Below are 144,179 nucleotides of genomic sequence, written 5' to 3'. Positions count from 1 at the left end.
CGGGGCCACCAGGTGGGTACAACCCACCTGGGCGCGCCAGGAGAGGGGCGCGCCCAGGTGGGTTGTGCCCAGCCAGGGGCCCCTCTCTGGTGGGTCTTGGCTCCAAAAATTCTTATTATTGATATAAAAAATCCTCGGAACGTTTCGTTCCATGCCGAGAACTTTTATTTCTGCACAAAAACAACACAATGGTAGTTCTGCTGAAAACAGCGTCAGTCCGGGGATAGTTTCATCCAAATCATGCAAATTAGAGTCCAAAACAAGAGGAAAAGCGTGAGAAAAAGTAGATACGTTGGAGACGTATCGACTCCCCCAAGCTTAAATCTTTGCTTGTCCTCAAGCAATTCAGTTGATAAACTGAAAGTGAGAAAGAAAAACTTTTACGAACTCTTTTGCTCTTGTTTGCATAAATAAGCTTAAACAGCACCCAGGTTTTCAGCCAACATTATAACTAACCATGTCGACAATAACTCTTAAATATTATAATGACTCATATAAATGACATAATCAGCTAGCGAGCAATAATAAGATATCTCAAAGAGCAACATGTTGTCAGAACAACCATGATATAATATGAAAATAGTGGTATCTCGCTAGCCCTTTCTAAGACCGCAAAACATAAATGCAGAGCACCTCCATAGTTCAAGCAGCGACTAAACATTGTAATTCATGGTAGAAAAGATCCAGTCATGATGCACCCAACATTAGCTATACACAATGCATTAATCATGACCAATGTGCTCTACTCAGTTTATGGCGCTTGTTTTTAGAAGGTGATGACACAACATATAAGTAAATAGAAAGTCCCTTCGTAGAGGGAAGCAGTGATTTGCAGAGGTGCCAGAGCTCAGTTTTTAAAACAGAGATAAATGATTATTGTGAGACATGCACCCTTCTCATTCTCTTCACGACTATCAGTTATCAACATCTTCCATGTTAAGCACGCTAGTGGCGGTTCCCAAGCGGAAAGTAAAGGTTTTGACTCCATTAGGAGTTTTTGTTTGATTATTCAAGAGATGAACTCTTTTTCATGTTTGCAATTTGCGACTGGGCATCCCTATTACCGCCCATTTCCTCGTGCGATGGTGAGTGAATAAACACTCGACCTGAGGATAACATGCTTAGCACGGAAGATATCGACCACCTCCTGTCGTTCCATGAACGATCCAGGCACACAAAAAGGATAATTTTTAGAAGTTTTTAGAGGTGGCACATGCAAATTTACTTAGGATGGTAGGGTAATACCGTATATAGGTAGGTATGGTGGACTCATCTGTAATAACTTTGGGTTCAAGGATTTTGATGTACCAGCAGAATTCCCACTTAGTACAGGCGAAGGCTAGCAATTAAGATTGGGAAGCGGCCAGTTAGAGAGCAACAACGATCATAACCAGGCATTATGCATAAGTAACATTGGACACTAGCATGAGTAGGATATGAACACCATGAACATGAACATCATAGAGGCTATGTTGGTTTTGATTCAACTACATGCGTAAACATGTGCCAAGTCACTCGAACATTCACAGGAGGATACCATATCATCATACTACAACACAATCATTTTAATGCTTTGTTGATATCCAAGATAAATCATTATCCACTCCCAGCTACTTATGCATGGCATGAGAAACTATAATCTCTAATTGTCATTGCAAACATGTTTAATCATAATGGGATGAGACTTGGATACTAGGTAAACATATTTACACAGACAGAGCAAGTTAAGTTCATACCAGTTTCTCTTTGCCACGACCAGCTCATCGAATATCGTCATTATTGCCTTTCACTTGCACGACCGAATGGTATGGAAATAATAATAGTGCAAGAGTGCCATGGACTATGCTGGAATCTGCAAACATTTTATTCAACAGCAAAAGACAAGGTAAATTGGGCACTTTATTAGTTCAAGAGTTATTCATATGAGAGCCACTCAACATTTTCATCATGGTCTTCTCCTTGGTAAGACTCGAATAAAAAGAAAATAAATTAAGAGAAACACACTGATTTTTTTTGGAGTTTTTGGTTTTCTTCAACATGCATATAAAAAGCAAAAACGAGAAAAACTATTTACACGAGAAAGCTCCCAACAAGCAAAAGAAGAACAAGGAAATCTTTTTGGATTTTCTTTTTAGTGCTACTACTAAGCATGCATAGAAAGTAGATTACTACAACTAATTTGTTTTTGTTTTTCTAAAGTTTTTCAAACACACAAGAAGGAAGCAAGAAAATAAATCTAAGCATGGATGATACAATGAAAAAGTGTGAACACCGACAAATGGAATGGTACGTGAGCATGAATATAATGTCGGTGAGAAACACATGCTCCCCAGCTTAGGCTTTTGGCCTAAGTTGGTAATCGATCAGTAGCTTGGAGGGTAGTAGGGATCCTGAGGAGCGGGCATTCACACATCCCACTGCTGAGGTGCCTGTGCAGCCTCTGCAACAGCATGAGCGACCCAATAGGCGAGGATGTCTACAGTCATAATCCGGTATCCGCCCCTAGCAACAGAATCAAACAAAGCGGTGCAGGCAAGGGGATAACATCACGAGTGTCAATGCTATAGACCAAGTTATAAGGAATGGCAATGTTCGGACGATCAGGTGCAAGAAAGTGATGATGTAACATGGCTGCACGGTCAACCTTAGTCAGAGGGTAGTCATGAGGGCGCATCTCAACCTCGAAGTGAGCCGCCAAACGAGTAGCAAAAATCCCACCATGTATTTTACCCTGATATTTATTAAGATGGAGGCGAGAGCCACAATAGCTCCCAATCTATAAGTGTTGTCGCCCTCTAATGCACGACGTAAAACAGCAAGGTCTGGTGTACTATGTGCACCCACCTTCTCCCTAGCAAGCAAGCATTTGGTAATGAAATATGCAAAGTAACGAACAACAGGAAAATGTAAGCCACCGGCAGTGATGGCTGACACACTCATCTCATCACCCACTGTCAAAGTGAGACAAAAATCCTCAAACTCAGCCGGCCTAGGCTCAGCCAAGATCCCATCAGACGGGATCATGCATATGTTGCAAAATTCAGTAAGTGGTATCTGATGGTTTTCAACATATAAATCAAAGCTCACTCCAGGAGGATTTTTCTAAGCAGGAAAGTAAAACTTTGAACAAACACATTTTTGAGGATTTGGTGTTGGTCACACTCATCTGCGATGAAGTCGATGAGTCCAGCATTAGCAATGAATTGCATGAAGTCCTCATGAATTCCAGCCTGCTGAAGGAACGGGATGTGCGGCCATTCGCATGGCCATACCTGCGCCAACCTCCGAGGGCAGAGATCACTGTTAGAAGACTCCCCAATAACACCCTTGGAGTTCTTCTTAGAGCCAAATTTCCTGAAGATATTCATGTCAGCGTACATTTTTTCCTATGAACAAAAATCTGAATTTTTAGTTCACAAAATTTTATCAACAAATCTTCACAAAATTGATAGCAACTACTCAAAGGGATACATAGAGGCCATAGCAAGCATTCAAACTACTTAGAACACTAAGAATTCAACATGGAAACACATCTACAGCAGCACCAAGAGTAGCTATTTATTCAAAGTATAAACCACTAAAACAAAAACTAATTGGACAAATGGTGGAGTCACATACGAAGCAACAATCCCCAAAAACAGTTTCAGAAACAGAGCTTCGAGCAGAGAGAAAGAAATCCGCGGGTTTGAGCTCAAGAACACGGGAGAGAGAGCAATGGGGATTTTGTTCTGGAGGTGAGTGAGGATGTGGGCTAAAGAGATAAGTGAGGGGGCCGACAACCCCCTAGGGCGTGTCTGGGGGTTCTGGCGCGCCCAGCTGGGTTGTTCCCACCTGTTGCACCTCCGTCTGGTATTATTGCCCTAAAAATTCTTAAATATTCAGGAAAAAATCATATAGAATTTTCAAGGCATTCTGAGAACTTTTATTTTTGGGTCATTTTTTTATTGCACGGAAAATTCAGAAAACAGAGAAATCATGGCATTTCATTTTATTTAACTAATAAAAACAGAGAATAAAAAGTAGGGACAGAAAGTAGTGCTTACTAAATTCATCAACTTCATACCGCTCAAAAATGATTCATTAATAAGGTTGATCACGTCTTATTAACCACCACTTTCGAATAGCATGAAACCGAAGAACTTTCGTAAAGCACTAAGTTACCTCCATGGGGATATGAATGTCCCCAACAATAAGCATTTCATATTTCTTTTTGACAGTAGGTAGAGGTATTTGAAAACTTCCAATAGTGATTGTCGGAGATTTTCAATTACATTGATACCATTCACTTGGAATTGTTTCTTCGGAAAGTGCACCCTGTGCTCATTACCATTGATATGAAAAGTGACCTTGCTTTTATTGCAATCAATAATAGCCCCAGCAATATTCAAGAAGGGTTTAACAAGGATAATCGACATGTTGTCGTCCTCGGGCATCTCAAGTATAACAAAGTCTGTCAAAATAGTAACATTATCAATAACAATGGGCACATCCTCACAGATACCGATAGGTATGGCAGTTGATTTGTCAGCCATTTGCAAAGATATTTCAGTAGGTGTGCATTTATTCCAATTAAGTCTTTCATATAAAGAGAAAGGCATAACACTAACACTACCTCCTAAATCACACAAAGTAGTTTTCACATAATTCTTTTTGATAGAGCGGTATAGTTGGTATTCCCGGATCTCCATGTTTTTTAGGTACTCCATCCTTGAAAGTGTAATTAGCAAGCATAGTGGAGATTTCAGCTTCTGGTATTTTTCTCTTATTTGTGATGATGTCTTTCATATACTTGGCATAAGGAGGCATTTTCAAGATATGAGTCAAGCGAGTACGCAAAAGGACTGGCCTCGGCATTTCAGCAAAGCGTTCAAATTCTTCATCATCATTCTTTTAATTGACTTGGGTGGAAAAGACATAGGTTTTTGAATCCACGATTCTCTTTCTTTACCGTGTTTTCTAGCCACAAAGTCTCTTTTATCATACCTTTTATTCTTAGGTTGTGGGTTATCAACATCAATAGGTGGTTCTATCTCAACGTCATTGTCTGGGTTTTTTCATTGGTTGGTTGAGAGTCTTCATGAACCTCAACATTATCTTTTTCATTATCACTAGGTGAATGTTCATTACCAGGTTGAGTTTCAGCATCAGAGATAGAAGTTTCATTTTCATTATCAGGAGGTTTTTCTATTTAAGGTTCACTAGAAGTGTGCAAAGTCCTATCATTTTTCTTTTTCTTTATAGAAGGACTAGGTGCACTAGTGTTGTTTCTTTGTGAATCTTGTTCTATTATTTTTGGGTGTCCCTCAGGATAAAGTGGTTCCTGAGTCATTTTACCTCGTCTAGTTGCAACTCTAATAGCAAAGTCATGCATATTATGATTCATTTCATCAAGCAATTCTCTTTGTGATTTAGCAACTTGTTCTAGTTGAGTTTGAACCTTAGAAGCATGTTTTCCAACACCTCTAACGTTATTTGATATTCTAAATAACAAGTCACTCAAGCGAGCAATCATATCAGAATTATATTTGAATTGTTTCATAACATTTGCATTGAAGTGATCTTGTTTTCTAATATAGTTTTCAAACTCATAAAGGCATTGGCTAGGATTATCATTTTAATTGAACTTCATAAGAGAATTTACCTCTACCACCTTTGCCAGCGGTGGTGTATTAAGCCTGTGTATTTCTTCAATAGGAGGTAAATTTTTAACATCCTCATCTTTAATACCTTTTTTCCTTCATAGATTTCTTTGCTTGTTCATATCTTCAGGACTGAGATATAATATACCCCTCTTCTTCGGAGTGGGTTTAGCCGGTGGTTCAGGAAGAGTCCAATCATCATAATTTTTCAATATGTTATTCAATAATTCTTCAGCTTGAGCAATAGTTCGTTCCTTGAAAACACAACCAGCACAACTATCTAGGAAGTCCATAGAAGCATCGGTTAGTCCATTATAGAAGATATCAAGTATTTCATTTTTCTTAAGAGGATGATCAGGCAAAGCATTAAGTAATTCGCAGAGCCTCCCCCAAGCTTGTGGGAGACTCTCTTCTTTAGTTTGCACAAAGTTAAATATTTCCTGCAAGGCACCTTGTTTCTTATGAGCAAGAAAATATTTATCAGAGAAGTAATAAATCATATCCTGGGGACTATGCACACAACCAGGAGAAAGAGTATTGTACCAAGCTTTAGCATCACCCTTTAATGAGAAAGGAAATAATTTGAGAATAAAGTAGTAGCGAGTTTTCTCATCATGAGTAAAAAGGGTGCCTATATCATTCAACTTAGTAAGATGTGCCACAACAGTTTCAGTTTCATAACCATGGAAAGGATAAGATTTAACCAAAGTAATTAACTCTGGGTCGACAGAGAATTCATAATACTTATCATCAATAAAGATAGGTGAAGTAGCAAACTTAGGATCGCATTCATTCTAGCATTCACAGATTTTTCTTTATACTTTTGTAGTAATTTCTCGAGATCATCTCTATCATTACAAGCAAGAATATCTCTAGTTGTTTCTTCTCTCATATCATAACATTCTGGTACCTTAGGCAATTCATATCTAGGAAGGCTAGCTCTAGTAGGTATTTCAGGAGTTTCAGTCTCAAGTTCATCATCGGATTCAACAACATCATGTTGTATAACTCTAGCAATTTGTTTATCAAGAAATTCACCAAGTGGAACATCATCATTATCAAGCAAGGTACTAGCATCATCATAAGCATCATTCATAGTAGAAGTAGCATCATCAATAACTTGCGACATATTAGAATTGATAGCATGTGGTGGTGTTACAAGTTTACTCATAACAGAAGGTGAATCTAAAGCAGAACTGGATGGCAGTTCCTTACCTCCCCTCGCCTTTGTGGGAAATATCTTAGTCTTTGGATCCTTCCGATTATTCATAGTGATAATGTGATAATAATCCCAAGTGTCTCAACAAATATAGCTATGCTCCCCGGCAACGGCGCCAAAAAAAGGTCTTGATTCGACACAGTTTTCAAGGGTAGAGTATTCAACCCAAATTTATAGATTCGACACAAGGGGAGCCAAAGAATATTTGAAGGTATTAGCAGCTGGGTTGTCAATTCAACCAAACCTGGAGATTAATTATCTGTAGCAAATAATCAATAGCAAAGTAATATGATAGTTTTGATAGTAGCAACAGCAACAATGGTAACGGTAACAGTGATAACAGTAATTTTGTAGCAAGTGTAACAGTGATGATAGCAATAGTAACTTAGCAGAAACAATATAGGATAAATTCGTATGCATTGGATCGGTGACTTCTTGGATGATATTAATCATTAGAAAGTTATAAACTAGGGCGATATGGCACTAGCTCCAGTTCATCGATATAATGTAGGCATGTATTCCGTAAATAGTCATACGTGGTTTATTAAAAGAACTTGCAGTGCCATGTTTTGTCCTACCCTCTCGTGGCAACGGGGTCCATATTGGAAACTAAGGAATATTAAGGCCTCCTTTTAATAGAGAGCAGGAACAAAGCACTAACACATAGTGAATACATGAACTCCTCAAATTACGGTAATCACCGGAAGAAGTCCCGGTTATTGTCACTCCGGGGTTACTAGATCTTAACACGTAGTAGGTGACTATAACTTGCTAGATCGGATCTAGAACATGGATATAATGGTGATAACATAAACGGTTCAGAACTGAGTTCATGGCACCCGAGCCCAAAGTGACAAGCATTAAGCATGGAAAAGTCATAGCAACATCAATCAAAGAACAGAGTGGATACTAGGGATCGGGCCCTAACAAAACAAACTCGATTACATGATGAATCTCATCCAACTCCTCACCGACCAGCGAGCCTACGAAGGATTACTCACTCCCGGTGGGGATCATCATGGAATTGGCGATGGAGATTGGTTGGTGATGACGAAGAACGAAGATCCCCCTCTTCGGAGCCCCAAACGGACTCTAGATCTGCCCTCCTGAGGAAGAACAGGGCTTGGCAGCGGCTCCGTCTCATGGATCGCTATAATTCTTTCTCCCTGATATTTTCTGGAATAATGTGATTTTATAGTATCAGGGGGGTCGTTAGCAGGGCCACCGGGTGGGTACAACCCACCTGGGCACGCCAGGAAAGGGGGGCGCGCCCTGGTGGGTTGTGCCCAACCAGGGACCCCTCTCTAGTGGGTCTTGCCTCCAGAAATTCTTATTATTGATATAAAAAATTCATTGCAAAGTTTCGTTCCATTTCGAGAACTTTTATTTCTACACAAAAATAACAACATGGTAGTTCTGCTGAAAACAGCGTCAGTCCGGGGTTAGTTTCATCCAAATTATGCAAATTAGAGTGCAAAACAAGAGAAAAAGCGTGAGAAAAAGTAGATACCTTGGAGACGTATCAGCCAGCCCCTACTAACTTTTAGTTTAATTAAACTTAATCCCTGCTAGTTAACACTGAGACGCTGACATGCGGACCCACGCGTCAGGTTTGACCAGGACCGCCCCTGTTGACTTGCTGACATCACACCAACATCATGCTGATGCAGTTAACAATTTTCTGGATTAAAAATAATTCAGGAAATTTCACAAAAAAATTTAAACTTATAAAATTCATAGAAAATAATCTGTAACTCCAATTGAAATAAATTATATACGAAAAATTATCTGAAAAATATGAGGAATCTGTTTGTGGCGTTTTCATGCATGTTTGAACAACTTATAGCTACTGTATATGCCAATTTGAACAAATGGCATTTAAAATGTCATATGTGGAGTTTTAATTTGAACCTTGGGTTCAAACCAACTTCATTTAAACTTTTGCTAGCTACATTAGCTCAAATCACATCATATTGCCATGTCATGACCATGCATAATACTGTTGCATCACATTGATTGTGTTCCCTCTTGTTTGCTGGTGTTTGTTCCTCCTCAGTAGATGTTGTTCCGACGATGAGTTTGATGACACCGATGAAGAGCTATTACTATGTTCAGAAGTGCCAGACAAGCAAACCCCCTTTGTGCATTCTGATACAATCCCACTCTCTTTCTCTTGCTCTCTTTTACCGCATTAGGACAACAACGTTTCAACTGTTACATGACCTGTCATTGCCACAATAAATAGTTGAAATCCACTAGCATGACCTGTCATTGCCACAATAAATAGTTGAAATCCACTAGCATGAGTAGGAGTTGTTTGAGCCATGATGTGCCTACTCATTCATGTTTTGCTTGGTATGCCTGCTATGCTTAGAGTTGTGTCGGGTCTAATTCATCTGGGATGGATTGGCATGGTGATGAACATGTCCCTACTGTTGAGAGCTAAGTGTGTGAACACAATTTGGTAAAGGTAGCGATGAGAGGCCATGTAGGAGTAAATGGTGGGTCGTCTCATTGAAACCATCCTCAGGAACTATGTTCTGTGTTTGTGATCCAAGACAATTACTACCACGCATTGGAATGCTTATGTGCCCCTCTCGACTTATTAACCACCTTGATCTCTGTCCAGGAGTTGCAAGTAGTTTTTGGTGTTTGTAGTAAGCTGGAGGTTGTGCGCAGCGCTGACTCTAGGGGTGGGATGTGATGCGGTAGGCAAGTGGCCCAGTGTACCAAGTCAACCGTTTGGTGACTCGGGAACCCTGCACACATCATTTGGGACCATAGTGGAAACCCCGGCCGGATCTCCTTGAGGATGGAACCCGAATAGGCGATAAACCTAGACTAGAGGCTTGTGTGGCTAGTCAGGTCATGGCTGACACCCTTGTTGGGCTTCCGCTTGAAGGTTGTCGAGTACATGTCGTGTAAACGGCGGTAAGTGGTGAGAGCGTGTGTGAAGAATTACACCCCTGAAGGGTTAAATATGATCTATTCGAATAGTCGCGTCTGCGGTAATGGACTACTGGGTTGCTTATGTAGTTCATAGACAAGTGAAAGTGGATACACTAAAATGCGCAAGATAAGCATGAGTGCTATGGATGGCCTTCTCATAGGAAGACGGGAGCGGATCCATAGTGGTGTATTGATACGGTGAATATGTGGACTCGTGTGCGCCACCTCAAAAGAGTTGCTTCTAGTCGTAGTACAGGATAGCCACTGAGTCAAAGCTGGCTTGGTGCAGTCAAACTCCACCACCCCTTTGTTGAAACTGATGCATATGAAGCTAGTTCTTATGTAAGTCTTGTTGGGTACATTTGTACTCACGTTTGCTTAATTTATGTTTTGCAGAGGAGACTTCATTCTCACTACGGGGGCGACGGAGGGAACGAGTCGAGGAGGAGGAGGGGAGGGGAATGGTGCGGTGGGGGATGAACCGGTGCGACCGGACCGGGTTGGAGAGCGGCTCGTCCTAGTCAGCGCGCGGGCACGTGCCGATTGGCTAGCGTGGCACCTGACGGGTGGGCCCGAGCAGTCGGCTACAACGTCAATACGTATAAAACACACTTTTAATTTAGCCTTTGTTGCAAAAACCTGGACCAATATTGGTACTGACACGCAAAAATTAGCAATCGTGGTACCAATCTGCATGTGATGCCCCAGTTGTGGTACTTCTGTGCAATTAACTCAGTGCACAAAGTGGGAGGACCCTACAGATTTCCGCGCCAATGGTGAGACGCCACACTTGTTCTCATCCTAACATGGGATTTTGAAACACGCACAATATGTTCCTAGAATCCTCATTTCTTTCCGAAAGGGTGGGGTTTTTTGAACATTTGTTTGCGGGAACATGCTGTCGACTAATTTGGAAATTTGGATAAAAGGTGCTAGTACCATGGTCAACACTCATGTGAAAGAGGAAATCATTTCTAGATTTGGATAGCAAATATATTGTGTTCTCATATTATTTTTCCTGCAGTGCATTCCTTGCTCTGCCAGAACACATGTACTCAAGATGGCTGGCCTGGTCATAACTGAATACACCAGTTTTAATGGTCACATTGAAGACAAGCCATGGATATAAGTTCCGAGTTTGGTTCATGAACCAAGAAGATCGCTGCTTTTTTATGGCCGAACTTGGATAAAGTTTCTCAAGTGTTACGTACCGAAAGTTGGTGCACAAATGTTCATGGAAATAGCAGAACCTGGTCTCATCTTTACTGTGATCTTCCACCCTGACGTCGTTCCAGTAGTTCATCCATGTTAGTTTTGTATCTGGTTCTTGCATGTTGCCTCGACTACTTCTTAATCCACCTATTATGTCTAACTAATCACAATTTAAATTTAGAAGTAGCAATGATTTGTGATTCCCTTCTTTCATGAAGATGCTACTTCTAACTAATATTTCTTATAGTTGGTGCCACATGTAGGTTATTTCAAAGTTAAGCACACTAATCATTTGTTATTATTGATGGCACTGAAGTTGACTGGGATGACATCCACCAGTTCCTACTATTTATTGATCGTCTTGAGGTCCTTGTGGGGTGTTTCAATGGTGGAAGGCCACGTGGGTGTTGTGGGAGGCCACGACCACCTATGGGGCCATGAGCCCCTTTTGGTTCGGTGGGGGGATGGGCATGTTGCACAAAGAGCGGAGAAGCGTAACACAGCACGACAGAGGTCACACGGGCAGTTTTACCCAGGTTTGGGCTGCCGGGAGGCGTAAAAACCTACTCCTTCGGTGTATTGATGGTGGAAAATGGTGCAGAAAACGCAAAGCTCTTGCCCGGCAAGGTTGCCTCGGGGCGAAAGTGGCTACGCGCATATGAATGTGCGGGGGTCCGAATACTTTCTACGGTTGCCATGGGCCTCCTTTTATAGCTCAAAGGGGTCACCACAGTAGCAAATCAGTCTTGACATACTGATTAGATAGCAAACAGTGCTATGATACCTAACTCTGCAGGCTGACAGAGCGCAATAAATGCGCCGCTCAGTGTCACATCACAGCTTGCCCGGCAGGCCCTGTCGGGCTGTTTTGCCAACTTCGCACCTGCTTGCTTGAAATGTCTTAGGACGGGTGTTGCTTGGAGGTATTTTCTATAGGAAGTGGCTGCCATGTGGCAGGGAGTATCCACTTAGTCACTTATGAGCTTGACACCGAACTGATCGATGACGTGAGTTGGTGTGAGGTGGTGTGGTGGAGTGGTTTGCCTCCGGGAGCCCTGGCAGGCCTGCTGGGGCGATCTTGGAGGCTCGCTTCCAGGGTAACCCCAACCTCGCCAGGCTTGCTTGCCCGGCAAGGGAGGTTCCCCTCGTAGTGGTATCTTGTCTTTCTGGCTAGTCTTGGTCTTCTTGATCCTCATGTTGGTCCTTCGAAGAATTGATCCCTCGTGCTTTGATCTGATCTTGGTGTTGTAACCTTGCTCTTGGGCCTGTGCACAGTCTGGGCAACGGACCCAGGTTTCGTTGCACCGATAGGAGCCCCCGGGCATGGCTCGAATGGGTTGCCGGGTGTCGCCGGGGTGGGGCCTAACTAGTGCATAGGCAGGGGCATAGAAGTGGCTGGCCCCTTGATAGAGGCAAAGGTGTCCCGTCTTTCGATGAGATGATGAATATCGCTTTGATGGAAGTCGACTTTGACGATCCGACTACGAACGTGCGAGGACGTCGCGCCTTAGCAATCGCTAAACCAACTCCGAGAGGTTATCGACCACGCCGGAGCACGATCAACCTGACCACGAGGGTCTGTTTCCTGCGAGCAAACGAAGAACAGGCAAGAAACTGAGATTGCAATCTGGATATTGCGAATATAAGATGAAAGCTTTATTGATCAAGGTGGGGTTCTGTGACGCCTTTGTCTGGTCGCTGAACACAAACGAAGTACGCGAAGTTGCAGCTATGGCGAACTTTTAATCTAAACAAAACCCAAAGTCTAAACGACGCCCTAAGGGCTGTATATATGGAGGAAGAGGGGGGGAATTTCGTGGCCCTTGAGGAAGGGGTCCGAAACCAACCCTATCTCTTGTTTCCCCACACATACGGACTCTAAAAACAGCCTATACTTATGTATTTCAAAATTACATGGGCCTGGCCCAATAATAAGGTGACGCAGCACCTAGAATAGCCTCTGGACGAAAGTTATGAAGTAGCATCTTGTATATTTCGTCCAAGGCTTCATGCACGCATTATGGTGGCTTCAACGTCCTGAAATCATCACTTGTAACTCCGTTCTTGTTCCCCATGCGCATGCCATCATCTCCATGCTTGTTCTTGCTCCAATGTTCATCCTTCTCAAAGCTAGGCCCTTCATTTGTAAGCAAAACAAATGTATCCAATTTAGGCAGCATCATATTCTCATGAACATTAGAATCATTAGCAAGAAACGAAAGTACCTGGTAATTTAATTGGCGTGCGCGAGCTCTAGTAATTGGTCCAGTATGTATAGCAGCAGGGACTGTGGGTGTAATAATTGTATTGATGTCCTCATCATCCTCCCCTTCTTGAAATGAAGTCGTCCTCGACGGAAGCTCATCTTCCTCACCCAAATAAGGCTTCAAATCTGCAATATTAAAAGTGGGACTAACCCCAAAATCTGCAGGCAGCTCAAGTTTATATGCATTATCATTTATTTTCTCTAACACCTTAAAAGGACCATCAGCACGTGGCATTAGCTTTGATTTGCGCAAATCAGGAAATCTATCCTTACGCAAATGTAACCAAACAAGATCTCCAGGTGCAAACACAACATGTTTTCTACCCTTATCTCCAGCAAGTTTATATTTAGCATTCATACGCTCAATGTTTTCCTTAGTTAACTCATGCATTTTTAAGATCAATTCAGCACGTTGTTTAGCATCAAAATTAACCTTCTCCGAAGATGGAAGAGGCAACAAATCAATAGGTGCACGAGGTAGGAAACCATACACAATTTCAAAAGGGCACATCTTAGTAGTAGAATGCAATGAACGATTATAAGCAAACTCAATATGAGGCAAGCAGTCTTCCCACATTTTCTTATTATTCTTCAAAACAGCCCTAAGCATAGTAGACAATGTTCTATTGACTACTTCAGTTTGTCCATCAGTTTGGGGGTGACAAGTAGTACTAAAAAGCAGTTTAGTCCCCAACTTAGCCCATAAACATCTCCAAAAGTGGCTAAGAAATTTAGTATCACGATCTGAAACAATAGTATTTGGCACACCATGCAAGCGAATAATTTCACGAAAGAACAAATCAGCAACATTAACAGCATCATCGCTTTTATGACATGGTATAAAGTGCGCCATTTTCGAGAATCTATCCACGACAACAAATATGCTATCCCTCCCCTTCTTTGTTCGAGGTAAACCTAAAACAAAGTCCATAGATATATCCTCCCAAGGAACACTAGGTACAGGCAAAGGCATATATAAACCATGAGGATTGAGTCGTGACTTAGCTTTTTGACATGTAGTGCAGCGAGCAACAAAACGCTCAACATCCCGTCTCATCTTTGGCCAAAAGAAATGTGTAGCAAGTACGTCCTCCGTCTTCTTCACGCCAAAGTGTCCCATTAATCCTCCTCCATGCGCCTCCTGCAACAACAAAAGACGAAGAGAGCTAGCTGGAATGCATAACTTGTTAGCACGGAACACAAATCCATCATTAACGACAAACTTGTTCCAGGTTCTTCCTTCTTTACAATTCTGCAATACATCTTTAAAATCAGCATCATGCACATATTGATCTTTGATGGTCTCCAAACCAAATATTTTGAAGTCAAGTTGTGAAAGCATAGTATAGCGACGAGACAATGCATCAGCAATAACATTTTCTTTACCCTTCTTGTGTTTAATGACATAAGGGAAAGTTTCAATGAATTCAACCCATTTAGCATGTCTACGATTCAGTTTAGCTTGACTTTTAATATGTTTCAAAGATTCATGATCAGAATGTATAACAAATTCTTTGGGCCATAAATAATGTTGCCATGTTTCTAAAGTCCGAACAAGAGCATATAGTTCTTTATCATAAGTAGAATAATTCAGACTAGGCCCACTCAATTTTTCAGAAAAGTATGCAACAGGTTTGCCATCTTGTAATAACACACCTCCTAATCCAATGCCACTAGCATCACATTCAAGCTCAAAAGTCTTATTAAAATCAGGAAGTTGGAGTAAAGGAGCATGTGTCAACTTATCTTTCAATACCGTGAAGGCTTCTTCCTGTGCGGTACCCCAAACAAAAGGCACATCCTTCTTTGTAAGCTCGTTGAGAGGTGCAGCAATGGTGCTAAAATCTCTCACAAAACGCCTATAGAAACCAGCGAGTCCAAGAAAACTCCGCACTTGTGTGACCGTTTTGGGCTGCGGCCAACTCTCAATAGCTTCAATCTTGGCTTTATCAACTTCAATTCCCTGTGGAGTAACAACATAGCCAAGAAAAGATACTCGGTCGGTGCAAAAGGTGCACTTCCCAAGGTTACCAAACAAACGTGCATCACGTAGAGCAATAAAAACAGCACGTAAATGTTCCAAATGTTCTTCCAAAGATTTGCTATAAATCAGTATATCATCAAAATAGACCACCACAAATCGTCCAATGAAAGCACGTAAAACTTCGTTCATTAGTCTCATGAAAGTACTAGGTGCATTAGTTAACCCAAAAGGCATGACTAACCACTCATATAAACCAAACTTAGTTTTAAATGCAGTTTTCCATTCATCTCCCAATTTCATACGAATTTGATGGTATCCACTACGCAAATCAACTTTGGAGAATATTGTAGAGCCACTCAATTCATCAAGCATATCATCGAGCCTAGGAATAGGATGACGATAACGAATAGTAATATTATTAATGCCTCTACAATCAACACACATACGCGACGTACCATCCTTTTTAGGCACGAGTATAATAGGAACAACACAAGGACTAAGAGATTCGCGTATATAACCTTTGTCGAGCAGCTCCTGTACTTGACGCATAATCTCCTTCGTCTCCTCTGGATTGGTACGGTATGGTGCACGGTTGGGTAGCGATGCACCGGGAATTAAGTCAATTTGATGCTCAATCCCTCGAATAGGTGGTAATCCCGGTGGCACGTCTTGTGGGAAGACGTCAGCGAACTCCTGCAAAATGTGAGTGACAGCAGGGGGCAAAGAGGAAGGCACGTCCTCGAATGAAAATAATGCCTCTTTGCACACAAAAGCATAGCAAACAGATTTGCTGAAATCTAGTTCATCAATATCAGATTTTGTGGCAAGTAAACATGCACTTTTCAATTTAATTTCAGAAACAACACTAGATGGTTTATTATTAGGTTTCATTTGTTGCTCAAATTCCTTTGCCACAATCTGATTTTCACTCTTATTTTTCTCCTGTTTTGCTTTATTAGCTCTATTAATGTCATCTTTCAAAATGGAATCAGGAGTCATAGGAAGCAAAGTAATATTTTTATCCTTATGAACAAGAGTATACTGATTGTTTCTACCATGGTGTACAGAATTTTTATCAAATTGCCATGGTCTACCTAGTAATAAGGAACATGCTTGCATGGGTACCACATCACAATCAACATAATCAGCATATGTAGAGATACTAAAATGCACACGAACAGTACGTGTTACCTTAACCTTGCCGCTGTTGTTGAACCATTGGATGTAGTAAGGATGTGGATGTGGTCTTGTGGTGAGAGATAGCTTCTCCACCATCTCCATGCTAGCCAAGTTGTTACAGCTCCCTCCATCTATGATGACGCGAACAGAACGTTCCTTCACAACTCCCTTTGTATGGAACAAATTATGCCTCTGATTTTGCTCTGCTTGTGTGACCTGCACACTCAAAACACGTTGAGCAACTAAACATTCATACCTGTCAGCGTCTTCAGGAGCCATGTATTGCGTCTCATTTTCAGAATCATCTCCACCATGTTCTTCACGTGTAATAAGAGCCAAAGTCTCCTCATCATAGTCACTAGCGGACTCATACCCACCATCCTCAGTAGCAATCATGACACGCTGAGATTTGCATTCTCTCGCAAAATGTCCTCTTCCCTTACAACGACGACAAATAATATCACTTGTGTGCCCTGTCGATGCCATGGAAGAAGAAGAGCTCTGCACAGGCCCGGCAGGTGTGCTCTTGGCAGAGAGTGGTGGTTGTGCCTGCTTTCTTGTATCACGGCTGGAGGTGGCACCTGATGGAGGTGATGGTGAAGTGGAAGTAGAAGATGCACGCGGTGTCCATGATGAAGGTCGACCTGCAGAAAAGTTAGTTCGCGCCAATGGCTGTCGATCCTGCACTTCACGTTCAGCTTTACAAGCAAGATGGAATAAACGAGTGATATTATTATAATCCTTATACTCTAGAATGGTCTGAATCTCTTTATTTAATCCACCCATAAAACGTGCAAGCATAGCTTCATTCTCCTCAACAATACCACATCTAATCATGCCAGTTTGTAATTCCTGATAATATTCTTCTACAGAATTTTTTCCTTGTCTTAAACGCTGCAATTTTTGAAGTAATTCACGTTGATAATATGGTGGAACCCAACGAGTACGCATAGCGGTTTTCAAAGCAGCCCAAGTAGCTGGAACAGGATATAATCTACAATGTTCAGACCACCAAACACATGCAAAGCTAGTGAAAGCACAAACAGCAGCAGGAACACGTCTCTCCTCAGGATATTGTAAACATGTAAATCGTTGTTCAGTTTCTAACTCCCAAGTAAGATATATATCAGGAACATATCTACCCTCAAATGGTGGAATATTTAATTTCAGTTTAGGGAGATGGTCATGATCTCGTACCTGAGGTGGTGGTGCCGGCCTACCGTTGCGAATGTATACCTGAGGTCGACCTGCTGGTGGTGGTGCTGGTGGCTGCACGTAGTTCTGATTTTGATCAACCTCATCCTCATAATCGCCCGCATAATCGTCATCCTCCTCAGCCGCCGCAGGAGCAGGAGCCAAAGAAGCATCAACAGTAGGGACAGCAGCACCCGAATTTTGACCAATCTCAATTGGAACGCGCTGTGCCCGTCCCACTTGATTTGGAAGGCGGCGTTGGAGATGTGGTTGTTGTTGTTGTAGAGGTGCGACATGTGCAGCCGGTGGTGGTTGGGGAAGACGCTTTAGTAATTCAGTAAACTTGTTATCCAGCTTTGTCTCAAACGACTTCTCCACGGCATCTATCTTCTCCATAGCCTCTTCAAATCTGTTTAGCACATCTCCCACCTGGCCACTCATCATTTGCTGAAATTTATCATGCAACTCCTTGTTCGTCATGTTCGCCCAATCAGTCTCATCGGCTTGTGAACCTGCCATGGTTAGCAGCAATAGAAACACAAAAGAATATGATCCTGCAGACTACTAGAAGTGGTGGGATGGTGGTGTGTCACAAAACCTTCAAGCGAATCTCAAATTCTTACCAGTTCTTACCCAGCAGCAGGTGGTGATCGGCAACCGTTGTAGTCAAAAACTCTCAAAGCTTGGATATAGCGATTACCAGGGAGAGTCAAACGCACGATGTAGACTTATGTGGAGCTGGGAAGGCTTATAATATGGTAGCAAAATGGTAAGCAATAATCAATTCAGAGATGCAAAGTTGAATAAACGCTCAACGACGGTACTGTGCTGGTCCTAGGCTAGACCGTGCTAGAGACGCGAGCCTAGAACACTAACAAAATCACGGCGCTGCACGTAAACAAGGGAAAAGCACACTCAGGAATTTATTTTTTCGCTCTTTTTTTTTTTTTGCGCTCTTTTTTTTTTCGGAAATCAGGGCAGCGACGACGAAAAAGTGCGACAAAAAATCACTATGATGGCGAGTGTCTCAAAACACTACCCGGGGCCTAAAAATAGGATAGGGAAAAAATATTTTGGGTTGCCGAAATTTTGGCCTAAAAACTGCCCGGGGGTCTCCAGACTCTTTTTTTTTCGAGACCTACTCAGGCAAGGAAACACGAAACGGAAAATATATGGATCTCTAAAACAAACCGACTATGAAAAGAACTCGGATTGGTGGTGGATATATGGCGGTAGTATATGGCAGCGGTGGTGGTATATGGATACGGATTCAAAGCGGTGGCGGATAAGCAATGGTGGTAGATGGCAAGGCGATGATGATGGTGCGGCGGCGGCGTGACAACTTATGACCAGAACTCGAAACTCTAAAAGACTAGACTCTAAGACCAGCAACTTGACATGACGATGCAACCGCAAATTCAACAAAGCAAAAACCCTAAAAAGATTATGCAAAGGCTCAGATTGGTTCGGATATGATGAACTAACCCTAATTTTTTTTGTGGCTTTTTCGTGGACTGTAGGTATGAAGAACAGACTCGATCTAAACTACGAAAAACTGTAAAATCTCACCGAGCAACCTGGAAATCTGATACCACTTGATAGAGGCAAAGGTGTCCCGTCTTTCGATGAGATGATGAATATCGCTTTGATGGAAGTCGACTTTGACGATCCGACTACGAACGTGCGAGGACGTCGCGCCTTAGCAATCGCTAAACCAACTCCGAGAGGTTATCGACCACGCCGGAGCACGATCAACCTGACCACGAGGGTCTGTTTCCTGCGAGCAAACGAAGAACAGGCAAGAAACTGAGATTGCAATCTGGATATTGCGAATATAAGATGAAAGCTTTATTGATCAAGGTGGGGTTCTGTGACGCCTTTGTCTGGTCGCTGAACACAAACGAAGTACGCGAAGTTGCAGCTATGGCGAACTTTTAATCTAAACAAAACCCAAAGTCTAAACGACGCCCTAAGGGCTGTATATATGGAGGAAGAGGGGGGGAATTTCGTGGCCCTTGAGGAAGGGGTCCGAAACCAACCCTATCTCTTGTTTCCCCACACATACGGACTCTAAAAACAGCCTATACTTATGTATTTCGAAATTACATGGGCCTGGCCCAATAATAAGGTGACGCAGCACCTAGAATAGCCTCTGGACGAAAGTTATGAAGTAGCATCTTGTATATTTCGTCCAAGGCTTCATGCACGCATTATGGTGGCTTCAACGTCCTGAAATCATCACTTGTAACTCCGTTCTTGTTCCCCATGCGCATGCCATCATCTCCATGCTTGTTCTTGCTCCAATGTTCATCCTTCTCAAAGCTAGGCCCTTCATTTGTAAGCAAAACAAATGTATCCAATTTAGGCAGCATCATATTCTCATGAACATTAGAATCATTAGCAAGAAACGAAAGTACCTGGTAATTTAATTGGCGTGCGCGAGCTCTAGTAATTGGTCCAGTATGTATAGCAGCAGGGACTGTGGGTGTAATAATTGTATTGATGTCCTCATCACCCCTTGAGATCTTCCTTGCTTCTTCATTACTTGAGCCCGAGCCAGTTTCCGGTTTTCCCGCTCGTCGTGCTGAACGTTATGGGAAAACCCAGATAGTGACCCGTGGATCGGCCACGCCCCACGATCACAGGGCAGAAAGTGCCATTCCACTTGCCCCCCGCCCCGGGTGCATCCGCCAAGTGTACTGCATGCATTGCATAGGGTAGGTGGCGGATGCGGAGGGCGTGGGGACAGGTGCCATGGCAGAAAACCAGGCATCGTTGGTTGGCGTAGAAGGTCGGCTCTGATTCCCCGAGCTATTGAAGGCGCAGGGAAGCCGTATTGGGGGAGCGGGGCGGTTGCTCCCTGAATGAGGAGCCAGCTCCATGCCCCGTCCCTCTATAAAAGGGGGGCGGCAGCGGTGTGTTTGTTCACACGCTCTCCTTCTCCCTTTCCTCAAACTTTCTTTGCTCGCCATGGCGAGAGGACGATGACAGGGTGGTGCTCCAATGGCGCTGACGAGAGCTTCTGCTCAACAGCGTATCCCTCCTCATCCAGACAATGCGGGGGCGGAACCCGCAATGACGCCCGAAGACCGATGCTCTAGATGGCTTCCTTTTATTTTAGTTGTTGTCATGTGTTTATTGTGTTTGTTGTGTTATCATAATTGTTTCACATATTTCATTCCTATGTGTTTATAACAGGATCATGATGAATGCCATTGCCATATTTTGTTTATTGCATCATGTTCATATTTTATTATACTGCATTGTGCGATCTCATTTTGTTGCATTGTGCCTCTTGTCATTTTGCATTATGCCATCCTTTGCCGGATGCATCATATTATAGCATTGTGTCATCCGTGTTGTTTCCAAGTCCATCATGTGCATTTCCCCTACATTATGTTTGTTGATTGCTCCATGTATGATCATGCATCATCACCTCTCCCTTCCTTCTCCGTTCCTTTTTGCAAGTGCCATTTTCCCTTCTCATTTAATGTTCATTCTTTCCCTATAAATCTCTCACCTTTCCTACACCCTTTCCGCCAAATTTCATCCATTTTGAAGTTGTTTTGGTTGGGTTCAAAATGGGGCAAGTTTGAATATTATTCAAACTTGTTTTATTTTTCTACCTCTAAAAAATGTCCAGCTCAATTTTATCAAATACTACAAAATTCCTGGAGTCTAGGGTATATCCATTTCTTCCACACCCCTCTCATTTACCTCTTGGCATTTTGCTCTTTGCTTCCGTTTGAAGAAATGGAAAGGGCAGCAGCAGCAGCACTGTAGCTGGGCCTCCTCCTACCAGGCCGGCCCAGCAGCAGATCCAACCGCAGCCTCAGCGCATCCCCTCGCTCTCTCCCACTTGCCAGCGACCCCTCCTCCTCTCCTTCATCCTCCTCGGTCCCCCTCTCGCTCTCACAGTAAACTAGCAGGGGCACGAGCATATGGCCACCGTGGCCGAGCTGCTCGTCCGCGCCCTCTATATAAGACGTGCCGCGCCCTAGGGTTTCCCTCTTCACTCTCTCGTCGTCGCCAGAAGGCCTCTGCTTCCTCTGGTTCTTCTTCTTCTTCAAGAACAGAGCACCCAAGAGAAGACCCCGCCGGCGTCCGGCATCGTGCTCGCAGCCGGAGGGTGTAAAGCTCGTCTCTGACATGTCCATCTTCTTTGTCGACGTCCACTATGCCCGTTCAGGCGTCTTCCCCGCACTAGGTCACCTCCACTACGTCGCCAGGTTCATCGTCATCTTCTCCCCTGCTTCCTGCTACTTCATGGACAGCGCCAGTCGGCGCCTGCCCTTGTCACCTCCATTCGTCACCGAGCATGATCGACTACACCATCCTACCCACCGTGAGCTCTTCACCCTCCTAGCCTTTACCTAGCGCTCGTTTTCGTCCTCTAGGTCCTGATCCATGCAAGCAGGAGTTCGATCTCCATGAGCGCCATGGTAGCAATCTTCATTAGCTCCTCTGCTCGGCCTCTTGCACACCACACCCCGCATTTCTATGCATGCACGCTTGCACCACATCCCTACCTATTTTCGCAAACCCGCCGTCAGCCTGTGGTCGCGATGGTCGCCGTCTTGAGCTAGTTCACCGCCGGCAAGGTTCCTCTGCATTCATGAAAGGTCAGGGCTTGGCCTTGTGTTTCATTCAAAGAGGGTCGTGCTCATTCTATAGCCAGACCACAGCAGCAGCCCAGCTGGTTATCAACACGCTCTCGCTCCTAGGTGGTCCTGGGTTTGAGTCCCAGGCGCCCCAATTTTTGCACTGTTTTTCTTTGCTGTTGCACACACACACACATCCACTTCAGGACCCACCAGTTATCCCCTATGGATAGTGGAAGCCTAGGTACGCCAAGCCATTCCCTCTTTCTTCAGTTTATATTCAAAATTTGGAATATGCCAGATTTAGCATATGCTGAGGTTTCTATTTCTGGCAGTATTTCACTTAATGCACCTGTGAGCCTTTTTGTACAGCAACCCCTACATATTATATATGTTTTCGGGGTAGAAAAATCCAATAAGTCCATTGGTAGCATTAGTTTCATCATTTGGAAAATTTTGTGACCATGTTATTTTTACAGCATATGCCATTTTAGCATTTTTACATGATTTTGTGTGATTTCCAAATGAGCTACATCATGACATGAATTGGAGCACAAACATGCCATCTTACTGCTAGATTTTGTTTCATACCATGAGATATTTTTAGTGAGTGAAACAAGCTTGCAAACATGTCTACTTGAATCTGTTAATGCCATGCCTTGTTATTTTAGTCTAAAACTGTTTATATAACTTGTCATTTTGCATTGATGCTATCATCATATCTAAGGGTTTCTGGAACATGTTTAGTGAGGATGTTTTGTTAAGTGCGTTTGGCACATGAATGCCATGTTCTTGTTTACCAGGAATAGTTCCTGTAGCATATACTTTTGTTGCCTCTAAGTATGCATCATGAATCTGTTTACTGCCATGCTGTTTTTCTCCATGTCTGAGAATCTGTCATTACTTGCAAATTCTCTTGATGTATGCCATTGATCTGGAGGTTGTTTGAACATGTTTAGTTAGCATGATTTGCCATGTATAACTTGTACTTTCATTCCATGCTTTTTTCCCCATGATCTTGCACTCTAGCATCTTTGTTTCATGCCTCCAACAGGTCATCATGTTAACTCTGCTCACATGTATGCCCAGTTTTTCACTGTCCTAATCTATGTTATAAATTTGCTTTTTGCATTGGTAATACTTTTTTAATATTGATGCCTATGGACCTGAACCTTATAGATATCTGAAGCATGTAACATGTACAACAAGTGAATGTTATGTTTGTGCCAATATTGTTCATGTAGCTTGCTGTTTTGATGATAGCAATGTGCCTAGTTGCTGTTTTAGGCAGATTGTTGTTATATCTTGTTTTGAGTGTATGTGTTGAACCGTTGCTCCGTTTTCATCATGTTCTATATGAAACTTGCTTAGAATTGCATGTAGTTTCATATTATATTGTTGCATCCATGATTTGAGTGTTTGTAGTTGATGTTTGAATGCATTTTGCAGCAATGCCATGTTTAACTTTTTTGCTCATACCTTCTAGGCCGTAGCTCCGAATTAAATGAACTTTATATGTAACTTGATTTGAAAAATGTGTAGACTATCATGGTCATATTAACTTGCTGTTTAACAACTTCAACATAATGTGTTATTCAGATCTGGACCAAATTCGAAATTTGCATATGGGGACTTTCCAGAAGTGTTATATGTTGTTTCCGACCTCCTTTAAACTTGCTTTGATGTGGGGTTCTTGTATGCATCATCTCTTGCCATGAGTAGCATCATGTAGACTTGTCATGCATCATACTTGGTTGAGCATCATGTCATGTTTATGCTTGTGTGTTTATCATGTTGTTTGCTTCTTTCCGGTTGTGTTTCTTCTCGATAGTTCCTGTTTTGTTGCGATCGTGAGGATTCGTTCAACTACGCTTGGTTCGTCTATGTTGGTTCGTCTTCTTCATGGACTCGGTCTTGTTCCTAGCGGGATCTCAGGCAATATGACCGCCACCTTGGATCTCACTACTATCTTTGCTATGCTAGTTGTCTCAATGCTATCGCTATGTCGCACTACCCACCACTTATTTATCAAGCCTCCCAAATTTCCATGACAGCCTCTAATCTTTTCCACCATCCAAGCAAACCATTGTTTGGCTATCTTACCGCTTTGATCAGCCGCTCTTATAGCGTTGCTAGTTGTAGGTGCAGTTGCAGGTTGTTCCATGATGGGACATGGATATCTTGGGATATCACAATATCTCTTATTTAATTAATGCACATATATACTTTGTAAAGGGTGGAAGCCTTAGCCTTTTGATTGGTGTTTTGTTCCACTCTTGCCGCCCTAGTTTCCATCATACCGGTGTTATGTTTTGAATTTTGCATTCCTTATACAGTCGGGGTTTATGGGCCCCCTTGACCGTTCGCTTTGAATAAAACTCTTCCAGCCAGGCCCAACATTGGTTTTAACATTTGCCCAACATAATAAACATGACATTAAATTTGACGCATAGGGAGTTAGCGCTACCTGAGGAGTAATTTAACATAATACATGTGGGGCCAGTGTTGATGGTGCTGGTCCAAATTGGGTGATGTCCGGCGCCCCCTGGGCAACCGAGGTCTCAGCCAACTCGATGTCTCGCCCATCCGGTGTGCCCTGAGAACGAGATACGTGCGACTCCTATTAGGATTGTCGGTACAACGGGCGGTCTTGCTGGTCTTATTTTACCATTGTCGAAATGTCTTGTGTACCGGGATTCCGAGCTTAATAGGGTTGTTCCGAGAGGAGGATTTTCCTTCGTTGATCGTGAGAGTTTGTGATGGACTAAGTTGGGACACCCCTGCAGGGTTTAAACTTTCGAAAGCCGTGCCCGCGGTTATGTGGCAGATGGGAATTTTTAATATTCGGTTGTAGAGAACTTGACACCAGATGCGAAATAAAATACACCAACCGTGTGTGTAACCGTGACCGTCTCTTTTCAAGTGAGTTCGAGAAGAGAACATGGCGGGGTTATGTTTGACTTGTAAGTAGTTCCGGATCACTTCTTGATCATTACTAGTTTGCGACCGTTATGCGTAGTTTCTCTTCTTACTCTTGTACTCGTAAGTTAGCCACCATACAATGCTTAGTTGCTTGCTGCAACCTCACCACTTATCCATTCCATACCAATTAAGCTTTGCTAGTCTTGATACCCATGGTAATGGGATTGCTGAGCCCTCGTGGCTCACAGATGACTACAACAACAGTTGCAGGTATAGGTAATGCGATGATCTGACGTGAGAGCGATGCTTGCTTATTTCGAGTTCTTCTGCTTCTTCTTCGATCAGGGGATAGGTTCCTGGTCGGTAGCCTAGGCTAGCAGGGTGGATGTCGTTTGTCTTTTTCGTTTGATTTCATCTGTAGTCGGATGTCGCTCTTCAGTTTGATGGTTGCTATGTATTGATGTATTCATGTAGCAATTGTATGCCTTTTGTATGTATCCCCATCTATTATGTAATGGTATGATGTAATGATATCCACCTTGCAAAAGCGTTTCAATATGCGGCTCTATCCTTTGTGGGACCTTAGAGTTCCTCTCGGATAGGATCACATATTGGGCGTGACACCCGTCGTGAGAGGGGGAGGGAGAGGACAAGGTTCCAGTCGTCGTGGCACCCGAGGGGTAGGAGGACGGGGAGGTGCGCTGATCGCGCCCCCATCAGACGCTCCTCCTCCGTTCGAGGGACAAGTTGGAGACCAGCCTCTGGAGTTCGTCATCAGGGTATATAAGCCCCCGCACGAATGCCTCTGCCTCCCTACTCCATTGGCAAAGGTGATGGAGCTTGAACAACCGTGACCGTTGAGGCTGCACATGAGGGGCTGCGGGAATGTTAGCATACCGGTGGATGTAGATTTCCCCTCCCCTCACATCATATACTTCCGTTGAGGCTGGAAGACTTTTGCTCATGCCCATAGCTTGTTGGAAGGGCACGTCGTCAATGTTATGTTAATGGAGGACGGTTTCCTTTCCGTCAAAGTTTTTGGGAGCTCGGGTGCTTGCTTAGGGTGCTGTGCGGAGAGCTCGACCGATAGCGACGAGGAGGACAGTGACGACGATGACGACGACACCGACCGGGAGGGCGACGCCTCTGACTCCGGCTGAGTATCAGCCGGACCGTCACCATCAGGTGGCGGCAGCACCATCTTCATCTACACCTCCTCTCTGGCAAGGTGATTTGCCGGGGAGATGGGAGCAGGGCTGGAGGTGGTGCCTCCGGCTCCTCCAGCAGTCTTCCAGTTGGACCCCGGCAGACTTTCTCACGGGTTGCAACTCTATTAGCCCTGCTGTGTCCTTATGGCCCTGGTGTTGGTGGTTGACGGGTCGCCTCCACCGATCTCTTCACCATCGCCTTCGTCAATGCCCTCCTGCCCCCGCCAGGCTACCTCTCCTAGAGCCCGACAGGGTCAGGCTGGGCTTCTGCCCAGGCACTCCTTTTGCCCTCTTCACCTCCTGCGGCAGTGCCTAGGAGGAGAGGGACAAGAAAGGGCATCACGGGGCACTTATCTTTTTTTAATCTTAAATCTATAGGCACCTGCCAAATTTTAGTTCAAATTATGTAATCTCTTGAATCCACATTTGTGTCCTATAAGGTCAGTACTTGTTTGATCAGCATATTAATGAAAACAATAAACCTTGCGGGGGACTTGTGCATGTAATATGTCCATGCAGGGCTAGAACGCCTCTATACTTTTAAGTAAACAAGTTTCCCTGGCAGGCTACCGTGTAATGAATTTCGCCTGGTTTATAGGAAAAGTTTTGGAAATGTAATGAATTTCATCCGGTTTATATGAAATTTGCTTTGTTTGCATGAATTTCATCTGGTTTGTTCATATAGTTGTCGAAAGGTATGTGGGCAACATTGGATTGCATCCTCTGGCATTAGTGTCCTCGGACAGATGCCGGTGTAAATTTGTGGGTCTCCGTTGGAGATGCCCTATCTATCATGCTATAATCGCTAATAGTGCTCCATTATTTCATAGGGAACATTTATCCCAAGATCAAAATCAGATCCACCGTGTCTAGCACTCCTCCCTTGTAAGAGCTTGCTTACATAAAATAACAAGTGGACGGCACTGTATCATGTCATATCACTCAAACCCACTAGGGCGCCAAACTAGCCCGCCTAACGCGCGGGAAAGCCCCGCCCTCGTCATTTAGTTCTGGATTTCTATCGACCGATCGCACGAAAATGTTACACTTTGCAAGTTCAAAAGGACACTTAAAGAACGCCTATCGCGTTCGCGTTGCACCCCTGACATTCGGTCTCGTACGCCGCTCACCAAAGGGGACATGCGTTTTCTTGCATTTTCACTAACGTGTGGGACTGTAATTGAATAAACTATCGATAGCCAAAATGTAATCGCTCGGCGGGCATCAGCTGAGAAGAGAGAGATGGGGGAGGGAGAAGAGATCACCGTCCGTCATGCACGAACTACAGATAATATGGTGATAATGTATTCGCTCGGCGGGCATCCCAGGCCTACTTCTGACCACCCTGGCCCACCAGAAAACCCCTCCTCCCCTCCCGCGCGTTCTCCCCCCAGGTGGTAGCTGCATTCAGAGCAAGTACAATACAAGGCTATAAGCCCGCTTATGTGGAGGAGAGAGGCATTAGAAAAGTGAAGGAGTGGGCTCTAATGCCAGAGCCCGTCTCCACACGTGCTCCTAGGTATAAAAAACATTTGTGCCTAAAAAAATAAGGTAAAAAACATTTGAGAGGAAATAGATAGAGAGAAACTGAGAAAAAGTTAGAACCTTATAGCCAACCTTATGGTCAACACTATGGTACATGATGAAGGAGGGAGTTGTGCACATGCCAATTTCACTGGGATGCCTTTTTCACACTCATCTGTCGTAACAGTGGAGACAATAGCTTTCATAAAACATAATCAATGAATAATCCTTGCTCGTCCTCAATATCAGAAAGAATACTGTCATTCACCAACATGTGGGATGTCGTCACGTCGGCCATCCTGGTCCACTTGCCATGCACAAAATTATAGTGCACCACACACTACTGCAGGGGAGAGTCACCCCGGTCGTAGCACCGCAGTAATAAATGACTAATGTGCCGTCAAATCACAGGCCCAACCCTGGTAGTAGTTGCTCGGACGAAGGAGCCATCAAGACTTCGTTGAATCCGCTTCTTCAAGAAAACTTACTGAACCCGCAATACTGCTACCACACGTGAAGACTGGACGCCATTGTAGCACGTCATATCACTGAAACCCACTAGGCCAAACTAGCCCGCCTAGGATTTGTACGTCTCTGTAGTGCTATGATTTTGTAGCACACGTATCCTTTGTCAATCTAATGACTAGAAAGAAATGGAGGGTGTTTCTCTCTCTCTAGATCTCTCTCCATCCCACAACCCCTCTAGCACACGTACACACTCTCTGTAGCCACTCTGAAAGTACGACATCACTACACATTCACTACAAGAAATATGTCAACTTGCGACCATCACTATTGGTCGCTGAATGGTCATTGTTTTTCATTTGCGACCTTTTTGCAACCAAAAACAGATGGTCAAAAGCTGGCGGTCGTAAACTGAAATTAGCGACCTTCTTTGTGATATGTAAAAGGTCGTTGGTTCCAGGACCAAATTTTTGGTCACTAGCAACCTCCCCATGCCACGTAGGGATCCAGCGTGGCAAGCTGACGTGGATAAGAATCAGCCTGGTCCAATTCGGTGTTTTACATGGGTTGAGCCCAACAATTCAGCCTATTTGTGTTTTTTGTCAATTTTTGGTTGGGTTCATGGGCCAAGCCCAATATTGCAGCCTTTTTTTGTTGTGTCGTGGCCCTCTTTCCATCAATTGATTTTCTATTTTTCAATCATTTTATTTTAGAGCTGGTCCCACTAGTCAGATGGGTCCCACATGTCAAAAATTTCAAAATTTCTCAGATTATATTCATAAGTGGGACATAAATTGGTCCCGCTGGTCAAGTTTCCATTTCACATCCTTTTAACATACATAATCACTATTTCAAATAGGACGGGACAAATATAATTCATCAAATAACACTACATTAGTCTTTTACAATATGTTACAATATTACAATTTACAGTTTACTACACAACCAAAATACTCTCTGCTAAGTAATGCTTCACTGATTCGCACTTGGATTCATGGCTTCACACTCCAACAAAAATTAGGCCTCGAGCTCCTGTAAAAGAGTGAATAACTTCAATATTAGTGCACTACTGCCGAAGCCAGAACCAAACAACTTCGATATTACAATAGAAAGAAGTCTCAGGTTCATCAAGCACAGCAAAACAGCAGTGTGACTGAAAACAAAAGAGGTCTCAGGTTTAGACTGAAAAGGAAGAGCTAGTTATGCATGATGTCCCAGGTTTAAAGAAAAGATCAAGACCACAATTTTAACAAGAGATATATAGTCAGTCCAATTGAACAAAGGCTGGACAGTAGCATTATGAGTATTTAAGTGGAGATGTAGCAGACAATCAAATGAATATACTGTGGAGACTGAGATGACATTCAATCATCCGGTAGCAAACACAAGCTTACTAGCTAGCTAGTACACTAGACTGTGACCATCCAACATGCACACACACATCATGCAGGAACATATATGAACATTTTCTGTAAGGGGGACATCAAGACCTTATTTTGGAAGGACTGAAGAGCACTTGAAGGAGTTCTTGTCATCAGGTGCTTCTTCACCATCAGGCTCATTTGTTGCTGCTGCTCATCTTCCTACTCCATCTACATGGACAAGAGCAAGTTAGTTGTTTGCATGGCATTCAGTTAATAAAACTGCATGTATATTCATCTACATTACTTCTTCAGTATAGTACAGTACAAAGGATGGATGGGTTTGAGTTCAAATGTTTGCTTGCATGTGTACTACTCATATACTTAGGCACATGGAAAATCAACTACAAGCAGGAACACGATGAGCCAGAACAAGCTAGTAAGACACTAGCAGTAGAGCAACCATAATATGAAGCAAACAGAGGAATCACAAGGTAATTCTACTAATTTCATTGAAAGAATAGTGGCAATTTTAGGCAGTGTGCTAGATGAGGCACAAACGGAATACTAGTACAGATTAAAGCAGGTTGAATGTTGAGCGGCACATATAATATGATGGTAAGAAAATGATAGCATCAAACAGATTGACAGCGAGAATTTCTCATCTTGGGCATGGACAGCTCTGTATAATTGAACCATTCAAAACAATACACTGCATAACAAGCACTATACAGAATACTAGAAAGCATTTAATCTGCTTGTGTTTGATTGTTTGACAGCCATCGTTAGCAGCATATGCAGTGAGGACAAACCATCCTAGAGACCACAAACTGCAGTGCTTCCAGAGGAGTTACAAGCGGTCTTTGTGAAACTAATAATTGTAGAATAGCAACCAAATAGTGCCCCTGATAATAATATAGATAAGTGTCCTAGGTTATGTATGTACAGAGCAGAGCAGCGGCGAGGGTAATGCAAATCACTGACCAAAACAGTGGATCAAGCTGAAAATCTGTAACAGAAATTGCAGGATTGAGTATATAAAAACCTGTCAGCCATTGGTAGCTCCAGTAAGAAGAAACCTAAAGCCTGATGCTACTAAAGCTAGTACTGCCATTTTCACTGCAATAAAATATAAAAAGCTATAAATGGATGGATCGTCCCAGCTTAACACAGACCACCTGGACTGCGTCCGCAACACATACCCAAAATTTCCCACATCTGCCTGTTCAAAGTCATCACCACCCAATCATATTCCTATACAGGGGTGAGGCAAGGTCCATGGACTGTCACAGGCAGCAACATTGCACTAGTGCTCTTGTGCTTGAGCAAGAAGAATATATATAATACACAGGCAGCAGAGTTGGTGCTAATAGAATACAGCAGCAGTGAGTAGTAGTAATTAAGAGGCAGCAGACTTGGTGCTAATAGAATACAGGAGAAGTGAGTAGCCCAGTAATTAACAAAGAGAGCAGAGACGGATTGAGGGAAGGGATCTGCCCTATCAAGAAACAAATCATCCAATCATGCCAACATAATTAAGCGAAGAGACAAACAGCAGCCTAGCAAGTGCGGAACAGTAATTGCTACATGATGGAACACACAAGGAACTGGCCAGTAGGAACTTGCGTTAGTAGCCACCCACATTCTCAATCGTCTATCTGAATCCAACCCCTTGGTAAATCGATGGATCAACAGACAACACAGCCAAGGCACCCCAAGATAGTGATATTAGTGCAGGCCTAGAACAAAGAATGATGGCATACTAGACGAGCAGTGAGTGGCAGAACAGAGCAAAAATATATCAAGGGAAAGGTGAATCTGTCTATGCACCATGATTATTTTGTCCAGGAAAAGATATCATCTGAACTATAGTCGACCTAGAGTGTATGAGGGCATAGTATTTGTCTATCCAGAATATACTATCGAGTGTTGTATTCTTTTTTCCAGACGAAAACATTAAGCTATCTATATAGTCCAGTAGCCGCTAGCCATGAGAGCGGTGAAGATTGAGGTGACCTGAGCAAGCACCAAGGGCTGATGGTCAGTTGGTGATGCTTAACCCGGTGGCCCCATTTGTTCGCTGGTCATGGTCGCCATGGTTCCAAGGTCCTGCAGAAATTGGCAGCCACTCTGTTTCAAAGCTCCCCCGTGGCGCCTAATCAAAACAGAGCAAGAATGGGGATCTAGCACACAGTGGATGCGAGCTAGGACATGTTGAAGATCGTTGCAGAAATTAAAAAATTTCTACGCATCACCAAGAACAATATATGGAGTCTTCTAGCAACGAGAGGGAAAAGAGTGCATCTACATACCCTTGTAGATCGCGAGCGGAAGCGTTCAAGTGAACGGGGTTGATGGAGTCGTACTCGTCGTGATCCAAATCACCGATGACCGAGCGCCGAACGGACGGCACCTCCGCGTTCAACACACGTACGGTTGGGGAAGACGTCTCCTCCTTCTTGATCCAGCAAGGGGAGGGAGAGGTTGATGGAGATCCAGTAGCACGACAGTGTGGTGGTGGAAACAGCGGGGATCTCGGAAGGGCTTTGCCAAGCTCAGCGAGAGGGAGAGGTGTCACGGGAGGGAGAGGGAGGCGCCAGGGGCTTGGAGTGCTGCTCCCATGCACCTCCCCACTATATATAGGGGTGGAGGGGGCTGGTTTCTTGCCCTCCAAGTCCATTGGGGCGTTGGCAAAGGTGGGGGAAAGAAATCCCATCATTTCCCTTCCCCACCGATTGTTATCCCCTTTTTTAGGGATCTTGATCTTATCCCTTCGGGATATGATCTTATTCCTTCTAAGGTGGGATCTTGGTGCACCTTGACCAGGAGTGTGGGGCCTTGCCCCCACTACCCACGTTCATGTGGGTCCCCCCATGCAGGTGGGCCCCACTTCGGAACCTTCTAGAACCTTCCCGGTACAATACCAAAAAATCCCGAACATTTTCCGGTGGCCAAAATAGGACTTCCCATATATAAATCTTTACCTCCGGACCATTCCGGAACTCCTCGTGACGTCCGGGATCTCATCCGGGGCTCCGAACAACTTTCGGTTAACCACATACTAATATCTCTACAACTCTAGCATCACCGAACCTTAAGTGTGTAGACCCTACGGGTTCGGGAGACATGCAGACATGACCGAGACGACTCTCCGGTCAATAACCAACAGCGGGATGTAGATACCCATGTTGGCTCCCACATGTTCCATGATGATCTCATCGGATGAACCACGATGTCGAGGATTCAATCAATCCCGTATACAATTCCCTTTGTCAATCGGTATGTTACTTGCCCGAGATTCGATCGTCGGTATCCCAATACCTTGTTCAATCTTGTTACCGGCAAGTCACTTTACTCGTACCATAATGCATGATCCCGTGACCAAACACTTGGTCACACTGAGCTCATTATGATGATGCATTACTGAGTGGGCCCAGAGATACCTCTCCATCATACGGAGTGACAAATCCCAGTCTCGATTCGTGCCAACCCAATAGACACTTTCGGAGATACCCGTAGTGCACCTTTATAGCCACCCAGTTACGTTGTGACGTTTGGCACACCCAAAGCACTCGTATGGTATCCGGGAGTTGCACAATCTCATGATCTAAGGAAATGATACTTGACATTTGGAAAAGCTCTAGCAAACGAACTACACGATCTTGTGCTATGCTTAGGATTGGGTCTTGTCCATCACATCATTCTCCTAATGATGTGATCCCGTTATCAATGACATCCAATGTCCATAGTCAGGAAACCATGACTATCTGTTGATCAACGAGCTAGTCAACTAGAGGCTCACTAGGGACATGTTGTGGTCTATGTATTCACACATGTATTACTATTTCCGGATAACACAATTATAGCATGAACAATAGACAATTATCATGAACAAGGAAATATAATAATAACCATTTTATTATTGCCTCTAGGGCATATTTCCAACAGTCTCCCACTTGCACTAGAGTCAATAATCTAGTTACATTGTGATGAATCGAACACCCATAGAGTTCTGGTGTTGATCATGTTTTGCTCTAGGGAGAGGTTTAGTCAACGGATCTGCTACATTCAGGTCCGTATGTACTTTACAAATATCTATGTCTCCATTTTGAACATTTTCATGAATGGAGTTGAAGTGACGCTTGATATGCCTGGTCTTCCTGTGAAACCTTGGCTCCTTGGCAAGGGGAATAGCTCCAGTGTGGTCACAGAAGAGAGTCATCGGGCCCGACGCATTGGGAATAACTCCTAGGTCGGTAATGAACTCCTTCACCCAGATTGCTTCTTGTGCTGCCTCTGAGGCCGCCATGTATTCCGCTTCACATGTGGATCCTGCCACAACGCTTTGCTTGCAACTGCACCAGCTTACTGCCACACCATTCAAAATATACACGTATCCGGTATGTGACTTAGAGTCATCCAGATCTGTGTCGAAACTAGCATCGACGTAACCCTTTACGACGAGCTCTTCGTCACCTCCATGAACGAGAAACATATCCTTAGTCCTCTTTAGGTACTTCAGGATATTCTTGACCGCTGTCCAGTGTTCCATGCCGGGATTACTTTGGTACCTTCCTACCAAACTTACGGCAAGGTTTACATCAGGTCTGGTACACAGCATGGCATACATAATAGACCCTATGGCCGAGGCATAGGGGACGACACTCATCTTTTCTCTATCTTCTGCCGTGGTCGGGCATTGAGCCGTGCTCAATTGCACACCTTGCAATACAGGCAAGAACCCCTTCTTGGACTGATCCATATTGAACTTCTTCAATATCTTGTCAAGGTACGTACTTTGTGAATGACCAATGAGGCGTCTTGATCTATCTCTATAGATCTTGATGCCTAATATATAAGCAGCTTCTCCAAGGTCCTTCATTGAAAAACACTTGTTCAAGTAGGCCTTTATGCTTCCCAAGAATTCTATATCATTTCCCATCAACAGTATGTCATCCACATATAATATGAGAAATGCTACAGAGCTCCCACTCACTTTCTTGTAAACACAGGCTTCTCCATAAGTTTGTGTAAACCCAAACGCTTTGATCATCTCATCAAATCGAATGTTCCAACTCCGAGATGCTTGCACCAGCCCATAGATGGAGCGCTGGAGCTTGCATACCTTGTTAGCATTCTTAGGATCGACAAAACCTTCCGGCTGCATCATATACAATTCTTCCTTAAGAAAGCCGCGAAGGAATGCCGTTTTGACGTCCATTTGCCATATCTCATAATCATAGTATGCGGCAATTGCTAACATGATTCAGACGGACTTCAGCTTCGCTACGGGTGAGAAAGTCTCATCGTAGTCAACCCCTTGAACTTGTCGATAACCCTTAGCGACAAGTCGAGCTTTATAGATGGTAACATTACCATCCGCGTCTGTCTTCTTCTTAAAGATCCATTTGTTTTCTATCGCTCGCCGATCATCGGGCAAGTCTGTCAAAGTCCACACTTTGTTTTCACACATGGATCCTATCTCGGATTGCATGGCTTCAAGCCATTTGTCGGAATCTGGGCCCGCCACTGCTTCTTCATAGTTCGAAGGTTCACCGTTGTCTAACAACATGATTTCCAGGACAGGGTTGCCGTACCACTCTGGCGCGGAACGTGTCCTTGTGGACCTACGAAGATCAGTAGGAGCTTGATCCGAAGTACCTTGATCATCATCATCATTAACTTCCTCTCTAGTCGGTGCAGGCACCACAGGAACATCTTCCTGAGCTGCGCTACTTTCCGGTTCAAGAGGTAGTACTTCATCAAGTTCCACTTTCCTCCCACTTACTTCTTTCGAGAGAAACTCTTTCTCCAGAAAGGACCCGTTCTTGGCAACAAAGATCTTGCCTTAGGATCTGAGGTAGAAGGTATACCCAATGGTTTCCTTAGGGTATCCTATGAAGACGCATTTTTCCGACTTGGGTTCGAGCTTTTCAGGTTGAAGTTTCTTGACATAAGCATCGCATCCCCAAACTTTTAGAAACAACAGCTTAGGTTTCTTCCCAAACCATAATTCATACGGTGTCGTCTCAACGGATTTCGACGGAGCCCTATTTAAAGTGAATGCGGCAGTCTCTAAAGCATAGCCCCAAAATGAGAGCGGTAGATCGGTAAGAGACATCATAGATCGCACCATATCCAATAGAGTGCGATTACGACATTCGGACACACCATTTCGCTGAGGTGTTCCAGGCGGCGTGAGTTGTGAAACTATTCCACATTTCCTTAAGTGTGTGCCAAATTCATGACTCAAATATTCCCCTCCACGATCTGATCGTAAGAACTTTATTTTCTTGTCACGTTGATTCTCAACCTCACTCTGAAATTCCTTGAACTTTTCAAAGGTCTCAGACTTGTGTTTCATTAGGTAGACATACCCATATCTACTCAAGTCATCAGTGAGAGTGAGAACATAACGATAGCCACCGCGAGCCTCAACACTCATTGGACCGCACACATCAGTATGTATGATTTCCAATAAGTTGGTTGCTCGCTCCATTGTTTTGGAGAACGGAGTCTTGGTTATCTTACCCATGAGGCATGGTTCGCACGTGTCAAATGATTCGTAATCAAGAGACTCCAAAAGTCCATCTGCATGGAGCTTCTTCATGCGTTTGACACCAATGTGACCAAGACGGCAGTGCCACAAGTATGTGGGACTATCATTATCAACCTTACATCTTTTGGTATTCACACTATGAATATGTGTAACACTACGTTCGAGATTCATTAAGAATAAACCATTAACCAGCGGCGCATGACCATAAAATATATCTCTCATATAAATAGAACAACCATTATTCTCGGATTTAAATGAGTAGCCATCTCGAATTAAACGAGATCCTGATACAATGTTCATGCTCAAAGCTGGCACTAAATAACAATTATTGAGGTTTAAAACTAATCCCGTAGGTAAATGTAGAGGTAGCGTGCCGACGGCGATCACATCGACCTTGGAACCATTCCCGACGCGCATCGTCACCTCGTCCTTTGCCAGTCTCCGTTTATTCCGTAGCTCCTGCTTTGAGTTACAAATATGAGCAACCGCACCGGTATCAAATACCCAGGAGCTACTACGAGTGCTGGTAAGGTACACATCAATAACATGTATATCACATATACCTTTGGTGTTGCTGGCCTTCTTGTCCGCTAAGTACTTGGGGCAGTTCCGCTTCCAGTGACCACTTCCCTTGCAATAAAAGCACTCAGTCTCAGGCTTGGGTCCATTCTTTGGCTTCTTCCCGGCAACTGGCTTACCGGGCACGGCAACTCCCTTGCCGTCCTTCTTGAAGTTCTTCTTACCCTTGCCTTTCTTGAACTTAGTGGTTTTATTCACCATCAACACTTGATGTTCCTTTTTGATCTCCACCTCCGCTGATTTCAGCATTGAATATACCTCAGGAATGGTCTTTTCCATCCCCTGCACATTGAAGTTCATCACAAAGCTCTTGTAGCTCGGTGGAAGCGACTGAAGGATTTTGTCAATGACCGCGTCATCTGGGAGATTAACTCCCAGCTGAGTCAAGCGGTGGTGTAATCCAGACATTTTGAGCATGTGCTCATTGACAGAACTATTTTCCTCCATCTTACAACTGAAGAACTTGTCGGAGACTTCATATCTCTCGACCCGGGCATGAGCTTGGAAAACCATTTTCAGCTCTTCGAACATCTCATATGCTTCGTGTTGCTCAAAACGCTTTTGGAGCCCCGGTTCTAAGCTGTAAAGCATGCCGCACTGAACGAGGGAGTAATCGTCAGCGCGCTGCTGCCAAGCGTTCATAACGTCTTGGTTCTCTGGGATGGGTGTGTCACATAGCGGTGCTTCTAGGACATAATCTTTCTTGGCAGCTATGAGGATGATCCTCAGGTTCCGGACCCAGTCCGTATAGTTGCTGCCATCATCTTTCAGCTTGGTTTTCTCTAGGAACGCGTTGAAGTTGAGGGCAACATTAGCGTGGGCCATTTGATCTACAAGACATATTGTAAAGATTTTAGACTAAGTTCATGATAATTAAGTTCATCTAATCAAAATTTTCAATGAACTCCCACTCAGATAGACATCCCTCTAGTCATCTAAGTGAAACATGATCCGAGTCAACTAGGCCGTGTCCGATCATCACGTGAGACGGGCTAGTCAACATCGGTGAACATCTTCATGTTGATCGTATCTTCTATACGACTCATGCTCGACCTTTCGGTCTTCCGTGTTCCGAGGCCATGTCTGTACATGCTAGGCTCGTCAAGTCAACCTAAGTGTATTGCGTGTGTAAATCTGGCTTACACCCGTTGTATTCGAACGTTAGAATCTATCACACCCGATCATCACGTGGTGCTTCGAAACAACGAACCTTCGCAACGGTGCACAGTTAGGGGGAACACTTTCTTGAAATTATTGCGAGGGATCATCTTATTTAAGCTACCGTCGTTCTAAGCAAATAAGATGTAAAACATGATAAACATCACATGCAATCAAATAGTGACATGATATGGCTAGTATCATATTGCTCCTTTGATCTCCATCTTCTGGGCGCCATGATCATCTTCGTCACCGGCATGACACCATGATCTCCATCATCGTGTCTTCATGAAGTTGTCACGCCAACGATTACATCTACTTCTATGGCTAACGTGTTTAGCAATAAAGTAAAGTAATTTACATGGCGTTATTCAATGACACGCAGGTCATACAAAAAATAAAGACAACTCCTATGGCTCCTGCCGGTTGTCATACTCATCGACATGCAAGTCGTGATTCCTATTACAAGAACATGATCAATCTCATACATCACATATATTTCATTCATCACATCCTTTTGGCCATATCACATCACAAGGCATATGCTGCAAAAACAAGTTAGACGTCCTCTAATTGTTGTTGCATGTTTTTACGTGGCTTCTATAGGTTTCTAGCAAGAACGTTTCTTACCTACGTAAAACAACAACGTGATATGCCAACTTCTATTTACCCTTCATAAGGACCCTTTTCATCGAATCCGATCCGACTAAAGTGGGAGAGACAGACACCCGCTAGCCACCTTATGCAACTAGTGCATGTCAGTCGGTGGAACCTGTCTCACGTAAGCGTACGTGTAAGGTCGGCCCGGGCCGCTTCATACCACGATGCCGCCGAAACAAGATAAGACTAGTAGTGGCAAGAAAATTGACAACATCTATGCCCACAACAAGTTTGTGTTCTACTCGTGCATAGAAACTACGCATAAACCTGGCTCTGATACCACTGTTGGAGATCGTTGCAGAAATTAAAAAATTTCTACGCATCACCAAGAACAATCTATGGAGTCTTCTAGCAACGAGAGGGAAAAGAGTGCATCTACATACCCTTGTAGATCGCGAGCGGAAGCGTTCAAGTGAACGGGGTTGATGGAGTCATACTCGTCGTGATCCAAATCACCGATGACCGAGCGCCGAACGGACGGCACCTCCGCGTTCAACACACGTCCGGTTGGGGAAGACATCTCCTCCTTCTTGATCCAGCAAGGGGAGGGAGAGGTTGATGGAGATCCAGCAACACGACGGCGTGGTGGTGGAAACAGCGGGGATCTCGGCAGGGCTTCGCCAAGCTCAGCGAGAGGGAGAGGTGTCACGGGAGGGAGAGGGAGGCGCCAGGGGCTTGGGGTGGTGCTCCCATGCGCCTCCCCACTATATATAGGGGTGGAGGGGGCTGGTTTCTTGCCCTCCAAGTCCATTGGGGCGTTGGCAAAGGTGGGGGAAAGAAATCCCATCATTTCCCTTCCCCACCGATTCTTATCCCCCTTTTTTCGGGATCTTGATCTTATCCCTTCGGGATATGATCTTATTCCTTCTAAGGTGGGATCTTGGTGCGCCTTGACCAGGGGTGTGGGGCCTTGCCCCCACTACCCACGTTCATGTGGGTCCCCCCGTGCGGGTGGGCCCCACTTCAAAACCTTCTAGAACCTTCCCGGTACAATACCGAAAAATCCCGAACATTTTCCGGTGGCCAAAATAGGACTTCCCATATATAAATCTTTACCTCCGGACCATTCCGGAACTCCTCATGACGTCCGGGATTTCATCCGGGACTCCGAACAACTTTTGGTTAACCGCATACTAATATCTCTACAACTCTAGCATCACCGAACCTTAAGTGTGTAGACCCTACGGGTTCGGGAGACATGCAGACATGACCGAGACGACTCTCCGGTCAATAACCAACAGCGGGATCTGGACACCCATGTTGGCTCCCACATGTTCCACGATGATCACATCGGATGAACCACGATGTCGAGGATTGAATCAATCCCGTATACAATTCCCTTTGTCAATCGGTACATTACTTGCCCGAGATTTGATCGTCGGTATCCCAATACCTTGTTCAATCTCGTTACCGGCAAGTCACTTTACTCGTACCATAATGCATGATCCCGTGACCAAACACTTGGTCACATTGAGCTCATTATGATGATGCATTACTGAGTGGGCCCAGAGATACCTCTCCGTCATACGGAGTTACAAATCCCAGTCTCGATTCGTGCCAACCCAACAGACACTTTCGGAGATACCTGTAGTGCACCTTTATAGCCACCCAGTTACGTTGTGACGTTTGGCACACCCAAAGCACTCCTATGGTATCTGGGAGTTGCACAATCTCATGGTCTAAGGAAATGATACTTGACATTTGGAAAAGCTCTAGCAAACGAACTACACGATCTTGTGCTATGCTTAGGATTGGGTCTTGTCCATCACATCATTCTCCTAATGATGTGATCCCGTTATCAATGACATCCAATGTCCATAGTCAGGAAACCATGACTATCTGTTGATCAACGAGCTAGTCAACTAGAGGCTCACTAGGGACATTTTGTGGTCTATGTATTCACACATGTATTACGATTTCCGGATAACACAATTATAGCATGAACAATAGACAATTATCATGAACAAGGAAATATAATAATAACCATTTTATTATTGCCTCTAGGGCATATTTCCAACAGGACAAAGTGGGGGAGGCGATTTACCTCCTATGCTCAATGGACGAAGGTGGCGGATCTCACACAAACAGGTCACAGTCGTAGCTCTCCTCGCCACCGCCGTCAGTGGCGACGGGCGTCTCCTCGTCCTTGAGCATCTTCCGCGCCATGGCTTGGAATCCGGTTAGCCGCAAAACAGAACCCTAGGACGACACTTGGGGGCGCAGGTGTGGGGGTGAGACATTGATCAGATGCCCACGGGGATCGCACGGTGGCGGCGGCAACGGCGAACGATGGATGGATGCATGGCTGCCGCGAGGGTTTTGGGGGCCGGGTCGACGCCGTAAGTGCGTGGAACGGCGGCGCCGTCGCGCTCCGGGCGCGATCGTCGGGGGTACTGCAGAGCAAGAGTGGACGGTACGAGGCCGTGGAGACGAGGCTGCGGTGCCGGCGCGAGGGTGGATCGAGGGGAGGGGAGGAGGGTGGATCGAGGGGAGGAGACGAGGCTGTGGTGCCAGTGATCGGTGGGTGTGAGTGGCGCGGGGTTGCCTCGATGGGATCTGGGGGATCGAGGGGAGGGTGTATGGGTAGGTTAGGGTTTCTGTTTCTCAGGAGATGCTCCGCCGTTGGATGGGTGCGTGATGTATGGCTCAGATTGCTCCAATTTGGTGATCCACGTGAAGGCGGTTCCTAGCATCTCATTGGCCAGCTGTCTCACGCTTGAATCTCAAAAAATTGAACTCAAATCTCTGAATATTTTTCAAAAAAACATAACAATGGCATATTTTGTCCAAATTATCTCGTATTTCGCATAAGTATGCATCTTGGAATGGCAAACAATGTAGCCAAATAGAGCTTTCATTTTCTTTGCACAAAAAAATCTTTTTCATTTTTCGAGTGCCCAAAATGAGCTTTTTTGTGAAGAACCTACCATATATTTGTTGCAAAACTGGAGCAAATCAAGTTTCTAAAATATTAGTTCATATTTAATGTACAATTGATCAAATGGTTTGGTGTCAAAAACTTTGATCCACCTCTCGTGAAAAAAACAAAATTCTGCAGTTCAGCTGGAACCGGGTCAAGTTTGAACTGCATCTACCTCATAGTTTGCTCTTTATTTTCTCCAAAATATATTTATAGGTACAAAAGTATCTATTTCTTCAGAGATACTCCAAAAGTTTTGCAATATTCAAGCCCTAGCTATGAACGGTCAAACCCGTCGTTTTGACAGCATTTTGAAACGGGCATGAAAAATTCAAAAAAAATTCAAAAATTGGAAAACCTTCGCATTGTGTCATTATATGTGGCCAAGTTACCAGGAAAAATAATAAACTTGTAATACGATAATTATTTTAAAAAGTGTTCTCAGAAACGAGCTATCATGTGTGGAGATCAATGACTTTCAAGCCAAATGATCAATCTTATGGTCACATTCATGGCATAGTTTGTTCAAATGATCTCATATTCTGAACAAGGGTGCATCTTGGGATGGCAAACAATGTTGCCTAAGGAAGTTTTCATTTTCTTTGGACAAAAAATTCATTTTCTATTTTTCGAGTGCCCAAACTGAGTTTTTTTTGAAGGACCTACCATATATTTGTTGCAATATTGGACCAAATCATTTTTTATAAAATAATAGTCCATATTTAATGCACAATTAACCAAATGGTTGGGTGTCAAAAGATTTGATCCACCTCTCGTGCAAAAGACAAATTTCTGCCGATTCAATAGGAAGTGGTCAAATTTGAACTGCACCTGCCTCGTAGTTTGCTATTTATTTTTTCCAAAAATCATTTCTAGGTACATAAGTATCTATTTAATCAGAGAAACACCAAAAAAATTCCAAGATTCAACCACTGGCTAGGAACGGTCATTCCCGCTGTTTTGGCCGCATTTTGAAACGAGCATAAAAATTCAAAAAAACCAAAAAATTGGAAAACCTTCGCATTGTGTCATTACATGTGACCAAGTTACCAGGAAAAATAATAAACTTGTAATACGACAATTCTTTTTAAAAAGTGTTCTTAGAAATGAGTTATCATTTGTGAAGATTAATGTCTTTCAAGCGAAATGATCAATCTTATGGCCACATTCATGGCATAGTTTGTTCAAATGATCTCATATTATTCACAAGGATTCATCTCGGAATGGCAAACAATGTTGCCTAAGGGAGTTTTCATTTTTTTGGACGAAAAATCAATTTTCCATTTTCCGAGTGCCCAAAATGAGTTTTTTTGTGAAGGACCTACCATATATTTGTTGCAAAATTGGACCAACTCAATTTTATAAAATACTAGGACATATTTAACGCACAATTCACAAAATGGTTGGGTGTAAAAAGTTTTGATCCACCTCTGGTGAAAAAGACAAATTTCTGTCGATTCAGCTGGAAGAGGGTCATATTTGAACTGCAGCTACCTCATAGTTTGCTCTTTATTTTTTCCAAAACTCATTTATAGGTACATAAGTATCTATTTAATCACAGAAACAGCAAAAAAATCCAAGATTCAACCACTAGCTAGGAACGGTCATTCCCGCCGTTTTGACCGTATTTTGAAACGAGCATAAAAAATTCAAAAAATTGGAAAACCTTCGCATTGTGTCATCAAATGTGACCAAGTTACCAGGAAAAATGATAAACTTGTAATACAACAATTCTTTTAAAAATGTGTTCTCAGAAATGAGCTATCATGCGTGAAGATTCATGGCTGTCGAGCCAAATGGTCAATCTTATGGCCACATTCATGACATAGTTTGTTCAAATGATCTCATATTGTGCACAAGGGTGCATCTTGGAATTGCAAACAATGTTGCTTAAGGGAGTTTTCATTTTCTTTGCAAGGAAATTTCATTTTCCATTTTTTGAGTGCCCGAAATGAGTTTTTTTGTGAAGGACCTACCATATATTTGTTGTAAAATAGGACCAAATCAATTTTCTAAAATACTAGGCCATATTTAATGCATAGTTGACCAAATGGTTGGGTGTCAAAAGCCTTGATCCACCTCTGGTGAAAAAGACAAATTTATGCCGATTCAGTAGGAAGCGGGTCAAATTTGAACTGCAGCTGCCTCATAGTTTGCTCTTTATTTTTTCCAAAAATCATTTATAGGTACATATGTATCTATTTAATCAGCTAAACATCAAAAGTTTTCCATGATTCAACCACTAGCTAGGAACGGTCAAGCCCGCCGTTTTGACCGCATTTTGAAACGGGCATAAAATATTCATGGCATAGTTTTTTCAAGTGATCTCATATAGTGCACAAGGGTGCATCTTGCAATGACGAACAATGTTTCCTAAGGGAGTTTTTAATTTCTTTGGAGAAAGTCAATTTTCCATTTTTAGTGCCCAAACTGAGGTTTTTTTTTGTGAAGAACCTACCTTATATTTGTTGCAAAATTGGATCAAATCAAATTTCTATAATACTAGGCCATATTTAATGTACAATTGACCAAATGGTACCGTTTAAAAAGTTTTTGATCCACATCTCATGAAAAATACAAGTTTCCGCATATTCATTTTCCATTTTTCGAGTTCCCAAAATGAGTTTTTTTGTGAAGAACCTAACAAATATTTTTTGTAAAAAAACTTCTCCATTTTTCAAGAATATTAGACCACATTTTATGATCAAATTTGTGTACACTAGAAACATTTTTCTATGGATATTAACGGTTTTTAGTTACATCATTAACATTTTTAATAAATATTTTGAACACATGTCTACATTTTTTAACACACATTGTACATATTGTTTATATATGTTTCACTTTTTTCAAATACATGATTAACATATTTTCATATATTCTGAACGAAAAACATCTTTTCATACATACGTTTTGATGTCTATATTTGTTTTTCCACATTGTACATTTTTGTATATACATATAAAACATTGTTGATATTGGTTAGAAAAATTTAAATACATGAAAATTTGTTATTTTCCCATTTTCATTGGGCCGAATATATGTTTTTTGTGAGTAATACGAGGGCATCCCACATTTCAGCCTGGATGGGCCGAGGCCTACATGGCACACATTTTTTTTAAAAGAAGGTGGCCTCGTTCCACCGAGGCCCAAGCCCACCTTGAGCGACACCTTAAGTACCAATGCATCCATGTTCGCAACCTCATGACCATTTATATTGGTCGTAATCAGGTAGAAATAAGGTCGTTGAGGGTTTGAGCCCTTCCAAGCAATTTGGTGTCAGGCAATTTGAGGGTTTGAGCCCTTCCAAGCGAAATGGCCGTGGATTTACGACCAATTCAGCCGGGGTCACTGAGAGAAGGTCACAAGTTGACATATTTCTCGTAGTGATTCACGCTTCCAGCAAAAAGATTACACATTCACGCATGTTAGAAGTACGTGCCAATTTTGCTGGATATTAAGGTGAATGTATCCATGAACCAACTCTTTGAGTTTGATGTGAATTAATGTATAATTGTGGACTATTGTGTGATCGATCGCTAAGCCTACAATTTTAGGAGCTTGGGAAATTGTCCGATCGATGACAGATCGGACCTATAAGCGTACCACGAGCTCATCGTCCCCAACATTTCTCTTCGGTGAGTGTTTGGAAGTACCATAGCTCACACAGTAGCTAGCCTACTAACACCAAGAATCATCAAACAAGCCCTGCTGATATGATAAACAGTTCAAACTTACATCTAAGAATGCCACATGTTACATCAAAAGCTAGTGAGGATACATCTATTTCCATAACTCGGAGAGGGTTCGCATGATTCACCATCAAACAAAAGTAGCAAGTACCACCCACACAAGACAGTGCACTAGCCTTAAAATGGTTTGATAACAAACATCGTTCTGGTAATTAAACACAGTGCAAACTACGTTGAAGGATTAGCGCGCCTACTATTTCTTGTCATCGATGACTCGAGCAAGATCGACAGCACGAACAACGACATTTGAATCGATCTCTGGGGCGATGCCCACAGGACAGACCGCGACATCAGAATTGATCTCTGAGGCGATGTCCACAGGATGGATGGCGGCTTGGGAATTGATCTCTGGGGCGATGCCCACAGGATGGACTGCGACATCGGAATCGATCTCTGGGGCGCTGTCCATAGGATGGACCGCGACATTGGAATCATCAAGGATGTCCCCTCGTACCTGCACAACCCTAAAAAAATTAGCAAGCCCATTGCAAATAGTCAAAAACCACAATTATGGTAAGCCATTTTTTACCTTGTGCAGCTCACCGGGGGATCCCATCCCTCCGGGGGCCATCTCCTCGATGGGGGCCATCATCTTGCCAGGGACATACGGCTTCTCAATGGCAACTATCTCCTCAAAGTCGGCCTTGAGCCTCTCATAGGTGGCCATTAGAGTTTCTGGGGGCGGTGGGGCCCTTTGCTGTTCTTCCCGCTTTCTTGGTTGATGAGTTTGTCCGCCGACATCGTCAACTCTTTGGCCAGTGCTTGTTTCTTGGAGTTGTTCATCTCAATGGGTTGGCCCACCAACATGGCCAACTCATTGGCCGTGCTTGCTTCTTGGAGATCTCTGTCTTGAGTGGGTTGTCGACCGACAACTCTTTGCCTACAGGTCCAGGATCCATCAATAAACTGACAAACAAAAAGCAATCAAAATGAAACCACAATCGCAATGAAAACGGGAAAAGAATAGGCAGTGAGAATCAGTCGGTGCTTCACAAAAAGAAGATTCTTGGAATGAAAATATAGTAGCATCACTGATTCACCCACCTTTCCATCGTCGGTACAGAAGAAAAATTGCACAAGTGAGTAGCCTAGAGTGAGGTTTTCTTCAAGATTGGGGAGAAAGGGCTTCAACGAGCGTTCGAGTGAAATGATGGTGCTTCGCCCCGTCCAACTTCGAGGCCACTTTACCACTGCTGGTAAAGGTCTGGGTTTTGTGATATGATGGGTCATGACGGCCACACCAGGGTGACTGGTGAGTCTCCACTGTAGCACCTCGCTGTGATTTGGTGGATGGCACACGGGCCCGGATGCTTGATGTCCCACATGTAATAGAGCGGCTAGTAATAGAGTTTGGACGACAGACGAGGAGCTCCGTCTTGGTTTATTGGTCCCTATGATAACCTATGCCAAATTTTGACTATAAATTTAACTAACCAAATGTTCATGCATGTTACAAAAAAATCATCTGAAAACTATGTTCAAATACGAATCCAAGTATATAATTTTTGTTAAAATACACTAACATTTTGTTATTTAAATCTTTGGTCAAAATTTAGCACAAATTAAAAAGGGGACCAATAAAGATTGTACCGTCACATTTTGTTTTGAGGATACTCCCACATATAAATATATATAATAATGCATGTAGGTGCAACCTTTCCGATAATTTGAGTCGCGGGCTTGTTCACAATTTTGAAGAGGCGGTGGTTGTTCATTTAATGGAGGGTCTAGTACCAGACTTGAGTGATACAAAGTGTGACCTGGACACCGTTAGGGCTGGAACAAAAGCTCGTAGCTCATGAGCAGTGATTCCTTGATAGTTATGCTTGTTATCCTTGTGGATCACTTCTTAGTGAACAAAGCCAATCATCAATTTCTTAAGGAGCTTAATGAACCAACTAACAAGTTTCACGCTAAGTTCGTTAGTAACAACACAACACAGGTTTCATCTCACATGAATTTTCTTTTAACAAGCTTCGAACGAACCGAGTCGACCAGATTTTTTGGTCGTTAATCTTTCAGAGATTAACGAGCCGAGCTTAAACGACCACGAGCTTAACGAGCACAAACTTCATGAGGCAAGCAGCTTGTTAATCCACCCCTGCACACCACTTGGAATAAGCGGGTAGCTATCCCACAAAACAATCAACAACTAAAAGAAAAGTTGACCTGGCATGTACACAATTTTAAAAGATAGTTTTGATGGAGTGAAAAAAGAAAACTACTACCCCACTATATGTATATATAGGCAGGAGCCTCCGCGCTTGCTTGCTAGGGTTGCTCTATTCACACACTCTCTTCCTCTCCAGATCTAAACAAGATAGTGGTGGTAATGCTGTCTTTCTATCCTCACCACTGGTTACAGATCCGGACGTATCCCCTCCGCCGGTGAAGGGCAGGATGGGCAACATTTAGGCCGTCATTGACAGTGAGGGAGGAGACCCACTGCTGTCTACACCATCATCTCTGGACGAGCGCCAGCGTGGGAGGTCCTTCAATCCCTTCGTCGCTGCCCTAGTGTAGGTGGATCCGGCCTCCCGCCGCCCACCTATCCACACCCCGACGACCTTCAGGTATATCTTCCTTCAAAACCGGCCTAGCTCTACTTCCCCAGCTTGCTACGTCCCTGCATGTGCATCTTTTTCTTCCTCCAAATCGGTTGGTCCAACGTCACCTAATTTTTTTCTATTGTTAGAGGTAAAGCTACTTCATGGAGTCGAATCTTCTACTTGGTTCAAACAAGAAATACAGGGGGAAAAGTTAGTATGTACATCGGACTTGGTACAAACAGGAAAGAAAGGGGGTGAAAGTAGTACAGACTGGTCATCCGACTGGTCTCTTCATCGAAAATGGAAATATAGGGGAAACACTATACACAGTGGTATGACTAGGACTAGATTTGCTATCCACACATACAAATAGCTGGCTAGAGTGAACAAAAATGGGACCAAGCCAGATATGTTGCTTGGATGTTTGTTTCTTGGGGCAGCAAACTCTGAATCACCACTTTATGCCCCGGTTTAGGTACATGGTGCTGGACTGCTGGTGCAACCACTGTCCCATGCCCTTATTGCAAATATGTAGCTATTCTTAATATAATGCCTCTCGTAAAATGAAGCCATGCCACTGTTATAAGCCATGACAAGTTTAACCAATTGTTTTTTCCAGTAATTGTTTGCCACTACGACTGTTTCCTTTGTAGCTTTTTGTGCAAACAAGGATATCCATTTCACCTCGTTGCTATTGCGACCTTTTGGTGCACTGCACAAAACACCACTTAAAAGAAGTGACTTGTGTGATGTTTAACTGGAATGTCACACCAGAACCGTTAGTTCATTTAGGTGGAACTGCACAAAGGGATATCTGTGTTCCAATCTTCATCCTCCATATTGGCACCACAACCTTCGTTTAGGTAAGAATGCTATTTAATGCATGTGTGCACCTACATTTTGCGACTGCCATGAGAAAATAATGCTATTATTTACTAGTACACTTGTACTCCCTCACTGTCAAAACCAAATCTGAAATAGAAGGCCAATCATGTACTTGTTTACCAATTGGTGAGGAGAAAGATAAATAGAGCAAGAAGAGGAAGAGGAAGAAGAAGAAGAAGAAGAAGAAGAAGAAGGAAATGAAGAAGATCACATGATGGTACCGTCCTATGTTATCCTGACATCTTGCTAGTGATATTGTATTGTTGTGTTGCTACTAGTCTTAATTTACTTGAAGAAATGCACTTGTAGTATGCAACATAGTAGTACTTTGCTTCATGACACATCATACTAATTAACGGGATTCTGGATGCATGTGTGACCCAGATCTACATGATCAACGGTGCCAAGGTGATCTTGCTGAAGCCGAGGCCTCAGTCGAGGCCATTCAAGGGATCTGGCAACGTCTCCCTTACATGTGAGGCGATCCTCCAGGAGCCTTCCACTTCCGATGTCTCTCCTGCAAGGTCACTTAATGAATTAGGAGTACTTAAGTAGCACTAATTAATTGCGGCCTAATTTTGCTGTCGGAGTTAAACAAATCTTTAGTAGCACCCTATGCTGAATCATGTACGTGTGTATCTGTGTCTGTGGAGGTGAACCACGTGGTGGAGCAGGGAAGGGAACTGGGTAGTGTCATGACATAATAATGCTATTGTTTTGCATGTCAATTTATTGCCACTGGTTCAATGAGGCAATGTTTTGCTACTGTATTATCAATCATGAGTTTGATGCTACTGTTAAAGTAATATGCTAATGTCTTTCTATCCTTTCGCACTAAGCTAATGACGCCTTCAACTTGTTCCTACTTGTGCAAATAGGGATCATGTTGTGCCAATCGTACATTGTAGTGGAACCGCACAAGAGAATACAATGAACTGTATCCCAGCCAGTGCTTTAACTCAGCTGGAAGTTCTTGATAATCTTTCAATATAATCTCACCACTAGTAAACAAGAGTCAGTCAACCATACATTTGAAGTGCACAAAAATATGTACTATTGAATGATTCAAGTGAGTGATTTTATCATCTCTTCTAGGACTACTTGAATAAGCTTCTTTCTCAGGTTGGTACCAGCCTAAGGCCTTCATCCATATTAGTTTGCTATCATCTCTATTTGTATCATGCTACTGTGTTGCTACTGTCATGAGAAACTCCTTTATCATTGCACGTTAAATTTTTGCAACCTATGATACATGGCAATGCTTTGAGTGTTGAGATAATTGGCACTGATTAAATAAACAAATACCTCTCTTTAAGCAAGACTACTATGTTGCTAACTTTACCCATTAATATAATGAGGGTGCTTCTATTTGTTAGTGTATATTTCATCAACTAGTCCCACAATTACAGTGATCTAACTCTCTCAATATATGTTCCAACAGGGATGCTCGATTTTGGTGGAATTGCACAAAAACTTTGGGTGCTTCATTGCCTCGACTGCATCCTACCTTTCCCGTCAGTCGCTTATCTCAGCTTCCAATCAAAAATAGTAATTGATATGCTTCCTCACACAGGTTGGTACCGGTCTTTATCCTGATTTAGTGATATGTATTGGTAATTTGGTATTGTGCTACCATTGGCCGATTTCATAAAGGAGTAACTTGAGCCTGAACTCGTAGGAAAATCATTACATTGGGCGATTTCAGTAGAACTGCACAAAAAGATCAAATGGACAGATACTTATGCTACTGCTATGTACTCCAAGGTTCACTCAGACAAGCATCGATGTTGACAAGAAGAAGTGCCAGAGTGAACGCCAACAATATTCACTATAAAAACAATAGACTTCCGTGATGATACGTGTTTGTCATAGTAGCTGACCTTTTCGGTCATGTATGTACATCCATGATGATTTTATTACAGAATCAAGATAGTCGTACATGTGTTGTCGTAGAAGTGTTCCATGACAATACCAAAATTATCATCACGGAAGTGTTCACTTCCATGACGATAAACGATGCATCATGGAAGTGCTTTCGTCAAGGGTAACCGACACGTGGCATCCACCATAACGGGTCGCCGTTAAGCTATCGGGTCCGGTTTTGGATCCGGTAACCTGTTAACAACCTGGACCTATGGCGATTTTCCATGTATAAAATTCTCATTCGCCGAAGGAAACACGTGTTAGCTCTTCATTGGGTCAGATAGGCGCCTATGATATGTCGACATGTGCGACGGCCCACAACTGGCCCATTTAGCTTACAAAGGTCGACCCATTTGACTTGGTCAAAAGTTAGCGGGCCGGCCCATGAAAAGCCTATTAACGGTCTGTTTGCAAATAGCCCATTTTACGGCCCGGCAACTCACGGCCCATTAGGGCCTTCCCGAAATCGGACCAACAACGTCATGTGGGCCGTTAAATATAACACCAGCCCATTTCACTTTCGACCCATGTATGGCCCTCAACGTCTTTCGGCCCATACGAGGCCTTTCATATCTTTAGGCCCTTTAGTGGCCCACGGTGACTCTAGCGCATAATGAACAGTAAATTTCTTTGTACCCATTAACGACACATGATTCACATGGGCCGTTTTGCAGCCCATGTTAGCTTTCGGCCTACTGATGGCCCATACGTTCTTGGGCTCCTTTCCGGCCCTCGATTACTTCCAGCCCATTACTGGCCTGTTCCGCTAATGGGCCAAATTCGTCCCGTGGTTAGAATCAGCCCGTTTGTGGCCTATTAACCCATTGCACCGTTTCCAGCCCATCCTATATTCTGGCCCATTAATGACCCGTTATGCCTGTGACAGAATTAAGCCTTTGCTGTCTTCCGGCCTGTTAACGACACATTACCATGCTGTCCCGATACCAATTATGCCCGTTTACAGGCCATATGGACCCATTTATCTAACGTCCCGAGGCCCACCGATTCTACAGCCCGCTGGGGGCCCATTTATCCGACAGCCCATAGGAGGCCCATGGATCCTACGGCCTGTAGCAGGGTCAAGGTTACCACGGTCCGTATATGGCCCATGGTTGTTGCGACCACTAGCAAGCCAGGGAAAAAGAAAACTAGGAGATAAATAAGCCTGAAACTAACGCTATGCTATTAAGGCGATTGCACAGATTCACTGGGCATCAAAGTTCGCCACCAGTGCAAATATAGGGAACACCCTACACTATACAAAAATGGCTTGTTGTTTTCTTCAGCCGGTGGCTGCACGTTAAGAACAAATTTTGTATGGCAACAAAACAAATTACAACCATAAAACAAAAGGAAGGTTGGCATAAAAGTTAACAGTCTGGCAGATAAATGCACCATCAGAAGTTCAGAAGCTCAGTTCATTTGACCTGACTGTTATGTTTTCATGCTGTATTGTCTGATGGAGCACCATAACCTTCGCCTTCATTTCTCCTAGGCTCCTAAACAACATAGCAAATGTCTGATAGTCTGGTTTCAAAACCATGCATATCTTAACAACATCGAACAATGGCCGTCCTTGTTTCACAAAGGGTCTCTGTCAGGCAATGGACTTGTGTCTGGAGAGCAGATATAACATTGTTTTGATCTTGCATATGTTGATAATGAGGCAGTTTGGATGAGATTTCCTTAACAACCAACCCAGTATTAGGCAGGAGCGTGCTTTTGGCACTGTTAGTGGACAGGTACTGACCCACTGCAGCAAGATGTGACATTGCGGTTATAGTTGCCTCGTCACCTTCAGAAGGTGGCGGTTCCACCATTTTTTCAATAGCTTGCTGAAAAGTTGAGTTTTTACATTATAGTACTAGAACAGAAGATATTATGGAGGCAACAAAACCAAACAAAATAGCTTTGGTCTATATACATAACTTATTCTGGTGAACCCATGTAACATACTAGTTGTATTTTACTGCAAAGTACATAATAAAACCAGGTTCCAAACATATGACCATGTACCATGGCTAATGTATTGTCTATTTCTGCACATTGTATTGACAGCTAAGGATAAAGAGACAAAGTTTATAATATTGTAAGCATAGTATGACATCATTCATATCAGAAAAAAAACTGAGAATAGACAAACAGGCAATTGTAACATTGTGTGGGCAAGTCCAGCATGTAACTAGATTACACATCAAGATCAAAGGACCATCACTCCTCTCTTTTAAAACTTGTTAGGTGCAATGATACGCTAAGACAATTGTGTATAAAATTGAAAAGAGTAATAGACATTGGCTGCAAACCATGTAGTTCAATGCACGAGTCAGAGTAAGTAGTAGTGAAAAGGCATGAGGATTAAGGACTTACAACATTGGCTTTGACTGGTGTAGTCATGCCCTTCGTCTTGCTGGTGTGACAGTCCGTGAAGATTTTCACAACATTTGGTTTAGGTACTTTTTGCTCCTTGCAGGCTTTCCTCTGCATTTGGAACAAGTCAATATAGATCTGATAATATGGCACAATGAAAAGAGTGAAACAACATCTAATTACCAGAGCCTCGCAGTGTGCAATATAGCTACGAGATCCTGTCGTCTGTTGGAATTTCACTTTCGTATGGTTGGTCTTGTTCTTTGAATAGTTCACCTACAAGAAGATAGATTTGTGAGGCACATGCATAAATAGGAGTTCAACATGTGATATGATCACATAAATATAATGTACCTGATACTTTGGATCAGACCAATGTTTAACGAGGCCTCTCCAGTCTTCATCCGATATATTTTCCACTAGAGATGTTTGGGCAAGTTCACTGTTAGCCTTGCCTTCAAAGTGAGTTTTCCTCAAGTTATACCGATACTGTCGCAGAGCAAACTTGAAAACATGGGTGCAAGCTTGTATGGTTGCATCATCTTGGCTCTCCAACTTGAACCTCATATGTTGAAAATTATGGGAGTCTCATTATCAGCAACCTAGAAAGTATGGGACAGAGAAAGATGATATTACTAGTTTCCATACGTAACCATACTTACAGATAGATGGTCGAGGAAGGTTTTGAACTGGGTGTCGTCTTTGTCATTTCTGTACTGAATCCATGTTGGGAGGATACGTGCATGTAACCTAACGCAACCGTTGCATCTGATAGTAACTTGGCTGACTCTGTAGCATCACATGGCCTTTTTAAACCTACCACAAAACGGATCTCCATTCTTCCTCTAGATTTAGTTAACCTATCGAGCATTATCCTTGATGTTTGTTTCCTCTTGCACCTAGGTGCTAGTCCAACAACGAACATAGGAAGTGTTAGTGTACATCAAACTGTGAGAGTACATATAAAGAAGCATGCAACTGTAACTTGACTCCAGCAACTACGTTCTTGTTGTTGAAGCTCACAAGGTTCATCTGGTCTTGCCAACTCGTCTTGTGTAAAGAGTGATTCAGAAGTAGTGTCAGGTGGCAAGGGAGCTTGGGAACGTGCTGCTAGCTAAGTTGATGAACGAGTAACTCATCACTACTGGAATCCACTTCTTTGCCGTCTGCCACTTCTTTGCCGTCAGCTAGCTGATGGCAAAGAGCTTCTTTGCCGTCAGTTTCTACAAAGCAGACGGCAAAGAAATAGCTGATGGCACAGGTTATTTTTCCATCAGCCAGTACATTGTCGTCAGCTCGCGGACGGCAAAGAGTTCTTTGCCGTCAGCTGGCCGATGGCAAAGAACCTTGTGGGCCCACAGACGCAAGGCTCTGGCTAGGTCATTTCTTTGCCGTCTGCCATTTCTTTGTCGCCCGCTGGCTGACGGCCAACAATTCTTTGCCGTCCGCTAGGCTGACTGCAAAGAGGGTAGGGGGCCCACCCGGGCATGGCGTTGAATCGCTAACCTCCCCCGCAGTTGAAACACTCTCTCTCTATCTCTCTCTCTCACCCACCAGCCCGCCGCCGCCGCCCCGTCCTCTGTGCCCGTCGCCGCCCCTCCACTACAAAAAAAAGACACATCCGTGACATTTAGGGCCGAACGAAATTTTTTTCTGTCATACATATGACACTTCTATGACTATAATTGTGACAAAACCCGGTATCATCATAGATGTGGTGGGCTCCTACTTCTATGACAAAAAATCATGACGGAAAAATGGGCTTTTCGTCCTGGGTGAGCCGGAGACGCAGCTGCATGACATTCTTTGGGCCATCCATGACGGAAAAAACCGTGGTAGAAGCAAGGGCGAGGAAAATTTCGGGGAGTTCCCGGTTACGGTGGGAGGTCGGGGGCCGAGCGATGTGTGTTTCTCTCGTACACGTACGCGCGTGTGTGCGAGGCGTTGGCTCTAACTGAACCCGAGTGAGGCGTTGGGCTCTAACTGAACCCGAGCGATTGCACTGCAGGCTACACGTTACTGAACCTGAAGGATCGATCGATGGCTGTTAACTGAACCCGATCGAGCGATTCCTTCGCTACTGTTGCTAACTGAAGCCGATCGATTGGATGAACAGTGAGCGTTGCCGGGGGGGTTGGATGAACAGTGAGCGGTGGCGTTGCCTCTAGATGAACAGGACCCCGTGGTGTGGAGGGCTGGATGAATAGTAGACGGTGGAGGGGTGCCCGTGGAGGGGTGGCTGAACAGGACCCCGTGGTGTGGAGGGCTGGATGAACAGTAGACGGTGGAGGGGTGGTTGAACAGTAGCCGGTGGAGTAGCGCGCGGTGGAGGGTGGATGAACAGGAGCCCATGGAGGCTGGAGGAGGTCGACGGTAGCCCGTGGAGGCTGGAGGAGGTCGACGGTGGAGATGAACAGTATCCCGTGGAGTCCCGTTTTGCGGTACGCCACACCCCTCCCGATGAACAGGACCCCCGTTTCGACCGTAGGAGGTTCGTTTCGTCCGTTTTGCGGTACGCCACACCCCTCCCGATCAACAGGACCCCCGTTTCGACCGTAGGAGGTCCGTTTCGTCCGTTTTGCGGTACGCCACACCCCTCGCGATCAACAGGACCCCCGTTTCGACCGTAGAAGGCCCGTTTCCTCCGTTTTGCAGTATGCCACACCCCTCCTGATCAACAGGACCACCGTTTCCACCGTAGGAGGTCCGTTTCCTCCATTTTGCGGTACGCCACACCCCTCCCGATCAACATGACCCCCGTTTCGACCATAGGAGGTCCGTTTGCTCCGTTCTGCGGTACGCCAGGCCTCGTTTCCATCGCCTGTTCCATCCAAGCCCTCCCGATGAACATGACCACGCATTCCGTTCCGACCCAGCCGGTTGGCTCCCACGCGTTCCGTTGCCTCCCGATGAACATGACGCATTCTGTTGCCTCCCCATGAACACGACGCATTCCGTTGACTCCCCATGAACACGACGCATTCCGTTGCCTCCCCATGAACACGACGACGACGATGTTTCTCCGTTCCGACCTAGCCATGTACACGAGCCCTGGCCATACGTATGCCTTCGAGACCCTGCCCGCATCTACGCATACGTGGCCGTATTTTCTTTCTTGCACCCTGGCCGCTGTACGTACGTGTACAAGCTACGTGCGCGCCTCTACTACGACACGTACGCGCCTCTACTACGACACGTGCGCGCCTCTACATCCACCAGTATATATGTACGTACACGTTCGCGACCAGAATGACAACGCTATGTACGCTTCGACCAGGTGGGTCCCGACTGTCAGGCACTTCCTTGCGTGCGAAGATGTAGCTGGTGGGTCCCAGCAGTCAGGGGGTGAATCGTTTTGTTTTTTTGCCCGGACGCACTTCCTTGCGTGCGAAGGTGTAGCTGGTGGGTCCCAACAGTCAGGGGAAACGATTTTTTTGCAAAATACGGTGGCCCGTCCGGTGGATCCCCGCTGTCAGGTGGAGGAATAATTATTTTGCACGTAATAAGGAGGCACTTCCTTGCTGCGGCCGTGGACCCAGCTGTCAGCCTCTCCACGTACAGTCCACGTCCGATGGAAACCGTTCCTTGACCACGTTGACCACGCCGCGCCGAGAGCACCAGGGCGGTGGACGATGGCGAGGCCTAGGAAGGGGAAGACGCGGAGCCGGGGAAGACGCGGCAGTGGATGCCCACGCGTAGAGGAGTACGAGGGTTCACTGGTTCGTTGCGGTGTGAGGCTGCAGTCGCCGCAGAATAACAGGGGGTGTGGGTGAGTAGAGGGATGGCCTGGCCAGCGGTGGGAGTAGTAGGGGGCGGTGAGGCCTCCGCCGCATCACAGCCGGCCACGGGAGACAGGAGCACGAGGCACGACCGGCGCTGGTTTGGGCGGCTGGAGCAAGAAGACCAAAGGTTGAAGAAGCACTACGGCCGTTGGATGGACATCATACGGTCACTGGAGCTAGAATCTTGCATATTGACTAAGTTGACAAAGCCCTCCGTCCCCGTCAACTTAGTAGGCTCACAAGTCAGCCTGCCACTATACTGGGTCCCAGCTAACAGGGGGAGTATTCGTTTTCTTTGTGCGTAATAAGGAGGCACTTCCTTGCGTGCGAATATATAGCTGGTGGGTCCGATCTTCAGCGGCAGTAACATTTTTTTCGCGAAATACAAAGGCCCTTTCGGTGGGTCCCTGATGTCAGGTGGAGGAATCATTATTTTGCGCGTAATAAGGAGGCATTTCCTTGCGTGCGGCCGTGGACCCAGCTGTCGGCCTCTCCATGTACAGTCCACTTCAGATGCATATCGGTCATTGACCACGTTGACCAGGCCGCGCCGAGAGCACCAGGGCGGTGGACGATGGTGAGGCCTAGGAAGGGAATGACACGGAGGCAGGGAAGACTCGGCAGTTGTTTCCCACGCGGAGGGGAGTACGACTGTATGAGGTTTTACTGGTTCGTCTGCCGTCGCCGGAGAATAACAGCAGGTGTGGGTGAGTAGAGGGATGGCTAGGCCAGCGATGGGAGTACGGTGGGGCGGGGAGGCCTGCGCGGCAGCAGAGCCGGCCGCGGGGAGGAGGAAGCAGGCAGTCCCGCCGGCGCTTGTTTGAGCGGCTGGAGCAGGAAGAGGAGAGATTGAAGAAGCACGACGGCCGTTGGATGGACATCGTACGGTCACTGGAGCTAGAATCGTTCATATTGACTAAGTTGACAAAGCCCTCCGTCCTCGTCAACTTAGTAGGCCCACAAGTCAGCCTCCCACCATGGTGGGTCCCAGCTAGCAGGGGGAGTATTCATTTTTCTGTGCGTAATAAGGAGGCACTTCCAGTGGGTCCGAGCTGACAGCGGGGGGAACGTTTTTTTCACGAAATATGGTGGTCCGTCCGGTGGGTCCCAGCAGTCAGGGGCAAATGTTTTTTTCGCGAAATACGGTGGCCCGTCCGGTGGGTCCCAGCAGTCAGGTGGGAAACATTTTTTCCGCGAAATACTGGTGGCCCGTCCGGTGGGTCCCTACTGTCAAGTGGAGGAATAATTATTTTGCGCGTAATAAGGAGGCACTTCCTTGCGGCTGCCATGGAGCCAGCTGTCAGCCTCTCCACGTACAGTACTCTTCCGATATAAGTCGGTCGTTGACCACATTGACCACGCCGCGCCGAGAGCACCACGGCGGTGGATGATGGCGAGGCCTAGGAAGGGGACGACGCGGAGCCGGGGAAGATGCGGCAGTGGATGCCCACGCGGAGAGGAGTACGAGGGTTCACTGGTTCGGCTGCGGTGTGAGGCTGTCGTGGCCGCAGAATAACAGGGGGAGTGGTTGAGCGGAGGGATGGCCTGGCCAGCGGTGGGAGTAGTATGGGGACGGTGAGGCCTCCGCGGCAGCACAGCCGGCCACGGGAGGCAGGGGCATGCGGCACGACCGGCGCTGCTTTGGGCGGCTGGGGCAAGAAGACCAGAGGTTGAAGAAGCAATACGGCCGTTGGATGGACATCGTTGACCACATCTCGCCAAGAGCACCAGGGCAGTGGACGACGGCGAGGCCTATGAAGGGAACGACACGGAGCCGGGGAAGACACGACAGTGGCTGCCCACGCGGTGGAGAGTACGAGGGTTGACTGGTTCGGCTGCCGTCGCCGGAAAATAACAGGAGGCGTGGGTGAGTAGAGGGATAGACATGCCAGGGATGCGACTATGATGGGGCCGTGAGGCCTGCCCGGCAGCACTGCCGGCCATGGGAGGCGGGAGCAGGCGGTTCCGATGGCGCTGGTTTGGGCGGCTGTGGCAGGAAGATCAGAGACTGAAGAAGCACGATTGCCGTTAGATTGACATCTAACGGTCTGACGCTGGTAGAGTCGATTGTTGACTAAGTTTCTTTTTTGAGAAACCTTGTGTACGCATGAACTTTGTAGGCCCAGAAGTCAGCCTCCAAATCTGTGGCAGACAACATAAAGCCCATTTGCTATTTTTTATAATTTGCAGCCCATTTGCTAATTCTTAAGTAATTTATTACAGCCCATTTTCTGCCGAGGACCACGGTCAAAAAGTTCAACCTTATTTTGCATATTTTGGTGGAGTCCGAACTGTTGTCATCCCGAAATGATAAACATTTTTCTAAGAACTTATTGATTTGCCAAAAAATCATTTTTTTGTAAGCAAATAAGACGTGGGACAATTGAGTAGGTTTAAGGGAAAACCAGTGGTAAAAAAATCAGCGCTGGGTGGGAAAAAACAACAAAAATAAGAATGTAAATATGAAAAGGGAATTTTATGTGTTTTCAATATAATGATACGTGTATATGAACTAGTAAAACTATAGGTAGAGATTAGAAAACGGATGTAGGACATGCGTTTCAAGAGGAAAATAGAACTGGGCTGTGTGTTTGATTCAGTAAAAAAACTGCCTGCGGATGTTGTAAGACAAAATATAACTAACGCTGGCGGGCCAGAGGCCAGTAGATACCTGCTGGATCTTTGTGCCCCGTTGTCGTCATGGACTGGGCCTGTTAAAAACAAAACCAACCCTGGGCAGTCTACAGCCCAGTTGAAACTTGCTCGACCTGAAAAAACAATATACGTGCTCAATAAACGAGAGAATTCTGCAAGTACAGACTGATAACTGGGATGCAACATGGATATTTTTTTATCGTGATAATAAGTGCATGCACTTGTTTCGAAAAATTGGAGAACTGGGAATTCGAACGGCGGGTCCTTATGCTACCCATCAAATAAAAATCAGGTGCCTGAAAATTTGTTTCGAAACAAATGATTCAGCTTTATATCCACGTCGACCCTCGGCATGATGGTTGGAAGCAAATGCAAGTTCATACCAAAAGATCGTTAACAACAATACCAACTTGCGGACGACAAGGTAGTACAACTACCAATACCAAACTAACTTATAATCTTTTTACTCCTGGCCCTAGTGTTCGTCTGGTAGAAAATCTTGCAGAGGACCAGTTCCCACTCCTTCTCTTGCTCCAGGTCCCCGAGGTGGTACTGGTGCATCACCCAGTTGGTCCTCTGCTAGTCGAAGTTCTTGTTGGTGTGCAGCACCAGAACCTTTTTTGCTGCCCGTCTGCCGGCCGTTGACCATCACCGGCAAGGTATTGCTGGTCTTGTGCGACATCGCATGCATGCCGCACTCCGACTGTATCTTGCGACGCGTCCACGTGCCCCTTTTGAATGCCCTGGAATTGCGCTGGAAGAAATGCTTCCTTAGGCCACTCAGTGTGATACCTGCAGTATTGTGGAATACAGGTTTTAGTGTACCTAGTTGGCATTTTCATAACATCTTTGGCATGTTGCAGTCACTTGTTTCACTTTTTATTAACTGTCAAACTGTAATTGCTTCACTAGGTCTGCGTCTAAAAAGAAAAATAGAGCTATAAACAAAGGAATATGTTTGTGCAAGTAGACGGCCGATCGGTGTCTTACCTGGAAGTTTCTCAGGTTGGGTGTAGCATATGCCGTGGTCGCTGTCGATGGTTGGTATGAACAAATCGATGAGAGACTGAAATCTCGCGCTGTCAGCACTCACTTTGGCCTCAAGGTGCTTGATTAGCTCCAGATCCGTGGGATCGAACTTGACGCCAGTCGGCAGCACCTGCCAATCCTTCTTCCACTTGCATCGGTAATTCCAGTTATATGGTACTCAATGTATGATCAATCGACTGTTTTAAGTGAATGATGAAAGATTTTCGATAGATAAGTGGTACTCCAAATCTGAAGTCCAGAATACCCGTACACACCGCCGGGATTCTTGTGTCACCTCATGCGCAGCGTGTTGTCACGTCAATTCAATGTGTGGACATGATGAATAATTTGACCGACGTATACTAGTACTGCTGCTGTACTACTTACTAGTCGTATTTAGTGTCACAATTTATACATAGGTTTAACTAACAAGTACGCACTTGAAGCCTAACTGATATATATATATATATATATATATATATATATATATATATGGCTCCTGCACAGCATCTCCATCATCATTATTAGTACATCCTACGCAGGTGAGTTAGGATGCACTTGATCCGAGGAAGGTATCTATCCTTCAAACCAAAGGAGTGCTTCAAACTAACAACAGTACATAATATCCAACAAAAGAGGGTCATGCTACCGCAACAGAATACATGGCTCAGTCTAGATATCAGCATGAATCAAGTTGTGCATATTTGCTATTGGCATGAACCACATCGCCGCATGTCGGGTTTGCAAAAGCCATCCATCGCATGGAAGCTTGATGCCTTTCACACACTGAAGATTATCTGGCAACAAGCTGTGTCGATGAATCTCTGGATATGGTGATTCATGAAACCCATGGTATGATGTGTAAACACAGCCCCCCCTCGCGAATGGAAGTTTCATAGCACAATAATCATCGCCGGTGATATGATCGATGATTGGTTGGATGATCTGATAATTGAGCCCGAGGAACAAGGAGTGGTTGCCGAGGCTGTAAACCTGCCTCCAGTTGAATACACCTGGCCCAACGGAGCTGGGATCTTTCTCGAACACGAAGCAGTCATAGCCATCAATGTCACGAACGCCCCACGCATTGTACTGCATGTGGTTTGATGTAATGGTTTGGTCAATTTGGTACGTGCGAATGAGCATCAAATGACCGCCGTCAGCTGAACGAGCGATAAACCACCACCCATCGGCTGGTATGATTCCAGGTCCTGGAATCATGAAGGCCAGCGCATTTGCGTCTGCTGCAGCAATTCAAATTGGAGACCAAAAGGACAAAAATAAACAATCATGTTCAGAGTATGTGTGGAATTAAGATTATTATAACAGTGACACATATCATAGACAGAGAATTGCAATGCCGTGGTCATAATCATACCCCAAGTTAAAAAAAAGCCAATGGCTTTCATATTCTAGCAATATGTCATGGTTCAAACATCATGTAACAATGAGTGGAAAACAACTTTGACAGCGCCTACTCATATTCTACCATAGCACTTACTACTACTGTTCTCATATCAACTCTAAGCAATAACATGCGTTGTTATAAAAATCTTGTAAACGAGACTAACATATAGCAATCATGATGTTATGCTCATAATATGTATTCTAACAATCATTAGATGACAATTGTTCTCATATCAACTCTAACAATAACATGTGTGGTCATAAAAATCTAGGAAATGAGAGGAACATATAGCAATGATGTGGTTATAGACATGCTATGCATTCTAAATTTGTAGCAAATGAACAGGCAGTCGTATTCATAAGGTAAAGATGAGATGAGATAGAACAATTACACGACGATAGATTCCACTAGTATAGGCAGCCAATCTGTGCGTCGACCGCGTAAACGATGCCATCGTGCACTATAGCATCAGACAGAAATGTTGCCTCAACAGGATTGATGATGAGCCATAACCATGTATGGCGACCGGATTCCAGATAAACTAATCCCATGTTGAACAAAGCAATGAGCTTGTAATCCATGTAGTCTTCTGATGGTGTGGGCACTTCGCAGATTACAACTTTCTGCAAACAGAGGTCGAGCCAAAAGCTTGATGCGTCTCGTGCGTAGTAGGCAGGACTGTCCGGCGGGCCGCGAGGCTCGATGGCGGCGGTATCCAACGATGGAAGGGTTATCTCTCGCTGGGTGTAGATATCCACGAGACGCCACGGATTACCGGTGTGGTGGATGAGGACGATCCAGTTGGCCTTCATGCCCGCCCAGTAGTGGCCGCGCATGAAGGACAGGTGGACAGGTAGTGGTAGCATGTCGAGGGGCACCACGGCAACCTCCGTAGGATCGTCAAGTCGGTGTCTGGGCCACCTGCGAGGATCGGGCATCAGCAAGCAAGGTGTCTTGAAAAGAGCCGGCCGGTTGCAGACGAGTAGACGGTACAAAGACACCGAGCATGCGGCCAGACGGACGGTGCTGAGTAGGTCCATACGACTACAAATCTGCTCCAAGAGAACCCCGGGGAGGGAATTCCAATCGCAGCTCTGCGTGTAAGTCGGTTCTGCCATTGGGGTTTTTGGTGCCTGCGAGCCAGCGGGGAAGTGGATTCGGGCGGGCGAGTGAAGAAGCTTCTCCTCGTGTGGCCGAGCAGTGAGCGGGGGGATATGGTACGCGCGAGCTACCAAGGAAGATGGCGCGGGTGGGCGAGCAGTGAGCGTGGGTAAATGGTGTGCGGCCGACGATGGGGAAGAGAGGAGGAAGAAGAAGATAGGTGGAAGAAGAAGAGAGGAGGAAGAAGAGTGGAAGACACGGAAGAAAGTGCATTCAATCTCAATTCTACTAGTACTACTACCAGGATATACCGTCCTTCGGAGTGTAAATAGTTACACCGATGACATGTGGGTCTACCACAACAGGGCCCATATGTCAGTTAATGGAGGACAGAGGTGCGTAGGCGTATTTGCGGAAGCGTGCTCTACTGGCAAACATGATGGCAGTACTGGGTAAGGCTGATTTAGTAACACCAACACGCTGGTTCAGCTTATTAATTACGTGTCCCATTTGCTGTAGCATGTATTGTCACTTCACTGCGAAGACTAGTTGAATAGTTCTATCTGACCGAGATGGGGACTAATGGATCATGAGGACTTCCTTTCTACAGTATCCCTATGCCTCTACGCTCACTTCACTCATTTTGCTCCATACCTAGTCACTTGTTGAAATCTGTAGAAACACAAATACTCCGTATTTGGGAATAGAGGGAGGCTTTTAATCCGTACTATTTGGGAACAGAGGGAGTATCACCATATGAAGGGAACAGAGGAAGCTTGAAATATGAACATGTCAATTGGAGGGAGTAAGCCCCATGCATGCATGCATGCAACATGCAACACTCACACGTACACATGGACACACGCAACACTCACGCACCCATGCGGCACACAGCACACGACGCAACACACACGCTCACGCTCAAGTGCTCAACCTACTCCCTACGTCCGTGAAAGACTGTACATTTAGAAATTTACACATTGACCAGGGCATAATTAACGCCCAAAAGTAGCAGACTTATGTATGCATGCGGCCATTGAGATAAGAAGATTAAATGAAGGTCGTTGCATGCTGTAATTAAGGATAGACATGTAGCCTATACCTACAGCACAAGTTGGTGCATTAGTCAATCAATATCGGTTTAGATTAAAGGCTAAATGCATTGGAAGTGTAGATGTACATCATGTACTACACTCTTTGTTTTATATCCGATGTACACTCTTTGTTGGAAGACCGATGGAGGACACGTGCATGCACTCACATACACAGCCAGGGCGGTTCACGCGCAAGGGTTGGACTCGTGTCGCGCCTGCATAAAGTTTTGTTTAACTGATTTCTTTGCTCTGCCAACTGACAGGTGGGACCCAGAAACCAGGTGACAATTTAACCAGTCAACAAAGTGCCACGTCGACTATGTGGCCGGTCAGTAGAGTGCAATACGGTGCTCTACGATGAGCTAGTGATCGTATAATCGCCGCAAAACTATATATAGTGACCGTAAAGAGCGAATTGTTACATACGTTGACCGCCAATGTATTTTTCTCGTTTCAAATTAAGCCATATTAATTGGAAAGGACTCAGTATGGACTACTACTACTAGTACTAGTACTGCTTTGATGTGTCCCGTCAACTCGCCGAACGAGGAGAAGCTTGCTTACTACGCCTCTCCCTCGCCCACGCGCGCGATGGTTCGCAGGACGAGGAGAGGGTTTTGACTACAGCACCCTCTCCCTCTCCCTCGCCCTCGCCCTCGCGGTGGACGTGCAGCAGTTCAATCGGTGTCAGATTGCCAGAAGCATATTGTACTGTAGTATCATCATTGTTGGACCTTCCGAAGAGGCGAAGAGCCAAGTGCAAGGTTCACATGAGTACGAACTGTTGAACCTCCCGAAGAGGCAAAGAGCCAAGCGCAAGGTTTTATAGGAGTTGTTGTCCTAGTAGGAGTGTACTACAACTATAGCGAACGATGCTACTGTATGATGCCGCCACGTCACGTATATCCAAAGCTGTGCCACCTTTTTTCTCAAAGAGCGTGTTGGAGCCTGTGCAACAACCACACAAGTTGCACGTACACATAACACATTTACTAGTAATAAATTCTAAAGGACAAATGCCAGTATGCCACACAAGTTCATCTCCAATTCATGTGATAAATTTGTGCACGACTAGTCTACATATATTCACAGCGCTACCGTTCACAATTACCGTACTCCGCTTACACGTTATAGATGGGCTACATGTCCTCCTCCAGGTTCCAGTCCCAGGTGTTCTTCATGGATGGCACGATCCATATCGGTGGGCAACGGGAATCATTGTCGCAGCTTTCTAGTCCGGTTCCACATGATGGAGACTCATCCAAGCTGAAGCGGCATAAATCAGGGATAGCGTGTCCCAGCATGTCGTTCATCCGGCGGTGCGCACTGAAGACACAATCATGCTTCATGAACGGCAGGCCTTCCGTGTTGTGCACGGAAGGTGGCATCCGCTTCACAATGGGGTAGATGTCCCCGATGAAAAGCGAGTACTCTCCAAGAGTGTTCCTCGGCACCCACGTAGCACCACGGGGGTCGAACTCGGCGCCGTTCATCTGGTACACGTGGCATCCCAGATCTGGACACATGGTGACGTACATAGTCAAGGTCCATGCATAATAATGTTGTGCTCAAATATGGCGGTCAGTAATACTGTGCAGCAAATAGTACTACTCCGGTATAGAGGAAGTAAAATAACCGGCTTATTATATATAGCCACTCTTGGCTACATGGATGAGATAGTAAGACATGGAAAAACAAAAATGGTGGCAGCTAGTGGGTTCAAGTCTTCAAGGGCCTAGCTAGCTATTCGCGTCCTCCAAGGTAAAAAGTACTCCTACTAGTACTACAAAGTATACTACTGGTACAACAATGAAAGAGAAGGCGAGAGGGTTAAAAAATGGAATACCTGGGTAGATGGTGACGGTCCGATCGTGGTAGATTGTGTGACCATGTTGCACATCAGTGGTACCATGGGTAACGACTGCTAAGATAGTTGATCCCAATATGCCAAAGTCAGCTACAAGGTTCCAGGTTAGACCGAATCGCGGATGCAAATGCACATCCAGGATCGGCGATCTTATTTTGATCGGGGGATGACCGGTCCCTGCAAAATAATGGAGTACTGTTAGGGATGCAAATGATGGTTTGTGCATTCCGTTTGTAATCTCCCGTACCGTAGGATGGCAACCAGATGAAACAAGTCCCCTGGCTTGTCACCGCGAAGATGCGGCCTAGATGGCGCACGGCGTCTTCGAACGTGTAGGGGCACAAATCTGTCGCCGCCAACATGCGCCAGCCTCTGCCGTTACTGCCTCTTGCATTGATGGCAATCCTTATGTCAAACACCGCGATGAGATAGTAATCATCGTACCCACATCTCTTTGTCGGCGGGTCCGCAATTGCTATCTTCTTCAATCTCATGTAGGCATCATCATACGTATTCAAGCCCAGCCAGTCCGGAAGGCCGATCCCAATGGTGGAGAAGGGGTCTACCGGAACGGCCGCACTGCTGTGGATGTTGTGCAAAATGATGGTGGTATCCGGCCGGAGGTATGCAAGCCAATCTTCGTTGGCACCGACCCAAACATATATATAAGACGGTGGGCAGCGGAGAAATTACGGGATGGAAATGGAATAACTAAGTACTACATGATCAAAATCCATTCCTCACCTGCTCATCGGACAAAATCCAACTACTTCTCAACGTCGGCAACTCTAGCGGAGTCAACATGCAACCATGGCCAGGGAGCGGTGGACTGTTCGAAGGATTGTCCCATAGAAGAACCTTCTCCTCGAGGACGCATGGAAGACCAACAAGCATGGCCTTTTCCCAAGCCTGTTTAAGCAGCGTCTTGAAAAAGTTGGTGCAGGAAGCACCGAGTCTTGCGGCGGTGACGATGTCAGAGCGGCGTGCGATTTCTCCCAGAGGATCATTGTCCAAGGTCTCCCAGCCCCGACGAGGAGGAGAGCCGCCTGGCGAATCCATGGGAGCAGCGATGAACTGCCTTCTCTTCGGGGGGAGGGGAACTGGCGAGGAGGAGATAAGAGCGTAGTAACCGCAGGGCCTCGTCCCTTCCAACTGTAGATCGTTCCTCACCGAAGGGGTGAGGCTATTATTTACTACTAGTACTAGCATTATGGAACGTTATGGGATTGCATTATACTGTAAATAATAGCACTAGTAAGAAATTTTTGGCACTAGGTAGTAGTTTTTGGCATGGATTAAGAAATTTTGGTTATGTTTTTGCCTTTTTTGTACATGCCAACTAGTGTCAAAAAACGTCTTACATTATGTGACGGAGGAGTACGTACTCATACTGTACCAGTACTAGTACTACGTTTCTCAACTAGTAGTGCGATGTACTCTACTTCTAGTCTAGTCTAGTATAGTGCACCAGTTTTGAACTCTTGAATCTCAGGGCCAAGGAGCTACAGTTGGAAGTGGAGGGTACTACTATTCTCTAGAACCATCGTTGTACTATCAATGCAGGGGAAGTACACCTGCGTAGTGGCCTAGTGGGTACTCTCGGTGCTCTATTCAGCCGCTCCTCTCACGTAGTTGGCCTACTCAGCTGCTCCTCTCACGCACACACTAGCAGCCTGTTTATCAGCGACGGTTACTGCGGGGGCAGAACATTTGAGTTATTTGATACAGCGAGACTAGGCTTTTCGCTTCCATTTGTGGAGGTGTAATGGATCTTGTCGAACTTTGTTAGTAGTTCCTTCTTTATGAATGTGATGAAGCAAAGCTTTTGCCTCCGTTTCAAAAAAACACGTCAAGAGGAATTTCTTTTATAGTAGAGCCGATAATGGAGTGAAGTCCATGCGTGCAACGCCACAAGCTACAGAGTAGTAGTAGAGCACTTTACGTACAGAGCCATATTGCACAGTTCCCAATGGCCCGCCAGGCTTTTCCGGCTCCTCGGGCTTAATTGGGAGGCGCTAGTTTAAATATGCTACTAGCTGGAAGCTGCAACCGAGGTGCGGCTAGGGCGAGCACGCGAGCCACGGGATGCTGGGAAGGAAAACCCGTTCACGTGGCTAGGCTGTCTGGTGCACCCAGATTGTGGGGCCGCATGTCCGTTTGACTTCAAAACTGAAACTACCCGTGTAAAATATTGGTTCGCAGCAAAGTGTAGTAGTACTATTTAAAAAAAGGCCGCCATGCGTTCGCCCGGGACCGAACCCACAAAACGAGGTATACACTCCCGCGACCACTAGTAGTACTCGTTGGAGTACAACGCAACCTAGAATCGCCTTTTGTCACTAGTAGTACGTACATTGTTCCTTACAAGAAACCCCTAAGAGCATGGTTAATAGTATAGCCAGCTGCTGGCTATAAGCCAGTGCCATGTCATCTACAGCCCATCTTATAGCCAACATGTACAATAATAGATCAAAAGAGTGTACTACTTTTTTATTATGTGGCCCACTTCTCATTCTCACAATGTGCCTAGGAGCACGTGCTAGAGCTGGCTCTTCACGAAGAGCCCACTTACCTTCTCTCTCCTCTTCTCTTTCCTCCAACTAAGCAGAAATATACTAGTTTATTTCTTATAGCCCGCTGACTCAACTCTATTGTACTTGCTCTAATAATGCAAGAAACCACTAAAATGCCAAGAAACTACTACCACTTGCATACGTGGCAGACTTAAGATAAGACTACCTTATCAACCATTGTACATGCTCTTACCAACAAAAATCCTCGAGTGACATCCTACCTCTGGCCCGTTCACCTAGTCATCCTCGGCCATGGGACGCAGCTACCGCCGCCGGCAGAAGGCGAGGTCAAAACCGTCGGCGGTGCGGAGCCCATGTTGCGGCAGCCCGGATGCCAGCTCCGTCCGGCGCTCGCGGCCGCTAGCTAGCCAAGATAGCTCTGTCCAACTGCTTGTCTGCAAGGTTTGCTAGCTAGATTGGCACGGCAGCGCGGCGGCTTGCTCGCGCGCGCCGCGCTAAGGCCAGCCATCTGGCTCGAGCGAAGGCCAGCGCGGCGGCTTGCTCGCTCGTGAGTCACGCTCGGGCCAGCCTGCCAACCCGTGCGGAGGCCAGCGCGGCGTCCGGCCCGTCCGGCGAAGCGGCGGCCAACTTGCTCATCACCGGCGCCACCGACGAACACGCATCAGTACTGTTTGAAGTAATGTTCAGGAAAAATAATGATTTGAGGGGGAATAACAGGATAGAAGGTCAGATGTGGGTCCCTCGTGTCAACGGTCAAACAAAATGTGTTGGTTTAAGCTGCCTCGTCAGCACAGACGTGTGGGCCAACCCTGTCATAAATGGGTTTAAACGAACCTAATCGGTAGGAGTACTAGGTAGTTTTTGGCGTGGATTAAGAAATTTTGGGTATGTTTTTGCTATTTTTTGTACAATAGATTCTTCCTAGGGCTGGTTGAAAGTGGTAGTTTTTTGTTAAATACTCTACATATTGTAAGTAGGAGTGAAAGTTAAGCTTTGGAAGCCAATAAGCAAGGCTAGTTACATAGTGCATATGTGTACATGACTGAAAGTAAATATCAACCATGAGTGACTAATATCTTGATGGAAAACTCGAAACTATGGGATACTAGGAAAAAAATGCATGGTTGGAAATACTAGCAATGTTCATGTCCGTTGCAACGAATTATAATTAGAATAATACTTATTCACAAACTTGGTACAAAACACTCTAATTTTGATATACATATGTCACTAGAGATATATTATGTTTCAATTAGAATATATTCCTTGGGCTGTTTTGGTGAGGTCAGGGAGGGATGTGGTTGGTTTAAGATACTAATTATGGGTTTTTCTGCAAATTGGTAGACAAGTGGGATGTTGGTGAGAAAAGGCAACAACTTACCTCACAATCGTTAGATGTAGATCTAATGGTCAAAAACGACGGATGGCAGACACACCAGCATCACCAACTTAGTCTTGTGTAGGAGTACTAGCAAGATCCGTGCATTGCACGGAACATCAAGATGCATTTTTTTATAAAACACTTGTTGTGATTGACCCTTGCGGTAGTAATCCCATGTGTAAAAACTAATGATATCTCAAGAAATATGAGATAAGGTGAAGAGGAGTGGGGTGTGGTGGTGGTTGGTGGTCGGACTGAGCGGAGGCATGGGGATTGAGGACGCCGGCAGCGGCCACCAGGCCAGTTTGTTCCAGAGGCTTCCTTTCTTAATTGCTCAACAATGAGGTTTGTTGGAGATAAGGATGAATGAGGGAAGGCCTTGTCTGCAATTGTGGAGAGGGGTGTGGGTATCTTTTAGTTTAATTTCCATCCGTCAGATATAGATCGGACGGTCTATATTGCAAGATGGCACACGTACCATCATCACCAACTCGGTTTTTTATAAGAGAAGAAATATAAGTATGGAGATACAAACGTATTATTGATACTTGCTTCCGTAAACTAGCATCTACATTCTATTCAACGCCTCAGCATGTGGGGACTTAGCACAATGACTTCTCGACTGTGTAAAACAAAGATTTTCCCGTCGCCGACAAGGAGGGGGTGACGGCGGCGCGCTTTTTGGCTTGCTCTAGTCCTAGTAGTCATACTAGGAGGTCTAAGCACGTGTAGATTTTTTTTTCACATCTCGTGTTCGCCGTACTGCCATGACTGTTGATGAATAGACGGTAAGTTATTCATGGGGAAACCCTTGTTGAGTGTGTTTGCGAGAGAGAGAGAGAGACAGTGCGCGTGTGTGATATGTTAGAGACTGAGGCATTGATAACAGATTCTTTGTGTCTATGTGTGTGGAGGATAGAGAGAGACATGTACATGGGGCTTTGTGTTGTGTAACGTGGAGACACATATACATAATTAGAGAGTGAGTGTGTGAGATACACATGCGGACATGAGGAGAGATGAGGATCCAAATAAATGGGTGTTTGTGCGTGTCTGTGTATGTTTGTGCACGCGTTTGTGTGCCAGAGGGAGAGAGTGTATGTGGAGTAGAGAGACCACTGATGATGTAAACCTAGTATAAGGGAAGGGGGAATGGTGTGACATGTGTAGTAGCGAGATAGCACGGGTGCGGGCGGGGGGAGCAGACTATTTGGAAGAGACATCGAGTGTGTGTGTGGGAGAGGGGTGTGAGAGCGAGAGAAAGAGAGAGCTAGCGACGGAGAGAGAGAGAGAGAGAGAGAGGAAGAGAGGGGGCGAGAGGGGTCGTTTGTGTCCATAAATGGCGTATAGATAGGGAGACAATGTTGATGTTGTCCGAAATTGACCTATGAATGGAGACGCAAGGGAAGCGAGTCATCGTGTGTGTGTGATAGGGACTTCATGAGAGATCTAGAATAGATGGTGTAGAGAACAATGTGCGAAATCGAGAACAATTATACATTAGGGAGCTATGCAAAGAGTCACGACATATATGTATACAGGGAAGGAGCTGGGGCGGGTCCGCATGTGTGAGAGATAGAAAGAGGAGAGTGGTGCACAAGGAGACAAAGTGTGCTTGTTTGCAGTGGGGGTGGTTTGTGAGGTGAGTCCGCGAGAACCACATAACTAGGGAGATAGACGTTTGGGGGCGACGTTTTGTGTGTATGGGAAATATACACTCTACATAGTGCGTGTGCTTGGGTAAGAGAGATAGCGGGAGACCTAGAGAGTGAGGGAAGAGATGTGTGCATGCCCGAGACTCTGAGAGACAAAGTGATAGAGACCTATGTTTGGGTCCGGACTTTACAAGAGAGAGGGGTGCTAATGTGCTCGTGTGTTGGTGTTTGGGGGAGAGAACGACTTCTCTATGTGTGTGTGTGTGTGTGTGTGTGGTGGGGGGGGGGTTGTGACTTCAGATAAAGAGTGAGGTGTCTATATTTGAGGGACTTTAGCGTAATTGAGATATTGTGCACTCATGGTTGATCAATTTGTTTCACAGTTTGTACTATGAGATAACGATACTTTTGAACATGCGTGATATACCTTGATGTACCAGAATTACAAACCTAAGATTGGAATTTTGGAATTCAACTCCATCATTAGCTTTTGTAATTCATTTAAACGGAGGTACATTTTTTAAGCCAGGATTTCGTGATTTCAAATTCATATATCAAACCTAGAGATATACACATACGGGCATGTTCAAACTTTATAATCATCCACTTTATTCATACACATACACATTTTTTTGTCATCATATTTAGGATAAACACATTTGGAATTTCATTTGAATTGGACCGTATGATTGTATTTGCTTGTAGTAGCTGAATGATCCATATTTGAATTGAATGGACAATCTAAGTTTCGAGTTGGAGACATTGATTTTCAAAACATGCACATTTTTTTTGCGTGCAAAACAAACAAATTGTCGGCCATGATATCATAGTCGGCCGTACGAGAGCAGAATACTTATAATTTTAGGCGCCAAAAGCTTTCAAACTTCCCCCTCACATCGAAATATCACGCGCCCGAAAGTTTAGCCCTGCGATATTCCTGTTTTACCCCTGCCACATGAACGGAAAAGGGCTGCTTTGGCAACTCCATTGTTTTCCCCTCTTTGCCACCAACATTCTTCCCCAGAGCCCCTCCCCGACCCCCCAACCACGGCAAGCCGCCGAATCTAGTCCTCCGCCGCAGCGGTGGACCTCACACCCCGCCGGATCTACCTTCCGCACCTTGGAACCCCCAACTGCCAACTCACCACTTCACCGGAGCCGCTTCAGCGACTGGCTTGTCCACCGCTCCAGATCTCCTTGGCCGCCATCATGGTCCACCGCACCGGATCTGCTTAACCGGCGCCCTCGTCCACCACAGCGTAGGCCCTTCACTAACTCCCTCGTCCGCCCCTTCGCTGGCCCTTCATACAAGCCCTCGTCCGCCGCAACAGATCCGCCTCACCGAAAGCACTTTACAACGCACCCGCCGATGCCTTCGCCCACTGCACCGGACCAGCTCCACGGACGGCATATTCAACTCCACCAGCCCTGCTTTACCGACGCCGCAGCCTCATCAGGTTATTTTGATTTGTACTCCTTTGGTTTTTCTCTTTATCGTGCAACTGTTCACTTACCACAGATGAGCTTTCTTGTATGTCGACAGGCGCCGCAACCGTAGCACCGGAGCCGCTTCAGCGAAGGCGACAGCCGGCCCAAACTCAATCGCAACACGAGCACCATCGACGATCCTTAGCTATCAAGTATGACAACGATACCCATACGCCACCGAGAATCAGGTACTATTATCCAACGGCCGGCGCCTACGTTCACTTTCCTAGCATAAGCACCGCACCTTTGAATTTCTTCAGGGCATCATTCAGTTTTTCACGAGACGCGTTATTCTGCTTGCACCTGTAGGGCCATACTTCTAGAAGTGAACATGTTACATGTGCTAAATTACATACCAGTGCACATATAGTTAATATGCTTTAGTTTTGTTCTGATGCCACCTGTTGGTTCCATCAGACTGCTTAATGTTCTCTATGCTTAATTACACATCAGCAAACTAGCATGTGGTTCCGCTGCTTTTTGTTTGTTTTACCCTAAATTTTCTGATGCTAGCTATTACATCACTGCTCTGAGCCTCTGTTCATTACTTGTTTGTGTGTTCTTGATCTTCCCAAGTTGCATGACTAATTTGATGCTTCTATTAATTATGGAGCTACCAACCCCATCAAGCAAAATATTTATTCTTTTGGGGCTGGCACCTCAAACATGCATAAAAATAGAGGGAAGCAGATATATTGTCGTGTATGCACACACCCTTCTTTCATTAGTTTAGATGAACCATTGATGATCAATTCGGACCAATGCATGCGATTAAAATTAATTTTGCCTAAATAGATGGTGCAGAATAAACTACAACAACTAGATTTGCAAGCACGGGATGCTGACGATATCTTCAAAGAACATTGCAACAGCAGCTAGGCTTCACAGCAACATATGGTAAGCCAGTGTGTTTTAGTACATGTGAAATGTAATGCGAGTGGGCTGCTTTCTTGGCTTGTGACCTCAACATGTAATCCTACCGAATTACAAATAGTTCAGTTGTCTGCTTTGCTGTATTGCTTGATTCGAATGCTTATTTGTTGTTACGCTATACCGAAGTTGGCCAATATGTCAGCAGTGCCTGCTGTACTATCGTAAAGAAATGCATGCCTATTTCATTTGAGTCCTTAACTTTTACTCTCAACTTCATCACAAGACTGTCTTCGTAGTTTATATGAGGCCACACTGTTAAGTGCTTTCTCAGATTATTTCAACTGCTTAGATGCCTTAGCAACTTAAATATAGAGGTTGTACACTCCCTTTCAACTAGGGATGTCAACTGGGTCCCGTTTAATCCCGATTAAATTCCACTAGTGGTATGATAGTTCAAAAGAGTTTTTGTTTTTTGAGGAAAATGAACTAGGGAGGTAGCAAGAACTAACTAGATGGGACTGGCGGATGTCGTTTATTTGCCACTTACATCCCTAGTTTCATCTTACCATTTTAATTTCTTTTCGGCTGATGCTGCTTCGAACCATTTAAATATAGTTTGCCATGCTCGGCAATAATTCATCCGTTGTTTACCATGTAAGCTTACTGCCTGGATCATATGATAACTATCTCTTACTGATGTTTAGCAGAAACCTTTCAGGATGCCGTTCACACTAGGACACAATGTACAACCCCAGAATCTATTTGTGGAAGCAGTGTGCCATCCATGTTACCAGATGGTAGCAGTTCAGAGGCAACACCGCCGGAGAGCAGTCTGAGCACAGATATTATAGTGCTTGAGGCTCTACTAGAGGCGGAAAGAGATGGTGTGGCTTCCATGAATGAGGTAATCTTTATCTTGAGGCTGGAAATTACGGAATTAGCGGCATGCATTATGCAAGCAACCCAAGAATTGGAGGAACTAAGAATGTTGCATTTGAAGACGGAGGAGGTCCTGTTGTTTCTGCTATCTGAAGCCCAAGGTAATCCCGGTTCTTCTTTAGATACCAGTTGAAATTGTCATTAGATTATTGTACTTGCATGTTGTGTCATGTCTCTGAATGGATTATGTTGCAAGACCCCCTATGTTGTCCATGTGTTGTAATGATCTGAATTTTTTAGGCGAGGTAATCCTCAGTACTTGTATGATTGACATAAGGTGAACTGTTTTTCGTGTGAGCATATTGTATTGGATGAAATAATTGTTTGACTCAGAGTGTATCCAACCTACTGAATTCGAAGATCACGACATTTCTAAATCATAATCATATATAAAGGTGGAATAAATCTTTGTTGTGGTTTTGAAGAAATAAATAACAAAACGTATAATTATCTGTGGATATTCGTAATCGAATACAAATTGGATTTGAATTTAGTTTGCCAGGTCCCAGGGCAAACGTGAATGCTAATTCTCCCATGTTTTGAACGAAGCGGCTAAACACCCACTATAATTTGTGGGCTGCCCGAAGCAAGTGTTTGCGAGATGGAAATTACTGTCTACCCCTGACACTTGACATCCTTATCGACCGGATTTACACTGCTGTCGATAGGGGTAGACTAGTAACTTCAATCAGACGTGACACGACGGCCTCTGAGACCATTCAGACACGGTGGGCGCCAAACGTGGGCGGCAAAACACATTTGATTCAAGCTCGTCCGAAAGACATGTGTCTCTTCCTCCATTTCCCCATTCATACACGGTGGGCGGCAAAACAACCTCTCCTCGTCCGAAATCGATGTAGGCTAATATTTTAAATAGGGGCAGATGTGTAACTTCCATCAGACGTGACAAAACCGCCCTACCTATCAGCCCCGTTCATACACCGTGGGCGCCAACCGTGGGCGGCAAAACACCCTCTCCTCGCCCGAAATAGTTACCGGCAAATATTTGGGAGATGCGAGATTACCGTCCTATCCCCAACCGACGCGATGTCCAAAATTTTAAACGGGGGATAAGTTCGTAACTTTCCCCCATTTCAGAGAAGCGCGTCCCAAAGTTTGAGATCCCCCCTCCCCTCCATTTCCCCATTCATACACCGTCGGCGGCACGACAACCTCCGCACTGCGGCCAGCCTCCTCCGTCCGCCACCCCATCCTCCACCTTGCCGGAGCCGCTACCCCTACCCCGTCGTCCACTGCAAGAGATGGACGTCTCTCATCCACTGCGCTGGACCAGGATCCTTTCATCGCCTCCTCTCGCTTCATCGGCGCCGTCGTCCACCTTGCCGTTGCCGCTCCTATGACCGCCTCGTCCACGGCAACAGGATATATCCCCCGACCCGGCCGTCTGCCGTCTAAAGTCTTCTTCCCTGCCGCCGACAGCCATCGCACCCGTAGCACCCTCAACGTATCAGCATAGGCCTACACGGCGTCGCAAGAGAGGCGGTACTCTTCCATATGTGCTTAAGTTATTGATCTCACCGGGAACATAGATCGTAATTTGTTTACTGTACTTTTCTTGTCCGTACCAAATCATAGTGGCTAGTTGAAAGCAAACATTGGTTGCGAAGTAGCTTTGTCCGGTTTGCACCTTCAGATCCGTCATGGCACGGGCACTATACTCGTAAAGCTTATGGTCTCCCCCCTTTATATTCACTACCATCATCGTAGGTGCTTCGTGTCGTGCTAGTACTGCTCCTCAAGACCTCAACCCAAAGCTTACATGTTGAAATACGAATCTGATATGATGCTCATATCACTAAAACAGAGACTGTTTAATTGGTCACCTAATGTTCCTTTATTCGTTTCGAAAAGCATGTGCGCCACCCACTGGTCTAGCTAGTTCCACTTTCCTGATTTTTCTCTTGATGCTTAGGGTTTTCCCCTTTTATCTACTCTACTATGATCTGCGTAGGTGCTTTCTGTCGTACTAGCATTACTCCACCCTTCAAGCTAAACAACACAACACTCAGAATTCGAAAGCTTAGTTGTTCAAATATGATTGTGATATGATACTGATATTAGTTAACCGACAGATTTAATTGGTTAGCTAAAGGTCCCACTTGAGTTTCCAAATGCATGTCGTAACATATAGAGAGACAACATAATTGCATTTCTTTGTCACTTGTTGACCGTACTTTCTTGTCCATACCAAATCTTAGTTGTTATTTCAAAGCAAACATCGGTTGCTAACTACCCTTTGCGCAGTTTGCAGCTTCAGATCTGCCATCCCACTGCCACGGTCAACACTGTACTCATCATGCTTATGTTTTCCCCATTTTATGATGACCACAGTCAGCCTACGTGGTTCGTGTCGTAATAGCATTGCTCCACCCATCGAGCTAAACAAGCTTAGTTGTACAAATTCATATCTGATATTATTGCTGATATTAGTAAAACTGAGAGATGTTTAATTGGTTAGCTAAATGTTCCTACTTTAGTTTCGAAATGCATGTGAGCCACATATGGAGAGACCGAAAAGAATAGTATTTCTCTGTGCACTCTGGTTCATCATGGGTGGCCAATCGACATTGTATTGAAAGACTTGTAATATCTTCAATCTGCTTGCTCTTCTGCCCTTCTTTAAGATGATACTCTTCTCTTGCGGTCGACTGGTCAGGTCGAGTTGTTCTCCCTTAGTATATTTTGAATCTGTCAGGTCAGGTCGACTTGTTCTTCTTTACTATATGTTGAAGCTATCATCTGTGAAGTGTCATCACTTCTGGAGCTCTCATATTTTGAGTAGTAGGCCACATTATATTAATGCACACAACAAATTAAAGCATGCATGGCATCTTTTAAAAGAATTGCAGAGATAGCACAAAGGGGTTTACAGGGAGGCAGTATTGGATTAGAATCACTTCTGCATTACAAAGAAAATCTCACTTGTTTTTACGTTTTCATGCATGTCAGATATTGAACATTATCAAAATGAATATGAGAATGGGCACACGAGAGGAATATTGCAGAACGATCCACTGGCTAACAAACTTGGCATGGTGGAGGATGGCCTATCTTATTCACCCATCAAGGTGCTTGCTCTAACTTTGCAAAGTTGTATTGGTCGCACATATTTTGCATCTGACCTCTTGCATTACTTCTATTTTGTTACACCATCTGCTTAGTTTAAGCATCATATATGAGTATATGCCATACCTATCCATTTTCTGTACCTATTCCATTTGTCGTCACACTATGTTTTTCCAGTCAAATGTTGTTCTTTCGTAATAGATGTCCAAAAGGAAGAGGGTGAGTGCAGATCCTCAAGGAGTACAAACTAGGTATTTGGAAAAGGTAGTGATACCTGTTAAATCAGATAGATCAGCAGCCACAGAAAACACAGGCCCAACTGTACCACACTTTACCCCTACTCCAGTGGCAAACCCCTATTAGAACTGCTGGGAGCCTAGCATCAGGTACTGTCTATGATATCAATTCAAAATTTGAACTCCTAAATTTCTTCTTGTGCCTTACCTTCTCTCTTGTATGAAAACTAATTTCAGATGAATCTCCTTGCTCAAAGGATCATACGATCTCAAAACAATAATGGGCTCTGCATTGCTCTTGTCAGTACCTCTCTCCCTTTTGCCTTGTAACGCTGTACTTAATTAATTGCTATTTGATCATGTATCATCAGTCTGCACCTGAGCTTCATTATCCTCTGTTTCTTCCAATATTATTTGATCTATATTTACTCTTTGCAAAATGTAGAATAATGGCAACGCTTATAAAGAATTTTCTTTGGGGAATTTATTGAATTATCCTTCCATCAACATGGAGAAGGGCTTTGTCCAGCCCGTGTTAACATGTAATGTAAGTTCATCCTTCTCAAGCCTTCAAACTTTGTTCTAGTATAGATTTGGATAGGCATGATTTCCTCCACTTCTGTTTGCTTTGCTGTTTACATCTGATTGGATGTTTGCAACAACTACCAGTTTCAAATTGTAGTTGTAAAAACATGTTCCTTATGCAGAACAGATCCATTTATTTGCTTATATAATTGTGAAACCTGTTACGTGTCTCCTTGTTTCTCTTTCAGACTTGTATCTCTTACGCCAGGCATAACTTTAGGGAAGATAGTGAGCCAAACCATCTTGAATCTAGGCTTGCTTCAGCTCAGCTCCGACTTGAAGTCAAAGATGCAATGAAGATGTCAGAGGACTGCCGTGCACACCATCATGCCTTAAATCTAGTGTTGATGCATCTATCGTTGACACAACTGAGGTCTACTCAGCTTCTTCAGCTGTTTGGGGGGCCCGACGTGGCCAGGCCTAGCGCCTTCTAAAGTGCTCTCAGTTTTGTATATTCTTTTGTCGGCGCGTTTATTTGCACTGGTGGCGAACTTTGATGCCTAGTGGATGTAATATGTGTGATAGCCGTGATAGCCTAGCGTAAGTTGCTTGCTTATTTATTTCCTTGTTGTCTTGTTTATTTGTTTGCTTGTAGTCATTGCAGTTCTTTTTCCGCGGTTTGCTAGTGGCTGCAATAACCTATTTTTTTAAACTAGGCCACAATAACCATGGGCTAATATTTACTGTAGTGACACTGGGCCTCCTACGGGCCGTAGAAACAGTGGGCCTTCTACGGGCCGTAGAAACAGTGGGCCTTCTACGGGCCGTAGAAACAGTGGGCCTTCTACGGGCCGTATCATGAATGGGCCTTATATGGGCCGTATGATCGATTGGCCAAACATGGGACAAACAGACCGCATTCTGGCCGTAAACGGGCTAGAGTTGGAATCGTCTGTTCATGGGCCGACCATAACGAGCCATCGTTAATAGGCCGTATTTGATGACACTATGAAAACGGCCCAACGTATTAACGGACCACAAACGGGCCGACTGTAACGACGGGCTGAATTTGGCCCACAAGCAGAAAATGACAGTAACGGGCCGTAAGTAAACGAATGCTCGAAAATAGCCCAAGAATAAATGGGCTCTGGGAAGGCCGAAAGATAACATGGGCTGGAAACGGCCCAACGGAATAACGGGCCATTAATGGGTATAAAGTGATACACTGTTCATTACGGCCAGTTTCACCACGGGCCGTTAGTGGGTGTAAAGTAATACACTGTTCATTACGGGCCAGTTTCAGCACGGGCCGTTAATAGGCCAAGAGTTACATAGGGCCTCATATGGGCCGAAAGACATCATGGGCCATACATGGGCCAGAAGTGAAAACGGGCTGGAATCATATTGGATGGCCCAGATGACGCTACTGGGCCTAATTTGAATAGGGCGTAACGAGCCTTGGGTTAGCGGGCTGTAAATGGGGCTATATGCGTACAGGCCGTTAATAGGCTTTCCATGGGCCGGCCCGCCAGCTTTTGACCAAGTCAAACGGGCCGGCCTTTTCACAGGAATGGGCCACTGTTGGGCCGTGCCACCTGTCGACGTATCATAGGCGCCTTCTGTCCAATGAGTGGATGACATCTGTCCCAGCGATGATGATTTTACACGTGGAAAATCCCCATTGGTCAGGGTTGTTGACGGGTTATCGGATCCAAAACCCGACCCGATAGCTTAACGGCGTTCCGTTACGGTGGATGCCATGTGTCGGTCACCCTTGACGAAAGCACTTCTGTGACGCGCGATTTATCATCATGGAAGTGGACACTTCCGTGATGATAATTTTGGTAATGTCATGGAACACTTCTACGACAGCACATGTATGACTATCTTGATTCTGTCATAAATTTGTCATGGATGTACATGCATGACAAAAAACGCGACCTACTGTGACAAACACGTATCATCACGGAAGTGTATTGTTTTTGTAGTGCTCCCCGCCGTCGTGCCGGCCCGTCGCCGCCCCTCCCCGCCGTCCTGCCGCCCCCTCCCACCCGTCGCCGCCCCTCCCCGTCGTCCTGCCGCCCCGTCGCCGCCGCTCCCCGCCGTCCTGCTGCCCCGTCGCCGCCCCTCCCCGCCGTCCTGCCGCCCCATGGTGAGCCCCCTCTTCCACTTCCACACCCCCTTTTCTGCCATTTCTTTTTTTTCTTTTCTGTTTTAGATATTAGATATAGTTTTAGATAATAAATAGTTTTAGATAGTTTACATATTAGAAAAGAAGAAGAACAAAAAGGAAAAATAAAAAAGGAAAAGAAGAAAAAATAAGAACAAGAATAAGAAAAAGAAGAAGAGGAGGAGGAGAAGAAAAAAAAGAAGAAGAAAAGAGAAGAGGGGGAGAAGAAGAAGAGGGAAAGAGAAGAAGAAGAAGAAGAAGAAGGAGAAGAAGAAGAAGATGAAGAAGAAGAAGAAGAAGGAGAAGAAGAAGAAGATGATGAAGATGAAGATGAAGAAGAAGAAGAAAAAGAAAAGGAAGAAGAGGAAGAAGAAGAGAAGGAAAAAGAGGAAAAAAGAAGAAGAGTGGAAGAAGAAGAAAAACACACGTTTTTATACTTTCTTATTTAGGGTTCCGCCATGTTTTGTAGTTTCTTTCTTTTCTTTAGAATGTTTTTATACTGCTAGCTAGTTCCCTAGTTTGCTGACCGAAAGAATTTAAAATAGTTATTATATGAAATTCAACTAAAGTCAACATTTTTGACGACTAGTGCTACTAATAAATTCAACTAGAGCCATCACATGTCCACAAGTGCATTGTTTTTTGAATGAGAAATGATAACTTGGTGTAGTTGGTTATCTTCTGCTCAAAATTTCTTATGTTATAATGTTGTAAGGGTACTAATTGGTCTCTTCTGCTGGTTATCAGAGATGGGGGGAAGCCGCCATCGCAGACTCCGCTCTGCCACACCGGAGTACGAGTTGGATGCTTTCGAGTTCTTCAGTATCATACTTGGGACTTCAGTATCATCCACGAGGCAGGTATATAAAAGGAGAGATCTCCCCTTCACCCATCTCATTATGATAACTCTATTGTTTGCTACAACACTCATTGTACCAAACTGCAGAGGATGCCTGACGCTTTTATGAACATACTGGGTGAAGATCCGCCAAATAATGTGAAGTTGCGATAGGCCGGCAGCGGGTTTCGCAGGATGTGGGACGTGGAGTTGGTGATCAAGGAGGGCCACATGTACCTGTGTCGTGGCTGGGAGAAGTTCTACCATGCCTACGACCTGCGGCAGGGGTATTTCCTTCTCTTCAGGTACAATGACAACGTCACCATGCTCATTGTGAAGGTGTTCAACGCGACTATGTGTCGCATGCGCTAGGCTGACGACAATGATGCCAGTACGTTCTTTGTCGTCTTCTTATTCCTCTACATTGCTTTGTCTTGCATCGATTGTTAACGGTCATTGTTGCATTTGGACAGGCAATGGGAGCAGCAGCAGCAACACTGGCTACAGCCAAAGCAGCAGCGATTCTGGCTGTAGCAAAAGCAACAGCGATTCTGGCTGTAGCAAAAGGAGCAGCGATTCTTGCTGCAGCAAAGACAGCAAGGAGGATGATTCGGACTGGAGTGGGGAAGAAGAGGAGCAGAGCGGGCATCATGCTCAGGATGACCTAGCGATGGTGGTGGCTGACCAAGGGCAAGAGATGGTGGTGGCTGACCATGGGCAAGAGATGGTGGTGGTCGAGGATGACCTAGCGATGGTCGTGCCTGAAGATGGCCTCGCGATGGTGGTGGTGTCTGACAATGACCTCGCGCCGGTAGTGGCGCCGGCGATCCCACAGCTGGGCGACATGACCACGCCAATTGTTGTTGAAGACTACATCCCACTGCCTCCACCGCCTTCCCGCTCTTGGCGCATCAGGCTGAGGAAGGAGAAGGAGAAGAACAATGAGAACTGAACTATGTCAGGTATGTCAGATCTCCAAAATGATCTATATATACTTAGCTTTGTTTCCTCCGAAATGACATAAGTTAGCTCTAATATGCTTAGTTACCTATGTCAGCTCTAATATGCTTAGTTACCTATGTTAGCTCTAATGTGCTTAGTTACCTATGTTAGCTCTAATTTGCTAAGTTATCTCTACTATGCTTAGTTTCCTATAGGTTAGCTCCAAAATTACTTATGTTAGCACAAAATGACAAAGTTTACGTAATAAGCTTATAGTCTTCTTCTTCTTCTTCTTCTCCAAAATGACATAAGTTAGCTCTAAGTTAGCTCTAATATGCTTAGTTCACTCAAAGATGGCATAATTAGCTAGGTTGGCTCCATTTTACCTAAGTTGGCTCTAATATGCTAAGTTATCTCTAATATGCTTAGTTTCCTATAGGTTAGCTCCAAAATTACTTATGTTAGCACAAAATGACCAAGTTTACATAATAAGCTTATAGTCTTCTTCTTCTTATTCTTCTAATTCTCCAAAATGACACAAGTTAGCTCTTAGTTAGCTCTGATATTCTTCTTCTTCTACTACTTATTCTTCTTCTCCAAAATGACATAAGTTAGCTCTAGTATGCTTAGTTCAATTAAAGATGCCATAATTAGCTAGGTTGGCTCCATTTTACCTAAGTTGGCTCTAATATGCTAAGTTATCTCTAATATGCTTAGTTTCCTATACGTTAGCTCCAAAATTACTTATGTTAGCACAAAATGACCAAGTTTACATAATAAGCTTATAGTCTTCTTCTTCTTCTTATTCTTCTAATTCTCCAAAATGACACAAGTTAGCTCTTAGTTAGCTCTGATATGCTTAGTTTCCTATAGGTTAACTCCAAAGTTACTTATGTTAGCTCAAAATGACCAAGTTTACATAATAAGTATGCTTACTTCTTATAGTCTTCTTCTTCTTCATTTTCTTCTTCTTCTAACATCTTGTTTATCATTTTGCAGATTTGATTTAATTCATGGAAGCTTGCATGGATGGAGTGCTTCTTTTCCATTTCTGCTTTTGTTTTGTATCAATGAACTTGCATGGTTGGAACCTATTATATGGATGGATGGATAACGGTGTTGGATGAATGTGAAACTTTTGTAATATGTAAGGATGGAACTATATATGTGTTGGTTATGTATGTATATATGATGAAACTTGTGTGTTGGATATGCTTGTTGTGTATATATGTATATCTGTGAATTGCTGTCAAATTGAATGAAATAATTTAAAAATAGGGCTGTACAGGCTCTTTGCCGTTAGCTAGCTGACGGCAAACATACCACGTGGCAGCTACCTGTGATTCGTGGGACTGACATGTTTGAGCACTTTGCCATCAACCAGCGGACGACAAAGACCTTAGCCTCTTTGTCGTCCGCTGGCTGACGGCAAAGCATGCCGTTAACCCCTAACAGCTCTCACCCCACCTCACTGCCATCCACGATCTTTTCCCGTCTGCTGGCCACCAACGGCGGACGGCACAATCCTTTGCCGTCCGTTTCCAGGAAGCAGACGGCAAAGAAGGCCTTTGCTGGCACGTGTTCAGAGGGACAGTTTGCCGTCTGCTGGCGGACGACAAAGAAGTTTCCCGTCCGTGATCCATGGCTTTGTCGTCCGCCATGGCGGACGGCAAAGAAGCTGATTCTAGTAGTGCATGCAGCTAGTGGTACTGTGGAAGGTGTTGCAACAACTAGGGCTATCTTTGCTTGTTTGGTGGTGGCTTTTGTTTGGCTTGTTTTGCAGCTCGTGTAGCTTGGGATACCCAGTTTGTACAATTTTTTGCTAGACTTTGACCTTCTATTGCACCGTCAGTACCAGCAGAATCTGTAGGATTCTTCCGCTTCCCTTTCCGTGTGTCCTTAGTACTAACACCATCCCCCGTCATTCGGTGTTCCTTCCTCTTTCTCTGTGCCATGTTAAGTCAAGCCGACAAGAAAATGTAATAACAATTTAGTTCTTCAGAACAAATTGATACGTGATACAGACAAACTAAACTTTGATGTTAGACAACCACATGATAGGAGGATGTAATATGTACGAAAAACAGGACGGCATGAGATAATCAGAACTACGATGTGTAAACTAAGCAGAAGGCATTTCACTAAATTAGAAGCAATGCAACGGAAGGTAGACACCATATGAAAGATGCTACAAATATCTCTCTGCCAAGTTAACAATGTCTCGTCATAACTGGCGTATAAAGAAATGTCAAGAAGTACAAGAAATAAATCATATCCAAGATGGAAACAACATCACATTACCAAGTTAAAGGTCTCTCATCATTTGTGCCATTGCATATTCACCGCATTGCATATTCACAGCTTATGATGTGTAAACTAAGCAGAAGGCATTTCAACAAATTAGAAGCAATGAAAGCTAGACACCATATGAAAGATACAATGAATATCACTCTACCATGTTAAAACTGTCTCGTCATAAGTGCCATTTCAACAAATTAGAAGTAGTACAAGCTAGAAAAGAATGCGAGATGTAAGGAAAACACATGATACCAGGATTGAATATGTACAAAAAACAGGACGACATGGCATATTCACAACTGTTTGTGTAAAGTAAGCAGAAGCCATTTCAACAAATAAGAAGCAATGCAAGCTAGACACTCTATGCAACATGCAAGACAATATCACACTGCCACGCTAGAGAAAGCACCTGGAATGCCGGTTTCGCCAGAAGACCGCCATCAGTCCCTGCCTTATTTTTCCTTCCTCTTTCTTAATTGTATTGCCTTGTCAAGTCAAACTCACAAGAAAAATGAATGAAATTCACTTTTTAGAACTCATTGATGCAGGATGCTGACGAGAACCACTTTAATGTAAGGCGACCGCATGATAGGACGATTGAATGTGTAAGAAAAAAGGACAACATTGCATATTCACAGCTATGATGTGTAAACTAAGCAGAAGGCATTTCAACAAATTCAAAGCAATGAAAGCTAGACAACATATGAAAGATGCAATGAATATCAATCTACCAAGTTAAAACTGTCGCGTCATAAGTGCCGTTTCAAAAAATTAGAAGTAGTACAAGCTAGAAAAGAATGCGTGATGTAACCTATATCACACTCCCAAGTCAAACATGTCTTATCATAGGTGATTGTTGCAAGTTACACAACAATACTACTTTGATGTAAGAACATGGTGTGATAGACAGATATTGTATGTTCCAGAAACAGCCACACGTGTCTTATTCAAAAGTATAATGTGTAAAGTAAGCAGATGGAATTCAACAAAATTAGAAGAAATACAAGGTAGACATCATACATAACATGCAACCATATATAACCATGCCAAGTTAGAGGGAGCACCTGTGACGGTGCACTAGGGGAGACATGCTCATCATCAACACAACTACGTTGAGTGTCTATGCTTGTGTTGTCTTGCAAATCTTCTTGGGGGTTGGCGGAGTAGAATCTGTGGAGGCCCTCCGTTTGGATGGAGCACCTTTATCCACTGTCTTGCTAATTTCCTTCCGCTTTATTGATTTTGAATTGTCAAGTAAAACCGACAAGAAAGAGCAATAAAATTCACGCTTCAGAACTCATGCATGATACTGACAATCACTACTTTGATGTAAGGGAAACACATGATACCAGGATGGAATATGTACGAAAATAGGACGACATGGCATATTCACAACTTTTTGTGTAAACTAAGCAGAAGCCATTTCAACAAATAAGAAGCAATGCAAGCTAGACACCACATGAAGAGATGCAACCAATATGACTCTGCCAAGTTAAAAGTGTCCCATCATAAATGGCGTTTCAACAAATTACAAGAAGCGCATGCTATAAATCATATGAAAGATGCAACTAATATCACACTGCATATACTAAAGGTGTCTCGTCATATTGATTTACGCGGGATACAAAAAAACTATAGTTTCATGTAAGGACGTGCTTAATAGACAGATGTACTATGTACTAAAAACAGGAAGGCATGTCACATTAACAGGTATAATGTATAAACTAAGCATAATAGCACATGCTATTTAACCAGATTGGAAGAATTACAATCTAGACACCATATGCAACATGCAACCACATATCACGCTGCCAAGTTAGAGCAAGCACCTGCGATGCTGGTGTAGGGGAAATGCGGTCATCAACTACAGAGCTACATTCACTATCTTCATCTACCCTTGCTTTTTCTTGAGAATCATGTGGGGAGGCTGACGCTGCATTCTTTAAAAGAGTGTATTTTCTCATAGTAATCCCCTAGGGTGACTGTCTCATCATAAGTGATTGATGAGGGATACACTAGAACATTAGTTTGATGTAAGAACATGGTTAATAGACATATGTACTAGTACGTACCAAAAACAGGAAGGCATGTCATATTCAGAGGTATAATGTGTAAGCTAAGCAGATGCAATTTAACCAAATTGGAAGAAATACAAGCTAGACATCCGGCTGGATTGGTGAGCACGATCATCGAGGACCTGAGAGCCTGGTGGGAGGCGGGCTGCTTCGCCACCATCGTGGATTTTTAGTTGGCTTCCAGGTGATGCCTATCTGTGCTGGGCTTGTCACTGGCTCGGCCAGTGCCCTCACTAGCTATTTGTCTTCTGGTTGTCCCGGGATGGTGGTTCATGTAAAAAATATCTTTCCTTATCTTAATAAAGACTGACATCGGCCTTTCGAATAAAAGCTAGACAACATATGCAACATGCAACCACATATGACACCACAAAGTTAATGCAAGCACCTGGGATGGTGGTTCATGGCGAGTGAGATCATCAACTCCAGACCTACGTTTACCATCTCCATCTGTTGAACATCCAATCCTTAAATAGCGCACACGTGTCTTGCCTGCCCGCGAAGCAAGCAGGACTGACTTCTCTCTTTTCTTTTGTGCTTCTGTCGAGGAAGAGTCTGAAATACCCTTGCATAAAAACACAATAGTGAGAGTATGGGTGAAGTGTGTGCAGAACTAGTACACTATAAAAGTAGCACATAGCAGGTGGCTCAAAAATAAATGACAGGAGACATATGATAGCTCTACAACATTGCATGGCAAACAAAATTAGATTCTACCCCGTATGATTTTGTAATATATGAGCACAGGGATGGCTGGGAAATGCAGGTACTGTTCCAGCACACCACCACATGTGCTCCTATCAAAATAGCAGTTGACTGAAAATAAATAGGTCAGTCGATTTTTTATGAACCGTCTGATCTATAAGGAACGGGCAGATGCCCTTCGTCCACCTCCTGCCCGTCACTGTGGACAATCTTTCTCGAACCGCTAGCAACCACCGGCCCAGACCCCTGCCTCTGTCGGCCTGCCCTCCCCTCGACCTCACACCACTGTCGTGCTTGGCAGCGGCCCCCGGCCATCCCTTTAATCCTGGCCGACCTCCAGATCGGGCGCCAGCAGCTCCTAGGCCCCACACACACCTAAGATAAACACCGAGGCACTGCTTCCCCGGCGTAATAGGCGGACTAGCGCCTGTTACTCCGGGGAATGCTTCCTTTAATTGGAAATCAACTGACCAGGAATTGAAATCCAGGGGGTGACGGACCTCTAGCTAAGGTGAAACAGTATATGAGGAGAAACCGTGTGCATCGCCAGTTACTAGGAACATCTAGTATTAGGAAGAAGCGGTCAACTAGTGTCTACTATGGGAAGAATACTGTGCAAGCAGACACATAAGATTTGCACGAATAAGGGAAGAGGAGTACCATTTCTGGTTGCCAGTGTTGTGTCCTCCGGATGTCGCGGTGATTTTCTTGTTTTTACCGGGGGAATCGATGTTTTGGAGGAGGGTGGAGCCTTGGACGAACCCATGGCCAAATTGTTGATTGTATTGTTGTGGCTGTCTGTCGGCGGAGGGGAAGCAGATCCGAAGCGGCGAAGGACGGCATAGCGGGAACAACTCCGGTGTAGTGAATGGTGGCGAAGTTGGAGCGGCAGCGGTGAGGCGCAGGACGGCGTGGTTGAAATGGCTCGGGTATGGACAACTCGGCCTCGACTTCAACTACTAGCCGTGGAGGGCGCTGCGGTGCGGTTGCGGTGGAGGACGACGTCGGGGTATCGGCTACGGCGTGACGGAGGGGCCGACAGTTGATGGGTGGGATGGGGTGGTTGAAGGAGGACGCCGGGGTTTCACGACTGGTGGAGAGGTAGTTTTGGCGCCCTCGGAGTATGAATGGGGTATCGGATGGGGGGCGGGGGAGCTAAGGGAGAACCATTTTCGGTCTGGGGCGCGCCTGTTTTTGAATTTTTTGAACAGATGGGACGCGCTTGTTTGAAATTTGGGGTAAGTACAAACTTTGCCCCCCTCTTAAATTTCGGACCTACTGCGGGTCGGGGGTAGGATGGTAATCCCAGGTGTCCCAAATAGTGGGTGGGAGCGATTTCGGCCGTGTGCATGTGTGCTTAGGCGGCCATTGTGTATGTATGTTTTTCGGAGGAGGTTGCGTGGCGTCTAGATGAAGCTACAAACCTACCCCGGTTTAGACCTTTCGACGTCGGGCCGGTAGGTTTCACGGGTCGGAGTTAGAAAAGTAATTTCCTTCTACCAAAAATTTGTCTCACGCGGTTTCGGGCGAGTAGAGGTTCTTTTGGCACTTCGTCCAAAATTTTGAAACAGAAGCATTCACGTTTAGAGTACTCTCGCACATTGAGGATTTAAATAAATAGACAATGTTAAATTTGTCCTTGTATGTTTCAAAACCTCATTGAAATATGCGCTTCTTTTTGAAATTTTGACACTTGAAAATCTACTCGCTTTCTTTTTGAAATTTTGAAACTACGATTATTTTGGAATGGAGGAGGTAAATTTGAATCTACTAGCAAGATGCCCGTGCATTGCACGGAACACCAAGATCATTTATTTTACAAAAGAACTGTTGTGATTGACCCATGCGACAGTAATCTCATGTGTAAAAATTAACGACATCTGCAGGTTTACATAACTCGGCACATACACCGCTAATGCAGATCCTCTCCGACTCTGACCTCCGCAAGCACGTCGACGGCGCCGTCTGTGTCCCAACAACTCAGACTGGGCGGAGTTGGGGAGACGAGAAAGAGGAGAGATAATGTGAGGAGGAGTGGGGCGTGGTGGTGGTAGGTGGTCCGACTGAGCGGAGGCATGGGGGTGGACGACGCCGGCAGCGGCCACCATGCCAGATTGTTCCAGAGGCTTTCTTTTTTTAATTGCTCAACAATGAGGTTGTGGGAGATAAGGATGAATGAGGAAAGGCCTTATATGCAAATGTGGAGAGACGTGCGGGTATCTTTTTGCAAAATTGCCATAATTTGCTTTTGATCCGTCAGATATATATGGGACGGTCGATATTGCAGGATGGAAGGCACACCATCATCACCAACTCGGTTTTTTATATTTGAATCTATTTTGTACACGACAATATATGCTATTATGTACAAAAGCAGAGCAAAGATTGGTGCCCCCATAATTTAGGTATAATTTATAAAGGCCATGATATCGAATTCAAATAATTGAATGGACTTCATGTTGAATTTGAATTTTTTAAACCACCTTAAGTTGAATTCAAATATATGATAGTTCATAGCTAGCTATTTATAATGTTCATTGTGTATCTTTTGTATGTATAATGTGCTTTACACACACAACATGAACTATACTCACGCTTATATTCGATTGCTAAAGCGACGCATTGTCTGCAGTTCAAAATACTAACTATGTGGATCAATTATGTCGAATAATAACATAGACATGCTCAAATTCGATAGAATATAGATGTCTGATGGATCAATGACTGTTCCTTACGCGAATTGAAAATATCATTTTCCCATCCTAATATTTGGATACACTTTATATTTTTAATGAATGTGCACATCATTCTTTTATGTGTTGTTTCACTCTCCATTAGTGCTCTCTCACACATTCTCAAACACTTTCTCCTGAGGTGTCTTTCTCACATCCATGCTCTCGATATGACCCTCCCTCTCGTAACCATTTACAATATTTTCTCTAACCTTTATCACAAGAACTCTTCCTCTCACAAGCATACGCGTGCACAATCCCCATCAACCCTTTCTATATACATAGACCTGCCTACGTGTCTACCGCACGCACATTATCATCAGGCCTGTCTCTCACGCATTGTCTCCACCTCTCTTCCTAATTGACGAGTATGATTCTAGCAGAGCATTTTGTAGGATGCCCCTTAAAGTTTGGTTGGATTAATAGTAAAATCAGAGATAAGGGGTTACCTTAGTCCGAGGACCTCGAGTTACAAATCCTAGCCGGCTTTGTCAGTAGACACAGAGTCCTTCACGACTCTGCTATCTTTGTCTTGTACGACTAGTCCTCTATGGGTCTCTCTAAATGCGTCACAGGCCGACCAATGTAGCGCAGGACAAAACCGAACCAAGGGCCTCACCTCGGCCCGCCGGACCTCACGCGGTGACACACCCTCTGCCCCCAGGTCTCGTTATCTTCTCACACCCACACATACCAACACAGACACCACACAAAAAAATTCTCCTCGTGCCTCTATCCCTCCCCCCTTGCATATACACACTCAAGGGCATCTCTCGCCGTGACATCATATTCGTCTCTCTCTCTCTAGACCTCTCTCATTTCTCGTGCTAGCTCTCCCGCGTCCGTCCCCCCGCCGGCCCCTCTATCCATGTGAAAGTGCAACTATCCCTGGGTGGTTTTGGTAATTCCTAACAACATATAGCTCATTGAACTAATGCTCTTTCAAGATGATCATTTCGGAAAGTTCAATTATTGGCATGGCACGGACTAGGAATGTGGACCCCTCAAAATGCTAAGGACACATATTGGCTCAAGCTCAAGAGTCTACATTTTCATTTTAGTGATCCAAGATCACATTGAGTCCATAAGAAAAGTCAATACTATTAAAAGGGGATGAGGTGTTGCTTAATGGCTTGCTTGCTCAAAATGCTTAGTGTTATGCTCCAAAAGCCCTCAACCACTTTCTCATATCCACATATGTCCCAAACCAAAAGTCAAACTCGGCCGCACCGATTTGATCTATCCGGCACCATCGAGTTCATTTGATATAGCCACTGCCAATAACCCTAGTCAGTTCGGTCTCACCGATAGGGATCTCGGTCTCACCGAGATGGGATTGCAAACTCCCTGTTTCCCTTCGTAACGTTTTGGTCTAACCGAGATGAGTGATCGGTCCGACCGATTTTGCAATGCAAACTCCCCGTTTCCCTTTCATAACATTTCGGTCTCACCGAAATGAGCGATTCGGTCCCGCCGAGTTTGCCTGACCAACTCTCTGTTTGCCAATTGCAGAAATCGGTGTCACCGATTTTATGTGATCCGTCTATCCGAGATTATGTTATGCCCTAACCCTAATGAAATTGGTCCCACCAAGTAGACATGTCGGTCCCACCGAAAAGCCTAATGTTCACATTTTGAACTAAATCGGTCTGACCGAGTTTCATGATTCGGTCTCACAGAGTTTGGTAAATTGTGTGTGACGGTTAGATTTTGTGTGGAGGCTATATATACCCCTCCACCAACACTTCATTCATGGTTCGAGCCATCAGAACGTGCCTACACTTCCAACATACATTTTCTGAGAGAGAACCACCTACTCATGTGTTGAGACCAAGATATTTCATTCCAACCACAAGAATCTTGATCTCTAGCCTTCCCCATGTTGCTTTCCACTCAAATCATCTTTCCACCAAATCCAAACCTGTGAGAGAGAGTTGAGCATTCGAAGCACAAGAGCAAGGAGTTCATCATCAACACACCATCTATTGCCTTTTGGAGAGTGGTGTCTCCTAGATTAGTTAGGTGTCACTTGGGAGCCTCCGACAAAATTGTGGAGTTGAACCAATGAGTTTGTACCGGCAAGGAGATCGCCTACGTCGTGAAGATCTACCCTAGTGAGGCAAGTCCTTCATGGGAGATGGCCATGGTGGGATAGACAAGGTTGCTTCTTCGTGGACCCTTCGTGGGTGGAGCCCTCCGTGGACTCGCGCAGCCGCTACCCTTTGTGGGTTGAAGTCTCCATCAACGTGGATGTACGATAGCACCACCTATCGGAACCCTGCCAAAAATCTCCGTATCGACATTGCGTTTTCTCCCTCCAAACTCCTCCCTTTAACTTCATGTGCAATGGTTTTACATTCCGCTGCTATACTCTTAGACTTGCATGTGTAGGTTAATTACTTGACTTGTTCTAAGTTGCTAAAATCTGCCAAGACTTAAAATTGGGAAAAGGCTAGATTTTTATTTAGTCAAGTAGTCCAATCACCCCCTCTAGACATACTTTCGATCCTACAAGTGGTATCAGAGCTTTGGTCTCCATTTGCCTTGATTTCCATAGCATTGGTGATCATAGCCTTTGTTTGACAACCTAGGAGAGTATGGCTTCTAGCGAGGGAAATTACCACCGTAGAGGTCCTTACTTTGATGGTACTAATTTTGCTAGTTGGAAGCATAAGATGAAAATGCATATTCTTGGACATAACCCCGCCGTTTGGGCTATTGTGTGTATTGGCTTGCAAGGTGAATTCTTTCATGGGAGAGAACCAAACCGTCAAGCTACCGCGGAAGAGTTGAAGATGCTACAATACAATGCTCAAGCTTGCGATATCCTCCTCAACGGACTGTGCCCCGAAGAATTCAACAAAATCAGCCGTCTTGAGAATGCAAAGGAAATTTGGGATACTTTGATTGATATGCACGAGGTACCGAATCTGTCAGGGAATCCAAATTGGTTGTGCTTCAAAGTCAACTTGACAAGTTCAAAATGAAGGATGGTGAAGGTGTCGCTGAAATGTACTCTAGGCTTGCTCTCATCACAAATGAGATTGCCGGCTTAGGACATGAAGAGATGACCAATAGATTCATCATCAAGATGATCCTAAGAGCCTTAGATGGAAAATATGATACCGTGTGCACATTGATCCAAATGATGCCCAATTACAAAGATCTCAAGCCAACAGAAGTCATTGGAAGAATTGTTGCTCATGAGATGTCACTCAAGGATAAAGAAGAGCTTCAAAACAACTCAAGTGGTGCTTACAAAGCCTCTTGTGATGCTCCTACATCATCAAGTGAGAAACAAACCTTCAATGAGGAATTGAGTCTAATGGTGAAGAACTTCAACAAGTTCTACAAGAGTAGAAGGAAGGAAAGAAGTTCCAAGTCAAGGTCCTACAATGACAAAAGATCTTCTAGTCGTGAGCGTAATTGCTACAATTGTGGAAGACCTGGGCACTACACCAATGAGAGTACGGCTCCCTACAAAAGAAGATAAGATTCGCCCAAAAAGAGAAGTAGAAGAGAAGAATCACCTCCAAGAGAGAGAAGGAGTAGATATGATCGTTATGAACGAAGAACCTCTCGGAGAAGCAAGGATTCGGAAAGGAAGGACAAGTCATCAAGGAGCTACACAAAACGAAGACAAGCTCACATTGGTGAATGGGTATCCGGCTCCGACTCCGACCACCACTCCGAAAGAAGTTATCACTCCGACTCCGAATATACTCAAGATGAAGGTGTTCCCGGCCTAGCATTTGTGTCAACCAACTCCTACGACATATTTGATTCACCAAATGAAGGAATTGGAAGATGCTTCATGGCTAAAGGCCCAAAGGTATCACACCCCAATACAAAAAAATACACTTCTGTGATGATACGTGTTTGTCACAGTATGTCACATTTTCTTTCATGCATGTACATCCATGACAATTTTATGACAGAATCAAGATAGTCATACATGTGTTGTCGTAGAAGTGTTCCATGACATTACCAAAATTATCATCACGAAAGTGTCCACTTCCAGGACGATAAATACTGCGTCATGGGAGTGCTTTCGTCAGGGGTGACCGACACGTGGAATCCACCGTAACGGGTCGCCGTTAAGCTATCGGGATCCGGTTTTGGATTTGATAACCCGCTAACAGCCCGGACCAATGAGGATTTTCCACGTGTAAAATTCTCATTGGCCGGAGGAAACACGTGTTGGCTCACCATTGGGACAGATGTCATCCAATCATTGGACATGACGCACCTATGATACGTCGACATATGGCAGGGCCCAACAGAGGCCCATATAGGTTAAAAAGGCCGGCCCAGTCAAAGGCCCGTAGTACTTACTGAGTTACTAGTGGGTCAGCCCAATAACGACCTGTTTAATAAAGGCCCATTTATGGCCCGAAGCCAGATCTGGCCCGTTAATTGTTCGCCGAATATTTGGGCCCAATTACGGCCCAGTGACTTTCGGCCTGTTAGAGGCCCGATGTAGACATGGGCCCATTTCAGCCCAGTGTGTCTTTCGGCCTGGGAATGGCCCATGCTACCCATGGGCCATATATGGTCCAACACAACATCCGGCCCACTAACGGCCCATGATAAAGGTGGCAACAGTTCAACCCAACGTGACTTTGGGCCTGTTAAAGGCCTGTCGTATAATTCGGCCCATTGATGCCTGTATTAAGCTTTTGGCCTATAAAGGCCCATGATATCAATGGGCCAACTAAGGCCCGAGATAAGTTTCGGCCTGGTAACGACCCGTCATATAACTGGGCCAAAAAAGGCTCGGTCTACATTTCAGCCTGCTGAAGGCCCATCGACGACTAGTGAAAATTGAGGCCCAACATGCATTTCGGCCTGCTAAAGGCCCATGGTTTCTACGGGCCGTAAGGCCAGCAGAATATTCAGCCTCTTAATGGCCCAACACTACATGGGCCAAACTAAGCGCTAGGTCCATAAAAGCCCCAACTATAATTTGGGCCGAATATAAGCCGGAGTAAGTTGTGGGCCTGGCGCAAAGTGTGAAGGCCCCAATGGCCATTCGGGCCCAAGAAAGATGTAGGCCGACCCAATTGTGGCCTGTTAAAAACTAGGCCTGTTAGAGGCGAATGTTTCGGCCCGGTCGACTACATCAGATTTTTTTCAGATAGCGAGTGATGGCAGTAACTTGTAGGAATTAAGAACAAACCTACTCTATACAATAAAGAAATTACGACATAGTAACTTAGAATAAACCTACACTATAAAATAATGGATTTATGGTATGTTACATCCACTGGGCATCGAAGTTCGGCACTAGTGATCATAAAGCGCAACGAAGAAGTAGATTACAAAAACTGGGCACCATTGAAGAGTAACAAAATAATACTAAACCGAGACCACTTCCAAGATAGTTCAAGAAAGGTTAGGCTTGCGTGGGAACTGCTGCGCAAGCTGCTGAGCAAGGTTGTGAGACCGGCCTAGCATGTCAGTCATAGCTTCCAGGTGTAGCTATTTAGCAAGGAGGTTCTCATTGGTGTTCTCCGCAATCTTTCTAAAAGATAGGACTTCAAGTGGAAGTTGAGTTGCAGAATGCCTTTCTGCTAGAACTTGGGACTGAAGAAGTCGAACCGATTCAGACAGCGAATTTTGTGAGCTTGTCTGACTGCTAATCTCAAGTAACTTGAACACTACATCAAGACAAGACTTTGGGGGTTGTCTCGCTATTCTCAAGATGATTTGCCTTCTTTGCTGCAATATATGTTGGGTTTGTCTCACAGCCTTCAGCAGACTTGTACATGCCATCAGGCATATCACCCTGAAACAAGTAGAGAGATGACAGGTTTTGCACGTGTATAAACAAACATGATAACTGTGCTGTCAATTCCATCCAATTTCAAATTAGAAAATAAAGAGCAAGTTCAAAATATCAATAGCATAATTTGGCATTGTTCATAATGCGAGGAGCTTCACCACACTACTGGATTACCATGTCAACATAACAGGCATAGATGAAGGGCAAAGACAATCATTGTATCTATTTTCACTAGTATGCATCGGTCCTAAACAAACAGTTTTTAACCACTTTCCGTGACGACATTTGGAACCGTCGCCAAGTGACAGTGGGCGATAGGGGGTCCTTACCACACGACCCAGAAACCATCGGGGATATGCCCTCCTGGCACACACGCTCAGCAAAATGAGGTCATGTGCGACCGACGAGCACTCAAATACGGAAATACGTATAGTAGAGCTAAAAAAATACAATTATACAAGCGAAATTGTTTCCGGTCGCAAGTACATCCTACACAGTCAGTCCCCGCTAAACGTTTCCGTTTGTATGTACATCCCACACTGTCGCTCCAAGGAAAATGTATGCGTTCACCGGTACATCACACACAATTTTTTGCATTAAATCGTTTGCGTTATTGAATGTATCACACACGGTCTGTAGAAGAAACTGTGTGGCAAAGGCTGTCCATCACACACAATTTTTATGTGGTAAACATTTGCGCAAGGCGGCCTAACGCAAACAGTTTTCAAGAGAAAGTCGTGTGTGATTGTTCATTGATCCAGCACGGTTTATTCCTAGAAACTGTGTGCATTGCATAAGGTCATCGCCCTCGGTATTTTTGCAATAACCGTTTGCAATATCAAAACCCAATTAGCAGGCTAATTGCCCTATTATGAATAATCCATTTATTAGTCTAATTGACATTCATATTAAGCACACAATATATTTCATTTCCATATTAAGGAAGCAGAATTTCATAATTGAAATACATCAGAGTACAACGTGATATAGCTTCAGCACTCAGCTACCCCATTACACAACTGCACCAGCACCAAGTTCCACATGAAACATGTAGAACCTTTCGAAATTAGCATCATAGACGGTATATAGACAGAAGCATCTCATCTGGAAAACTGCTGAAGCGGAAGGCGAATATTGAGCCTTCATTCATGTTGAAGGTCTTTGCAACTTTAGGCCAGTGCCTGTGGATGATTGACCATCTGTCCTTTGTCCTCTTCAGGAACCGTGGTGTCGGTGTACAAAAGTAGGGTCTCTCCTTTTGACCCCTTTACTTGTGCCCGGGCAGTCAAAGCCACGCGCCGCGGCCACAGCTAGCAGGGCAGAAGAGGGAAGCCGGAGAGAAGCCGAAGCGCAAGACAACCAAGGCCACGCCAAGACCAGAAACACAGGAGAGCAAAAGGGCAAGGTGGACTCCCCCGGCAAGACCCTTGCCGGGGCGGCCTCCGCGGCCCCGGCAAGATGCTTGCCGGGGCAACTTGCCCGATGCCAGCAGAGCAGGCCACCCTTGAGCCCGTGGGTTCCAACACCAGCCAACCAACTACATTGGAACCAGGGATCGGGAGGCACCTATGTGGTGGCATGCAGATCTTAATCAAGATCATGAACACACAAGATCATATGAGGACCAGAAGACGGCGACCCTCGACGGGATCCTAGCCGAGGATATCCACAAGACCCCCGGCAAGCGCCTTGCCGGGACGACTGCGACGCCACGGCAAGATCCTTGCCGGGCCCCCGGCAAGACCCTTGCCGAGGGCATCAGCATTGCCACTACCAGGCCCGCACCAGCAAAGACTCCACCGCCGTCCCCAAGCAGCTGCTAGCTCAACCAGCTGGACAGGCACCTGCGTGGCGACGAGTGGCCTGAACTCCAACTCAGCAAGCACCTGTGTGGTGGCATGCAGATCTTCTTGAAGGATCCACCACCGCGCCACCTCAGCAGCCTGCCTGCCTACATGGCACCGCACGCATCGCTGGCCTAGGCGCGTGTCGAAGCGAGGCGGAGCGGCGACGGACGGGACGGGCCTTGTTCCCATCCCCAATAAAGCTAAGGGACACCTAAGCGATGCTTTATATGCGGCTTGTCCTGTAATACGGGCGATAAGCTCGCGCGCTGTACACCTTTCCACTTCCTGTGTTCCACTGTGGCGACCCATTTTGCCTATAAAAGGAGGCCCGAGGCGGCCAGGGGAGGGATTCGGCTCTTTTGGGCAAGTTACACCCCCGTAGCTAGCTTAAGAACACAAGAACACTCAACACATCCACCAAAGAAGGACTAGGGTATTACGCATCCTCGCGGCCTAAACCTGTAACACCCAAAATTTTGACTTTGTTTTATTTATTAAAATGTTCCCAGGAAATAAAACTTTTCCATTTTTGTCAAGTTTTACCTTTTGTGATTTTTGGATTTTTGCTTCAAGTGGGGAAAACCTTCAAAGGTATTGTTGGGCTTGTTTGATCTCCAAAATAAAACAATTATTTATCAGTGGATTCAAATGTTGCAAGATTTATTTTCCTCAAAGCTTTATTTCCTTAAAATGATTCCTTTTGCATTTGGAGCCTGTTTTGCACTACAACCATTTTACAAATGCATTCAAAAATTCCACCAAAATTTAGGGGTGTCATGTGATGGTTCCAAATCACTTTTATGCAAAAATACCTTTAGGCGATTAGAGATTTTGAGCTCTACACCAACTTTTCCAATCTGGTCCAGTAGGCACTTTTGCACTACAACCCATTTAAATATTTCTTTAAAAATTCTTCCAAGTGTTTCGAGATGTCAGTGGAGGCATACCATTCATCTTCAAGCAAAAACCCAGTGATGTTCTTTCAAAATTTGAGTGGATCAACCTCTTTTGCATTCTGACCCAATTTGGTGATTTGTACTGCAACCTTGTTTTTCTTTGCTCTAGTAACCCTGAGCTTTTTCCTACTTGTAGCCCTCCCTACCAAACTCTTAAGTCCAGGAGATTGGGCTCATTGGAGGTTTTGAAGTGCATGTTCTAAACCCTTTTTCTTTCTGCCCAAAACTGGAGTTTTGCAAAACTTGCACTATCAACTTTCTGTCTTTGCCAAACTAACCTTACCACCATCTCCTGCATCTAAGGAGACACTGATCTGGAGATTTTGGCCACTCCAAGAGTTGCCTAAGTGCACTTGGCTTTCTGTCGAACACCTAGTGTGCACAGTCATTTTTGGCAAGCTCTCTGGTTTGCATTGTGGACTGGAACCCGGACCTATCCACCTTGTCCACTGAGTGCTTTGCTACCCCTACTTCCATCCTGTGCAGTGCCAGCTCCACCCTCGAGCTCTAGAGCGCGCTGGCATTTCGTCGAGCAGGTGCCGTGCGTGCTCTGGGCGCGCCCAGAGCGCACGTTTTGCACGCGCGCGCACAACGCCGACACGCCGCACTGCCGCCCTCGTCGCGTCCCATCTCTGACCCCTGCCCACCTGCCGAACCCCGCCATGCACTGGCCCTCTCTCCAGTACCCTCCAAGCTCGCCCTGGCACCCTGCAGCGCCGCCTTGGCAGCACGCCGGCGTCGGCAGCGGATTCCGCCGCGGACGGCGCTGCCCAAACCACCAGCGCACGCCAGCTGCCTCAGAGCACAGGCCGCGCTTATCCTCCCGCTCGTCGGAACGCGTTCGTCGCCGCCACGATGCCCTGCAGCTACAGCAACGGCTGTCGCCGGCGATCCTATCTCCTGCCGCCACGACCCAACCTCGAGCGTCTATATAAAGGGAACCCCGAGCCCCTCCGAGCACTCAGGCGGCATCAGGCCCTCCCCGTAGAGCTCCCCTAGCACTCAGGCGCCCTCTTTGGTTAAGTGGTGGCGAAAAACCCCGCGTGCGTTTCTCTGCTACGTAAGCGTATTTCCCTCGAAGCGTTTTCCTTTTTCTGATTTTAATAAAAACAGAGTTTGACCAAACTTTGACTGGCTATAACTTTTAAAATAAAACTCCAAATGAGTTGATTCTTTTTCCTACCTCTCTCAAATTTCATCTAGTTTATTTTAAGATTTATTTCAAAAATATTTGAGACCACTTTTGGTACTGTGTTTGAAATATTTGTATTTGTGTAATTTGCAAAATAGGATTTTTGGAGGAAAAGGAAAGCTTCCAATAAGTGCATCCTTTGCATACTCTTGAAGGCAAGCATTTCTGAATTCTGGCATAATATTTTGTTGTGGTGGTTGGATGCGATCACAACACCTTTTGACTTGGAGTATGTGATAGCTTTATGTATCGATATGGCCTCGTGCATGAGTGCACTTTGGAGTTGTATTGTGGTCAGAAATGGATACACTAGTGATTTGGGTCATCCTCGTGAGCTTCTCTTGCACACCGGTAGGAAGCCGGGAAAGTCGTGGTCTTGGGTAGACACGACCTTGTCCCTAATCCCTCGTCGTGAGGAGTATGCCCGGCATAGTATGGTGAGGCTCGAGGAGTGGTGATTTATTTCACTAGTGGTAATATTGTTGGTGGATACTTGGACCACCTGAGTCGGTTGTAGACCGAGTCTTGATCAATAGCTTCCTTTTGTTGGTACCACCACTTGTCCCTGCAGGGGACAGGGTATGGTTCAGTAGGTTGTCAACCCCTTTCCAAAGCACACATCATACAGAGAGGCCGTGATGAAGGTCCCGTGGCCACGGATTAAAGCCTGTCATTCGGTCCGGGGGCATGGGTGTTTCCGGTTGGAGCCGAGGGGGTTGCTCCCCTAGTTTGCGCGCGGTATAAATTTTGTGATCCCATGCTACGTCGAGATTGTAGCCTCCCCACTTAGAGTTTTGCTTGGCAGGTGTCGTGGGTGATTCCAGACACTGGTGAGTTAAGCTGGTGTGTGCAGGTCAGGCGTGTTTTCAATCAAAAGACCGTAGACGGAATTAGTCCCAAGGGACTGAGTAATCCCGTTACTCGTGGAAAATGGTACTCCCTCTACAGAGGATATATCCCGTTGGATAGTCATGTCCTTGAGTAAGAACCACTGTCTGAATAGAAATCTGGTAACGGTATTCGGATGGAGAATGATTTGACTAGAACTCTGTAACGGTATTCGGATGGAGAACGATTTGACTAGAACTCTGTAACGGTATTCGGATGGAGAACGATTTGACTAGAACTCTGTAACGGTATTCGGATGGAGACACGGTTAACTAGATCATAGCAACGGTATTCGGATGGAGATACGGCTTGACTAAATTATCGGTTTTCGGATGGAGAAAGGACTGTACTATATATTGTTTATGATTGTGGCAATGTGGATTTTGATCCTTATTTATTTTTGGACTAACCATTTATACTACGTATATTATTGAGTATCCCTGGGAGGGTTCTACCTCCTGGATATTCACTGTGATTATTCTCTTATAAGCCCTTTCCGTGGCGTCGCTCAGACGCCCGACTGCGGCATGCTTGTTGTTCATTTATCTTTTATAAGCCCTTTATGTGGTGTCGCCCCGACGCCCGACTGCGGCATTAATTTTTCTGCATTTTCCGCTCGAGGAGTCATTCAGACACTCGTTTGGCACCTGTATTATTATTCCGCATTTTCCGCTCGAGGAGTCTTTCAGACACTCGTTTGGCACCAGTATTACTATTCCGCATTTTCCGCTCGAGGAGTCTTTCAGACACTCGTTTGGCACCAGTATTACTATTCTGCATTTTCCGCTCGAGGAGTCATTCAGACACTCGTTTGGCACCCAGTATTTTGTTTTGGTATATTTTTATAACCATATGTGTGCATCTTGGTCTTTCGTATTATTTCGCGACAGACGTATGATCATCTAATTAACCCGGAGCATGTTTGATATATTATACCCGTGTTCTTAATGTTTGCGAGTACATTCAAACGTACTCACTGGCTTGTCCCTGGCTATTGTCTTGGTCAGATTCCTTGCTTGGAGATAAGCATCGCGGTGACAACCTCGGAACCTACGTGTTGACGTGGGCAGCCTCGCGAAGATAGGAGTTATCCTGGTCAGATGTTCTTGTGGGAAATGGAGTTCCATAGACGCAGATGTATCCAACCGCTTCCGTCCTCAACCATTAGAAACCAAATGTTGTACTCCTAGGCCTAAATGGTCTTGTACTACATATTTTTGTACTTGCTTGGAATTCTTGTATCAAGTCGGTACCTCATCAGCTAACAGTAATCCTGGGGCTGATGAGCGCACAGGCCGTTTTTCGGGAATTTATATCCCAAAAATTCGGTCGTGACAAAACCTGGGTAAACGATCCGTCTGCTTCCTGTTAGACCTGCTCTTCTCACAACCCTGCGCCCACGAACCGTAGAAGGGATTCCAGTGATCCCATAGGAGTCGTTTTTCCCCGACATCTTTGGTGCACCAAGTATGGGGCGCAGTCGTGAGAATCTTATCTAGCAGTTAGCCTAGCAGTTCTTCAACGCCATGGCTCCCAAGAAGAAAACGATCACGGCGATCGGCTCATCGGGAGCCGAACGGCCCGTGCCAGCGTGGACTAGCAGCGGGCCAGTCGGGGACAGAACCCAAGCCGCGGCCCGCGAGCACTAGCATCGCCCTGGCAGTCACAGCCTGGCGACCGGCGTCGTTCGTGCGCCAGACGACGGGCCGCACATCGCCAAATCCAAAGATGGGGCTTGGCCCCCCGCAGGCGGCGCGGGGCCCTCCAAAGGCATTGTTGTGCCCCCTACAGGCGGCGCAGCGACCTCCAAGATGCCCACCCCGGTACCCACAGCGCGCTCTTCCCATGGTGTGCGCGACGAGCAGCGTCACCACGCTGGTGACCCTGGACACCGCCGTGGGAAGAGCCCCGTGCATCTTCCGCAATGCGAAGGAGTCCAGCATGCCCGTCGAAGTGCTGGCGAAAATGGCACGCAGCCGGTGGGCCGTGATAGAGCTCCTTCTAAAGTGGTTAGAAGTCGAAGTGCGGCACAGTCCACACAGCTGTCGCCACCACCCATGTCAGCAAAAGCTTTGGCACTTGCACAGCTGCTCCTCGACTTCCCTCCTGCTGCGGAGAAGCTCGACGAGTGGACAGCCACCATCCGGAGGCTCGGCGTCGCCAATAAAGATGATCCGCGACCGGCAGGGCCCTCGGGCCGGCGCTCCGCCGAGCCACCACATGTCAGCGGTGGGAGGACCGGGGGAGCTGCAGCCACAGTACACTCTCCTCCCCCGTGCCAGCTGCCGCCGGTGTCGATCCGTCGCAACGACGCCTGTTATAACATTTCCATAGTGTCGTCCGACCCACGTACCCACCGCGACCAGCGCCAAGTTCTTCAAGAACGAGCCCGCGAAGATGCTCGAACCACTATCGAGCGCCGGCGCGATACACGCCACCAGTCGGATAAGCGGACAGGACCCGCTATGGACCACCCAGCACCGGGGGGCTCCGGCGGCCTACCTTACGAGGTGGGTTGCCCAGGCTTTACCTGTGAGCTGCGGTAGTTCAAGTGGCCGTCCCACCGCACGTTCAAGCCCGACGTCGGTGAGAAGTACAACGGCAAGACCCATCCGTCAGAGTTCCTCAACATCTACACCATTGCGATGCAAGCTGCCGGAGCTCGCGACGGCAAGGTGCTTGCCAATTACTTCCCGTCGGCACTGAAGCCCAACGTCATGTCTTGGTTGATGCACTTTCCGGCGGATTCCATTTCCTCGTGGTTGGATCTGTGCCACGAATTCGTTGGTGCCTTCACAGGAGGCTTCAAGCTCATGGCCAGGCCAGTGATTTGCATATCATTCCCCAGAAGGAAGGGGAAACCCTGCACAAGTACATCCAAAGGTTCAGCCGAGTACAATACAACATCCCCGATGTTCATCCTGCCGCCGTGATTAGCGTGTTCCATCAGAACGTGCGCAACCGCAAGATGCGCGAAGAGCTGGCGATGAACAAGGTTAAGGATGTGGTCGAACTTTATGTTCTGGCCGATAGGTGTGCCCGGGCTGAAGAGGGAAGGAAGTACCCCGGCGAGGACGCCGGCATGGAAACCGACTCTACTGATGAGGACACCGCCGCCCCGACGAAGAAGGGCCGGCGTCGCAACAGGAAACACAAGGGAAAGACCCTGCTTGCCGTCAAGGGATCCGACAACACCGGCGCCGCCAAGAAGGCCAAGACAGACGACCCCGGCAAGGAAATTGCCGGGTGCGCCACCTGCCGGGCCTTGGCGGCTCCCGACATGCCAGGGGGCTCCGACAAGCAGTATTGCAAGATCCACCGCACCAAGGGCCACGACCTCCAGAACTGCCGGCAAGTCGAACTGCTTGCTGAGAAGCAAAAAGCTGAGTATGAGAGGCGGGACAAGGAGAAGGGCCAGGATGGTACCGAGGGATCCGGCAAGAAGCATGGCGGCCAAGGAGGTCACCGCGGCAAGGATAACCAGCAAGAGAGGCCCGCCTGAGGCCGTGACAAGAAGCAAGATGACGATGATCATGACGAGGACGATGAGTTCGACAAGCAAGAGTTTCAGAAGGCTACGGAGGCCATGTGCATCGATGGTGGCACCTCGCTGCATACTTCTCACCGCCAGCTCAAGCAGTGGGCGCGTGAGTTCACAGCAGCGGAGCCATCATTTGATGCTCAGAAGCTGATGAAGTGGTCCAGCACGCCCATCATCTTTGACGCCGAGGACCACCCTAATCGCACCACTGCGGTCGGGTGTTTGCCGTTGTTGGTCTCACCAACGATATGCAACCTCAAGGTGAACAAGATGCTGGTTGACGGCGGGGCCGGTCTGAACTTAATCTCGCCCGTTGTGGTCAAGAGGCTGCAAATTCCCGATGGGGGCCTCAAGGAGACGGGCACATTTCAAGGGGTCAACCCGAGAAGAAGCCAGCCGAAGGGGAAGATGACATTGCCTGCGACGTTCGGAGGCAAGTTGAACTACAGGACGGAGAGGGTTGTCTTTGATGTAGCCGAGAACCCCTTGCCCTACAACGGGATCCGCGGCCGCCCGACACTAGCCAAGTTCATGGCGCCGGCGCATTACGCCTACAACACGCTGAAGATGCCAGGGCCGATGACCATCATCACCGTCCCCTGCGACAAGAAGGATGCACTGATCTGTGCCGACCTACTCTACCGGGAAGCAGTTGCAGCAGCTGCCGCCAAGGCACTTGCTCCTGCCGCTGAAGCCCCGAGAGGGAAGAAGAAACCCGGCAAGACCTCTCGCACCCACTCCAGAAAGCACACCTCTTCGGAGTGTTGTGCTACTGTCGAGGACGCGCTAGAGAGCTCCATCGGCAAGTGCAAGAAATCCAGAGCTGCACCAGCACAGACCAAGAAGGTGTCCGTTAGGGAGGATGGCACGGGAGGGGCTTTCACCATAAGCTCCACCCTCGACAGCAAATAGGAAGGCGCACTCGTCACCTTCCTACGGGCGAACGTCGATGTGTTTGCATGGCAAGCATCTGACATCCCAGGTGTTCCTAGGGAGGTGATTGAGCACCACCTAGCTGTCTGTCCTCATGCGCGGCCCGTCAAGCAGAAGGTCAGGAAGCAGGCTCTGGAACGGCAAGAGTTTATCACAGAGGAGATCAGAAAGTTGGAAGCAGCAGGCTTGGTGAGGGGAGTGCTCCATCCGACGTGGTTGGCCAATCTGGTGGTGGTGCGCAAGGCAAATGGGAAGTGCAGGCTGTGTATGGATGTAACAGCCCCAAAATTGGGTTATCAATTTTTGTGCTGTTATTCTCTCCTGGCACTCATTTTCAAAATTTTCTCCTGAGTTTGCTGGATGACCCTGAGAAAATTTTGTCATTTCCAACCTTTCAAAATCCTGCTCATGTCTTTTTCAGTGGGCAAGACCTCACTTGCATCAACTCAATTCCTCTTAAACCCTGATTCCAAATTTTTGGAATTTGGATATGCCCTTGTGATTACAAAGGAGCCACCATTTTCCTTGTTCTGTTGATCCTCCCAATTGATCCCAGAGATCATCCTATCTTTCTTAACCTTGGATATGCAAAAATATTGCTAAGTCCAATGCAATATTTTCTAAATATGATTTATTCCTTTTCTTGCCTTTCTGAGGAATAAAATCCAAAGGCATATCTAGCCATCTCCTAAATTCATGAGAATTGGTGGAGTTGATGCATATGCCTAATCCAAGCTCTGGCAAGTATATTGGCCATAATTAAATAAGGAAAATTGCCTTTTCCTATTTAATGCCAATATTGCATTTCTGCCAATTCCAAAGGAACTACTATTTTTATAGCAGAGAAAATTCCCACATAAATTGTGGAGCTTTTCCTTGCTATATAATGACTAGTTCCATCCTAATATCATGATTCCACAGTTCAAAATTTGGCACATGATCCAATGCAAGTTTCTGCCTTCTCTGAATTTTGCAAAGGAAGTGCTTTATTGCTAAGTCCAATTAAGCTGCAATTTGGCAGGGTGTTTAACATTGTTAAATAACCCATGGATACCAAAGATGAGCTCAATCCATTCAACCTAGCTCCCTGTGCAATTTTTCAAAGTTTCTGACTAGAACACAAGTTTGTGAAGGAAGTACCTTCATAGTGTTTCCAAATAGGATGAAACTTTTCCATCCTCTCAAGTATCTCAAATCGTTATCCTCCACACAAATTCAGTTCATTTCACTGAACTATGTGAGCACAGGAGCATTTCTTGTTTTCTGTCCAAATTTTCAGTTTGTGAAGCAAGTGTATTTTATCTTGCTCCATTATGGCTGATAATTTTTCCAGGCCTTCTCCTACTCATATAACTTATCTCCAAAAGATTGTGGCTCATTTCACTTGACCAATGGCCCTGAGGATTTTTCTGAAGTTTCTGGACAGAAATGATAGATGTGAAGGAAGTACCATTTTGGTGAGTCCATTTGGTATGAACTTTTTACAGCATCATGGTATGTTGAAATCATCAGGCTTTGCCAAGTTATAGCCCAATCCATCACTCCTAGTGAGTGTTTCATCATGATTAAGTTTCTGGGTCAGTTTTGGTGGTTGTACAGCAACTAGGGTAAATAGTTGTCCATTTTACCTCAAAACTCCCAGGACCGTAGTCCTTTCTACCCCAAGCCTCCCGGACATCAATTTTACCATTTACCGTCTCTGGTTTAATCTCTAGGACGTTGCCAAGTTTGCAACAACAAACTTGTGGAGCTTGTTTCACTCATCTCCATTTGTCTCTGCCCGATCTTTCACCATGGTAACACTCCACGCTGGAAGGACTACGTGGTAGACATGAATTTACATCAGTTAAAACCCCAGAGCGTGCCATGCCAGTGGTGACCATGCGTGTAACCAGCCAAAACGGTGGTCTAGCCACTGTGGTCGTCGACATCGCTGCCCCGACCGCCTCTAGCCTCGCCATTAATGTCCAGTAGCCCCCCCTCGTCGTCGTCTTCCCTCTGGACCGCTGCCCCCCTTTGTTTTCTTCTCCGGAGAGCTGTGCCAATGACCGGAATAGTGCGCTCCTGTGCATCGTCGTCTTCCTCGCCGATGTCTTCTTCCTCCGTTCGTCCGCATGCCTTCCTCGTCTTCGTGACCCTCTCGCGTTTGTCTTGATCCCCCTCGTCGCCTTCCCGTGCCTCCCCGTGAGCCTTGGCCGCGCCTGCGCCCTCGCCGTCGCACGGACACGTCGGATGCCGCGTGCCACCTCGCCCCCCCTTCCCGAGCTCTCCGCGGCTTTAAGTAGAGCCCTCGAGCTCTTCCGCAGACACAACGCCTCTCAAAGCCTCCCCACTCGCCTCGGAGCTCGACATCCCCCTCCATGGCCGAATGGCCGCCGCCGATCCCCCTCGGCCACTCTCTCTCTCCGGCCGTCCCCTGCCCAGTCTGAGCCCATGCATGGACGCGCCACTCCCCGTCGATCCTCCCTGGCTTGCCGCCCCTCCGCTTCCCCCACCAGAACCCCATGCCCACCAGAGCCCGAAGCCCCTCTCCGCCGCGTGCCCTGCTGCTTCTTCTCCCGCGCTCCTCGCCGGCAACCGAGCCCACCAGGAGATGCGCCTCGTTCTCCTGAGCTTGTGGGTAGGTCGGCCGCGCGAGAGGTGGCCGGACGCGCCGGCGATCGCCGTCGGGGCGATCCCCTCCCGCTGCCTCGCTCGACCCCGAGCATGAGGAAGAAGAAGGCCAGGCTGGCCCCGCCCGCGTTGACCCTGCCTCCGGGCCCCACCTGTCGGCAAGACGGGAAGCGCCACGTTGGATAAGTAGACGCGCCCCAGGTGCGAAGTCATTTTCCCCACGCGAAAGCGTATTGCTGGATAATGCGCTTTCAATCACCAAGAGCGTATTCTTCCTCTTCTTCGGGTTAGAATGCGCTTTCCTTTCTGGAAAGCGTATTTCTGAGAAAGACGCGATCTGTTTTTCTGCTAGGGCCCCGTTTGTAATGATTTTCTTTACAGATTGGTCCCTGATAGTTAAATGGTCATATCTTTTTACCCACAACTCCAAATGAGGTGAATCCAAAGCCCACGTCTTCGTTTCGTCGAGCCCGTTCCGTTGAAGTCATTTTCATAATATTTTCACACAGTGAAAATGACCTTTTTGCCCTTGCCCATAAACAGCCCCCTCCGAGAAGGAACTGTTCCGGCAAATCTTTTCTCGATCATTTCGCACTTCTTCCCGGAGTATTTGTCGACCCCCAGGCAAGCCAACCTCTTATCATGAGCCCCGAACTTGCATGTTGACTTTGCTTGCACCTTGTGTGTGTGTGTAGTTGAAGTTGTTTTATATTGTTTTCATCGGCAGTTATTTCTTTATGCCTATCTTGCATGCTTGTGTTTCATGATACATTTGCCATGTCAATTAGAATGTTATTATTAATAATGCCATGCCACTACTCTACTTTATTTGCATGTCATCGTTATAAACTGTTATGAGGATTGTAATGCACCGTTGATATACTATTGTCGTGTCCTTTATGTTATAGTTGTGCACTTGAGGAGTTCAATATTTTGTTCGTGCATTTGTATGCGGCATGTTGCACTCATGTTAAATATGTTCATGATGATGGAGAAGGAAATAAAATGACTTAATAATAACAAGCCTCCTCCGTCATCGATGGGATCGAGTCATAGTGCTGCCAAACCGAACTTTTTTAGTGCAGCCACATTTGCCTTATGGGAGGCCTTAATGCGAGCTATTGTCATGACCTCTCGCCGGTGCCTCCCACTAGGGAAGGTTATGGGCGTGCTTACTCTGATCAGGTAAGCGGACATAACCTTGTGTGCTCGTTTTTGAGATTTTTGGTACCAGTCCCCGAGTGGGAGTGTCCCCGAGTGGGAGTTGACCACGACGGTGGTCGGGGTGTCTTTGGTAGACACGGGGCCGCCCAGGACCAGCGCGTTGGGGATTGGGTCAGAGTGGCCGGGAGAGCGTCATGGCAGTACGTTGGTTTCGTCGGAATGTCGTTGGTCCACCCGAATGGGATGACGAGGCCATGGGTTCCGTGGCGTGGGTACAGTGTGCTACCTCTGCAGAGTGTATAAAGTCTATCGATAGCAACAGTTCGTAGTAGGTCCCACTATCAGGTCTTGGTCGAAATGGTGGACAAACCGAAATAATTAAGTTGGTAAATAAATATGTGATAACAAGAATATGGTAACTTGAACTATGAGATAGTCGTGAGGAGTCACGATGATATTTTGATAATGAGATAAGTGGTTGTGATCGCCGTAAGGATCACGGGCCAAATATTGGTCGTGGTTGTGATCGCCGTAAGGATCACGGGCCAAATATTGGTCATGGTTGTGATCGCCGTAAGGATCACGGTTGGAGACCAAGTGTTGGTCGTGGTTGTGATCGCCGTAAGGATCACGAGTTGTTCTTGAGAAGACCACTTTGGTGGTGTGTTTGTGATCCAGAGATGATCACAGTTGATAAGAGAGTCCGAGGGACTTTGTGCACAAGTTTGGTTGCATTGCTGGAATAATATATCATTACTTGCATTCAAAGAACCATGATAGAACAGAAGATGATTGCATAATGTTAACATGCTATGTCTGCATTGGATATTATTGGTAGTTTATTTTCAGCATAGTTTCTTGATGCCATGCTATGCTTTGATTGACATGTTAAGTTATGCCATGATTGAGATAAAATTCGATGTTTTGCTATTACAATGTTCTAATCATGTTCTGATATGCCATGTCATTGCCATGTTAGTAGATGTTATGATTTTGTTCATGCTTAGTTGATTTTTATCATGCCATGTTTAGTAATTGATATGAGATAGGGTGTTGCATGCGCTCGGTTCTTGCTTTGTCTGCAGCTTGTTTGGATGCTATGTATGTGGTTGTCTTACAAGTACATTCAATGTACTGACCTGGCGTGTCATGCCAGTTTTGTAGGTTGTACCCGTATTGCTCGCTTGATCTGTCGTGCTAGGCCGTAATCTTGCCAGTCCTGTGAGTTGTGGAGCCCAGCCAGAGTTGTTATGTTGCCAAACCAAGACTTCCGCCGCCATTTTTATCAGACTTCCGCTGTCATTTAATAGCCTTAGGGCTATGCTAGATAATTGTATTCATCAATGATGTAATCTCATATACATGTATTTGATGAATATTTTTGTACCTGGAATGCTGTATTATGGACCTGTCGTGCGTTAGGTGTTATCCTGGGCTGACGTGCGAAGGCCCCCTGCTCCATGCGGATCGGGGTGCCTCAGGGCATGGTATCAGAGCAGCCAGGCTGGCATAGGTTATCCTAGTATTAGATCACCGATACCATTAACCGGTAATGGCCCTAAGGGATTTGCCCATCCCTGCATACGGCATGGCCACTGTTAATCAACAGGTGGCGCAGTCGGGACCGACACGTCCTCACCCCGCTGTCCCCGCCTAGTTATCCGTGGCGCGAATAGCAACCATATCCTTTCGGGTCGGCCACACCGCTCACCCTTCGCCATTAAGGGAAAGGGGCCACACCATGCAGGCATGTCTCGCATAGCTGCCTATAAAAGCCCGCTTTCCGCTCGCCGTATCGCTCACCCCTCAGTCAACCATGTCCCTGCAGAGAAGCCTAGCTAGTAGCACTCCAGCCATGACTGGCACCTTCAAAGCTCCCAAGTTTCACAGCCGCACCGGTGCCGTCAACCACCCCGGCTTTCCACCCCTTCTTGCTGAGATGCTCACCAAAGCCTTTGGCTATAAGGCTAGCCCCGATTACCTGGTGTTCCAATCATCACCCGTCCCTCACCTTCATCGCTTCGATGCAAGAGTGTGCATCAGCCTAGCAGCGGATGGCCAGCCGTTGGTTTTCAGGGTAGAGCTATGCCTACCTCCGATTTAGCCATTCAGGCCGCTGCTGTGGAGGCTATGCTTCACCTCCGAACCAGATACCCGCATCTGGCAGCAAGGCGTGATTTCTGCTTCTACCCCATTGTGACAGAGGTAGGAATGCAGCCTTCTCCCGCTAGCCAAGGAGATGACCCCGCAATCGCTCGCGTGGTGCAGTATATTACTGCCCAGGGGATGATGATTTCCCAGATGCTTGCCGAGTTTCAAACTCTGGACAACGATGCGGTGCGAGTCGTCAAGGAAGCTTACCGTGAGGCTCGTAAATTCGCATTTTAAGTCATTTGTCCAACGCCATCTAAACCAGTGCTGTCCTCTCAACCCGTGTTGTGGCCTAGACCCAACATCGTCACCCTCGACAAGGCTCTTTTACGGATCCACCAGCAGCATTTGCTCGGATCAATTTCAGCCACACCCCCAGCAGGCGAACCCCAACCCATAGTAGTGTCGGATGATGAAGATGGAGATTGGCTCAGTCTTCGTCCTCCCGGAGAGCCCCAGCAAGGCAAATCCTCTACATGACCTCAGTTAAGCAGTAAGATGATCAGTCTGTCGGTTCATCCTCGATATGAGGGTAGAACTATGTATCCCTAGATGAGTTGCTTCGTTTAGCGCGTAGCGCGTTCGTGTTTTGTTGTCTGCTGGTACTGTTGTAGTCCGTATGCTGTGTTCTATGTATGTTTTTGTGCTTTTGTTTTTGTGTTGTTTTTGCTTGTCTGTCTGTCAAGTAGAAATGTTTGACAGGGTTGACACTGTGTTGCTAACAAGATTTTAATTAGTAGATTACATACACTAAATTAACCCTGACTTGTCTCGAGTCTATAATAAAATGCGCGCTGGTGTAGGTATATGTATACCAGGAGTACATATACCCACTAGCATTAAAACACCGTAGAATGATTTTGCCTGGTGTGTTTTCCGTTGCATGTGTATTGCCTCTGTCTGTTTGCTAGTTTAGATTTTTCTGCATACTGCACGCATACCCTGTTCACCCACGAGTACATTCGGGTAGTACTCGGGGAAATGCAAAGTCACATATCCCTATCTATCTATGCATACGCCGTGTGCCTGATTTCCAACTCTAGAAACCCCGCAGAGGCATTTCCGCTTGGAAATTCCTCGTCTCTAATTCTTTTTCCTGATTTCATTTCCGGAGAAACACTTTCAATTTTATTTCACTCGATCCAGTACATCTACCCCGATACAGGTTTCACCCTTGATTCTACCTCGACACCTACGTTTCGTGGAGGAATCCGCGAATATTTTTTCTCGGTGCCCCCAACTCGTTTGAATTTAACCAAAGGGTTAAAAATTAACCCCGAGGTTTTTCTCCGAAGTTGTTATTCTTTCGTTTGTGCTGTAACCCTAGGAATCTCGAGGACGAGATTTCTTTTTAAGGGGGGAAGAGTTGTAACAGCCCCAAAATTGGGTTATCAATTTTTCTGCTGTTATTCTCTCCTGGCACTCATTTTCAAAATTTTCTCCTGAGTTTGCTGGATGACCCTGAGAAAATTTTGTCATTTCCAACCTTTCAAAATCCTGCTCATGTCTTTTTCAGTGGGCAAGACCTCATTTGCATCAGCTCAATTCCTCTTAAACCCTAATTCCAAATTTTTGGAATTTGGATATGCCCTTGTGATTACAAAGGAGCCACCATTTTCCTTGTTCTGTTGATCCTCCCAATTGATCCCAGATATCATCCTATCTTTCTTAACCTTGGATATGAAAAAATATTGCTAAGTCCAATGCAATATTTTTGAATTGTGATTTATTCCTTTTCTTGCCTTTCCGAGGAATAAAATCCAAAGGCACATCTAGCCATCTCCTAAATTCATGAGAATTGGTGGAGTTGATGCTTATGCCTAATCCAAGCTCTGGCAAGTATATTGGCCATAATTAAATAAGGAAAATCGCCTTTTCCTATTTAATGCCAATATTGCATTTCTGCCAATTTCCAAAGGAACTACTATTTTTATAGCATAGAAAATTGCCACATAAATTGTGGAGCTTGTCCTTGCTATATAATCACTAGTTCCATCCTAATATCATGATTCCACAGTTCAAAATTTGGCACATGCTCCAATGCAAGTTTCTGCCTTCTCTGAAATTTTACAAAGGAAGTGCTTTATTGCTAAGTCCAATTGAGCTGCAATTTGGAAGGGTGTTTAACATTGTTAAATAACCCATGGATACAAAAGATGAGATCAATCGATTCACCCTAGCTCCCTGTGCAATGTTTCAAAGTTTCTGACTAGAACACAAGTTTGTGAAGGAAGTACCTTCATAGTGTTTCCAAATGGGGTGAAACTTTTCCATCCTCTCAAGTATCGCAAATAATTATCCTCCACCCAAATTCAGTTCATTTCATTGAACTATGTGAGCACAGGAGCAATTCTTGTTTTCTGTCCAAATTTTCAGTTTGTGAAGCCAGTGTATTTTATCTTGTTCCATTATGGCTGATAATTTTTCCAGGCCTTCTCCTACTCATATAACTTATCTCCACAAGATTGTGGCTCATTTCACTTGACCTATTATCCTGAGGATTTTTCTGAAGTTTTTGGACAGAAATGATAGTTGTGAAGGAAGTACCATTTTGGTGAGTCCATCTGGTATGAACTTTTTACAGCATCATGGTATGTTCAAATCATCAGGCTTTGCCAAGTTATAGCCCAATCCATCACTCCTAGTGAGTGGTTCATCATGATCAAGTTTCTGGTCAGTTTTGGTGGTTGTACAGCAACTAGGGTGAATAGTTGTCCATTTTACCTCAAAACTCCCAGGACCGTAGTCCTTTCTACCCCAAGCCTCCCGGATATCAAGTTTACCATTTACCCTCTCTGGTTTAATCTCTAGGATGTTGCCAAGTTTGCAACAGCAAACTTGTGGAGCTTGTTTCACTCATCTCCATTTGTCTCTGCCCGATCTTTCAGCACGGTAACACTCCACGCTAGAAGGACTACGCGGTAGACAAGAATTTACATCAGTTAAAACCCCAGAGCATGCCATGCCAGTGGTGACCATGCGTGTAACCAGCCAAAATGGTGGTCTAGCCACTGTGGTCGTCGGCATCGCTGCCCCGACCGCCTCTGGCCTCGCCATTAATGTCCAGTAGCCCCCCCTCGTCGTCGTCTTCCCTCTGGACCGCTGCCCCCCTTCGTTTTCTTCTCCGGAGAGTTGTGCCAACGACCGGAATAGTGCGCTCCAGTGCATCATCGTCTTCCTCGCCGATGTCTTCTTCCTCCGTTCGTCTGCACGCCTTCCTCGTCTCCGTGACCCTCTAGCGTTCGTCTTGATCCCCCTCGTTGCCTTCCCGTGCCTCCCCGTGAGCCTTGGCCGCGCCTGCGCCCTCGCCGGCGCATGGACACGTCGCACGCCGCGTGCCACCACGCCCCCCCTTCCCATGCTCTCCCGCGGCTATAAGTAGAGCCCTCGAGCTCTTGCGCAGCCACAACGCCTCTCAAAGCCTCCCCACTCGCCTCGGAGCTCCACATCCCCCTCCATGGCCGCATGGCCGCCGCCGACCCCCCTTGGCCATTCTCTCTCTCCAGCCGTCCCCTGCCCAGTATGAGCCCATGGATGGACGCGCCACTCCCCGTCGATCCTCCCTGGCTCGCCGCCCCTCCCCTTCCCCCACCAGAACCCCATGCCCACCAGAGCCCGAAGCCCGTCTCCGCCGCGTGCCGTGCTGCTTCTTCTCCCGCGTTCCTCGCCGGCAACCGAGCCCACCAGGAGATGCGCCTCGTTCTCCTGAGCTCGTGGGTAGGTCGGCCATCGCGAGAGGTGGCCGGACGTGCCGGCGATCGCCGTCGGGGCGATCCCCTCCCGCTGCCTTGCTCGACCCCGAGTGTGAGGAAGAAGAAGGCCAGGCGGGCCCCGCCCACGTTGACCCTGCCTCTGGGCCCCACCTGTCGTCGAGACGGGGAGCGCCACGTTGGATAAGTGGACGCGCCCCAGGCGCGAAGTCGTTTTCCCCACGCGAAAGCGTATTGCTGGATAATGCGCTTTCAATCACCGAAAGCGTATTCTTCCTCTTCTTCGGGTTAGAATGCGCTTTCCTTTCTGGAAAGCGTATTTCTGAGAAAGACGCGATCTGTTTTTCTGCTAGGGCCCCGTTTGGAATGATTTTCTTTACAGATTGGTCCCTGATAGTTAAACGGTCATATCTTTTTACCCACAACTCCAAATGAGGTGAATCCAAAGCCCACGTCTTCGTTTCGTCGAGCCCGTTCCGTTGATGTCATTTTCATAATATTTTCACAGAGTGAAAATGACCTTTTTGCCCTTGCCCATAAACAGCCCCCTCCGAGAAGGAACTGTTTCCGGCAAATCTTTTCTCGATCATTTCGCACTTCTTCCCGGAGTATTTGTCAACCCCCAGGCAAGCCAACCTCTTATCATGAGCCCCGAACTTGCATGTTGACTTTGCTTGCACCTTGTGTGTGTGTGTAGTTGAAGTTGTTTTATATTGTTTTCATCGGCAGTTATTTCTTTATGCCTATCTTGCATGCTTGTGTTTCATGATACCTTTGCCATGTTAATTAGAATGTTATTATTAATAATGCCATGCCACTACTCTACTTTATTTGCATGTCATCGTTATAAACTGTTATGAGGATTGTAATGCACCTTGATATACTATTGCCGTGTCCTTTATGTTATAGTTGTGCACTTGAGGAGTTCAATATTTTGTTCGTGCATTTATATGCGGCATGTTGCACTCATGTTAAATATGTTCATGATGATGGAGAAGGAAATAAAATGGCTTAATAATAACAAACCTCCTCCGTCAGAGATGGGATCGAGTCATAGTGCCGCCAAACCAAACTTTTTCAGTGCAGCCACATTTGCCTTATGGGAGGCCTTAATGCGAGCTATTGTCGTGACCTCTCGCCGGTGCCTCCCACTAGGGAAGGTTATGGGCGTGCTTACCCTGATCAGGTAAGCGGACATAACCTTGTGTGCTCGTTTTTGAGATTTTTGGTACCAGTCCCCGAGTGGGAGTGTCCCCGAGTGGGAATTGACCACGACGGTGGTCGGGGTGTCTTTCGTAGACACGGGGCCACCCAGGACCAGCCCGTTGGGGATTGGGTCGGAGTGGCCGGGAGAGCGTCATGGCAGTAGGTTGGTTTCGTCGGAATGCCGTTGGTCCACCCGAATGGGATGACGAGGCCATGGGTTCCGTGGTGTGGGTACAGTGTGGTACCTCTGCAGAGTGTATAAAGTCTATCGATAGCAACAGTTCGTAGTAGGTCCCACTATCAGGTCTTGGTCGAAATGGAGGACAAACCGAAATAATTAAGTTGGTAAATAAATATGTGATAACAAGAATATGGTAACTTGAACTATGAGATAGTCATGAGGAGTCACGATGATATTTTGATGATGAGATAAGTGGTTGTGATCGCCGTAAGGATCACGGGCCAAATATTGGTTGTGGTTGTGATCGCCGTAAGGATCACGGGCCAAATATTGGTCGTGGTTGTGATCGCCGTAAGGATCACAGGCAGAATATTGGTCGTGGTTGTGATCGCCGTAAGGATCGCGGTTGGAGACCAAGTGTTGGTCATGGTTGTGATCGCCGTAAGGATCACGAGTTGTTCTTGAGAAAGACCACTTTGGTGGTGTGTTTGTGATCCAGAGAAGATCACAGTTGATAAGAGAGTCCGAGGGATTTGGTGCAAAGGTTGGTTCCATTGCTGGAATAATATATCATTACTATGTCTGCATAATGTTAACATGCTATGTCTCCATTGCATTTAAAGAACCATGATAGAACAGAACATGGTTGCATAATGTTAACATGCTATGTCTGCATTGGATATTATTGGTAGTTTATTTTCAGCATAGTTTCTTGATGCCATGCTATGCTTTGATTGACATGTTAAGTTATGCCATGATTGAGATAAAATTCTATGTTTTGCTATTACAATGTTCTAATCATGTTCTGCTATGCCATGTCATTGCCATGTTAGTAGATGTTATGATTTTGTTCATCCTTAGTTGATTTTTATCATGCCATGTTTAGTAATTGATATGAGATAGGGTGTTGCATGCGCTCGGTTCTTGCTTTGATTGCAGCTTGTTTGGATGCTATGTATGTGGTTGTCTTGCAAGTACATTCAATGTACTGACCTGGCGTGTCATGCCAGTTTTGTAGGTCGTACCCGTATTGCTCGCTTGATCCGTCGTGCTAGGCCGTAATCTTGCCAGTCCTGTGAGTTGTGGAGCCCAGCCAGAGTTGTTATGCTGCCAAACCAAGACTTCCGCCGCCATTTTTATCAGATTTCCGCTGTCATTTAATAGCCTTAGGGCTATGCTAGATAATTGTATTCATCAATGATGTAATCTCATATACATGTATTTGATGAATATTTTTGTACCTGGAATGCTGTATTATGGACCTGTCATGCGTCAGGTGTTATCCTGGGCTGACGTGCGAAGGCCCCCTGCTCCATGCGGATCGGAGTGCCACAATTGACTACACAGATATCAATAAGGGTTGTCCTAAGGACCCCTTCCCGTTGCCGCGCATCGACCAGATTGTTGACTCCATGGCCTGGTGTGATCTGTTATCATTCATCGACGCCTACTCGGGCTACCACCAGATCTTCATGACGAGAGAAGACAAAGAGAAGATAGCATTCATCACCCCATGTGGTACGTATTGCTTTTTACGGATGCCTTTCGGGTTGAAGAGTGCTGGTTCAACATTTGCAACGGCATCCAAATTGGTTTTGAACCCCAGGTACATAGAAATATGGAAGCCTATATGGATGACATAGTGGTCAAAACCAAGGACAGGGCAACTCTTGTACAAGACTTAGAAGAGACGTTGGCCAACCTGCGCAAGATCAACCTCAAGCTGAACCCTGAGAAGTGTGTCTTCGGTGTTCCGTCCGGCAAACTTCTCGGGTTCTTTGTGTCGCAGCCTGGGATCGAGGCAAACCCAGACAAGATCAAGGCTATCGAGCAGATTGAGGCGCCCAAGCGGATCAATGATGTGCGTCGGCTCACTGGCTGTGTTGCCGCCATGAGCTGATTCATCTCCAAGTCTGCCGAGCGCGCCCTTCCCTTTTTTAAGATCTTGAAGAAGGCGGGCCCAATGGAGTGGACCACAGAAGCCGAGGCGGCGTTGCAAGACCTGAAGAGATACCTTTCCTCTACACCGATACTAGGTGCGCCTAAACCACAAGAGCCGTTGCTGCTGTATCTGGCGGTGACGAATCAAGTGGTTAGCGCCGCGCTAGTGGCGTAGAGGGAGGTTGATGAAGAGGCAGTGGCAACGGCAGGACCACCAGACAGCAAGTCACAGACTCCCCCGGTAGGGCCTGGTGCCGGCAAGGCAAGGCTCCCGGCAGAGTTTGATGCCATCAGGACAGAGCCCGCGCAGTCAAGTGGAGTGGTGCAGAAGAAGAAGATGATGCAACACCCGGTCTACTTTGTCAGCTCCCTCTTACAGGGGGCTAGGTCAAGATACTCCGGTGTGCAAAGATTTCTCTTCGGCCTCCTTATGGCCTCGAGGAAGCTGCGTCATTACTTCCAAGCCCGCGAGATCACTGTCGTCACCCGCCTCCCGGTGTAACAGATACTGCACAACCCAGACGCAACCGGAAGGATCGTGGAGTGGGCCTTGGACTTATCAAGCTTTGGGTTGAAGTTTGAAAGTACTTCAACAATCCAGAGTAGAGTCCTGGCGGAGTTCATTGCAGAATGGACCTCAACGCCTGATGAAGAGATCCAGGAGACCACTCTCCCGGGAAGGAAACAGCTCGTGACTGGATTATGTACTTTGACGGAGCTTTCTCACTGCAAGGCACCGGTGCTGGTGTGCTGCTCCTCGCACCCACCGGAGAGCACCTCAAGTATGTAATCCAGATGCACTTTCCCAGGGAGATGTCCACCAAAAACACCGCTGTGTAAGAGGGGCTGCTTGCCGATCTCAAGATCGCGGCAAACCTCGGAGTTAAAAAGCTCATCGCCAGGGCTGATTCGCAGCTTGTCGTCAGACAAGTCAACAAAGATTATTAGAGCCCGTTGATGGAGGCCTATGTAGATGAGGTGAGGAAGCTGGAGGAGCGCTTTGACGGTATACGAGCAGAGCACGTTCCCCGAGTGGAGAACAACATCGCTGATGACCTATCAAAGCGCGCTGCATTCAAGCTACCTGTGGAACCACGTACCTTTTTGCTTCGGTTAACTCAACCATCCGTCGAACCATCGACGGAGCAGAACAAGCAGAGGAAATCAAGCCCCGGCAAGTAGTTTCCCGCTGAGCCCTCAGGGGCCGCCGGCAAGGGTGTTGCCATGGACTCTGAGCCTGCCGAGGAGCGACCAACTCCAGCAGGCCGTCGAGCCCTGGCCGTAGAGACAGCCGCTCCCATGGCAGAAGAAATGCCTTTGGTCCTTGGCGTCGAGCCCCAGGCTCCGGCATGGGCACAGCATACCGTCAGATTCCTCCAAACAAGGGAGCTTCCTGAGGAGCAGGAAGAAGCGGAGAAGGTAGCCCGTCGGTCTGCTATGTATCAGTTCATCGATGATGTCCTTTACAGGAGGAGACCGAACGGTGTGAGATTGAAGTGCATTCCCCAGGAGGAAGGACTGGAGCTGTTGGCGGAGATACACGGAGGCATATGTGGCTCCCACATAGGGTCGAGGGCCCTTGCTGGCAAGGCGTTCTGTCAGGGTTTCTTCTGGCCCCACTGCCCTCCAGGATGCAACGACACTAGTAACCAAGTGCGAAGCGTCTCAGTTCCATTCAAAGAAGCTTCATCAACCAATTCAAGCCCTTCAGACAATTCCTCTCTCCTGGCCATTCTCGGTCTGGGGGCTCGACATACTGTCTCAGAACCCTAGTCAGTGCATGCGTTAGAGTGTTTGCATCATGTTTAAATTTCAGTTAAACTTGAAATGGGTATGTTTAAACCCTAGCGCCAAATGAAATGCAACTAGGATCAAAATAAAAATATTTTCAATGAACCTGAAATGCCCTTCAAAAATGTTCATGATCTTTCCCTTGGTCTAGAACCTCTGACAAAAATGGTTCACATTTTTCTAGGACAGCATTGGGTCACTGAATTAAATCATATGCTATTTGTATTTGGGCATTTAAATGCTATATAATATATTAAATGTCCAAATATTCATGAACTAAAATGTTTACTGTTGAAAATATTCCAAACAGTAGCCTTGAGCAGTTTCATGAATTTTGAGATTGCTTTGGTATTTTTAATAAAGCCCTAAAGCTGTAGAAGAAATAGAAAACTGAAACAAAAGGAAAGAGAGAGAGAAAAGAAACCTACCTGGGCCTACCTCCTGTGCGGCCCAGCACTGCAGCTGGCCGGCCCAGCCAACTGGCCCCAGCCCACCGCAGCCGCCACCGTCTTCAACCTCCTGCCAGTGGGCAGGAGGGCGTGTGCCCGACGCGCACGCACGCGTTGCGCCACCTCCTGCCTTCCTGCCTCTCTCCCTCGACGCCTGGACGCCCTGGACGTCGCCACGCAACCGCCACGATCCCTCTGGCCTATCCACTCCGCCTCTCCCCTCCTCTGCTCCCTTCCTTCTCTCTATTCGTGAGCGCCCGAGAATGCCGGCGAGCAGCGCCGCGTCCACCGGCCCTCCCCCGCCCATCCAGCGTGTCCAGAAGAACCGCCGCGGTCCGTTACCTCGTCTCGCCCGAGCCCCTAGCGCTCGCGTGCCTCGACGCGACCACCCCAACCTCGTCTTTGTCGTTCGGCCGCCAGATCGCCGGCGACCTCCCGTCCTCAACAGCCCCTCCTCGAGCTCACCGACTCGCTCGTCGTGTTCCACGTGAGCTTCTGATCATCCTCTCCCTCTCCGTTCTCTCTCTTGCACTCCGTAGCCGCCACGCCCCTCTCGCTGGACTGTGCTGCCGCCTGCACTCGCCGCCGGCACGACTCCGGCGACCATTTGGTCCAGGCGTCGTGTCCAACACACACGCTGCCTCGCGTAGCCGCTGTAGGGGTCACACATGCGCTTCCACGGCCACTACTTCTGCATCACCGCGCTCCCCCGAACGCCGGCGCCGCCCCGAGCTCGTTTCCGGCGAGCTCCGACCGTCCCCGCTGCCACCACATGCCGTGCTGGATGCGGGTGAGCTCCAGCTCCCCGTAGCTGCCCTCGGCTGCTCGTTTGGGTGCCGGGGAAGCGATCCCGAGCCCCTCCGCCGCGCAAAATGGTCGCCGTCGGCCAAACTCTGGCGGGCCGACGTGGCCACTTTGTTAGGGGCTAATCACCCCACTAATCACCCGTAGAGCCACTGAGTAGTGGGCCCTGTTGCCTAATTAAACCGCTATTTAGTTTTAAGTTAGATTAGTTAACAAAACCAGCGGACCCACGTGTCAGGGTTGACTCGCTGACGTGGCAGTTGACCAGGCCCACCTGTCAGCGGCACTAAGCAGCCCTGAGTCACTGACCGGCGGGCCCTACAGGTTAGGTTTGACCTGGCCGACCCAGTTGACTTGTTGACGTCACACCGACGTCATGCTGACGCAAGTAATCCATTTCTGGAATTTAAATAAATTTTAAATGATTTATTTATTTCAGAAAAATAACCAAAATTCTAAAAATCATAGAAAACAATCTATAACTCAGATTGAAAAGATTTATATATGAAACATGATCAAAAAAATCCAATCTATCCATCGGTACTGTTTTCATGCAGGTTAGAACAACTTATGGCTGCTGTTTAGGACAAATCAAATGAATGGCATTTAAATATCCACATATGGAGTTTTAATTTGAATCTTGGATTCAAACCAACTCCATTTAACCGGTTGCTAGTTGCATTAGCTCAAATCACAGCATATTGACATGTCATGATGATGCATCATTTCGTGCATTGCATTGATTGTGTTCTTTCTCTGTTGCCGGTAACTGTCCCCTCTCAGTAGACGTTGCTTCGACGATGAGTTCGATGACACCGATGCAGAGCTATACTATCTTCAGAAGTGCCAGGCAAGCAAACCCCCCTTGTTCATTCCGATACAATCCCACTCTCTCGCTCCTGCTCTCTTTTACTGCATTAGGACAACAACGATTCAACTGTTACATTCTGCGGTAGTTGAACCCCTTTCCTCTGCATGACCTGTCATTGCCACAGTAAATAGATGAAAACCACTAGCATGAGTAGGAGTTGTGTGAGCCCTGATGTGCCTACTCATTCATGCTTGTTTGTCATGCCTGCTACTGCTTAGAGTTGAGTCAGGTCTGATTCATCGGGAATGAATTGGAATGGTGATGAACATGTCCTACTGTGTGTGAGCAAAGTATGTGAACACAATTTGGTAAAGGTAGCGGTGAGAGGCCATGTAGGAGTACATGGTGGGTTGTCTCATTGAAACCGTCCTCAGGAACTGAGTTCTGTGTTTGTGATCCATGAACAGCTACTGCCACACATCAGGATCCTTAATTGACTCTCTCGACTTATTAACCGCCCCTGTTCTCTGTCCAGGAGTTGCAACTAGTTTCTGGTGTTTGTAGGATATGTGTTGGAGGCCTTGCGTAGCGCTGACCCTAGGGGTGGGCTATGATGCGGTAGATACACCGTGGCCTGGTGTACCGAGCGCCCGTTTGGTGTCTCGGGAACCCTGCACACATCGTTTGGGGCTGTGAGCGAAACTCCAGCCGGATCTCCTCGCGGATGGAACCCGAATAGGCGATAAACCTGGACTAGAGACTTGTGTGGTTAGTCAGGTCGTGGCCGACTCCCTCGCCAGGCTTCCGCTTGAAGGTTGCCGAGATACACGACGTGTACATGGTGGTAAGTGGTGAGAGCGTGTGTGAAGAAGTACACCCCTGTAGGGTTATAAATGATCTATTTGAATAGCCGTGTCCGCGGTAAAGGACTTCTGGGTTGCCTGTACAGTTCATAGACAAGTGAAAGTGGATACTCTAAAATGCGCAAGATAAGCGTGAGTGCTATGGATGGCGTTCTCGTAGGGAGACGGGAGCGGATCCATAGTGGTGTATTGATATGGTGAATATGTGGACTCGTGTACGCCACCTCAAAAGAGTTACTTGCAGTCATAGTTTAGGATAGCCACTGAGTCAAAGCTGGCTTGCTGCAGTCAAACTCCACCACCCCCTTTGTTGATACTGATGCATATGTAGCTAGTTCTGATGTAAGTCTTGTTGGGTACATTTGTACTCACATTTGCCTATTTTATGTTTTGCAGAGAGACGTCAGTCTCGCTAGTAGTTCCGTGTGGACTTCGACGTTTAGCTTGATACCTCAGCTACGATCTTGTGCCATCGGCAGGATCTGGTAGATAGTCAGGCTTCTTAGCCTTTTCCATTTGTAGACCCATGTTTTTTGACTTGTATGCTCTGAATGTTGGGTCATGAGACCCATGTTTGTAATATCTCGCTCCTCGGAGCCTATTGAATAAATACTTTGAGTCATAGAGTTTTGTTGTGATGCCATGTTGTATTTACACATATCGAGCATATTGTGTGTATGATTGAAATTCTTGGTATGTGTGGGATCCGACAACCTAGTTGTTTATCCTTGCTAGCCTCTCTTATGGGGAAATGTAGTCTTGTGCTTCCATGAGCCATAGTAGTCCGCTACAGCCCGGTTCACCGGAGTCCTGCTAGCCCAGCACTACTGCTCCGGAACACCTGACTGGGCGGCATGTGATTCACTTCGTTCATGTGTCTGTCCCTTCGGGGAAATGGCACGCGGTGACATCCGGAGTCCTGCCTCGCCTACTACAGCCCGGTTCACCGGAGTCCTGTTAGCCCAGTGCTACAGCCCGGATTCGCACGCTGCTGACCGACATGCTCGATGTTGATTCATGTATGCCTGTCCCCATAAGTTAGTGCCACTTTGGGTTCACGACTAGTCATGTTGGCCGGGGTTCTCTGTCATATGGATGCTAGCGACACTATCATATACGTGAGCTAAAAGGCGCAAATGGTCCCAGGCCATGGTAAGGCGACACCCGTGGGAATACCGTGCGTGAGGCCGCAAAGTGATATGAGGTGTTACCGGCTAGATCGATGTGACTTGGAATCGGGGTCCTAACATACTGGTCCCTTTCCCCCTCGCTGTCGGGGGCTTTGGGTACTTATACGTTGCAATCGACAATTTCACAAAGTGACCGGAGGCGGAAGTAGTAAGGAAGGTGACAGCACAGTCAGCCGTCAAGTTCTTCAAGGGGCTAGTGTGCCGTTTTGGTGTGCCAAGCAGAGTCATCACCGACAATGGCTCGGAGTTCACGAGCCACACCTTCATGCAATACATCCAAGACCTCGGCAGCAAGGTCTGTTTCCCTTTCGTGGCACACCCACGGAGCAGCCAGGCAGAGAGGGCAAATGCTGAAGTGTTGCGTGGCCTGAGGACAAAGACTTTTGACAGGCTGCACAAGAGCGGAAGGCGCTGGATTGATGAGTTGCCGGCGCTTCTTTGGTCGATCAAGACGACGCCAAATCGAGCCACCGGCCAGACACCCATTTCCCTGGTATACGGGGCAGAAGCAGTTCTCCCCATGGAACTCATATACGGGTCACCTCGAGTGCTCGCTTACGACGAGCTTGAGCAAGAGAAATTGCGGCAAGATGACGCAACGCTCCTTGAGGAAGATCGTCTTCGGGCGGCTGTGAGAGCAGCACGCTACCAGCAAGCCTTGCGCCGCTACCATAGCCACAAGGTTCATGCCTGAAGCTTTGAGGAAGGCGACCTTGTTCTTCGGCGTGTTCAGTCGGCCAAGAATTCCAACAAGTTGACGCCAAAGTGGGAAGGCCCTTATCGGGTAATACGAGTCACCAGGCCCAACGCAGTTCGCCTGGAGACCGAAGATGCTGTCCCAGTGAGCAACTCCTGGAACATCGAGCATCTTCGCAAGTTTTACCCATAAGGCGCGGCCTTTTGGGCCTCCCGACAAGCCACCTTTTCTACAAGCTTTGCCGACAAGGCATGTAACCCTCTGTACAAAGCCAGGCGCAGACCCTAAGCATAAAAAAACGAAGCGCTGGTGCCCTAAGTTATAGCATGCATGCTAGGTATAAGTCTCTCCCTCGGTAGGGTTGATAGTGCTTAGCAGCGACTAACCCCTAGCCTAGAGGTCGAGTGTGCGCCTTTCTGTCCTCTTTGGTTCACAGGGCACGTAGACACTTCTGCTGAGCCGCTTGGGAGAAAGAGAATGGACCAGCGCTCCGGCCCCGGCAAGCCAAGACTCCCGGGGGCTGAAGATACAAGGATCCAACCACGGCAAGCCAACGTTGCCGGGGTCTGCGGATTAGGATAAGTCTTTCATCCCCTGTTATGCATTTCCTTATGGAACTGGGATAAATGAGACCTCGTTCCACTCCGAAACCACCGTGATCCCCCTTCTTCTTGTACCCAAGCTACTAGGACGGAACCGGGTCGCAGACGCGGTGGCCAGGAGATACATGAGGGGCCTAACTCTACTTCGCCCCTGCCTCCGCCAAGAGCGCGAGAATGGTTGACTGAAGTGGGGAACGGCAAGGCCTGTAGCCGGGCGACAATGTTTATCTTAGAAATAACAAGGACTCGTTCCTTGGCATGGGCCTCGCTCATGCACAAAGAACCCGGCAAGCACCCTTTTTCATTAAAAACGTCTCATACAGGTACAGTTCGTACGGAATAATAAACATGAACAAGGGGATTACAAGTTTTAAATATAACAAGTGCCCGCGGGCTTACAAACTAAAAAGAGATAAGGTGCCCGTAATCCCTTTCTTGTCCCTCTCCTCAGAAGGTGGAACAAGACAGCAGGAGGGCAAAAGGGGCGCCTAGGCGAGGTGCGAGGAGCAGAAGGCACCAAGAGAACATCTTGGTGCCGGGAAAGGAGCTGGAAGACGAGGCAGCGGGCCGACAATACGCGATGAAGGCATCGGTGCCCGCATACTCTGACTTGATGGCCGCCACCCGCCTTCTTCGCCTTCTCCGGCCTTCCTACGCCAGCCGCCCAAGGAGACGATGGGGAGCGCCCCGATGGAGAGCATGGCAAGGAAGGCCCTCGGCAGGGCGCAAGGCTGAGGGAGGGGCGGCGCGGTCAGTCGAAGTCGGGGTCGGCATCCTGCCGCTCGACTCCCTCGTCGTTGCTGTCGCTGTCCTCCTCGTCACTCCTGCTCGAGGAGGAATCTTCATCGTCGGAGGAGCTCACCACACAGCACTTTAGGCGAGTTCCAAGATCTCTGAAGACCTTGACGGAGAGCAGGCCGCCCTCCATTAACTTGAAGTAGAGGACGAGCCCCGCCGTCAGGCTATGGATGCGAGCAAATGTCTTCCACCCGCGACAGAGGTACATAACATGAGGAGCGGGGAAGTCGACGTCGACCTGCGTGCCGTTGTTCCCGCAGCCCCTCATGTGCAATCTGAGGGTCTGGGGCGGGTCGAGTTCCATTTCCCGAGCGAAGGGGGTAGGGAGACGGAGACGACGACGCGGTGGCCGGCACAGCCTGATGAAGAACTCCCGAGGCTGGTCCCCGACATGGCCGTCCATCACGGGCGGCATCGCCGGCGGAGGCACGGGCATCGCGCCGCCTCGGCCCCCTCTCCCCCGACCGCTGCGGCGACCTCGACCTCGCCCCCTCCCCTTCCTCTCGTAGCCGGCTACGCCGCCGCGAGCTCGTGGGAAGGAGGAACACGCTGTTGAGCAGCGACCCTCGCCCCCACCATTGAAGGGCCTACGCCCCCTATCACCATGATGGGTGGACGGGAGGAGCGGAAGTGGAAGAAGATGGATGCTGGGAGAATGTGGGGGTGCCATTCCTCCTCCCCCCCTTCTTATAAAGGGGCGGGGTCGAGGCTCGGCCGCCCCGCTCAACCAATCCAGTCATCGGGGGCGCAGGGAATCAGGACCGACCCGCTGCCCCAATCAGCGACGGCCCGGTTTCCCGCCTCCACCACCTGCCACCTGCATGAAAGGCACGTGGCAAGCGAGCAGAGTCGAAGGGACTGGTGAGGCGACCGTTCCCCACCCCGTGATCGTGGGGCGTGGGCGCCTTGAAGACCGAGACCCGAGTCCACTCAGTAAATGAGCCGCGCCTCCACGCCTCCCTCTTTTTATGGGGAAGGCGCGAGCCGCCTCTTTACTGCGATGTGACGCATGCGTGCGGGAACCGCCCCACGGATGACCCCCACGTCACGCACGACCATCCACGTCGCGCGTTCAATGAGGGTCGTGGGGAAGCGCAGCGGCCAAAAATGTTACTGAGGTAAAATCCGCCGCACCTACCCGCGCACCGTTCTGGTCCTGGCCCAACAACGCATCGCGCTTATGTGTGGCCCAGGTCCGGGGGCTCCTGTCGGTGTACAAAAGTAGGGGCTCTCCTTTTGTCCCCTTTACTTGTGCACGGGCAGTCAGAGCCACGCGCTGCGGCCACACCTAGCAGGGCAGAAGAGGGAAGCCGGAGAGAAGCCGAAGCGCAAGACAACCAAGGCCACGCCAAGACCAGAAACACAGGAGAGCAAAAGGGCCAGGTGGACTCCCTCAGCAACACCCTTGCCGGGGTGGCCTACGCGGCCCCGGCAAGAGCCTTGCCGGGGCAACTTGCCCGATGCCAGCAGAGCAGGCCACCCTTGAGCCCGTGGGTTCCAACACCAGCCAACCAACTACATTGGAACCATGGCTCAGGAGGCGCCTCTGTGGTGGCATGCAGATCTTCGTCAAGATCATGAACACACAAGATCAGATGAGGACCAGAAGACGGCGACCCTCGGCGGGATCCTAGCCGAGGAGATCCACAAGACCCCCGGCAAGCGCCTTGCCTGGACGACTGCGACGCCACGGCAAGATCCATGCCGGGCCCCTGGCAAGACCCTTGCCGAGGGCATCAGCGGGGCCACTGCCAGGCCCGCACCAGCCAAGACTCCATCGCCGTCCCCAAGCAGCTGCTAGCTCAACCAGCTGGGCAGGCACTTGTGTGGCGACGAGCGGCCTCTACACCAACTCAGCAAGCACCTGCGTGGTGGCATGCAGATCTTCATGAAGGCTCCACCACCGCGCCACCTCAGCAGCCTGCCTGCCTACATGGCACCGCACGCATCGCTGGCCTGGGCGCGTGTTGAAGCGAGGCAGAGCGGCGACCGACGGGACGTGCCTCGTTCCCGTCCCCAATAAAGCCAAGGGACACCTAAGTGATGCATTAAATGCGTCTTGTCCAGTAATACGGGCGATAAGCTCGCGCGCTGTACACCTTTCCACCTCCTGTGTGCCATTGTGGCGACCCCTTTTGCCTATAAAAGGAGGCCGGAGGTGGCCAGGGGAGGGATTCGGCTCTTTTGGGCAAGTTACACCCCCGTAGCTAGCTCAAGAACACAAGAACACTCAATACATCCACCAAAGCAGGACTAGGGTATTACGCATCTTCGCGGCCCGAACCTGGGTAAACGATCTGTGTGCTTCCTGTTAGACCTGCTCTACTCACAACCCTGTGCCCGCCAACCGTAGAAGGGATTCCAGTGATCCCATAGGTGTCGTTTTTCCCCGATACGTGGGTGTTGCATGAACACCTTCCTCGCCTCCTGCCATAGAGGTGGTTTGAGAGGTAATCATCAGTGAACTGCTTTGGAAAGGCTTGAAAACAAGGATGTGCATAAATATCTTCTCTATATTGGAAATGGGGCAAAGGAATAAAACAAAGGCAATGTATCATAGTTAGTACCATCTTGTAGTGAACTGATGTCTTCTTCATTGTGCAGACAAAGATCTTGTTGTTTTTTGTCGTTAATTTCTTTATCCTAACAATCTTTCTGAGTTTCTTGATTTGATTGATATTCATGGACAACTCATTTCCCCATATGCAAAAAGGGTCGAACAGTGGGTCAAAACCTCGGACAACAGGACCTACATGTGCATGACCAAATTATTAAAAACCAAAATATTAGAATGGTTCCTATAATTGCAAAATAATGTGCTATTAGAGAACGGACCATGCACGTGCTAACCTCGATTGTAAACCTCAGTGCTTCCCATTGTTTCCCTGCAACACATATAAGGTAGTTAGTCATCAGGTTAAGTAATGGTTCGCATGCTATCAGTAAAATATGTTGATGAAAAATAAGCACATTGCAGATTCATCAGATTAATTCAAGTCACACGGAAAACCCATTTATCCAAACCAAGCATGATTAAGAACTAGGAAATATGGCACTTGTATATGTGTCTCATGTATTGAGTGCAACCAAATTCGATTTATTCCTCACATGCACAACAATACAAACACTAGAACAAAGGAACCAAACATTAACTGAGCACCACATTGCACAATATAACATACCCCTAATAGAAGATCAGAGAGTTAACCAAACAATTAACTACAGCCAATTGTAGCAATTTTATTTGTTTCTCATGTATTTACTACAGCCAAATTCAATTTATTCCTCACATGGTATACAATAACAGAATGCACCCACAACTATTGAACATCGCATTGCAGAATTGAACCAAGCAGTTAAATAAACACCACAACATAAATGAACCAAACGTTAACTGAGAACCACATTGCACAATGTATAACTAAACCAAGCATGCTTGACAACTTGGAAATATAGCAATTGTATTCGTTTCTCATGTATTTTGTAAAGATAAATTCGACTTATTTCTCACATGGAAGACAATACAAATTTGTAGCCTGAAGAATTGAACATCACAATTGCACAATTGAACCAAACAGTTAACTTAAGACGGCAACTAATTAACAAAATAGTTAATGACTGAGCACCACATTGCACGACATATAGAACATATACACTAGAGCAACAGATTGCATGGTAAAATTAGATAGCACAATTCACTAGAATTTGTGAAGGAAAGGCAGGAGCAGCACACGCAATGGGTAAACTGAGCATGCTTAACCGGCGTAGCTAGCAAATGGCAAGGTGCTCCTCCAAGATCTGGGGGTCGGCACGAATGGTAGCCATCGCGACCTCATCCGCTCGTGCGGCCGCGATTTGCTTCTCCGCTGCCAAATGCTCCTTGAGATCCTGGCTATACTGCCTGCACCATGGCTTAGGGAGGCGCTTATCTGGTGGAGGGGTCGGTGATTTGGGTGGAAGGTGTCGCGCTCGCGCCGGTGGTCGGTTTATGTGGGATGTGGAAGGAGGAGGAGGATGGGGGTCGAGTGTGGATTACCTGCCTGGATAGACGAGGCCGAGCAGCGTGAAGCAGGGTCGCCGATGAGGAGGCAGCGCTGCAAGCAAGGAGTGAAGGTTTCAACTTGGAAAGGAAGGCGGAAAGAGGGGAAATGTGGCTTTTGGTAAGGGGGAGGGGCGGGGAGGTAGATATTTCCGCGGAAGCCGAAAACCTGGAATAGCTTTAGCCAGAAAACTGGCACGCAAAGTGTTATCAGACACGGTCCCTTATTCAGAAGTGTGTAGGATATGTGGACATCATAAACGATTCAGATAGCTTAACCCGTGTGTGAAGAGTTTGAACGTCAAAAGTTTTTGTTCGAATTTCCATGGTTACAGTGGTCATCCACGTCATTGCATAATTTGGGTACACAAAGGAGACTACAACACACCCACACTTCTTAATCGAGCAAGTTCAGCAATTAAACAGAGCTAGCTGACCTAAACATTACTCTAACAAATTAAAGACCGGTGCTCTTAATTAAACAAAACAAAGAGTACTACTACGGCTGGTGCTCGTCGATCTCCGCCGCCGCCTCCATGTCCAGCTCGCGCCCGACGGTCTCCTGGGTAAGGGGCTCCATGGCATCCACCACATCATACTCGGCAAGCATCTTGCCATCCGCGTCCGCCATCTCTTTGGAAAAGGCCGCCACGAGCTGGGCGTGGGCGGACGCGATCTTGGCTTGGACGGGCTCCGTCGTCGCAAGGTATGCGGCGGAGGAACGGACAGCTGCTCGAACGCTCTCGGCGATTGCCAGCTCTTCGCTCGTGGGTTGTCGACCATTGTCGGAGAAGCTTCATTCGATTTGTGCAGTGATCGCCAGGAGCTGGGCGTGGGCGGCCTCCGTCAGGGCTAAGGCCGCCGACCGTGGAACGGATAGCTGCTGTGCCGCTCTCGCTAGTTGTTATCCCCGAGGCAGATGTTGCTGCCACCACCTGAGAAGCAACAGCGGCCGTTTGGGCTGCCTTTGCCGCCCGGTCGCAGATTACGGCCATGCTCATGCACCTTGTTAGCACGCGCATGGCGAATGCGGCCACGCTCTCGCCGGAGTGGGCCACCGAAGTTGCCCTCACGAAGCGGGTCCACATGCCCATCTGTCACCGATGATGATTGAACAGTGAAATGATATTTGGGGAGCGAGCTAGTGTGCTTGAGACACTGGCTGTGGACTGTAGCCGACGCACCTTCTCGCGTAAGCCACAGGCGTACTATACACCGACGGTGCTCTAGGATATTTTGTGCTGCATCTCACACGGTTGGTGATAATAAACTGTGTGCGATCTACTTGATTTTTCATCTTGATTTGAAATACATAATGGGGTCAGAGTGGCAATGGACGGTGTTTGAATTGCTAGACCTTTTATCTGGAGTGAACATGCAACTATATGTGTGTCGTAAAAGAACTGGAATTTTTCAGGGTTCGTTGGAACATTTTATACATTAAATTTGTTTTCTAGCCATTTCAGGTGCACACTTCAAAATTAAACTACATGCACAGGCTCCGGTGCACCAACATGGGTTGTAAAATCATATATGTGTCCATGGGTTTATGCTTGTCTCCCATGCAAGAAATGGGGATGAAATTTGAACAGCACGGCACCGTGGCTCTCCGGCAAACGTCGACGTACTTGGTTTTGTAATTCTAGTAAATCCAAAATTCGTCCGAAATTCATGACACTTGGCATGCTATCATGGACCGGCATCAATTTGCCGTGGTAAAAATTCTATCCCATTTGGGGTAGGTTTGGGTATAAGCTTCTCATAAACCAGAGCTTCTCACAACAAGTGTGATGGTTTCGGTAGGGAACGTTTCACCTTTCTGGATGAAACGATATCCGTTGCCTCTTCTCGACTTCAAATTGTTTCCTAGTGTCAACATATAATAAAAGGAGTGTTGCACTAGTGCAAAACCGGGCTTTAGCGCCGGTTCGTAAGGGCCTTTAGTGCCGGTTCTGCAACCGGCACTAAAGAGTGGAGACTAAAGCCCCCCCCTTTACTACGGGTTCGGCACGAACCGGCGCTAAAGTGCCACCACGTGGCACGAGCCAGGCCCGGGTGCTGGTAGACCATCAGTACCGGTTGGTAGCGCCAACCGATACTAAATGTTTGGGGGGATTTTGGTTTTAATTTTTTTTTTCCATTAATTTTGTGTTTTCCATTTAATTCTTTTTTGTTTGCTGGTATTTTACGGTACTACATATTGTACATGTTATGCATATATATAAATAGATTTTCTCATAGAACCGATCATATATATATATATATAATCGAATGTCTCACAACCACCATTAATTATTCACACATACACATGTATATATATACAATTTCTCCTACATGTTGCCTTGGTGCCTTTGGAGCACGATGACACGTGGTTCATGGGGGCGGTAGCGGGTAATAGTATTCTCCTTTGGGATCTATGACCTGGTCGAGCAAAAATCCCGCTATTTCCTCTTGAAGTGCTTGTATGCGCTCTGTTGGTAGGAGCTAGTCCCGCACGTCTTTGAACTGTTAAGAAGGAGATCAATATGCATGTGTATTAGTTGTGTGACTAGATATCGACAATCATGTAAGATTTGTGAATAGTGTTCTGGCAAACGTACCCATTGCTGTCTATCAGATCTGCTCCTTTCGGACGCCATCATGCGAATGTTCACGCAAACGTAGTATGCACACACTTCAGTCCCCGGCGCCTGCTTCAGGGCCTTTACGAGAATAGAATTTAATCGGATAATAATTAATCAAGCATGTTAATTAATTAATGGTATTGAAACAAGAATTAAAGAGATGGTAGCTAGCTAGCTAGTACTACTTAATTACTTACCTTGGGTCGATACCAAAATAGCTTTTGTCGCCATTTTCCTGGAGTCACCTTGATGTACTTTGCCCGAGCCCTGCCCGCCGGAAAAGAAAATTAATAAAGGGGTTATTAAAAATAGTTCATATCAGGAAATGACAAACTAAATAGGCCGAGATATAGTTAATAATGATTGAAATTACCTGTTGACTATCCCCTTCACGATGCTGTAGTCACTTTCTTTTTTAAGTAGTGAGTCCAGTACTTCAACTTTTCCTTCGTCAACTTTAATGTCTAACAAGATCCAGTGGAACCTGCATGCGCATACGTTTGCATGTATAAATTAAGCGAGCATGTGCATAACACTAATTAACTATAACCCTAAACCCTATACACTTATTAACATCTAGCTAGTAAGGAAAAACAGAATTTGTAGTACAAGACAGTGTGACTCACTCGAAGTTGTAAGGAAGTAGTATATCTTCATTGCTATTGAGGCGCTTCAAGAACTCTAGCATGTTTTTCTCTACATCTTGTCTACACCATTCCAATTTCCATGTGTATTCATTAACGGTATTTGGGTCAATTAACCCAATGCCATAGCGTCCAGCTTTCTTCATTTCATACATCTTCATCCTGCATAATACCACAAAAAAGAATATATAGTGAGGATATATAGTTACAGGTAATTAATGATCAATCAATGAGGACTAGAGCTAGCTTGAGACTTAAATTACCGAAAGAAATCACTTACAGACAATAGCAACTGACGATAGATTTGTCGAGTGCATCTTGATTGAATAACTGAAATAGTTCTGAATACTCAACGGACAGAGCTTTCTTATTGAAGTAATGATCTTCCTCGACTTGCACCATGAGGGACTCTCGATTGGAACTCTTGGTAATTTTCATGTACCAATCATGCAATTCATACATTCTCGTTGGGAGGTTCTTGACCTCCTCGGGCTCGACCAAATGTTGGCCCCGGACATATTTCTGTTTTATTTCCTCCTCTCTAAGCGGAGACATGGGCTCGATATCGAGGAGTTGTCCAACAGTGATCTTGAGCATTTCAGCCTGCATTATATGCTCCTCGGTTGTTACCACATCGCCCAGCTCGGGAACGTAAATGGTTTTCCCACAATAATATTGCGCGCGCGTACTCTCATGTGTTGTTGGCACAACAAGCGGGGGGATCGATTGCGCCGCCTGTTCTCCCAGCTGGGGAACAGTTTTCCCGCATTTTTTGACAGCTGCTTGTTGGCTCGAGCTCGAGCTCGCTTCTTTCTGTAGTCGTGCTCAATGTGCCTTCCTGATTTGGCACTCATAGTCTGAGTCAACAGGCTTGGGACCTGGTGGTCTAGCCATACGAATGAAGTGGTCAATCTTTTCCTGAGGCACTTTCTCCCTCGGCGGCGGTGCCGGTTTCGGTCCAAAATGGGCATCCACTTCGGCCCGCACTATGGCATCGTTTTGCTCCTCGGTCATGTTGTATGGCCTCTGAGGAAGAGGAGCGAGGCTGCTTGGACCATATTTATATCGCTTGTCTCCGCCTGTACTTCCTGTACTACCTCGACTCGTACCACTACGCACCATAGCTGCGGCGTGTCTCTTCTGCGATTGCTGAGGCGGCGGAGACGGCTGACGTGGCTGAGTTGGAGCAGGAGGAGTGGCCTGACGCTGTGCCGGACTTGAAGCAGGAGGTGTGGCCTGACACGGTGTCGGACTTGAAGCAGGAGGTGTGGCCTGACGCTGTGCCGGACTTGAAGCAGGAGGTGTGGCCTGACACTGTGTCGGACTTGAAACAGGAGGAGTGGCCTGACGCTGTGCCGGACTTGAAGCAGGAGTCTGCTCACGCGTTCGTGGACTTGGAGGAGCGGGAGTCTGCTGATACGGTGGCGGACTTCGAGGAGGAGTCGGCAGACGCGGTGTCGGCGGACTTCGAAAGATGATGCAATCCTTTCTCCATAGGATGATACGATGTATGGCCTCTCCCAGTGTGTGCTCGTCGTCACCTCCAGGAATGTCAAGCTGTAGCCCCGAATATGGGTCCACCACCTCAGCAACCAAGACACGAGCATAGCCTGCTGGAATCGGGCGCAATGGAAGGTTGCTTTGGGGGTAATTGTAAAAGCAACTGTGTCCGCCACCTTCATGGATATGTTCTTCATTTTGAAGTGTAGCTCACAGTTAGTGTTCTCTATGATGTCATCCACAGGGTATGTATCCAGCAGTGCGTCGCTCGGGGCGGAACCAAAGCTGCTTCTCGGCATGGATGGGACGGTGCTATCCAATGCTGGATGATCATCCGCTTGCTGGTGCCGCTGCTGAGACCCCCTTTCCTAGCTAAGTGAGTCGATCTGCTGCTGCTGCTGCTGGAATTTGAGTGCCAAGTCCGCGTGCCTTGCTTCTAGGCCTTAAAGGCGTTCCGCGTCCTGCTTCCTCTGCTCCTCCTCCAGCTTCCTCTTCTTCTCCTCCTCCATCTTCTTTCTTGCACAGGTCCTGTAGTTGTCGTTCCATTCCGAAAAGCCCTCATACCAGGGAATAACGCCCTTGCCTCGTGTTCTTCCTGGGTGTTCAGGATTTCCCAGGGCGCGCGTAAGCTCGTCGTTCTCTTTGTTGGGCGTGAACAGCCCCTTTCGAGCATCTTCTATTGCGTCAAGTAACTTTTGTTCTGCTCCTTTTAGACTTGCCTTCTTCGAAACCAGGCATGTCTTCGGGTCCAATGCCCCCCCATGCGCATAGAACCAAGTTCTGCACCTGGGGGGCAAGCTCCTAGTAACCGGAGTGACCCCTGCATCCTCCATCTCTTGCTCAGACTTATCCCACTTAGGCATTGCCACCACGTAGCCACCTGGACCCAGCCTATGGAACTGCGTCTTTTTTGCGGCATTGGCCTTGTTTTTTCTCGACCGTTCCTTAGATAATTCTGATTCCTTGAATTTCAGGAAAGCGGGCCAGTGTTCTCTTTGCTTCTCCAGTGTTCCCTTGAATTCTGGAGTCTTCATTTCTGCAGCGAGGTAGTTGGCCCATATAGTTTTCTTGTGGGTGTTGAATGCAATTGCCATCTTCTTAAGAGCAGCGTCCTTGACTTTCTGCACATCTGCATCAGTGAAATAATCTGGTAGGGTGAAATGTTCCATCAGAGATATCCAAAGCTTTTGTTTTGTTCTGTCGTCGACCCAAGTAACATCTGGGCGTTTAGTTTTTGGCTCTTTCCATTCTTGAATGGAGATCGGGAGTTGGTCCTTCACAAGAACTCCGCATTGACGAACGAACTTGTTCGCAATGTTCTTAGGCATGAGGGGTTCGCCACTAGCTTTGATGGAATCGATGTTGTACTTTACACCCTCCTTCATCTTTTTGCCCGGGCCGTGCTTTGTCCTGCTGTCTGTAGAAGCAGATTTGCTCGATCCGGAGGGCTGAAAGAAGAAAGATTGATTCGTTAATATATCTTCAAATAAAAAAACATGTGATGATCACTAGATGCCTGCTTATATAAATATACCTCGCCGGTAGTCTTTGTTATTTCAAGATCAACATTGTATTCGTCATCATAATAATTGTCTGCGTCATCATAATCATAATCATAGTTCATGACTTCATCAGCTCGGTCGTCGAGATCGAATATCTTATCATCACCCTCCCCGGTATTGTTCAGATATTAGGAGCCGTCATTTGCTTCATTCAGATCATCTGGCCTGTTAGGGCTGCGTATGATCTCGAACAGGGCCTCTTCTCCCTCTCTGCCGGTATTGTCCGCCATAGCTTGTATTTAACTAATACAGAAGAAATATAAAACAATTTAGTATTCAAATTACAATGCATGGATGCAATCAATAAGGAAAAACTGAATCATATAGTACATAATATGTATCGTCTCGAATAATATATAATCTTGAATACATCGTCTCGAATAATATATAATCTCAAATACATCACTGGCTAGGTAGCTAATAAAGATCGAATACTACAGAAGAATCTAGGCCACTCGCGGTTCCTGGGGCATGGGCGGTGGACACCCAAAGACAAGGAACCATCACAGGATCATATCTCTGGTCATCTGCCCAAAGAACCTGCCAGGTATTGGAGAACCTGACGTCCATAGCAGCCATGTAGCGATGGACGTGCTCGTCCTCCTCCCTGACACGACGACGCAGCACCTCCGGCGGGGCCGGCTCCCTCTGCATCGAATGTGGCCCACGCGAACGCCACCAAAGGAGATCAGGGTCGACGACGGGACCCGAGGCCGGGTTCCTCACCAAGCGGCGCGCCCCTCCAGGTAGCACCTCCCAGTGCCAGCCCAGCGGAGCCCAGTCCCAGACATGGGTCAGCCGGACGTCGTGGCGAACGGGTCGACGGCGAGGATGCGGGCCGGGCATCGTCGAGAACAAATTCTATATGCCCGCAAAAAGTAACATTTTTTAAATGATTGGATTGTGATAACTAAAATTCTATATGCCAATTCTAACAATTTGACATTAATCTAATTGATCTAGCTAAAACTAACTCTAAAATTTCTAACATTTCTACATATATATATAACTAACATTTCTAATATTTTTATAACTAAAAAACAGAAAAATGGCTAACATTTCTATAAATATTTCTATAACTAAAAAACAGAAAAATTTATAACATTTCTATATAACTAACATTCTAATATTTCTATAACTAAAAAACAGAAAAAATTGCTAACATTTCTATAACAATGTGTGTGTGTGTGTGTTTGTGTTTGTGTGTGTGTGGACATGGCGGCCGGGGCAGGAGCTCACCGGCGAGGCGCGGCGACGGGGGGCGGCGACGGGGACGGAGACGGGCGGTGACGACGGGGATGGGGATGGGGCGGCGACAACGGGGACGGGGACGGGCCGGGCGGGGACGACGGGAGGACGGGCTGGGGCGCGGCGACGGGGATGACGGGGACGGCGACGACGACGGACAGCGACGGGGACGGTGACGAACGGCGACGGGGGCGGCGACGAGGGGCGGCGGCGAGGGGCGGTGGCGACGGGGCAGAGGAGAAAGAAGCTGAGGGAGAGATGAGAAACTGATTTTTTTGAAGTGTTTTCTTATATAGAACAACCTTTAGTACCGGTTGAAGCCACCAACCGGTACTAAAGGTCTGTTTTGGCCAGGCCAAGCGGCGGGAAGCGCACACCCTTTAGTACCGGGTGCTGGCTCCAACCGGTACTAAAGACCCCCCCCCTTTAGTGCAGGTGCGGTGCGTCATGTTTAGTCCCACCTCGCTAGCCGAGGGGCGTCCGCACTGGTTTATAAGCCCCAGTGCGGTAGCTCTCTCGAGCTCCTCTCCAAAGCAGGCCTACTGGGCCTAAATGTTTTGTGCTGCCCTGTGGGACTACTGGGCCTTTGCGGGCCTGCATCCTGGGCCAACACCGGGTTGGGTTTCTAGTCGTATGCACGCCGCTGTGGCGCAGTAGGCGGGCTTTTTTATTTTCTTTTTTTTGCTTCATTTATTTTTGTTTTATTTATTTTTTAGTTGTTTTTTGCTGTATTTAGAGTTTCTTTGTGAATATTTTTGCTTTAGGTACAAAAAATTACAAACTTTCTATTAGTGCCGGTAGTTTACAAATTTGAATAGTTTACATTTTGAATTATTTGAAATTTGTGTGAATCACTAGTTTGTGAATAACTTAACTTTGAAAATACATTTTTCAGTGATTCTTTTTTCTTATGTTTAATAGTAGTGTGTTTTATCATTATATTCAATTAGGTAATGCTTAGGTTATTTAAAAAATGAAATGCCTTTGTAACGGATGAGTTTTCATCCGAAACCCTGATACTTCGAAAGAGATTGTCCATTTTGTACACGAAGTGCATCCAGTTTTTGCGGTAACCCTCTCTACTTTTTTTCACATGCTATGTGGGTGAAATTATGATACCATGCCAACTTTCAACCTTTTCTGAGTTCATTTGAAATGCTTTTTAATTTCAGGGTCATTTAGCTGAAAAAATCAGTAAATGCATGAAAGAATTTGTTTGCACATAAAATTTCTTCGCGTTTCAAATGCCAAAACACATAACTACCCTAACTATTACAGAGATTCCCTCCTGGGTGTGAAACACAGAAGAAAGTGATGATAGTGAAGCCGATCACATCCCGGATCTTTGGGTGTGAAACTTTTTCTTCGTGTGTGTCCCTTTGCGCCGTAGCCATGGAAAATCTTCATCATTTAACTGGATGCTCGGGTCAATGTTCACTGTGAATGGAGCAATTTCATCAAACTTTTCATAATCTTCTGACATGTTTGTCTTGTCACCCACTCCCACGATGTTCCTCTTCCTAGAAAGAACTATGTGGCGCTTTGGCTCATCGTATGATGCATTTGCTTCCTTATCTTTTCTTTTTCTCGGCTTGGTAGACATATCCTTCACATAGAAAACCTGTGCCACATCATTGGCTAGGACGAATGGTTCGTCTGCATACGCAAGATTGCTGAGATCCACTGTTGTCATTCCATACTGTGGGTCTTCCGTTACCCCGCCTCATGTCATATTGACCCATTTGCACCGAAACAAACGGACCTTCAAACCACGTACATAGTCAAGTTCTCATATCTCCTCTATGTAACCATAATATGTTTCCTTTCCCATCTTGGTTGTTGCATCAAAGTGGACACCACTATTTTGGTTGGCGCTCTTCTTATCTTGGGCGATCGTGTAAAAGGTATTACCATTTATCTCGTACCCTTTGAAAGTCATTATATTCGAAGATGGTAACTGGGACAGCGAGTACAGGTCATCTTCAATAGAGGCGTCATGCATGGTACGTGTCTGCAACCAGCCGGCGAAACTCCTGGTTTGGTCTTATGTTCGTCCATATACGGAGCCACCAAGGTGGAATTCTGTGGAACTGTGTAGTGTGCTTCAGCGAGAGAATGTCCGTCCATACATATTTTTTGATTCCCTCCTAGCGTGCCTTTTCCATCTAGTCTGCCCTTATGCCGCGATTCAGGAACACCAATCGGCTTAAGGTCAGGAATAAAGTCAATACAAAACTCAATGACCTCCTCATTTTCATGGCCCTTGGAGATGCTTCCTTCTGGCCTAGCACGGTTATGAACATATTTCTTTAAGACTCCCATGAACCTCTCAAAGGGGAACATATTGTGTAGAAATACAGGACCCAAAACGTTAATCTCTTCGCATAGGTGAACTAGGACGTGCGTCATGATGTTGAAGAAGGATGGTGGGAACACCAACTCGAAAATGACAAGACATTGCACCAAATCATTCTCTAACCTTGGTATGATTTCTGGATCGATTACCTTCTGAGAGATTGCATTGAGGAATGCACATAGCTTCACAATGGCTAATCGAACGTTCCGGTAGAAGCCCCCTCAATGCAACCGGAAGCAGTTGCGTCATAATCACGTGGCAGTCATGAGACATTAGGTTCTGGAACTTTTTCTCTGCCATGTTTATTATTCCCTTTATATTCGATGAGAAGCCAGACCGTACCTTAATACTGAGCAGGTATTCAAAGAAGATTTCCTTCTCTTCTTTGGTAAGAGCGTAGCTGGCATGACCCTGATGTATGCCGTCTTTTCCATGCATATGTTGCTGGTCCTCCCGTGCCTCAGGTGTATCTGTTGTCTTCCCATACACGCCCAAGAAGCCAAGCAGGGTCACGCAAAGATTCTTCGTCATGTGCATCACGTCGATTGCAGAGCGGACCTCTAGGTCTTTCCAATAGGGCAGGTCCCAAAATATAGATTTCTTCTTCCACATGGGTGCTCGTCCGTCAGCGTCATTTGGAACAGGTTGTCCGCCAGGACCCTTTCCAAAGAGTACCTTCAAATCCTTAACCATATCATGTACATCAGCACCAGTACGGTGGCGAGGCTTCGTCCGGTGATCCACCTCACCTTTGAAATGCTTGCCTTTCTTTCTTACGGGATGCCTGCTCGGAAGAAATCGACGATGTCGTAGGTACACATTCTTCGTACAATTGTCCAAACATATACTGTCGATATCATCCAAACAGTGCGTGCATGCGCGGTATCCCTTGTTTGTCTGTCCTGAAAGGTTACTGAGAGCAGGCCAATCATTGATGGTCACGAACAGCAAGGCCTTTAGGTCAAATTCTTCCCCCATGTGCTCATGCCACGCATGTACACCTGTTCCATTCCACAGCTGTAAGAGTTCTTCAACTAATGGCCTTAGGTACACATCAATGTCGTTGCCGGGTTGCTTCGGGCCTTGGATGAGCACTGGCATCATAATGAACTTCCGCTTCATGCACAACCAAGGAGGAAGGTTATACAAACATAGAGTCACAGGCCAGGTGCTATGGTTGCTACTCTGCTCCCCAAAAGGATTAATACCATCTAAGCTTAGACCAAACCATACGTTCCTTGCGTCATCTGCAAATTCCTTCCCGTACTTTCTCTCGATTTTTCTCCACTGCGACCCGTCAGCGGGTACTCTCAACTTTCCGTCTTTCTTACGGTCTTCTCTGTGCCATCGCATCGCCTTGGCATGCTCTTTGTTTTGGAACAAACGTTTCAACCTTGGTATTATAGGAGCATACCACATCACCTTGGCAGGAATTTTCTTCCTGGGGCGCTCGCCCTCGACATCACCAGGGTCATCGCGCCTGATCTTATAGCGCAATGCACCGCATACCGGGCAAGCGTTCAAATCCTCGTACTCACCGCGGTAGAGGATGCAGTCATTAGGGCATGCATGTATCTTCTGCACCTCTAACACTAGAGGGTAGACAGCCTTCTTTGCTTCGTATGTACTCTCAGGCAATTCGTTGTCCTTTGGAAGCATATTCTTTATCATTACCAGCAACTTTCCAAATCTCTTGTCAGATACACCATTCTCTGCCTTCCATTGCAGCAATTCCAATGTGGTGCCCAACTTTTTCTTGTCAGCTTCGCAATTCGGGTACAACAATTTCTTGTGATCCTCTAACATGCGCTACAACTTCTTCTTCTCCAAATCACTTGCGCAGTTTCTCTTTGCATCGGCAATGGCCCGACCTAGATCATCAGCGGGCTCATCTGATGCCTCTTCTTCAGCTTCTTCCCCCATTGTTGTATCATCGTATTCAGGGAACCCATGGCCAGGATAGCTGTCGTCGTCCTCTTCTTCTTCATTGTCTTCCATCATAACCCCTCTTTCTCCGTGCTTGATCCAAACATTATAGTGGGGCATGAAACCGGACTTAAACAGGTGGACGTGAATGGTTCTTGACGTAGAGTAATTGTGATCATTCTTACACACTAAACATGGACAAGGCATAAAACCATCCGCCCGCTTGTTTGCCTCAGCCGCAAGCAGAAAAGTTTGCACGCCATTAATGAACTCGGGAGAGCATCGGTCATCGTACATCCATTGTCGGCTCATCTTCGTTACACAACACCGAAAAGACCAAATTAATACAAGTTCATACATAAAGTTCATACAAGACTTAAATGCAACAAACAAATAACTCTCTAACTAAAGCATTTAAATGCAACAACAAATGCGATCAAGATCGCAACTAAGGTAACAATTGATCCAACAGCATAATGATACCAAGCCTCACTATCAATGGCATATTTTCTAATCTTTCTAATCTTCAAGCGCATTTTCTCCATCTTGATCTTGTGATCATCGACGACATCGGCAACATGCAACTCCAATTCCATCTTCTCCCCCTCAATTCTTTTTAATTTTTCTTTCAAATACTCGTTTTCTCTTTCAACTAAATTTAACCTCTCGACAATAGGGTCGGTTGGAATTTCCGGTTCACAAACCTCCTAGACAAAAAATATCTATGTCAACTTGATGGGCATAATTTGTCATAAACACGAAATGCAACAACTAGTTTTAAAAGAGAATATACCACATCCGAATCATAACAAGGACGAGGGCCGACGGGGACGGATATCAAAACCATGGCACTATGTATAACAAACAACGTACGGGTAAGATAATTATACGAGTAACTATATATCCAAATCACACAAACATCAATTTGGTAATGTAAAACATTCATGAACAAGAGGCTCACCACAAGGTGGTGCCGGTGATGGAATGGTGCGGGTGATCGACTGTGGTTACGACGGAGATTTAGAAGGCACTAAGTAAACCACACCTACATATGCAAACTAATTGTTATTTTTGACCTGAAATTGCATATAAATCAAATACTAGCACATATATTTCCTCCCAAATTACTAAACTCATAAATTAATCACTATACAAAGCATTACAAGAGCTAATCTAGCAATGAGAGATGAAAGGACAAAGTTGCTAACCTTTGTGATCATTTGAATGGATGGGGGCCTTCAAATCTTGACAAATTTTGGGCAAAATGTGTGATGAGCTCGAGAGGAAGAGGGGAAGAACAGAGAGGAGAGGGGAATGGGGAAGAACAGAGCGAGCTCGGGTGGACGAAAGGTTTATGTAGGACGACCTTTAGCACCGGTTCGTGCCACGAACCGGCACTAAAGGTGCTGGAGGGTCCCCGGACTGACAACATCCTGCCACCACTCACTTTAGTACCGGTTCGTTGCACGAACCGGTGCTAAAGGTTCGCCACGAACCGGTACTAATGAGAGCGGCTGGCTAGTCGTTGGAACCGGCACTAATGCACACATTAGTGCCAGCTCAAAATCACACCGGCACTAATGTGCTTGACATTTGACCCTTTTTCTACTAGTGTTGTGTCAATTTTTGGGGTTCGCCTTGATATTTTTATACATTAACTGAGTTTTCTACGCATTCA

Source organism: Aegilops tauschii, chromosome 2, assembly GCF_002575655.3.
Source record: "Aegilops tauschii subsp. strangulata cultivar AL8/78 chromosome 2, Aet v6.0, whole genome shotgun sequence".
NCBI classification, from domain to species: domain Eukaryota; kingdom Viridiplantae; phylum Streptophyta; class Magnoliopsida; order Poales; family Poaceae; genus Aegilops; species Aegilops tauschii.
Note: the sequence above shows the minus strand (reverse complement) of the source record.